At 31.0% G+C, this 144,179-nt stretch overlaps 5 protein-coding genes and 2 long non-coding RNA genes across 9 annotated transcripts; 3 read left to right on the top strand and 4 right to left on the bottom strand.

The window, feature by feature from the left end:
• The first annotated feature begins 23,206 nt into the window (after window positions 1-23,206).
• Window positions 23,207-27,326, top strand: LOC131628280 (uncharacterized). 2 transcript variants are annotated; one of them, XR_009291724.1, is made up of 5 exons: window positions 23,207-23,343; window positions 23,492-24,602; window positions 24,751-25,171; window positions 25,834-25,964; window positions 26,063-27,326. It is a non-coding gene; the product is annotated as an uncharacterized LOC131628280 (long non-coding RNA). The 2 variants fall into 2 exon arrangements; XR_009291723.1 differs by having other exon boundaries at window positions 23,211-24,602.
• Window positions 27,327-74,049: 46,723 nt separating this feature from the next.
• LOC131628279 (NAC domain-containing protein 54-like) lies at window positions 74,050-77,590 on the top strand. The gene is made up of 3 exons (XM_058899134.1): window positions 74,050-74,222; window positions 74,824-75,101; window positions 76,948-77,590. The coding sequence occupies exons 1-3, from the start codon at window positions 74,066-74,068 to the stop codon at window positions 77,233-77,235; spliced, it is 723 nt and encodes a 240-aa protein (XP_058755117.1). The 5' UTR covers window positions 74,050-74,065; the 3' UTR covers window positions 77,236-77,590.
• Window positions 77,591-77,611: 21 nt separating this feature from the next.
• LOC131628277 (uncharacterized) lies at window positions 77,612-83,449 on the bottom strand. The gene is made up of 7 exons (XM_058899132.1): window positions 83,167-83,449; window positions 82,974-83,072; window positions 81,426-81,765; window positions 81,149-81,283; window positions 80,659-80,744; window positions 78,094-78,199; window positions 77,612-77,882 (listed from the first exon to the last, which is right to left on the bottom strand). Exons 1-7 carry the CDS (start codon window positions 83,313-83,315, stop codon window positions 77,805-77,807), a joined length of 993 nt encoding a protein of 330 aa, XP_058755115.1. The 5' UTR covers window positions 83,316-83,449; the 3' UTR covers window positions 77,612-77,804.
• A 6,748-nt stretch (window positions 83,450-90,197) lies between these two features.
• LOC131628300 (protein kinase STUNTED-like) lies at window positions 90,198-91,468 on the bottom strand. The gene is made up of 5 exons (XM_058899150.1): window positions 91,315-91,468; window positions 91,094-91,194; window positions 90,683-90,829; window positions 90,371-90,520; window positions 90,198-90,279 (listed from the first exon to the last, which is right to left on the bottom strand). The coding sequence occupies exons 1-5, from the start codon at window positions 91,466-91,468 to the stop codon at window positions 90,244-90,246; spliced, it is 588 nt and encodes a 195-aa protein (XP_058755133.1). The 3' UTR covers window positions 90,198-90,243.
• A 439-nt stretch (window positions 91,469-91,907) lies between these two features.
• LOC131628276 (uncharacterized) lies at window positions 91,908-93,459 on the bottom strand. The gene is made up of 3 exons (XR_009291722.1): window positions 93,152-93,459; window positions 92,468-92,559; window positions 91,908-92,067 (listed from the first exon to the last, which is right to left on the bottom strand). It is a non-coding gene; the product is annotated as an uncharacterized LOC131628276 (long non-coding RNA).
• Window positions 93,460-106,794: 13,335 nt separating this feature from the next.
• On the top strand, window positions 106,795-108,794 carry LOC131628293 (organelle RRM domain-containing protein 6, chloroplastic-like). Its single transcript, XM_058899144.1, has 4 exons — window positions 106,795-107,123; window positions 107,976-108,044; window positions 108,208-108,314; window positions 108,527-108,794. The coding sequence occupies exons 1-4, from the start codon at window positions 106,817-106,819 to the stop codon at window positions 108,608-108,610; spliced, it is 567 nt and encodes a 188-aa protein (XP_058755127.1). The 5' UTR covers window positions 106,795-106,816; the 3' UTR covers window positions 108,611-108,794.
• Window positions 108,795-109,464: 670 nt separating this feature from the next.
• LOC131628292 (protein REVEILLE 1-like) lies at window positions 109,465-113,128 on the bottom strand. 2 transcript variants are annotated; one of them, XM_058899143.1, is made up of 7 exons: window positions 112,942-113,128; window positions 112,591-112,666; window positions 111,371-111,502; window positions 111,135-111,246; window positions 110,978-111,039; window positions 110,394-110,822; window positions 109,465-110,306 (listed from the first exon to the last, which is right to left on the bottom strand). In XM_058899143.1, the coding sequence occupies exons 2-7, from the start codon at window positions 112,600-112,602 to the stop codon at window positions 109,665-109,667; spliced, it is 1,389 nt and encodes a 462-aa protein (XP_058755126.1). In that variant the 5' UTR covers window positions 112,603-112,666; window positions 112,942-113,128; the 3' UTR covers window positions 109,465-109,664. The 2 variants fall into 2 exon arrangements, with proteins under 2 accessions (XP_058755126.1, XP_058755125.1); XM_058899142.1 differs by having other exon boundaries at window positions 112,591-112,653.
• Between the last annotated feature and the right edge of the window lie 31,051 nt (window positions 113,129-144,179).

Here is a 144,179-nt window from a genome sequence, read left to right as displayed (position 1 = left end):
ATAATTCATTCCAATGATGTAGAAAATTTTTTTAATCCAAATAAAAAGAATTCATTTTGTTTTCTCATCAAAAGAAATTTCGTTAATCATAATTTTAGTATTTCTATCATTTGTCTAGCAAATTATAAAACAACATAAATAATAGCATACTTTTACGTAAAACAAAATGTCAAACAAAAACTTAAACAAGGACAGTTTTCAAATATCATTCAAGTCAAAATGCATTATATACTAACATGAACAAAATTATTTTCACATATTATATTACTAGTGACAAATAACATTAAAATCTTTAGAATCACAATCACAACCATTCTTTAGCAATCATTGGGAAAAAATCATGACAATATAACATAAGTTTGAATAATATATAGAACCTGAATTAGTTTATCAACATCAACCATGACAAATGATAAATCCTTAAGATTGTTGTATATTATGTCCACCCATGCAGCTTGATTCCATCTTCTTGAAATGATTAATCTTTTTCCTGCAAAATAATAAATAATTATGTAAACCTGAGGCGTGTAAAAACACTGTCCTTAAGGATTTATCCGCCTCATAAGCGCAAATCCCCCAGGATTCAACAGGTTCTTCTCAGATTCTTAATAAGACTCTGAGGCATCAGAACAACAAGAAACATATTGACCGGAAGATGTAACCAGGAAAAACTAAAAAGAATAAGGAATCTAAAATAAAGAGAACTTTTCACGTTATATGTTCTAGTATTTTTATTTTTCTCCTCTCTCCAAAATAGTAGAGAAATTGTTATATATAAAGAAAGGAAGATGAAGTAGTAGGTTTGACTAAGTCAAGTCAAACTAATTATTTGCAATTATTTGATCAAGCCAAATTATTATAAGTTATAAAATAAATAATAATATTAATAGTAATATTAATGATAATAATAATAATATAATAATGATGATTAATATTTAAAAATATTTTTCTATATATGATGTGAGAAAATATATTTAGAACTTTTGAAATATAATCAAAATTTTCAACAAGATTTTGGGTGTTAAAATCTGTACAAAATTCAATTATACTCAAAGTACCAAGCGAATCGAGAAACAAGTGCTGGGAATGTACGTACAAATCACCAAATTATGTTAATCAAATTACTTTACAGTTTATCAATGCAGATTTACATTCATTAAAGTATTTACTTTATTTTAACTCTTTCGAATCAATATCTTTTGTTTCGTTCTTGCACTTTATCTCTTATCATTCATGCACTTGCCTTTACTTTTGCCCTTTTAGACATTTTTCTTTTATTCTTAAACCAAACACAAAACCAACCACAAAATGAATACAACCCAATCATCAAAATCTCGAAACATAGACTACGTTCTAGGATCAATCTAGTCGATCCAACGATTAACCAAGATATTCATTATTTTGAAAGACTAACGCTTGTTTACGAAATTCCACCGTAAACAATATCATGATTTGCTGAATACAGAAAGGGTAAAAATATATATACAATTAAAAGTAGGACTACATATATAATTTTCATTTAATGACAATTAACCGTACTTTTTTAGAACAGTTCTTCTCTCCTGTTGATTATCTTTAAGGAGTATCTTTTTGTACTCGGTTTCGAGTATACCTGATATTTGTTTTATTGAAATTTTGTTGCCTTTTATATATATATATATATATATATATATATATATATATATATATATATATATATATATATATATATATATATATATATATATATATATATATATATATATATATATATATATATATATATTGAGAGAGAGAGAGATATCTTTACTCCAAGAGTAAATTATTATAACTTACTCCACATCTTGACCATTTATTCTTTTCAATCTAATGGTTAAAAATAATAAATAATTAAATATGGAGAGAGAAAACTATTCCTTCTATATTTAGGTATGTTTACTTCTTACTAGAGGAGCAATATTATGGAAAACTGAAAATATTATATAATTCCTACTATAGTATAGAGGCTGAATTTTGACATAATTTAATACTACATTTTAATCATTATAGTTGCAGAATTTTACCTTACTGCTTGGTATCGTCAATAGTATAGCTAGGATCTAAGGATTTAATGTGATAATTCTCCAACTGTTTTGTTCTCTAAGAATGATAAGTATTAAAAAAATGTGCTAAACACATGAAATCAAAGTACTTATTAGTGAAAGAAGAAGTACATAAATAAAAGATGTCATTTGAACATATTGGTATAGATTTAATGATAGCGGATCCGTTTATTACATGTTTACCGTCCAAAACATTTGTTGGTCATGTAGAAAGGATGAACATTATGTAAAAGTCCTAGTTAACATTATAGTGTAATGGACATCCATTTTCTATATTACTCCTTTCTATGAAAACATCGAGGCGATGTGTCCCAATTCCTAATGATATGGGGGATGAAGTAAAAAAGGAGAAGTCGCGTTCTCCAAAATATTAGGGGAAGTAATTACCTTAAAAGTTGGTGTTACTTTCTTGGAGACTAAGATTGCTCAAAAAATTCCTATGAATACATTAACCTTAAAGTCGAGAATGAATACATTAACCTTTTATAATTTTATTCTAACACAACATCAAATTTAAAAACCTCTAACAACTCTTAACAAATAAAGATTGTAACGTATTATTCATACAAGTCAGTCTTCTACCACTTGTATTGCTGACTATGATATCCAATGACAAAAGTGATCATGTATACTATTAATGTCTATCTCATTTTTAAGGCTCACCTTTCTTTATTAGCTATTCTTCGTGAATATATCTCATAAATAACTTGTCGCATTAATTTAACAAGGAAAACATGTTTGATATGTTGATGAATAATTTGATAGAATTTATAATTGAACATCCATCAAGAGGAAACAAGAAATTATAATACAAATTGACAAGCTAAGCTTAAGCAGTTAAGCTATATTTTCTTTTATCACATAACCAAAAATTTGACAACCTTAAGCAGTTAAGCTATATTTTCTTTAATCACATTGAATATTCAATGGAACATTCATAGCCACATCACATCATACTACGCGGACAATAAAATCGGGTCCCTGAAAACCATTTGAGAATATTTAAATTCTTCAACAGTCTTCTTATTCATAAGTGAATGGAATAATTTTCACTCAATAAATAAATTCTTCCTAAGTTAATTTTCAATGAATGAATTTATAGTTTATAAAAAAAAATTGGACCCGAAAATCCCTTTATAATATATATTTAAATTCTTCACACGTTTTAAAATATATACATTCCAGGGTACATTGTGATTTGTAACTAGACAACAAGATATTGTCAAGTTTTTAACACTTTGTTTTAGACTGGATGTGATGCATATTGTCAAGTTTTTAACACTTTGTTTTAGACTGGATGTGATGCTATTGTCACACCTTCTAATTATAATATCTGCTCTTTTATCTTTTTATGTTTTACATGGATTATTTATTTGACGCTATTCTATATCTCACATGCTGTTAAAAAATATACACATGTCACATACCATATAATTTACCTACTTTCATTTGTCACTTATATCTGGCTGCTGCCGTGTAAAAACTCAGTAAAAAGTTTCTTCATTCATTAATTAAATCACTTACTTTTTATTTTTATTTTTTACAAGGAATCAATTAATTCTTTAAATAATCGTTCCGGTGGTTTAATTTTTTAAAAGATTTTTTTACTTCATATATATATTCTAAAAAAAATGGATTAAATAAATAATTTTAAAATGTTATTTTAAATATTTTAATTTTTTATAAATTTTCTGAATATTAAAATTTTAAAATTTCATTTAAATTTAAAGCCATTTTAAATATTTTTTTTACAAAAAATTAATTTTGAGATTAGTGTTTTTGAAAAATTGTGATTTTGACTATGTTTTAATATTTAATAATATATATTTACGTTATAGAATGTCAAAAAAATTAACACCTCAATCAGACACGGATTAATAATGTATATTCATGCTATAATGTATAGTGGATGCTATTAGGGGTGACAAAACGGGTCGGGCCTGTCGGATCAGTCTGTTTCACCCATTATTTTTGGCGGGCCGAGCCGAGGTTTTTGGCTAAATGTCTTAAGTTGACCCGCCCCGTCTAACCCGCTTTAAAAGCGGGGCGGAGCGGAGTGTTTTTCTCCTGCGGGCTTTTTCGTTAAACTTTTTTGTACTTAGAATAAAAATTGGATAGTGCACTGAGGAAGTCAATCAACTATTTTTATATTACTAAAAAACGAGAATTTGAATACTTAAATCTAACATTGCCATAAACTAGAAAACTTGTGTTCTTGTTGTTCCACTTACATTGACGGTGGAAGGAAGTGGCAACCTTGAAACACAATAATTTATGAGATAGGAATTACAAAATCTAGAAGTAATGAAATAGTAAATTTTTTTATTACTGTTTAGTAAAATACTACAACTTTTTTAGATACATTATCATTTAGTAACTCTTAAAGATGTGTATTATTGTTTGGATGGTAATGACATATGGTCTAAAAGATAATAAATATAGTAAATCAAACTATATTTATAAATTATTTAAAAAATTATATATAAAATAGTAAACTATAAAAAAATTATAAATCAAATTGAAAAAAATAATTTAAAAAAATATGAGTCCGCCCGCCAACTCGCCAACTCGTTAGTAAATAGGACAGTCTTGACTTTTGAGCTCGGACGTCTAAGTTGACCCGCTCCTCCCCGCCTCGCTTTTGAATTAAATGGGCCTAAACGGAGTGAGCCGCCGGCTTTGCCACCCCTAGCTGCTATGAAAGAGTTACATCGCCACAATGAAACTTTACAAAACAATGTTTGTACAACAACAACAACTAGAGGTCGACTAAGTAGAGAGTACGAAGACCCTATATCCCCAACCTTTATCCAACAAAATATGGGATGCGCCTGTCCTATAAAACGTTATTACCATCAATAGTAAGTTTAAAATAATAGGTGGCACTGACTCCATAGAATGCAAGTTCCTTTTCGAAACGCTAAAGGAGGCAGCCTTGAGATGATACATGAGTCTGCCTATGTTTTCCGTAATTAGCTATCAAGACCGCTCTAGGTAGCTTATTCATAATATTTTGCAAGAAAACATTGCAAGGTATCAATGACACTCTAAATATTTGAGATAGTATACAATGAGTTTCAATGGCGGTGATCATTAAAGTCAAAAACCCCAACTAATAGATGTTTGTGGTAGCCTTTCGAAACAAACTCAGAGTTGGGCACTTCAAGGAATACCTTATCCAAAAAAGCTGAGGAAAGGGCCATCAATGGGAAGGAACACAACATACGGGAGAGTCCTCCCACCAGCTGAAGAAACACTTTCGATATCATGTTCATGATAATGCAACCTTCGAATCCTCTAAGAAGCCCATATAAGTCTACATGTTGCTCAACACTAGTCGAGAGCATAAAAACCACTAGGTACTCCACATGGAGTGAAGGTAGAGAAAAACACAGTAAAGGGGGTTTGAATTGGATTTTCTAAAAATTAACTTTTTCTTCTAGAAAAACTATTCACAACAATCAACGAGATAGATAAAAGGGAGAAGAAAATAACATGCTCGGTTATACAGGTTCACCTTAGAAAAGGTTAATCTTGTCCACCCACCAAGGTGATTTTGCCTTAGAAAAAGATTTAACTCACTAATATTGAAATATTACAAACAACCTCTAAGAGTCTAGAAAGACACCTTAGCCCTCTCGAGTATATATACTAACAACCTAGTCACTTAAGGAATACAAATCTCAACAAAAGTACAAATGATTGTTTTACAAGATAATACTTCTAAATAAGCAAATTGAAACAAAAACTTTAAGAACAAATGATAACACAATCTAATGAGCAACAACTCTTGTGTTCTAAAGATTCCTAGAAATTAGATTTCTTACAATGGAATGTTTAGAACAATTTCTCTAAGATATTTCTTTCTCTTTTTCTCTTTGAAGTTTATTTTCTGAGTTTGAAAATATAGCTTGAGTAACGTAAATTGGTAGCTTGTAAATTGACTTGCGAATTTTTTCTATTTCTTCAATTGAGAGTGTCTCATATATATAGCCCATTGGAGATGACTATTGAGAAGGACAAGTTAAACCTTTCCTTGCAGCTTGATGTAACGGCTAAAAAAGATCATGGGGGACAAATAGCTCACCAAAATTGGGTTTGTACAATACGTCTTACAGTAGTGGAAAAAGTTGGTGTACTGTTGTACCGTATTGGAAGAGTAGCCTAGCTTTAGAAACATTTGTAGATCCTTTATCTGATGAGTCATTCAACATTCTTCATAACTGCTGATGTTACTTCAGAAATGGATGAATAGTTCTTCTAATGTGTGTCATGTTGATTCTGATGATTTTCTGGACAACAATCCTTAATAAACCAAAATGGTAAATTTCCACACTTAAGAAACTATTAGATTACAAATTTGTTAAATAACAAATATATGTATTGTTATCATAAAAACTAAAGATTGAATGCATAGCCAAATTTTATTCTAACATGGAGGTGATGGAGAATAAACCAAATAAGTGGTGTCAGTATCACAAAGTTAAATGTCACCACACAAATAACTTCCATAAGGTAAAGAAGAAGATAGATTTTTTTCGTTAAAAAACTGTCCAGTTTTGCAGGAGAATGAAGATAAATGAGAATTAGAAAGTAATTGAATAGTTATAGTCTAGTTCTGAAAAATACATGCAAAATATATTTCTTCTCGATTGGACAATCCAATCGAGAAAATAGATAAATTGAAATAAAAAAAAGAGAAAAATACCTTTTTAAATATATAACTAATACTACCTCTCGATTGAATAATCCAACTGAGAGAATAAAGACATTTGAAATAAAAGGGTCAATTTTAAAAAATCAATAGATAAGTTATAAATAAATTAAAAAAAGCGCATTCTAAAAGTTAAGTAGATACATTATTAAAAAAATATTAAAAAATTATAAGAGTTGAGATTCGAAGCGTGACCTTTTAAGTTACATTTTTTTAATAGTTGAATGTATTAGTTGAAGAAATAAGTAGTATATTTTTTAATTAAAATTTTAAATTAAATTAAGATCTTTAGTGGAAGAAATTATACCTCAGTTGGTTAGGTCATCGAGATAATTTTTGTTAAATATATAGTATATGTAATAGTGACACATTATATTATATGTTATTTGAAATGCATGTGTGTGTATTTTTTTTTAATTCTAAATTATATATCTTTTTATAATATTGATAAATTATTAATGATTTTTAATTTTACATCTTTCACCATCTATTACTCCATTTTTTATAGTACTTTTAATTTATATTTCTGATATTACTTAATAATAGTTATGTTTATATATAAATTATAATTTTGCTCTTTTGATACTACTCTAATTATATTTTTCAATTTATGTTAAATTGTAAGAATCACATGTAACTTAAGAAAGGAAATATTAGACAGTAAAATTAAAGCTTTTTTTACAAAAGAAAAATTAAAGTTGTCATATTAGCTAAATTACATAAACAACATATATATTTATTTGACCGTGAACAAGTTATAAACGGCAAAATGCTATATAAGACTTCAATAACAAACCCTTTCGAACAACAAATTTAGACCTAAAAAAGAAAGTCTACCAAACCTTACCTTGGTGAGACATCCCTTTTTTTCAATGTACATTTATATAACATGAGCAATTCGTTAATTAATTAATAAGGAAATATACTTATCTATTAAGCAACAACAACACACAAAAGAAAAGAGAAAAAATATCTTTTTTATACAGTTGGATCATATGTTGATCCTTTTACAATAATTAAGTAATTGTAGTTCTCTATTATTATTATTTTTTGGAAATAAAATGTTCTATTATAAATAAAAAAAACAATTAGCTACACGGTGATTATAAAAAAAAAAACAGTTAGCTACACGGCGATTTATAAAAAAAACAGTTAATCTATGTGTATTGTTTACATGTTGACCACCAATTTTATCTATACAAGTAAAAAAAAATAAGTTACTTTTACACCAAACATATACACTACATCAGAACAATATTTTTATCATAATTTTTTTATTTTTGGATTAAAGAAGATTGATATAAAAACGGTGTGATTAACCAATTTTATTACTATATTAACTAACATTTTACATTTTATTAACCAACTTTATTTTACGACTAAACATTATTTTTAATATTTGAATGTTTATTAATAAACTTCATCCCTATATTAACCAACATTTTAGGTTTTATTAACCAACTTTATTTTACTACTAAATTATTTTTAATATCTAGACGTTTATTAACCAACTTTATCACTTTATTAATCAACATTTTATACATCGTTAATCAACTTTGTTTTACAACTAAAAAAATATTTTTAATATCTGGATCGTTATTAACCAAACAATAAACTATATTAACCAATTTTTTACACTCAATTCCAATTTTATGTTAACACTATTCATACATTGTTGATATTACTATTCACGACAACTGTTCACGTTACTATTTATGTCACTATTAACTCTTCAAGTAACTATTCATGGTATTTGTGAACAGTAAATTGGGTGTAGATGTTCAACATGGTGTATGAATAACATACCTGACATGAGTATTATTAATATTATTACAAAAATGATATTCATAAACCAAATCCATACACCACACCGCATACACTGTTCACAAATACGTACACTGTTCACAAATACGTGAACAATATTTTTATATTATTTTAATTTTTTAATATATTTTTCTCTAAAATTATTTTGATTAATGAAATATTAAAATTTGGTTAATGCAGTTTAAAATCTAGTTAATATATATTCTAACATATAAAAAAATTAATATATATATATATATATATATATATATATATATATATATATATATATATATATATATATATATATATATATATATATATATTTCAAAGTTCAGACTTTGATTAATATTATTTGATTAATATTATGTATAAAGTTAGTTAATATATAGTTTAAACTTGGTTAATGAGTTTGTAAAAAAAAATTAAATAATAAAATAAAGTTGGTTAATAGAGTATAAAAGTTGATTAATACATCTATAATTTGGTGTCACAATATGGTTAATAGTATGTAATGTATTTTATTGGTTAATAAATTAGTGAAAGTAGTTAATAAATTATAAATAAAATAATTGGTTAATGACGTATATTTGTGTGGTTAATACAATTGTAAAATTGGATAATACATAATGTTTTATTTGTGTTGTAAAATAATTTTTAAATATAAAATTATTTTTAAAAATTTAATATTATTTTAATAAAATAAAATTATTAATCATCGATAAACAATATATACGATATATGTATGTATTGATATAAAAAATGTTGAAAAGATAGCAATCCTATTATTATTATTATTATTATTATTATTATTATTATTATTATTATTATTATTATTATTATTATTATTATTATTATTATTATTATTATTATTATTATTATAACCATGCAAAGTGGTTGGCTTTTGATGCATTGCAAATGGGAAATACCATCCAATAGATTGTATGTTAAGTGGCTCACTTTCGTTGAATATACTTTATATCATCTGGCATATTGCTACATCCTCATTGGGGAGCAAAAGATCAACCACACTAAATTTATCATCTTGTCCATATAAACAAATTCAACACATTATTTTATTAGAACCTTACAACTTTTTTTGTAGCAGTGTATAAAAAATAGGAGTTAATAAACTTAAACAATCTAACTAATTAAAATATTTCAAATAGCAATATGTATAATGTAAAGTGTTAGGTGACTACATAGGCATTTTTATAAAAAAAAAAACTGTTTTTTTTAATACAAATGTCTCCTAATCAAATAACTATATAAGATATTTTATTTATAAGATCTTAAAAGAATCTCGTTAAAATAAATGACGAGGTTGAGTCGTTGCTAAATTAAAAACTATGATATACTATCAAATGTTATATGAGTATAGATTTGTAGGAGTCTATGAATTTGCAACAAAAAAAATAAAAAATAAATCAGGGTGAGTCTTTTTTAATTTAAAAAATATAAAAGGTGATAATATATATATATATATATATATATATATATATATATATATATATATATATATATATATATATATATATATATATATATATATATATATATATATATATATATATATATATATATATATATATATACAGTTTGATTTGTCCTGATTCATGGTCGTGATTGGTTGACAGTGTAAAATTTTTTACACTGTGAGTGCATCACCCATTATATATATATATATATATATATATATATATATATATATATATATATATATATATATATATATATATATATATATATATATATATATATATATATATATATATATATATATATATATATATATATATATATAATTTAATAAAAAATATCGTTCAATTTTTTTTTAAGAATAGTCTAACAATAAAAAACTTCAGTATATATATTTTTTAAATTCGATTTTAGGCTACACATTAATTGACCAATGTCATAATCCCTTTACATAAGTTTTATTTAAAATCATAATAAAATTTAATATAAATTAAAACAACACAAGAAGTGTAAACACATGGTGGAATTCGAATTTGAAATATGGAAAGGAACACAACTCATGTCCCAAAATAAATATTTTAAATGGAGTATTTTTCAACAAAAAAAAATTAAAAAGCTAAAACAAAATTTTTGTGAGCTGTTATATTGGTCAAGTCCCCTTGATAAGGCATCCAACAAGGTCACGTCACTTTGTGAAACGTTGGTACTTATATAATAGTATGAAAAATCTTTGCCATTTAAAGTAGTGTGTCCCTTATGAGTAAAGTTTTATTTTTAAATATTTTTTATGAAACTGATTTAATCACATGAAAGGACATGGATGAAGTGAACCATCAGATCCCTAGAAAATTAATTTTATAAAGGGTTTTTTTTGATGAATTTTGAAGGAAGCAGTAGCAGCAATGGCACAAGAAAGTGAAGACCAATCCTTACTATGCAGGGCCCTAAAATCAGAGAGCTCTATGTTACATACTGGCAGGTTCTTTTACCCATTGTACAGACTAGTAGAAAATTATGAACCCTTTGGGAAAAACATCATAACAAAACAAAGGAAATTACATTTAAACTATATGGTTGATCTAGAACTTTGGTTGGCATGGGGATGGTTTTAGACCGTTGAATTATTTTATGTTAAAGAAATCATGAGATTTAAATCGTCTAATCTCAATTCAAGAACTTATCGTGTATTGACTCGATTATATAGGTCAGCCACATTTTTAAAATATTTTTAAATATACACAATTAAATCTTGATCATGATCAATCACTGTAAAACATAATTTAAAATATATAATTAGTGATTATAAAAAAGATATTTTAAATATTTCATTTTATAGGGCCCATATATATTTTAGTAGATAGTGACTAAAATCAGTAAGTACAAAAAATAATGCACTACATGTTGAAAGGATACAATTATTCACAATTAGAACAAACTTATAAAAAAGGACTAATTAACACAACTCCAAAGTTATTAAATTCTTTCTTTTTTTTCTTTAACCATCCAATTATTCACAAATTTTCCCCAAAAGTGGTCCTTTTCCCCCCTCTATATATGTATATGTGTGTTTTCTTGTAAAGAACCATATATGAAAAATCCAAAAAATGATGCATTATTCAGGTGTAGGTTGTTGGAATTTTATTCATATAAAAATACTATGCCATAAGCAATGTAACGGATAGGATACAAGATTTGCTTCCTCACCAAGAGAAAAAACACTGACAAATCAAATAAAATTTTGTAGATTATGTTTAGCTAAAACTTTGCAAGTTGGTTTGTTTCTTTGTGAATTTTAAAATTTTTATTCATATTTTATTTTATTATTTAATGTATAGTAATCTTGGCATTCTGAAAATCAATGTCAAAAGCTGACAAGACTTTTGGCATTATTTGAATAGCTATATCTTGGGAATGCACCTGAATTTTGATTATAATTGCAGATCTAGATTTGAACATGCATGAATTGTTTCACTTTATGATATCTTTTTCTGACTCATACATTGTAAAAATATTGATTTCAATGTTAGGTAAGTGAGATTAAGAATTGATTTGGAATTATTAGTATTGATGATTTCATTTTGTTTTTGTGGTTAGTGTATCTTACATATGCATGCATTGTCTAATGAGTGCATGTTTGGTTTGGCTTTTGAAAAGGTCAAAAGCAATTTTAGAGTTGTAGAATCAATTCCGTGTGATTTTAAGATGTTTGGTTTGACAAAAGTAGAATTGATTCTGTCTCCAGAATTGATTCTACTTGAAGCTAAAATTTGTAGCTTCTGCCTCCAGAATTGATTCTGGATGATTTTTACACTGTAATTTATTATTCAACTCACTTTTACAAAAATGTATCCAAACATAAATTAATTCTGTTAAACTCAATTCTGCTAGAATCAATTCTACCAAACTCAATTCTATTAGAATCAATTCTGTCCACCGCCAATCCAAACACACCCTGAGTCTGTTCACAATTTTGGGACAAAAAGGGACCATGTTCATATGCACTCAGAATTTATTTTTTAAACATTTATCATTAAAATCATTCAATTATATGTAGTAAAATATGTTACATATTATAAGGATACAATAATAAAGTAATTAGTGTGGATTTAATATGTGATTTACCGGGTCAACCTACAATGGTCTGCATAATAGAGGGGTTAAGGTTCTTAAGAAACTATGATTTAAATTTATAAGAGATATGTTTAGATTTAGTGGTTGATTACTCTTGAATCAAGATTGCAAGTTTTAATCATGATTAGAGTTGTTGGGTCATGAGAGAGTCCAAAAGCATTATATTGGGCTTTAGAAAAATTCTTAAAGCTCATTACTTTTCCCACTCTATGAAGTAATTGATCACCCTTATCCTTATGAAACTTAAAAATGCCTTTTGTATGTTTGGAGATTGATATTCGGATGCACCTATATAACAACGAAATAAGTTCATTAGAGACACTCTCATTTCCTCCAAAATTAATTCAGATATTAATCTCTGAATAAATTCAAAGGCGAGTTTGGATAACAATCTCCAAACCAAACCTCGTGACAATAAGTTATTTAATAAATTTCTTAAAAATTTGACATTTTTTAGTAAACACGATATACAAAATATAAATGTTATTTAATTAAATTATAAACTTTTGTCATACAATTAAAATATTATATATTAAGTCAAAATGGTGGTAAGGATATTACCATCATACATCATTTGTTATAACAAAGTCAAACATCATTGTTCACAAAATACAAATCATAATATAAATTATCAAAATGTTATGATAAAAATGCAAAGAAAAAGTTAATTATTGGATATATCGGGCCCCTCGGTTCCTCCTCTGCCTCATGTACTACAAGATAAGTCGTGCCTCAGCTATCATGACATGTACGATGGCCATCTCAGGAGTGCCTTCTTGAAACTCTCATATCTCTATGCCAGATCTCCTAATGGCCATAATACGCTGACAGATTGATAACACATTAATGACATGGTCTTCCTTAGCCTACTTGTCTTGTAATATCTTCTGACGAGCTGGTCTAGGTGGATTTCTTTCTGCATCTGATGTCATGTAAAGATGTGACACTCTTAAAAACTTTTGAATGTAATTGTATACATCACTCCATAGCTGAGGAGCTGGCACATGGTATACATTCGTAGGGACTAGATGATTATAGAACACCTCAAATATAACATCAACATCTCTGCGGGTGAAAGTGGGAGGAGCAATAAACCATAGGTACTTAGCGGGGTCTCTCTCTATAGATTGAAGAGCGTAATGAAATCTCTTATTTCTAATTGCCAACCTGCCTTATTCCAAAGAGACAAATGTTATATGAGATGTTGTTCATCAATGAAGTGGTGGATTTTGCAAGAAGAAATAAAAAAGAATGCTTACTGATTAAGGTAGATTTTGAGAAGGCCTACGATTGTGCCTCATGGGAATACCTCAAATACTTAATGAGAATAATGAGATTTGGAAATAGATGGATGAAGTGGATGGAAGATTGCGTGTTTTCAAGTAGCATGTCTGTCCTTTTGAACGGTAGCCCACCGAAGGACTTCCAATTGTAGAGAGGTTGCGTCATGGGGACCCCCAGTCATCCTTTTTCTTCTTAATTGGAGTAGAAGGTTTGTTAGGTTTAATGAAAAAATGCCATTTAATAGGGCAAATTCTAACCTTTCAAATTGTCTAAGGATTTACACTTTGAAATGCTTCAATTTACAAATGACACAGTAGTAATGGGTGAGGGGTCTTAGAAACATTTATGGAGCATAAAGGTGGTACTGCATGGATTTGAGTTGGTTTCTTGTATTCTATACTTTTACTAAGTTTTCCACACTTTTTAAATCCTAGTCCTTTATTGTTTAAGAAAGGTCTTTAACTTGAAAGGATCAAGTCAAGCTTTTCTTTTCCTTGGGTAAATTCAACTCAGTTTTTATGTAAGTCAACTACTTCCTTTTTAAGGGAGACACAACTTATACAAACGTTCCAATAAAACTTCTAAGTTTTTAAAAACATTTAAGAGTAACATCTTCATCTTCTTTTCCTTTTGTGTTCACCTTCCCTTGCTTGATACTTGGAGAAACTCCATATGTCATTTCAAGAGTATTCTACAGTTCCTTTGCGTCTTTGCAATGATGAACATAAAGAAACTTACTATCATCTAAAGACCTAGTTATAAAACTCTTAGTTTTGATATCTATTTCATATGTTCTCTTTTCTTTTCCGGTCCAAAGAGAATCGAGTTTATCTACTACTTTTCCATCTACTTGGTAAGTACTAAGTAGGGATAAACGAACCATTGATTATAGTTTCCCACAATTCATGATTTATACTTTGAAGATCAATTCTAAACCTAGCTTGCCATATATATATATATATATATATATATATATATATATATATATATATATATATATATATATATATATATATATATATATATATATATATATATATATATATATATATATATATATATATATATATATATAAAATCTACTATTATTAAAAAGTGGTGGTGTGTTTAAAAAAGATCTCTTTCTGGAAGTCATTTTCCTCTTGAGACAAGTAATCCTTAATCGGGATTTTGGCTCTAATTACCACTTGTTGGACATGTAATTTCACACTTAAGAGGGGAGAAGGGGTGAATTGTGTGTTTCATAAAAACTTATATTTGTAAAACTTTTAGGATTAAAATAAGAGTTTAAAAATATTTTAAAAAAGTTTTGATTTTATGCAGCGGAAAATAAAAATGTGGGAATAAAAAGTTAAGGGAAGAAAGAAGACACCGAAAATTATAGAGGTTCAGTCAAAAGGGAAAAAGACCTAATCCTCTTCCCAATAATTATTCTTGAGAGTATCAAATAAACTTGAGAGCTTTTAGTAGGTATAATTCATGAACACGCTTATACAAGGAAAATGAAGTTTATGGCTAACTTCCAACTAAAAAATAAATTGAGGAGTAAAGCGTTGAGTCTTTATTCTAAACGATGGATCAAATGAAGTTTATGGCTAACTTCCAACTAAAAAATAAATTGAGGAGTAAAGCGTTGAGTCTTTATTCTAAACGATGGATCAAAGCGGTTAGTCCTCTTTCCACAAGAATTTTGGAGCAGTTAGTTTCAAGCTTCTAAACAAACCTTGGGAAATTTTATCACTGGGATTAGCTCTCGAACCTAAACCTTGGCTTAATACCGGGCTAAACAATAACCTATGAGATTTTAACACCGAGATGATCTCGAACCAAAATAAGCTTTCAACATCGGGCTAATATTTAACCTAAACTTGTTTTTATCACAGGCTAATCAATAACTTATGAGATTTTACCATGGGCTGATATCCAACTTAAACAAGATACTTGATCACACAAAAATCCAAAACCTAAGCTTTTTACGGGTTTAGCTTCGAACTCAAACAAAAAATCCCTAAGTAAATAAAAAGTTAACCAATGTATAAACAAAACTTCCTCGGTGAACTTACAAAACTACCCTTCCAGAATTACACTTTCCTCAATCACAAAAGAACTTTCTCGAAAAGCACTTCGGCTAAACTTTTAGTGTGAGAAACTAAACAAAAGATTTTTAGAGAGAGGTGAGAAGTGAAAACCACGTTTCTGGATGTGAAAAAGAGTAGAAAGGGACCTCTATTTATAGGCTAGAGGTTGGAACAAAAAAGAAAATGATTTTAAGGTTTTTTATGACTTGCCAATCAATTGATACATATTGCCAATCGATTGGTTACCCTAAGTTAATCGATTATCAAGCCAAAAATTGAAAGGAAACATATTTAATCAATGCACATCACTAAGAAGCTATCCTAATTTCTTATGGCATATTTTGAATTGTTCCAATCAATTGGAAGAGTGCCAATCAATTGGTAGATACTAAAAATTCTCACAGAGCTTTTCTAACAGCACTCTAGCATGACTTCAAGACATTTTGTAAAAGGTTTGTTTAATAAAAATAAGTTTGAAAATAATTTTATGTGTTTGTGTGATTTAGTCATGTACTTTTACGAGAATGCCCTTATGCTTTACGATATATTAACTCAGACGAGTCGAGGCAAGTTTTCACATACTTCCATATACTTAAAGACTTGTCAGATGTTCCTTTCTTGTTGACACTTACTTTGCTTGACATGAGGCTTGAGTTAGATTCCATTTGGTTCCCATCATCAGAGAGTCAAGTCTATCAAACCCTAATACTTTGGTTTGCATATTTAACTGCTTTAACCGTGTATGATTGACTTGTCATTATTGGACATTCTATTGTCATCATCCAAAGTTGTTGTCTTTTATTAAAGGCATGTCACCTATAAGTGACATGCAAAACAAGGTTCCACAAAGTGCTCATTTATGAAATAGAAAAATATGTCGTGTGCTTTTCATTGGGGAGGGTTAGAATAGAAGAAGAAGATCAATTGGGTAAGTTGGTCCAAAGTGTCAAAGTCGAAGGATAAAGGTGGGCTAGGAGTTAAAAATTGTAAATGGTTCAATTTGGAATTGTTGAGCAAATGGAGCTGGAGAATCCTTAATGAAAATAATTGGTTTGGTATGCTCTCCTATCACACATAAATTTTTTGATCAAAGATAAATTTTTAATGTCAATGGGCTAGCAAATAGTAGGAAAGACTCATTGTGGTAGAAGGATTTAAGGATAGTTTGGGGTACTAGAATCGAGGAGCAAAACTGGTTTGGGAATTTTCTTATTTGTAAATTAGGAAATGGCCAAGACATTGAATTTTGGAAATATAAGTGGATAAGTTCAAATCCTTTGTGCAAGTTGTTCCCAATTTTTTTTTATATGTGCTTCACTTAACAAATGCAAAATATGTGATATGGAAATTTGGGTTGACAATCAGTGGGTGTGAGATTTATGTGTGGATGTGTCTATTTTAGTAGAGGAATAATGGTTGGAAATTGAGGGTATGTTGGATATTTTATATTCGGTCTATCCCCATCAAGAGTCTGACGAGTCCTTTGTTTGGTGAGGGGGTGCACATTGATTCTCAATGAAAGCTAGATATGATAGGTAATGATATCATACTAGGTGAGTTGAATATGACATGGAAGAAAAATGCTCCATGCAAAGTCCTCTTATGTTGGAGACTAATGTTCAATCTGTTGCCTACTAGAGTCGATTTGGTTAGGAGATGGTTTATCCATGGAAGCCATAATTTGGTTTGCTCTATGTGCTTTGGTGATGAAGAATCAATCCCTCATATGTTCTCACAATGCCCTATTGTAGCTCAAGTTTGGAGAAGGACTCATTGTTGGATATACATCACTATGCAGGCAGACACAAATTTTATGGTTGTTCACTTAAAGAACTTTTTCCATAAGCTAAAGGGTAGAGCTAGGAAGGAGTTTCAATGCTTGGTTTGATTGACTGTGTCTTGGTCATTGTGGGTATGTAGGAATGAGAAGTTGTTCAAGGTAGGATTCAAGGATGTAGAAGAGGTGGTGGGGATGTCCAAAATTATGAGTTGGGATTGGCTTGTTACGCGACATAGTGGGCAACCCGCATTTGGTTGGTTGTGTTGGTGCTCCAAACCGTTGGCTTGCATCTCTTAGTGGCATTTGTGCTTATGGTTTTGTAGATTTTCTTTGCTTGTCGCGTATGTCTGTATAGAGCTTTTGTACTTCTTGGTTTCATCTTTGTTGTAATTTGAGTTAAATACCTATTGTTAGGGGTGACATACTACTCGCCCCCGTTTATGTACGCCACTTAAAAGCCCGTAAAAAATGAGGCAGGATGGGGCTGGCCCTCTGGCACTATACTTTTTGTTTTTAAAAATAAAAAAGTTTATATTAATACCCGTGAAGACCGCATAAAAAATGGGACGAACACATTAGAGGTGCTAGTCTAAACCCTTGACCCGCCTTGCACTAAAATACAGGCAAAATAGACATGTCCAATGAATCAGACCCGTTTGTCACCCTACCTCTTTGTACTCACTATATTGCTTATTAAAAATGATATAAAATCCTAAAATATTAAATTTATTGACTTATTTAAATATTTATTTTTTAATTTAAAGTAAAACTCTTACTCACCCGATATACCAACTCAAATTACTTGTGTGTTTGGTTGGTGTGCGTGTGTGTTCTAGCGGTGAATCGCCTGGGTCTTGAGAATGTACTCCTCTCAAAGTCTCAGGTTCGAAACCCGCTAAATCTAAATTGCTTATTAAAAAAATAAAAAAAAAACTTGTGTGTTTGGTAAAGCGGTGGATTACCGCCACCGTGCGTTTAGAGTGGTTTTGACCGTATTTTTCGAGCTGCTATTCCTAGTTTCCACAGCATGGTGTGGCTGTGACTTTTGAAATATCTCAAACATAGACTACATTTAACTCCAAACCGAATTGTGAATTATTAGAAATCTCTTCCATTGAAAAACAAGAGATTAAGACAAAAAAGGATCTACCCTTGAAACAAAGATTGTCTTCCAGTATATGGATTATTTTAACTGTACGGTTCTCACTCAATCAAGTCTTATCCAATTTAGGATCTCATGACCCACATTTACATGTGTGTTAGATTATTTTATATTAGAGTGATTTTATTAACTATTTCATGAAAGAACTTGAAGTGAAAATGAACTAGGCCTTATTTTACATAAGAATGAGTCTAAAATAGTTGTTGTTTAGTCAAATTTCCATTTGTTGTCTTAGGTATAGCAACAAAACTAAAAAAGAAGTCAGAAGCTATAATGAATGAGAGAAAGGAAAGGTTGAGTGTAGGGGTAACTCACTGCCTTCTTGTTAGGTAATGCCCCCCCACTTAACGACATATTATACTTCCCCTTATCATTATACTAGAATTCAAATTTGCAGAGGGATATTATTAAATATTACAAATATCAAATTTATTTATTTTTCAATAGATTTTTCTATTTAATTTTAACATTAGATTTTAATTTTTCAAACTAAATTTTGATGGGTTTATTTTTCACAAAATCTACTATAGTGATATAGTATAAAAAGACTTTGGAGGACACTCTTGGTCTTTTTGACTTTTTCAAATCACTATTAGAGTGTTTTATGTAAATTCGAGTGTCTCTATTAGATGTGTCGTCTAAGTCTTCTGTTTTCCAATCCATTATGCGAGATCGAATATAGAGCATATATTGAGTCAACAAACATTACATAAGAAATCATGTGACTTAATCACACCTCTTAGATGTTAGGAAATCAACCATACATGATTAAAAATTGTTGTTAAATGATAGGAGACTCAGTTCAAACCATTGCACTATATATACATTATTATCACCACTCTAATAAAAAAAACCAATAACATAGAAAAAAATCATATGTATACTGTAGCTTCCACCTCACGTAAGTTATTTCTCCATACCTTAACTATTTTAAAACCTATGATATTGATATCCCTTTTCTCCATTAGAGATTATCACATAGTGTACTTTTATCACATAGTGTGTTAAAACTTGTGTTGGGGATTTGTTACAAAAGTATGAATAAGAAGAAGATGAAAACAGTACGATGATAACTGCACTAAATAAATTTCAAAGCGTATGTTTACACTAAGCTTTAGGTTCGATTCGTCCCCACTAATTTATTTAAATTGAATGCAAATGGGTTAACCGGCGAATCCCCGAATAAAGTTTCCTCATTTATTCTCGTGCACTAGAAAAATAAAGAAATAACTTAGATATGATGTTTGGCTCTTAAAATACATTATTTTTGTATCTTTTTAGGTTTGAAAATTATCTCTATTTATAAAGAAATTCATGCCACTTGGTGAAGGGAAACAACCCTTTAAAAGAGTTTGTTCATGAATGGTTACATTGCTTCAATTGTAAAGCATTACACCTTTTCTCTAAAAAGTTTTTTAGCCATTGCAACTTTCCAAATGTATTTTGAAAATTCTCCAACATAGTGTACTTTTATCTAATACTATCTACTTATAAGATGTTTTATAAACTACAATATTGATTTTTCATACAATATATTTTAGGTCTTTAAAATCAGGGTGGATAGCTCAACTAATATGTATTTAGTTGAGTAAAATGAGTAAAAATATTGAGTCATGATTCACTATATTGATTAAAATTTATGATAAATTAAAAAAAAGGAAAAAAAAAAGCATGTCTTCAAATTTAACTTATTTTAAAGTTTTTTGGGTAGAAATCGAGTATCGTGATTGGAGAGATTAATTTTTCAAGCCGAATAAGACTCCAATGAATGACAAAACTCCCCTTAAAAAAATTTAACACTACTACGTGTTCAAAACTTATGGTTAAGTTAATTTTTTTTATTGTAACTTATATTTTAAATATGTAATATTAATTTTTTATTTATTTTCTCATTGGTTACATTTTTTCGTGATTCTTAATATAATTATGAATGTATTTGCTTATCGTTCAATTCTAAACACAAATGAATTACATCCATGCTTATAAAGACTTCAGCCAAAAAGGCCTAAAAAACAAGAAAAATGAAACCCAGGCCCACTATAAAAGCTCACATCCAATTAAATGAAAAAAGAGCAAGACTCATGCCCTAAAAAAAACCTATACAACTTCAAGTCATCAAGTGTTTAACTTATTACAAAGATATATTAAAAACCTATAATTTTTCAACTTCTTTTTGAGAAGTGTTAAAGTCGACATTTATGTCTTCCATAAATTATAAACAATTTAATAGATAATGAAATTGTGAAACAAAATTTATAAACAATTTACCTCGGAAAAATGCTAAGAGTGTGTTTGGATGGAGCATTTTAACGAGGGAAAGTAATGTTTTGAGGGAATTTAAAATGATTTGACCAAAATCCATTGTTTGGATACAAAAATGAAGAATTGTTAAAATGATGGAAATTTATGGAGTATTTCATCCAAGTTAAATTTAATCATTTTGAAATGACACCAAAAACCAAAGAATTTGAAATTCCTCTCATGTTCCATAGAATGTATTAGTTATTATTATTTCTTCAAATTTTACAAATTGGTCCTCATATTTTCCAAAATTATAAAATTGACCCCAAAATTTTTTTAAAAATTGCAAATTGGCCCTTAATAATTTTTAAAATTTACAATTTGGTCCTTCAAATTTTTAAAAATTGCAATTTGGTCCCTACTTTTCAATTTTTTAATTTGGTCCAAAAAATTTATATTCTATAAAAAAATACCCAAAAAATTTAACAATGAATTACCTTAATACTTCATCCAAACAAAATAATTTAAAATGAATGGATTTCAATTGAATCATTTGAATTGCTTTGAATTTTAAATTTCCTTAAAGTTTCTAATTACCTCATCCAAACGCACTCTAAGGGTCTAATTAGTTGACACATACTGTTGGATGGGGAATAAGAAACACAGGAAAAGGTTAATTTGGTTACACACTACTAGAAATACACGTATTACCTGCGGAATTTCCTGCGGAAATTTTTCCGCAGGTATACCTGCGGATTTTCCTGCCACTTTATTAAATAAAATAAATTCTGCTGCGGATAAGAAATTTGCAGAAAATTCCGCAGGAATACCTGCGGATTTTGCTGCGGAATATATATTTCGTCCAAAAAATCTGTCAACAAGACAAAATCCGCAGGTAATTTCGCAGGAAATGTTTCTGCGGATTTTGCTGCGGAAAGCGAATTTTATAAAATTAAACAACAATACATATTCCGCAGGTAATTCCGCAGGAACATTTCCTGCGGATTTTGCTGCAAATTAGACATATTTATATTTTTTCTATAAAATTTTAATTTTTGTTTAAATTTAATAAAAAAAATTGATCATTATTTTATCTACGTTATTAATTATTTTTATAATGTATTTTAATTAAAAATTTTATTTTAATCTTAGTTTTCAATAAAATAAAATGTATGCAAATTTTGATATATATTTATTCAATTATTCAACTTATATTTTTATGATATATTTTAATTAATTTTTAATTTTAATCTTAGTTTTCAATAAAATAAATTGTATGCAAATTTTGATATATATATTTATTTAATTATTCAACTTATATTTTAATAGTAGCTATAAAAGTTTTAAAGAATATAATTATAAAATTATAAGAAAAATCTGATAAAGATTAAAATTATAAAATAGGTGAAATATGTTTGGCAAGGAATCGAACCACAGTTTTGATCCCAAAAACTCTACGTCTTTACCAATAGGACACTAAATTTAACTTTAATATATTTGAAACAAACATGATCTATATATTAGTAATGTTATATTTTAAACTAATTGTTAAACCACTAAGACACTTAGCCAATAGTATCAATTCCTTGCAACGTCTAGTATCAGCTCCTTCAAACAAAATTGGAAAACCTAAAAAGCAACCTCGCCGCAACCCTTGCCGTAACCCGATTTCTGTTGCTGCAACCCTAGCCGTAACCCGATTTCTGTTGCCGGAACCTCGCCGGAGCACGATTAATTATATTTTCCTGCGGAACTACAAGTAAGAACTAGTTGTGTATATTTATATGTCTTTTTATTGTTTTTCCTAAAGTCTATATAAAAAAGTTAATAAAATTTTAAAGATTAATTATATTAATTAATTTTTTTAATGTAAATTGTGTTAATTTTAAATTTTAACTTTGAATGAATCTATTCCTATGTTGCAGTCTCAAATAAAATATCCTTCATGTTCATAAAAGAAAAAAAACCACAACTCGTAAAAGCAAAATGCAATGGAGTAAACCCTAATCGTGAATCATCTCAATCGACTGTTTCATAAACCCTCTCCGTCAACCATTGTGTCACCTCCGTATGGAGCATCTCAATTCTAGGTCGTAGTCTTCGTTTTCCCTCTCGCAAATTCCTCAAATTTCTCCATTTTTTGTCTTTGATTTCTACAATTTCAGTTCACGTCGCTTTTAATTTTCATTCTCACTCGAATTCCTAAAATATGTTTGCTTTCAATCATCGCATTTGCAGGATCTCAGCAAACCCTATCTTTTATGCGGCTAAATCTACCATTTCGGTTCACTTCGCTTGGTGCGGAAGCACGACTCAAGGATAAGAAATCAAGAGATTTTACTAGAGAAGATTTGAAGGAAGCTCAAGGTTCAAATGTTGGTATTATTGTTGATTGATGCTCTATTCTTGCTACCAATTGCTTTCAATGTAAATAGTTTTTCATCTTGCACACAAGGTGTTTGATGAAAAGTAAGTTCTTTCAAAGTAAGTAGTGTCAAGTCTCTCAAACTATCTAATAATACTCTTGAGGTATGTTTGACTATTTGCTCATCAACTTAAATTTTTTATGAATATTGTATGTGATAATACCTAATGAGATTTATGTGTTTCGTATTATCCTTGCAGATTTTCTCTTTCCTCTGTATCACAACACTGAATGCAGTTTTGTTTCCATTACTAGTGTCTCTACCATACAAAGGATACTCTCAATCTCCTTCCTACATTTCACACTTTGACACATCTTCTTGTGTTGTATGGTCCCGAGTATAATAATGAAGTATTAATGAGCATTCTCCGAAAGACTCCTAAACTAGAAGTTCTTGAGATACCTGGGGTGGTACACTTTATATTCAGCATCAGTGCTTATATTTATTGTGTATCAAAGCTATCACATTTATTTTATATTCAGCAAATGCAATATTAAGTGTAAAACCGTAAAACTATTTTTAGGCCTTGTGTTGTTCCCTTTTCGGCTGATCAAGTTGACATGACGAAAGATGGTGTCGCGTCTAGGAAATGGAATCTGTTCAACTGGTACTTTATCATCATGGGTTTTGCTTCTCTAAGTGCTTTGACCATTGTGGTTTATATTCAAGATAATATGGGTTGGAGTTTGGGACTTGGCATTCCAACTATTGCGGTGCTGATATCGATAATTTTGTTTGTGTTGGGCTCTCCGTTTTATAAGAATGTGAAACCAGAAGGAAGTCCTTTAGTCCGTCTAGCGCAAGTGGATGCTCCTCAGCTTTTATATCAAAATAGAGAACTTGATGCTGCTATTATATCAAAATAGAGAACTTGATGCTGCTATTTCTTTAGAAGGAGATCTTTTACACTCAAATCAATATAAGTAAGTCCTGATACATTGGATAACTAATATATCTGAACAATATATAGATCAGATATTTTATCTATTCAATGAATCTAACAAATAAATTTTTTCTTATAAATAGAACTAGCGGGGAGGATTACCTAATGACTCTATGATATATCTACAGGTGGTTGGACAAGGCTACAATTGTCACAGAAGTTGATGCAAAAGATTCAAATGCACCACCAAACCTTTGGAATCTAGTTACTGTCCATAGAGTTGAGGAACTAAAATCCATCGTTAGAATGCTTCCTATTTGGGCTTCAGGAATCAACCGTAAACTATATTAGTAGTCTACTTGAAATTTATAGTTGTCACTGAGTCGTAGCTTCTTTCTCTCACTCATTCTCACTTCCTATGTAGTACTAGTACCAACACTTTAGATTAAAGGTGTGTCCAAGTTAATTGTTTAGTTCATATATGATATAGGTGGATTACCTACTCGCTGGGAAGAGACGCTTGAAGGTATTTGCAAAATGAGGTGTTATGCAGATGCACCAGTAGACACTATGGGATGCGAGAAAGCTGGTTCTACACTACCACCTAAGGTGCTGCTCTATATTATACTGCTGTCAATTTGATAAGAGTGGAAAATCTAAACATTTATTTGTTGATTTCTGTCTTGATACTTTTAAAAAAAGTGACACAAATTAACTAAGTGAGAAAGTATCATAATAAAATGAATAGTTTATATATTTCTTGATATATGGATGATTGAATTAAAAAATAAGTTTATTGCAAGTTGATTGCTAATTTAACTTGCATCATTATGTCATTTTACTTTTGATGCATGTGATTCATACTCAATGTATATCTTGTTTCAACGTATGAATGGTTCAAAAGTTATTTTAATTATATTTTAAATTATAATTATATTTATGTACACAACCCACTGTTAGTCTAATTTATGTTTTTTCTTTTTTATTTGTAAACATTTATTTTTAAGCCTGAATATTGGACAAAATGTAAACTTTTACTTGTAGGTTATATAATTTGAAATATTAATAGTTTTCTAGCTATTTTTCATTGAGTAAATAAATGTCAGAGGAACCATATTATCATTTTTCATGTTTCTTTGATGTTATTGCGACATTATTTAGATTAAAAGTATTTAGTGATGGTACTTTTATTCTTATTTTAATGGTAAGCTTGTTCAAATAGAATAGGGAAATTGTAAACTATTAACAGTTAAGAGTACTTTCATTAGCAGGGAGGAAGATGATGAGTCTCAGGATATTATACTATACTGTGACATGGTGACTGATGAGTTACAACAATCATGAAAATCTCGGGATGGTTTCTGACAGTAGTTTCAGTGCCTCTTCACACACCGACACAGAGGTTTGTTAACTTGGATTTAATTTTTTTTTATTAATTTAATTAATGGTATTGGATGTTAATTAATTGATTAATGAGATTAGTTTAATTACGGTGCATAGGTTAATTACTGAACAATATAGCGGAAATATTGAGTTACAACAACCGAGTCCCGTATCAGTTCTTGACTTGTAGTTTTACAAAGACGACTCGTCGTGTTCACCATCTCCAATAATGAAAAGATGCATTGAATATAAAGGTCAATATTTTTGTTTTATTCTTACATGCACAAGTCGTAATCATTGCTTCCTCGACGTTAAGGTCATTGCTTTATTTACTAGTGAGAGAGTTAATATTAAGTTTTAGGACCAGATTTGCTCATCCTGTTTTATCTTTTGTCATTTAGTGAGAGCCCTTGTTTCAGTTGTTCACATGTAAACTTGCGTTCGACGTTGACGAAATTATTCTCATGGGTAACACTCCTGTCAATGGCCTCCTGCAGCATTGGGAAGATTATACGATGCGGAAGGTAAAGAACAAAATTAAATACTCTCTGAATCAATTTTTGCTATTTCTTATTTACAATCATTGACTCATAAATTTGTTAGATAGTATGAAATTGTTTTCCGAGCTTTCTCATAATCGAATTTGTAGTATCATCAAGGTGGGTGAAACCGAACCGATGATGGATTTGATTTGTTGCATATGCTGCTAATCTTTTATCAACAGAACCTCCAAACACTATATTGCTCCTTGTTGTTTGGTGTTTTTCTCTGTTCCTTGGTTGATTGTTGAGTATCCTTCTTTGAGGGATAACTCTAGTTTTCATAACTCGAGGGTAGTTAAGGATTGGCTGTTGATTGCATTTTCGTGGTCTATGATTAAGGGTTAGAATTGCATAGAGTAAATCAACTTTTTAGAAAGTTCTTAGCTGAATGTGATAGTCTCAAAGTTGGAAGCATGTGCACACAATGTTTTGTAGATTGTCATTGGAAATACAATCTTCTGTGCATTATTTTCAGTTATTGGTTATAGTGTGTTATTTTCATTATGTATCGCTACAAATTTGTAACTTCTTATAATTTTATATTGGGGCTTGTCTGCAGCTTCCACAAGACATTCAGTGGCACTTCATTGGCCATTTGCAAAGCAATAAAGTCAAAACACTCTTGAGTATGCTTTTTTTACTTATTTTTTCAATTATTCATGATTTTGTTTCAAAATGTGTTTCTTTTTTCATTAGATTAATGTACAATGAATGCTTTTTTTTGTTGTTTCACTAGTTTATGCAGTAATAGATAAATTGTTAATGACCTGCATGCTCTGAAAAGTCCAACACCACGTGGTACACCCCTCCCTGTAATACTGCTAGGGGAGCAAATATTAATATGGATAATATATTTTTTTATTTTAAAAATATATTACCTGCGGAATTACCTGCGCATTTTTCCTGCGGAATTACCTGCGCATTTTTCCTGCGGATTTAGCTGCGGAATTACCTGCGGAACTTCCTGCCGAAAATATTTCCCACGAAGATTTTAGCTGGGGACATAAAACCGCAGGAAAATCCGCAGGTAAAGTGTTTCCTGCGGAAATTTAGCTAAATTCCGCAGGTAAATCCGCGGGAAATTTGAGTATTTCTAGTAGTGACACTACTAGAGACATATATTCAATCATTGTTGATGACATTTGGTTTAGAATCCTATGCAAATTTTTGGTTGTTTTATGTGTATACCCTTGAATGAATGAGGAAAATATATGAAGGTAAGAGTAAAATAAATTTTAAAAAATCATCAAAAGAATAAAACTATTATATATATATATATATATATATATATATATATATATATATATATATATATATATACATATATATATATATATATATATATATATATATATATATATATATATATATATATATATATATATATATATATATATATATATATATATATATATATATATATATATATATATATATATATATATATATGAGAAATTACAAGGCGAGTCTTCTTCTTGAGTAGGATCATGTGATATAGCAGTGCCAAAATTGGAAGCATATACAACACTTCAAATTCAAAATATTATATTTCTGTTGATGCGTAACAATTGTTCATAGATGTGACCTTAAAATATAAATTCTAAGATAGTGCTTTCAATTTAACCAATATAGTTCTACATTTGTTTGCAATCGAGGCGAAAAATAATTTATATATGAGATATACACTTTTAATCTAATGAAAAATCTTTTTTAAAGGTTTAAATTGTGAGTATTCTCACACACAAAGTGGATAGTGCCGTGTAGCTACAATGGCGTTTATTTAAAGTTGATTGAAACATTCCCATTAACATATTTGGATTGAGATCCTCTTCTGTTGCTTCTTTCATGTCTATCTATCCTGCCCTTATATCAGCCATTGGATTATCGTTTTTGTAGTAAATATTTTTTAGTTTTATTCTTCTTAACTTGTCAACCATTGGATGGAATAGTAGAGAATGGCAGAATGTAATAAACAGTAGGTGATCCATTTCCGACATAGTTTATGGGAATTTGAAGTTCATGCCATGTTCCTTAATCTCGACTTGAGGGTTAACTGTTCGGACTTATCAAAATTTTTCATATTATTTGAGAAACGAAATAAATCAAAACAAATAGTAATTTATATAAAACACTTATGTACCTCAATTTAACAAGGTGTTTTTCTAAAAGACAGAATTATGGGATTTTTCACAAATAAAGCAGACAATATCCCGTATCTGTAGTGACGCGGATCTGAAGATGATCAAACGTGGATCGCAATAGATAGATTATTTTACAAAGAATTCATGTTATTAATAATTTTATATGTTCTTAAGTGTTAAATCTATTTGAAAAGAAAATGTATCTACATATAACCTGGGATGGTAAAAAAAACCTGTACTCGAAGGTATTCGCATATAAAACCCGTCACAGATACGAGGCATACAATTTAATGGATATCCGCGGATAAAATAAATGTATATTTAAATACTCTATTTTTTATTGGATGCAAATGTAGGTTTGATGATACCTCTGCCCGCAAATATCCATATTCGTTATCAAATTATAAAATTATTTTTTTTGAAAATATAGATTAAATGAAAATGATTAAGTATTATAATTATTATTAAAAAGATCAAATATTTAATTGAATTGTAGGTTTTAGTTGATATGAAAAAAAAATATAATTTTTGTGTGTGAATGCAAAATTGAGAAATCTGTTCGCAAAGCTGGAGTGGAAGATCAATGGTTACCTCCAATTTAATTTGAAGAAGAAGGTAGTGTGGTGATATAGGAAGGCAGGATGGAAGTGGTAATGCTTAAATCCGCTTCTGCCGAGATATAAGTGAGAAAATTAAGTATTAGCTTAACTATAAAGTTTTGAAAGAAAATGTCATATCTAAATCACTTGTATGCTTTCTCTATCATGAAATTACTCTACGAGCTTCTTTATGAGTAACATGTCGTATTATAGTCGATGATTCAATTCACTCTTAAGAAATATCGGGGTTGCTCTCTAAATCCCATATGGTGCTTTTTCACCATGGTGAAAAGTCACAATTATTCCTAGAATTTAAAGATGCATCTTCGAACGCACTCTTTTTACACACTCGCTAGTCTAAATTGCTTAGATAGTGAAACACCTTTATTTTATTAAAATTTAGTCTAAAGATGCATCTTCGTATAAATATTAGGTTGAGTCCATAGATGCATCTTTGTAAAAACTCTTAATTTAAAACTTAGTTAAATTTACAGAGATGCATCTCCAGAATATGTTCTATTAGGTCAAACTAAAAACAATTGCATAAAGTTTGAGAAATATAACACAAATTAACATTCCAATATTAACATTACTTAAATAATCGTTAACATAAACTTAACATTACATTTCATTATAAACATGTGGTTTACGTTACAAGAAGCATAGGCACGCAAAGTATACCGCCTTAGAGTTGCCAATCTAAAAGAACCCAACATTCCTTAGAAGAGCACAGGCTTTCCGCATCAACAGTGTAAGAGTCGGAGGACCCAATGCACACAACGACCGTGGAGGAGGACTTAAAGAATTAGCACCCTCAGAGGGTTCTGAAGCGGTGGAAGGGCTCGATACAGTTCTTCCTGGCCAGATTCTGCCTCGTAAAAATCAGAGCACTTCCTCAAGCTTCATTGAATATTCACGCAATCAATACCAAGAGAAATATGTCATAAGTAAGCAAGTTGAAGGAGAATAAGCCAAGAGCTTTCAAGGTTTACAAAAAATAATCTCATGTTTTTCTCTAGTACGAGTATCCATCAATAAACGAGTATTAATGAGGGTTTTTAAGCATTTCCGGGAAGCTTCATCTAGAGGAGTAACGCCCTCGAAATAACCCAGATCTTCATAGATCATTTATTGATTCTTCAAATACAACTCTTTCTAAGAAAGGTCATCCTCTTTGTAGACATACAAATTATTTCTCATTAAGAAAAGACCCTCGTTCTAATACTTAAGGAATAACTTAACATATTTAACCCCCACTCCATTTTTGACAATGCAGACCACTACATGAGCCTCTAGGAAAATAGGGGTAACAAGGAATAATTGGTCTTCAAAATGCTTCAAGTTCTTAGAGAAAGCTCCAAAGCCATGAACAACGGCACCCGGGAAACTAAGCCTTGAACTCGCGCCTGAGTGATAGGGCCACAATGAACTCTAAAGAGATGAACGAAAAGGGTCAGAGAAGGCTTCCTATTCAAGTAATCACACTAATACTGGAAGAATTTCATGTACGTCCCACTTGCAGAATGAAGCTACGATAGAGCCAGTATCACATGCTTAAGAACTTCCATCTCAAATAGATTGAAAGGAAGTCAAAGCCCCAACATCGAGAAAGTTCATTCATAAAAAGGAATAGCACAATCACTATACTCGCTGCATATTCTATCATTTTCACTAGGAGTTATGACACCCTAATCTGAAAATGAACCATCATCAAGAAAGGCTCCATCAAGATTACCTTTTTGGGCATAGACATAAATGATTGAATAATAAACATAATCCGCCCACAAAGCGTAAACACATTCCTTCAACTTTTGGCTCATGATGGATACTATTTTCTCCAGACGCGGAAAAATGAAATATCAAACAAAAAGAGGTAACAACGAACTAGGACAGATAACTCAAAGAAATTGTATGTTGCCACACTAAAGGAAATAATCCTTATCAAAGTTTAAAATTATTTACACGCAACACTCAAGTATTTTAGTTCATGAGAGTCATTAGTTGGTTAAAACCCCAATCACAAGAACAATAGTGAATAATGGAGTGATAAAGAGAGTGGGAGAATTAGGGTGAAAATATGACATTCTAACATCAATGACCCAACATGGTGTAAGTATATAGTGCAACCTAAGATGGGGGGGGGGGGGGGGTAAATTTGGTTTTAAGACTTTTTTCTCGTTTTTAAGCAATGGTTCTTATGTTCTTATTTTTCCAGAAATATTTTGATGAACTATATGAAGTAAAGTGCAAAAACATAAATGCAAAATATAAAGAACACCAGGATATATACTAGAACCCCTTTCTAATCAAGGTTACGTCTAGTCCCCTCTGTTAGAACATAGTTTAGTTCTAATCATATTTTTAGTGTTTTGATGATAACAAGCAAATAAATTTTGTATAAGAAAATGTGGTACTCTAATTATATGTTTATGATTTCAGAAGATGATTCAATACAAGTACCATCAGAACTTGATGCACAAAGATGAACAAATGCAAAGATACTCAAATCTTAAGGCAACTTCTGATAAAGCACCAAAACCGCTACAAACATATTGATACAGAAGATGTATTCAAGGCTGAACATAATTTCATGAAGTCTGATTCAAAAAGAAAGATACCGTTAAAAACATAATCATTAACAAGGCGGCTGCAACACTCAAAAAGTGCAACTCCCAAGGTGGATTGAAGAAGCTATCCACATGCAGCTCATTGGAGAAAACAAAACAAAAATCAACACGCAAGCATTCAATACTTCATCCATGAATCAAGTTAACGGACAAAAAAAAATCTTGAGCTATATATTTGTGTTCGTTTGAAACAACAACAACAACATTTTTACACACACGAACCTCTTTAATTCTAAAAATTATCAAAGTGTGAAGATACATCAAAACTCGCTGAAGAAAAATTTTCATATCCATATTCTGAGTTCAAACTTTATGTACCAAATATTAGTGAAATATCACAGTTGTGATTAACGCTTTATAGAAGCAATCCTAAACACTGTCATTTGAAGTTACTCTGTAACAGTTCCTTGAGAGACCAGTTGGGTCAGAAGTCTCAAGAAGTCTAGGACTAGTTGAGTCTTAGAAGTTGATTAGTCACAAACAGTTGGCTTGTGCAGGTTGTTAGTCACCAACAGTTTGGCTCGTGCATTGTTTTTGGTAGTCACACCAGTTGGCTGTGCAATTGTAATCAAGTTTTGATTATAGTGGATTAAGTCCTCGTTGAGAGAGGAAAATCACCTGAGGAGGGTGGACTGGAGTAGTTTGAGTTACAAACGAACCAGGATAAAAATAACTGTGTTCTGTCTATTGTTCCTCCAAGCGAAAAAAAACACTTATTTAACCCCCCTCCTTCTAAGTATTTTCTCAACCTTCACCCTCACACCTTGTGAGAAATTTCACTATGTTAGAAAATGTTACAGCCTCACACCACTTTCTAACAAAATCAAGAAGACACACACCTTCTAATTTTACAACACAGAGAAAGAACTCTACTTTATCTCTAACACACTTGTTTCCAAACACTTTGCAAACAAGCAATATTATAATATTACAAATAATTTAATATGAATTTAAGTACATGATAATTTTGATTAACAACAAAATTCCAACAATTGTCTTCTCTTTCAATATAACAATTTGAAATAATAAAATCTAAGTGCTCAAGAAACTTTTATCGAAAAAGTTATGCATAAAAGTTTCCAAGAGCTTGAAAATTATGCAGAAGAATTGTTATGAGAATTTGAATGAAAGAGGTGATTTGATTCATAAAAAATATGATATTTATATTGTATATGATACCTTTATAAATAATGGGAATGTTAAAAGAATTTTTCATGATCAATTGGCAATGTTTTAGAAAAGGTATGATGAACAAATGCAATAAAGATGTATGACAATGTTTCATAATTTTTCCAAAAGCTACAGAGGTAAATCGATTTACATAGGAAAGTGAATTGATTTGCTTGTTTACAACGTTCAAAAAATTTGAGGATTAACACTAGGTAAATCAATTTACATGAGGGGGAAATTGATTTACATAGGAAAAATTTGGAAAGTTAAATCAATTTACATGAAGGGTGAATCGACTTACCTTTTTCATTTTCATAAAATGTTTTTGGCAGAGAATATGTAAACTGATTTACATAGATAGGTAAATCAATTTACCTAACCAAAAACTTGAAAATTTTATCTAATTTAAAATGCTTTTGAATGTGACATATGCAACAAAGTTATGGAAAACTTAGAATGAGTTTAGATGAAAGTTAATGAGAATCTAAAGTTTATAAAAAATGAATTGTATATTTTACCCTAGATATATTCCCCATATCTTGATCAAGATCAACATATGGCAATTGGGATTTCTTCAACCTTGAGTACTTAAGCATATCAAGCTTTTCCTTTTTTTTCTTCCATATTTGTCTTCATCAAAATATCAATCAATCTAGAAGCTCGACTTCACTCATGGATATCTAAACCATAATACAAAATAATACAACTAACTAACTAATGAGAAAAACAAATTTTAGAAACCTGCAATCGTTGCACATTTAGTGTAAATGGTTGCACTAAATCTCTTCCTCAAAAAATACAAGATTTGGAAGGGGACAAACCTGTTGCGAATTTACTACAACTCGTTGCACTAAATCTCTACCTGGTACTGAACCCTACAGAACATGGGTTTACCCAATTGCATATTTACTTCAACATGTTGCACTAACTTGAATTATATTTTCTTTCTCAACATACCACCTTAATTCAAGTCCTCAAAGTCTTCCATACCCATGTGCTCCTTCAACCTCTTGAACACTTCAATTATTAATCTTTTGGTTAGCAAACCGGCCACTTGATCTTCAATTTTGCAATATCCCAACTTCAATTTTGCTCCACTTATAAACTCTCTCAAGTAGTGAAATATCATCTCTACATGCATGATTCTCCCATATGCAATTAGATTCTCTATTTGCTGCAGGACTCCTTCATCAAGTTGATCAATCTTACATCTTGACATGCACACATAGACGCTGCGATGTACTTGGCCTCGCAAGAAGAGAGCACCACAATTGGTTCCTTATTAGAATACCAAAAGATTGATGTTTCTCTATACATAAAGATGTATCCAATAGTGGAGTTTTTATCATCTTTATCTCCACATCAGGTTGAGTGGTCCAACTTCTACATTTATCTATTGCAGAAAATAGAATTCCACAGCCAATTAAACCTTTGACGTATCTCAGAATTCTTTTGATTGCTGCCAAGTGTGATGCATATGGCTTCCCCATAAATCTACTCATCATGCCATCACTAATGCCAAGTCTAGTATCGTGTTGAACAAGTACCGCAATGATCCAATCAGCCCTCTGTATTGTGTTGTATTAATACATTGCTCGTATGTATTCTTTGAGAATGTCCATTCACACACTTTCTTAAAGTTATCAGCATCAACACATTGATGAATGAAATACAAAGCTTTGAAATATTTTATAATCTCCTCCTTATGTGTAGTTATTTATTCAGTTGTTGCACCTTCTACAAATAGATTAACACTTTTTATTGGAGATAGAAAGTATTTTTCCCGCTAAGTGTTCAATCAAAGAACATGGCTCTTCATTTAAAATGTTGGGTAAAACCCCAATCACAAGAACAATTGTGACTAATAGAGAGATATAAGGAGTGAGAGAAAAAGGGTGAAAATATGACATTCTAACATTAATGACGCAACATGGGTATTTAAACCATCATACAAAATAATACAACTATCCAACTAAATCCCTACCTCAAAAAATGGAAGGGGTGCAACCTACTGCACATTTACTACAACATGATGCACTTAAATATTTGTTTGGTACTGAATGTTGCAAAACAAAGGTGTAACATGTTGCACATTTACTTCAACCTGTTGCACTGACTTAAATTATATTATTTTCTTAACAGTTATAAGGGTGCTTTTGAAAAGATGTTTGATGCGCGGGACGCATTAAAAGTGTGAATTCTCTAGGCTATACATAAAAAATGGCTTGGGGGCAACTGTTCCGGGTCGACCATAAAGGTTAAGGCCAACCATTCTGAAAGAGGTGATGTCCATCTAGAACATTCTTAGCATACGAGAACTATCCTGCAAACGAGTACAGGTGATCCCAGTTCAAGATGCATCCAACAGCTTTTCGCATTTCACGCCTAACAAATAGCATGTTGTTATAACCTCTCCATTATAAATAGCAAACGCACGAGTTTCAAGTAGACAATTTCAAATTCAAATTTTATTCACTTTTCTCTTGCACATATTGACTTGAGTATTAAAGTGCTAACTTTGTAGGTGAGTACCTCTCCACCATACCAGAAACTCAGATCCACCGTAATCCTTCATACTCATCCGTCCTTATTCCATTTCTAGTTGTAACAGAACATATAGTGTTATCCGATATATATATATATATATATATATATATATATATATATATATATATATACTATTAAAATTTGTTAAAATTAACTATGTTAAAAAAAAAATCACTATGAAGAATTTGAGTTTGGATCTTCGTTAGAACAATACTTATCAGAATTCAGTTACTTTCCAATCAATATTGCCATTGATACTATTATCCTAAATAAATGATAGTTAAAAAAAAATTGGTCTCTCATTCCATGATAGTATTAGAAAATTTCTTCACCCACCTCCTAACCTTCCTGCCCACCCCTGGTGAATTTACTACACTACCCCTTGTTTCGGAAGTTCATTTCCGAAAAGGTACTTTTTTTGTAAAAAAAGGTGTTTTCGGAAATGTATCTCCGAAAACGTGTTTTTTTTAATATAAAATATTGATTTCGGAGATGCATCTCCGAAATAAAGTTACTTTTCAGAAAATGTGGTGTTTTCGGAAGTTCATCTCCGTACGCAACCCCCTTGAGGGAATTCGGAAATGAACCTCCGAATTTATGTCTGGACAGAAGAAAAATGAAAAACAACAACGATTCGCTTTATTTAATCGGGTGAAGATTACAACGATAATATTACTGAAAATTAAAATTACATATTGTTAAACACGGGTAGGTGGGGATGAGTCAACATTTTGATAACGTCGTCCGCCGATCTTTGAAGTTTCGCGTCCAACTCGATCGGGCCTTTCGAAGAAAATCGGTCGAACGTTGTCCACAAAACCGCTAAATCTTCGTCGTTCTTGATCTCAAAAGGTGTGAACTTAATGCCTCCCTCGTCGTTAAGCGATGGCGAGCGGTACTCGAGCTTGACAACCTTTCGATTCTCGGGATAGCGCAAAAGCGTGTTAAGCGACGGTATCAACTCCGCAAACGGCGTGTCGCGCGAGAAGCGAAATTGGAACGGCATCGGGTAGCCGGTTTCAAAGTAGACGAATGCTAGGTGGGGGTAGGTTTGTGTCATTTGTGTTTTGTGGTGTAAAGAGGATGAAATGCACTTCCGAACCATATCAGTTTCAGCATAAAATTTATCAATCAATGTAGTGAAATAGGGGATGAAATGAGTGATGCTTACCTGAAATTGTAGCTTTCTATGCTCCCTTTAACGTGATCAACGGTTTGAAACTTAATTTTAGGGCGAAAAATGGATGGAGATTGATTGGGTTTTGGAAAGGGTTTTGAGATGTTTTGGAGAGAAATGATGAAATAGTGAAGGAGGGAAGTTTGTATATGCAGGAATATTTTCGGAAATGAACTTCCGAAAATATTCACGTTTTTAAATTTTTTTAACTTCGGAGATGCATCTCCGAAAACAGCATTTTTTTGGTGTTTTCGGAGATTCATTTCCGAAATGTATGAAAATTCAAAAAAAAAATAACTTCAGAGATACATCTTCGAAGCAGGGGCAGTTTTGGTTTTTTGCTGGAGGTGACCCCATAAGAAGGTGGGTAAAGAAATTTTCTAGTATTACTTAACACCCACCATAAATATATTAATTTTGGAATCATAGTGATTTGTCCCCTGATTATTGAAAGCTTTTGGGAATGGATACCTATCATCTAAATTGAAAAATTAAATAATTGTTAAACTATTAATTTTTTGATCTTGTACTTGAAGTACTTAGAGCAAGCTTTGATTGACATGACAACAAACGGCAACCACAACAACTAAAGTTTTGGTTTTAGAAAAAAAGAGAAGATGCAAACAAGTCTAAAGAATAATGAGTAAATTATTCTGAAAAAAGTGAAGATGTAATAAGAAAGATATGGTGTGCTAGCTTTGATCAAGATGAAAGCCAAAACATTAATAAAGCAATGAGAAAACATAAAAGAGTGCTTAGAATCGTCCAAGTAGAAAAGTGACACTATGAGTGATAAAAGTTAACCCTAACCAAGTATATAGGGATTATTGCTGAGTAATAATTACGTAGAAAGTTAGGTTAAAAGCAAAAGCTCACTTATTCAAGGTGAAAATGGGAAGAAGAAAAACGTAGAAGACAAAAAAGTGAAAGGAAAAGAAAAGAGGGGACCAAAGGAAAAGTTATTGGGCCAATTGAATAATTTTAGTGAATAGTTACGAGCTTGACTTTATCTTGTAGATTTTTCTTTTACCATTCGTTTATTTTATTTTTACGAGTTTAAGGGTCTGTTTCGTAAAAGTAACGGTTGATTGATAAGTTAGCTGATAGCTTATAGCTTATGATGGATGGTTGATGGTTGATGGCTGATGATTTATAGCTTATAGAGGAAAATAAACTATAAGCTCGTGATGAAAAGACTGTTACCAAACGAGTCTAAATTATCATATGAGCTTATATGACTGTTAGCTGAAGATTTCGTTTTATATTGTTTGTCCTTCGAAGGAGTTGAGAATCGAAGGAAAGATGGTTACTGATGGCCATCCCTTAAAAATAAAAGAATGACTACTGATGGTCATGCTTCGAGAGTAAATATTTCTAAGTTCACTATGAAGATAATGAATACTGAAAGCTAGTGAAAAGTATGTGTCTTCGGGGACTTAGACGAATTTGTAAATATATTCAAGTATTACTACTTAGCGTGTTTTCGTAATGTTTTTAATACACTGCCACGCGTCGAAAACGGACTCAGGCGGGAAGATTTGAAATTCGAAGACGGTTTCGTAACCGTTCAATAACAGATGGCTTCGCTGGAAGTTCTGATGAGAAACGTGGCAGCAGATTAGTATAGGACCGTTAAGGTCGAAACTAGTATAAATAGGAGTCTTAATGTTAGGATTCTGTGTGTTCATTTTGTACAAATCACTCACATATTTACTCAAGTATCAAGCGTTAAGAGAAAGAGTTCGCTGAGAAAATGTACGTATGACACCACCATTTTAATACATGTGTATTATCTTTTGTTTTTATCTTCCAGAATTACTGCATTTCGTTTACTTCTTGCCATTTACATTTCTGTATCTTTATTTTAACGTCATTTATTTTCGAATTACTTTCATGCTATTTACTTTCAAAGTCTTTTACATTTCTGCAGTTTAAGATTCTTTACGTTTCAATAGTCTTTTTAATTTTCTATGTTATGTTACTTATCTTTCCATTGAAGTCACATTTATATGTAACAAAGTGATTGTCAAGACTATTTGTTCTGTTAATCGAACAACGCTTATTGAAGAAGACAAATAATGAATATGGTTCGAACAAACATTGATAACAATCTTCTTGACTATGTGTCCTAGGATCAATCTAGTCGATCCTGCAAGTAACCAAATCATATTTATTATAGTTTGGAAGACTAGCGGTTGTTTACCGGAAATCACCGTAAACAATGACATAAGACATAAACTATAAACTCGAAAACATGTCTTACCAAACAGAGCCTAAATATTTATTACGAGTACATAGAAATTATACTAGTAAAATATTATACTACCACTCAATAATTATTTACTTGATATTTGCATTATATCATCATGTAAATTTTAAGATAAATTCTAATCTACCAATCTTAATAACTTGGGTACTCTTATGACTTGTCAAAAATAGAAGTATCCATTTGTGATTATTCCTAAAATATTTTTAAATAATTTTATATTTACCCCGAATGAATTAATGGTAGATTGTCATTTCTAGCACATTAATTTAAATTGTATAGTTCCTATTTTATTTTTTTTACTTTCCAGCCACTCCTACCCACATATTCATATATTGTTTACAAAGATTTTAAATTTTTAAGAATGATATTTGCGATTTCTTTTAAAAAAACAAAGCCACTTAATCCAAGACAAAACGATTGAAAATAGATAAAGTAACGTGCTAGTTATCTACTTGATTTTTTTATTTTTAAATAAGGATAATATATACTAAAAGAAAACAGGAAAAAAAAAATTATACCGAAATCCTCTAAAAAAGAATTAAACCTAAAGAATGAAAAACTTGGCATATATATATATATATATATATATATATATATATATATATATATATATATATATATATATATATATATATATATATATATATATATATATATATATATATATATATATATAATCTTCCCTCAAAAAAGGGGAATGGAATCGAAACAAATGGAGTTAGACACTGTAAAGCCTAAGTTAGCTAGAGAATCGGCGAAGCTATTTTCTTCTCTAAAAATATGCGAAGCCATAAAAGAAAAATTAACAGGGATATTTACACAATTAACCCATTTAGTTATGATTTGCCAAGGCACTTTGAAGGGAGGCTCGAAAGCTTGAACCACGACAATATAACCTGTTTCTAACCAAAGGTTCCGCCAACCTTTCTCATTAGCAAATCTAATTGCTGACATAGCATCTGAGAGTTCGGCAATGAGAGAATTCGAGTCACCAAAGAACATAGCAAAAGCTCTAAGGAACTGACCGTTAAAGTCTCCGGAAATACCACCAAAAGCATAAAGACTCGGGTTACCTAAAGACGCTCAATCACAATTAAACTTGATCCAATTACGAGGAGGCGGCTTCCAAATAACCTCCAAATTTTTGGGGGCGCGAGGAGGCTGAATAGTAAAATTTAAGGATTGCAGCAACTCGAAATTGGGGATAGTCAGAAAAGAAGGAACTTTGTAAATATTCCTAGCAAGAGAGCAAGCCGAAACAATACAAGAAATAGAAGATAATATAGTAATGAATTTCTCTTTGAATCTCACACTATTACGGAAAACCAAACAACATTAAGTAAGTGAATTACTGGAACATTAATAATTAACTTACAGTGGTCAGACCAATCTCTATTGCAAATGTTTCGGACATTGTCGCAATCCTTTGTCTGAAAATTAATATTGAACACAAGCATCAACCATCTTCATAGGCAGGCTGCATACGAGCACTCAAAGAAGAGATGAAAGGAAGATTCTTCAAACACCGAACATAGACTGCAAACTGAGCAGAAAGCAATTTTTCATTACTTTAATTGATTGTCCATTGCTAACTTGTTGAGAAGCAACCTCCAAACCATAAATGATTTAGAAGGCGGAATAACTTTCGACCAAACCCAACGCCACCAATGCTTTATGACACCCAAAGGCCTCTTAAAATCATATGCAAACTTAAGAGACAACCCCCCCGAAGACGAGTGATTCCAAATCCTTTTATCTGGACGAAGATTATTAGATATATAGGTAGTTACATATTAGTCCTATTGAGATAGGAGTATATAAAGTTGTAATCACCTCACTAAAAGGACACTTTTACACTCATTTTATAATATTCAGTTTGAATCAATATATAGAGTTGAAGCTTTTGTTTCTCTCTTTCCATGGATGTCATGTTTCCTAATAAAGATCAAAAGGGATATGACAACTACGAATTCTTCTGATCTAAATAGATTCCGAAATTAAACATTGCATGCGATGGCCAAAAAATTCTAAGACGTGTCAATGATGAAGGCGCTGACTTGCACCTCACTAGGCACCGTTTGGAAACCCAACTCCTGGATCAGCAGAACACCACACCAGCGATCCTGCCAAAGACTAATAAAATTTAGGTTACCAAGCATCCAGGAAGAATTATCATGAATCTGCTGCATAACATGCTTATAAGAGGACCACATAGAAGAGAAGATGTGATACTTGATGAAGTTAAATCCTAAAAAAATTATCTTTAAATGTCTTCATCATGGACTATATATCATAGAAATTATGGACTTGAAAAATTCAATTACCTGTTATACGTGTGAGAAACAAACATAAATGATTAAAGCTCTTGGCACCAACTCCACTGTATAGGCCATTTTTTAAGCTTCAAATATCTTGTCTGCAGCATAAATAAAACAGAGGAATAAGTATATCTCAAAACATAGTACGAAGACTATGTGTTTATTAGAAATCAAATAATTGCTCCACTAGTGAGATACAAGCCAAGCAATAACTCACTCTTGAACCCAAGAATATGTTGAGAGAAAATATGTTTTCAAATATGAGGGAAATTTAAACAAATCTAAAGCAATAAAAAAATAACCAAAATACTTAAAGATAAATTAATTTATACAAGAGTTCATTGTAACAAAACCAAAACAGCGAACTGAATCAAAATAGAAGCAAACGGCGAACGGAATCAAAACGGATACAAACATAAACGGATTCAAAACGGAGGAGAACGGGGAACAAAAGCGAATGGGCAACTAAATGCTAAGGATAACAAAAAAATCAAATATATTGTGAGTTAAGATTTTATTACAGTGATACTCAAAGGAAAACAAAAAAATTAACTCCTAAAAACAATAACTTCATAATCTCATATACAATGGGTTAAAAAAGTTGAGACCAAGAAAAAGACACCATTCTTAAAAAATATTAACTCTTCATTAGTAATCAAAATAATATGTAATACGATATATGAATAAAGTTTTTTTTTACTCACGTAAGATGTGTTTGATTGCGAAACACAAAATACATAGCATAATAGTAAAAGATAATTTTTTGTACTTCTTCATGTTTGATGAACGCCATATTTGTCAAACAGTATAATACTGCACAATGTCAAATGTGCGCGGGCGTGCGCGTTTGCGCGCTTGTATGAGGGTTGAAGGGAGAGAGATACTTTAAGAAAAAAATAAAAAAAAAAGTTATTTTTAATATTTTATACTTGTGGCAAAAAGTTTTCCCTAGATTTAATAACCAATACACCCCTCTAAGTAACTCCAAGTTTACTAATTACCCCCCTTTCTCACTAATAACTTGAGATTATGCTCTTAGTCTCATAAAACCTATTAATTAGATAAACTCTATCCCGTTAGTGATTAGAAAGGAAGGGTAAGCAAATTAGGAAAAATATAGGGTTAATGCAACAAGAATGAATAACAAAGTTAATACCTGCAAGTATCCTTCTTGTGACTTTGAGGAATTTGGTAGGACAAACCATGGTTTTAAATTGCGGTTGCGGCTGCGGATGCGGTTGCGGTTGCGGATGTTGCGATTGCGGTCATTGCGCTTGTTGCGATGCGCATTGCGGCCGTTGCGGCGTGAATTTTTTAAAGGAAATGTTTGAAATACTATATTGAAAAACACTTAATGTTATGTTTTTTTATTATATAAAAAGTAAATTAAGTTTTACAAATCTAATATATTGATTTTTGATGAAAATACTTAAAAAAACATGATTAAAATTGTCCGATGGGGTTACAAATATATTCGGAGGCGAGATTTTAAAATCACACCGCAATTGCGGTCTGATGCGGTTGCGGAGGCAACCGCATCCGCAATATTGCGGGTGCGGACCGCAATTTAAAACCATGGGACAAACATAATTAATACCTTAGCATAGTATTCTTCCCGTGACTTAGAGGAATTTGGTAGGACAAACATAATTAATACCTGCAAGTATTTCACTTCATTTATCATCATAAAGAGTAATTAAATATAGTCAACAAAGTTAAGAGTATGGAGGACAAAAGAAGAAAATACTTGAGGAAGAGGTATAACAAGATATAATGTAATAAAGTATGTGCATTTTATTCTCAAACCAGTTAAGTTTTTTTTGTTTTACATTTATCACTATACGTTAACAGACATTCAAAGACATTTTTAAAACACCAACAATGATGATGAGGAGGTCCCTCTATTATTGCCAACAATTGGTGACCAATAGATGTCTATATTTCATAATTTATATTTCATATATGTTAAATATGACAAGTGCTACATATTGACGAGTGTAAACTAAATCTATTGACGAGTGGAAACTAAATGCTAAGTATAACAAAAAAACCCTAATATATCGCGAGTTAAGATTCTTCTATAGTGATATATTAAGGAAAACGAAAAATCTCCTAAAAACAATAACTTCATAATCTTCTATATAATGGATAAAAAAATTGAGACCAAGCAAAAGACACCATTCTTGAAAAAAAAAATCATTAGTAATCACAATAATATGTAATATGATATATAAATAAAGTATGTTTTTACTCGTGTAAGGTGTTTTTGATATGCGAAACACTAAATACATAACATAACAAGACAATTTTTTTTTAGTTCACAGTGTTTGATGAATAGCATAATGGTCAAAAAGTATTATATTGCAAAATGCTTGATGTGTGCGCGCATGTGCGTGTGTGTGGATCATTGGGGGTGAGAGTGAGAGAGCGATACTCTAAGAAAAAAATTAATAATAATAATAATATTTTAAATCATAACATTTCTGATGTCTCTAATCTTCTTTCCAAAACAACTGTATGGCATCAACTTCTGAACACCAACTTCTTGCCACGAAATGAGGACATAGATTCTTTAAATATTGATGAAAAGGCTCTTCAGTTTTTTCTCACTTCTGACATTCAGATCAGTCTTTCTCAACTTATGTTTGACTACTTGAAGAAGACTCTCATGTCCTTCTATGAGGGAAAGTCTTTCTTCATTCCTTATGGACGAGCTCTTTTGAACTTTTCATTCAAGAAGGAGTAGTATTAACTTCTGAGAATGACTCTGCTAAATCTTGGAGTCAAAATTTGAAGGCTAAAATCAAGATTGTCTCTTGGAATGGATGTTCTCTTGTTTAACTTTTTGTTTTTTGTAGTGTTTTTTTACCCTTTATACTGTTTTGTTTTCTATCAATAAATTTCATCTTCTTTGCTTTATCGTCTTTGTTACTTACGGTTGGAAAATTGACAAGTATTATCACAATTCATGGATATGATAAATTAAGATTTTGGCAATATCAGTTAAGACAAAGGAAATTCTTGTTTTCTTAATTAAAAAGGAAGGCATTACAAAGACGGTTACAGATGTCTCTTAAGAATACTTTTCTTAGATTCTATCATATGTCTTTCTTAATAAATTTATATAAGCCACCCAGTCTTCGTCCCATTCTCCTTCTGATTCCTCCTTCTTCTTATCAAGCTTCTTCATCAACCTCTTTGAAGTCCTTTTCACAAGTAGAACTTCAGATGATGTGGATGCTTCTGTAGCTAAGAAGGCCAGTGCTTTTGAAGCTTCCTTCTCCTTGAACTTCTCTTCACTTTCGCGCTTCTTAGTCAGATTTTTTATCTCCTTCTGTGCCTTGAACGGCAAGTGATCATTTTTGATATATCGCAAAGGCCTTGATTTTCCCATTCTTTTCTTTGAAGAGGGATAAGATGAGAATGTTCACAAAAAATATCTATATTTATAGAAGAAAATATGGGGTATAGTTCTATAAGGATTATTGTTTTTGCTATATTATTCATAAAGTATATTGGTACAACATATAGAAACAAATTCGTTATCATAATAACCGCGTCCTACTGTTATTGTTTAATTTCCTCTAATTAGTTACACTTTGATTTGATTTCTTGATCCCATAATAACTCTCATCTTGAATGCTTGATCCTAGAGTATCTCTTAATTTAAATGCTTTAATTCTGTAGCCTTAACACGCCCCCACAAGATAGGGGTACCGTCAGATACTCCTATCTTGAATCGAATATCTTATGCTTCCTGAACAAGGGTTTGGTAAGGAAATATACGAGTTGATCTTTAGTTGAAACATGTTGAACCTGAATCTTGTTATTGTGAACATGATATATGACGAAATGAATATCTATGGCAATGTGTTTCATGCGACTATGGAACACGGGATTGGCGGTGAGATAAGTGGAACCAAGATAATCACGGTAGATGGTAGGAATAGTTGGTATATTGACATATAGTTTAGAGAGAAGTGATGACAACCAGAGAACTTCTGCGGATGCAGATGCCAGAGCTCTGTATTCGGCTTCGGTGGATGATCTTGAAATAGCTTTTTGTTTAAAAGACTTCCAAGAAATAGGGTTACCACCATAGAATGTAACATGTGCAGAGGTGGATACATTGTCATCCTGATTTCCAGCCCAATCGGCATCACTGAATGCATAGAGATTTTGGGAAGATGAACTCTTCAATTGCATCCCATGAAAAATGGTGGCTTTGAGATACCGAAGAAGTCTTTTCCATGCTGTGAAGTGTGTGGATGATGGATGTTGCATGAACGGTGCAATCTTATTTATGGTGTATGTTATGTCAGGCCTTGTCATGGATAGATATTGGAGAACCCCTATGATGCTTCTATATTCCGTAATATTTGTTGCACTTGCGCCGTCAAATTTAGTAACAGGAGAAGATGTGGACATCAGTGAATGGACAATCTTTGCATCTTTCATCATTATGCGATCAAGCAAATCATGAATATATTTGTTTTGACTCAGAAATAATCCTTGAGTAGTGGGAATGACTTCAACACCAAGAAAAAATGAATGAATCCTAAGTCTTTGATGGAAAACTTAGTGGCTAGTGTTCAAATGTACTTAGCAATTGCTTGATTGTTGTTATTTGTAGACTTTGACATCTCCTTTGAGATAGATGAATAATGATGGATCATATTTGGAGTTGACAAACCCATAAGAGAGTAAAACAGAATGCAAGGTGTTGAACCAAGCCCAAGGGGCCTGTTTTAGGCCATACAAGGATTTCTTTAGCCGACAAACATGGTCAGGGTAATTTGGATTATGAAATCCTGGTGGTTGTTGCATGTATACGATTTCTAGAAGCTTACTATGCAATAATGTATTGTTTACATCCAACTGTCGAATGTGCCAATGTTGTTGAATGGCCAATGTGAAAACCAACCGGACTGTTGAAGGTTTAACCACAAGGCTGAATGTTTGATCATAATCTAGGCCAGGACGTTGATGAAATCCTTTCGCGACTAGACATGCCTTGTATCTGTCAATGGAGCTATCTGGGCGGCATTTTACTCGAAACACCCACTTACATCCAATGAGATTAGACGTTATGTTTTTGGGAACTATATCCCAAGTTCCCTGTTGCGTTAATGAATTGAATTCAGATGCCATGGAAGCACGCCATTCAGAGGAAGCCATTGCTTATGATACACACATGGGTTCATAAGATGATAGTAAAGGATGTTTTGTGACCAGTAAATAATTTTTGTTTGGCTTATGTATGTTATGCATGGACAATGTGATGGGTCTCGAAGATTAAAAGGATGAAATTGATATGCATTCCAATGGTGGTGTGGTTTGTGGTGAGGATGTAGGTTTGGGTAAAGGTTATGGTTAGATGTTATTTGAGTTTGAATATGTAAGTTTAGTTGATTGAGGTGTAGTAGAAATGTGCTGAAAGTATATTGGAGTACTTTTAGATTATCGTTTCCATAGGGATTATTGCGATATCACCGCCGTTCTATAGTTTATGTTGTTTTAAGTTAATGTTACTTTGGGTTTGGTAAAATATCATTCACAGATTTAGTAGCAAAGAGTAAAATATTGGAAAGTTCTAAGTTTAAAAGAATGTATCAAGATTCGATTTCACCGACCTAAATTTGTATGTCAACCTATAAATATATATATATATATATATATATATATATATATATATATGAACTTGCTAACGATCAATATAATTACGTATCGACGTCTATACCGTCCGTGTCTGTAACGATATAGCTAGATATATCGTATTGTTTAACCACCAATTTCTCCACCGCTTAAACAATACAAATAACGTTTTATAAACCGATACAAAGTAAATATCAAACGTTAAATCCATGTCTGCAATTTATAGTTTGCTAGATGATAAAATTAGGTCAAGGTACAAACATTGATGTCTCAAACATTTATACCATAGAAAAACTTTAATAAACAAACTAAACCATCTATATTGATCATCACTTGTTCATACACAATATTCACAAGAAAAACATACAAAAGTAAAGGAGGATTACATCTTATATTGATACAAATGAGATTTACCTATCCATTGACATGAAAGCTTGCTCAACAAGGAAAGGATGAAGAATAACAAGCATCAACGGCGATTAATCGACGATCAAAGCTTCGAATCTTCAGTTATCAGTTGCTACAGTAGAAAACAGTGTATTGAGCTCTCAAAAGTTGAATCCCCCTTCACAAAATCTGATTTGATCCTTTTATAGCATTTCCAATTTCTGTCCAGGGCGCGTCGCGCCCTCTAGCACACTTCGCGCCAAGTCACTTGCATATCAAACCGCCCCAGCTCGCTACGCGCGCTTTTCTCTGCTGGAAGCCTCACAAAATATCTAAAACAGGGTGCGTCGCGCCCTAATACCGCGCGACGCGCGCTAACTTCTGCCAGTGAACCTTCAATCTTGGCCAAATCAAGCTCAAAGCTTCCAAAAATTGACAAGACCAGAAAAATCATAACTAAAAAGCATATTAACATGAAATAAAAGCAAAATTATAAAACTACAAATAGTTATATAAAACTAAGAGGAATTATACGAAAACTCGATTAAATCGGTCGAAAGGTGCCACAAACTAAACTTGAAATTAACACAATTTGACACCTAACAAAATGGCATGGTTAATATTGGAGCTGGTTTAAGGAGATGAGTGAAAGTCATGTGGGGCTGTAATGTGAGGGACTGATAGCATGGAATTAGGATTTATGATTTCAGATGTGCTAGGTTAATGTGGGTGAGCCAAGATGTTAGGGGAGTGGGAGAAATGAATGTTGTGGCAGTAATGGAGGTGAGAGTTGAGGGTTTGGGTGTGAGAAAGAGAATTAGTCTTCAACAAAAACAACATGGCAGAATAGATGCATCCTTGGAATGGCTTTATCTAAACAATGTAAGAGTGGTATTGTGTAGAATAACCAAGGAAGACACATGGCGTACTGCGTGGGGATAATTTGTTTGGAGCATATAGACGTAGCCAAGGATAACAGAGACACCCAGACACCTTGAATTTTGTATAGGATGGAATTTTGTTGTGAAGACATTCAAAAGGTGATTTATCACAAAGTAAAGGAGTGGGCATTCTGTTAATGAGATATATAAAGGTTTGAAATGCATAACACCAATATTTTGATGGAATGGAAACATGACTTAATAGTGTGAGGGTTGTTTCAAAAATGTGTTGACGTTTACGCTCGGCTAGTCTGATGTTCTCCGGGGTGTATGGTGGAGAGATGTAATGGGATATACCAATGGATTTAATTTTGAAGGAGAAATAGTTTTCAATAGTTCTTTGGAATTGAGGAAAGATTGTGACAACTTCAGTTTTTTGTTTTAATGGATATAACCATGAATATCGAGTGAAGTGATCAAAAAAATAAGATAATAGCGATAATTATTAATAGAGATTATTGGAGAGGGACCCCAAACATCAGAAAAAAATAATTCAGGTGGAGTGGAGGTTTTTATTGATGATTCAATAATGGTAATTTATGGCACTTATTCAAGAAGTACAAGTTACATGTAGTACTTAAAATGTGAGAACTAGAAGGTAGAAATGTCTTGAGAGCTTGATGAAGTGTCTTGGGTGAGGGGTGACCTAGTTGAGCATGCCAAAGGGTGTTGGTGGACCGTGATGCGTGAAGGTTGGTTGGTGGAGTGCGGAGTGAACGTTAGAGGGTGTAGAGATCACTACTAGTTGGACCGCACATCAACGTCGCCCCTGTCTTGAGATCCTTCACAAAAAAGAGAAAGGGTGAGACTCAACATACACAGAGTTTGGCAACAGAAATTAAATTATGACTTGCTTTTGGAACACACAAAACATTGTTGAGATTAAAAACAGTAGAAGGAGTAGAGAAATGAGTTGAACTCATGTGTGTAGCGGCTAAACCTGAGACGTCTCCAATTGTGACCGAGTTAGGGCCTTTATAGTTGGAGTTAAGACTTAAGTTGTTCAAGTTTGTATTGATGTGATGATTGGATCCACTGTCAAGGATCCAAGCTTACATTTGCAGCAGCATAGTTAACAGTAGGACTAGACTGCATAAGTTGAGGGTAATATTTGATTATATGGCCAGGAAAATCACAGAATTGGCAGCATAGATGTGGGCGATTCGCTCAAAGATTGAATTGGTTTTGGTTCCTCGATGGTCCATGATAGAGGGGTCGATTTCTACTATGATAGTTTGAGTCATTTTGGTGGTGTGGGGATGATTGCATCAGGTGGAATGAATCGGATGGAAAAGGATTCATATTCTTATTCGATCTATGACAACCGCCTCGATAAAAAGAACCACGTCCACGAAACTTCTGAGATCCATTTCGCTGATGAAAATTTGTTGTTGGGACAGTTACATCTGCAAGTGCATCTTCTTTCCGCGGGAGTTCTTCATGTGCAATGAGATGGCTCCGTAACTCCTCAAAGGTGAAGGAGCATTCTCTAGTACGGATGGAGGCATCGATGTCGCGATAATCAGATCCAAGACCGTTTAGTACATAGAGAGTGATGTCGTCATTTGAGATTGCAGCATCCAAGACTGTTAGTTCATCAACGATCCTTTTCACCTGAAATTAAAATTCAGTGACAGTTTGAGAGCCTTTACGGCTTCTCTGAAGCTGATTTTTGAGAGACATCACATGAGCTCGTGACAGATTTGCATACTTGGCTTCAATGGCCAGCCACACTTGACAAGCAGTGTCACATGAGGAGAAGGCAACGCTATCGCGTTCATTCATGGAGGCGAGTAGAAAGCTAACGATAATTTGATTATTGGCAAACCAATCTTCATAGGAAGGATTGTTGGTTGAGATGCCATTGGTGGTGATAAACTCAGGTTGTGGTTCTATTTTTTCAGTGATGTAACCTATGCATTTCATGCCAACAAGTAGTGAATGGATTTGGCGGCGCAAAGCGAAAAAGTTAGACTCAAAAAGCTTAATGGATATTTGGGCACCATGTTTGAGAGGTGAAAGTTTGACAGGATTTATGTTTTTGTTTAAGAAGTTGACTGGCATGGTGGAATTTGTGTTTGAGGAAGCTGTAGACATGATGGATCGTGCACTCTTTGGAGTCTAAAAGACAGCTGATACCATATTAGGAATATTGTTTTTGCTATATTATTCACAAGGTATATTGATACAATATATAAAAACAAATTTGTTGTCATAATAACTACTTCCTATTGTTATTGCTTAATTTCCTCTAATTAGTTACACTTTGATTTGATTGCTTGATCCCAGAATAACTCTTATCTTGAATGCTTGATCCTATAGTATCTCTTAATTTAAATGCTTTGATTATGTAATCTTAACAAGTTTAAATCTGTATGAAAGATTGCCTTGGAAAGCTATGTTTGTTAAGATCTAATCTTATTTATCTCGTAATTTTTAACTATAGTACTTGTCTTTCCTCTAACCAATAAATTTTATTTTCTCTAGAACTTCTTTTGTTCTATTTACTATTTAACCCTCTTAAAATTGTTTTTTATTAAAATCTTTTTTTTAACTGATTGATAATTAAAGCATACTCTACTAATTTGGTGGATGTATTAAAGTGAGATAAGGATAGTAACATAAAGACTTTCATTCATTAAAAGAAGCTAGTACAAGGTTGATTTTAAGGATGTTACTGATGACAAGGAAAACTTATGAACTATCAATGGAGCATGTATATTCGAACATGTATACCTTGTTGATTGAGAATGTATATTCGAAGAAAGAGGTTATCTACAACATATATGTCAAAGAAAAATAAACCTTAAAATATTTAAAAGCAATTTCTGTGAGATGGTCAATTAAATCTCTAGCGCTGACCAACCTAGACTCGTAAGAATCAACTCAGCAAAGTTATTTAATTTTTAAATCATGAAAATACATTAAACTAGACTTACAATCATATTTAAGATACTGATGACAAGGAAAACTTATGAACTATCAATGGAGCATGTATATTCGAACATGTATACCTTGTTGATTGAGAATGTATATTCGAAGAAAGAGGTTATCTACAACATATATGTCAAAGAAAAATAAACCTTAAAATATTTAAAAGCAATTTCTGTGAGATGGTCAATTAAATCTCTAGCGCTGACCAACCTAGACTCGTAAGAATCAACTCAGCAAAGTTATTTAATTTTTAAATCATGAAAATACATTAAACTAGACTTACAATCATATTTAAGATTCATGACATTTGTACTTTATTCTTACTATAAAGTAAAGATACTATGAAAAATTATAAAGCAAAACATTTGAGATAGTTATATTTAACATTAGACTTGATTATTGAAAGGACAAAGATAACTTCTTAATATGAGAAAAGGATGTAGATGTTATTAATTTTGAAATAACATGCCATCATTTTATAATCAGATGGATTAACACAAATAAATTAGAAAAGGTGATTATTGAGAAATTATCTAAAGAAAATGTTCAATAAATACACAAAATCAGTTATATTTGTGATTACAACAAATGTTTTTTCCATTGTACAAATGATATGAATACAATTGTTTTCCTAAAAAAGAATGAATGAGAAAAAAAAAAGTTTTAAATTTTTTTGGATACAGGAAAAAAGAAGAGTAAAGGATGTTGGAAGATTTTATAATTAAAAAAAAAAACATACCTTATTCACATAGATTGTAAAGAAACATAATGGATAAACAAAAAATGAGACCAAGCAAAAGACACCATTCTTACAAAAATAAATAAAAATCTTCATTCATAGTCACATTAATATTTAATCTAAGTTATGAATAAAATATATTTTTACTCACGTAAGGTGTCTTTTATCTGTGAAACACTAAATACTAAACAGAACTATACAAGACAATATTTTATGCTTCATCGTGTCTGATGAACGACACATTGAACAAATCGTATTATATTGCATAGTATATGATGCGCGTGCGTGCAGGGGGTGGCCTTGAGCACGGGCTCGTGGGGCAAGAGTCCAGAGCCCCATAATTTTAGGGCACCAAAATTTTATTTTTATCCCTTTATATTTATATTAAAAGAAAATTTTCTAATATAAAAATATTTGCTAGAATTTTTTTATAAAAAAATACTGGCTAACAAAATTATAGGACTATTACAAAGTCAAAATTAATAAAAGAATAAAATTTCCCATAAATAAAATATAGAGTAGAATAAAATTAATTAATTTCCTTAAAATAAAATCAATTAATATATTTATAATTTTAACAACTAAAGAGTTTAATTGAGGCACTAAAATTAAAATAATGATATAGAGAATGTTTTATATTATTGATAATGTTGTTTGATAGGTTAGAAATCTTCTAACCGTGTCAATTTTGGATTCAAGCAGTATTAATAAATTTTTGAAAGCTTTTATTAAATATTTTTTAGGGCAACTAAGTGAAATAAGTAGTATATACAACATATTAATTCAAATTTTGATAGGTTAATTTGATTCATTCAAATTTTGTGACTAACAAAGCTATTAAATATATATCTAACGACATTAGTTTTATATCAATCAAATTTTGTGACTATCAATTGAATTATCCAACGGTATTAATTTTAATATCAATTGAATTTTATAAAAGTTTATGAATTTTGTGACTATCAATTAAATTATCCAATAGTATTCATTTTAATATCAATGAATTTTATAAAGGTTTTATGAGAGAGTTGAAGAATACGGAAAAAAATTGGGTTATAATATCACATCAAAGATAATTTTTCTTGCGAGTTCTGTATCCTCGTTCTTTCGAGAATAGTCTATTAAATCTTGGAGGATTAGCATAATACGCGAAAAATCCTCGTTCATTCAAACTATTTCATAATTTTTTTATTTCACAATGTAAAATGAAAATGTGTTTTTATCCAATTATTTCTTTTATCCTTATATATTTATTGTTAAAAAAAATTTTGGAACACCACTCTTTTGATTTACTCCGGGCATCCAAATTCAAAGGACCGACCCCGAGCGATAGAGATACTTTAAGAAAAAAATTAAACAATAAATGATATTTTGAATATTTTATACTTGTGGCAAAAAGTTGCCAATTGGTTTAATAAATGAAAAAAAAGTCATGAATTATCATTAAATTGTATTTTTAATATTTTATACGTGCGATAAAACGTTGTCTCTCTAAATTGCATTTACAGCCTCCTGTAAGTAGGATGGAATAATATTTATTCATTTTGATACAATCCTAAGAAAGAAACACATAAGAATACAATAAGAAAGTTCCATTATTAGTCAAAACTCACTTATATATAAGTTTAAGCGATATGAAATTGTCCATGTGCATTTTAGTATTGGTTCAAATTAGCCTTTGATATGACATTAGAGACCATTTGATCATGTTTTTCAAAGTTCAACCCTTGTCTTTCTCATTCTTCTAAATAAATGTTAAAAAGGAAAGAATGTGATTTTGTAAAACTACGTATGAAAATGAAAAGGCTGGAAAAAATATAATTTTGTTATGATCAATTGGTGATGAGCCTCTTGTAAACACAAGTGATATGACAAGCCAGACTTAAGTGATCTTAGAAATTGGTGAACATTATCTAAGTAATTCAAACTTTCAATCTGAATTTGATATGGTAGTATATGTTCAAGAAAAGTAATATTTCAAGATATAAATATTTCTTTTGAACGAAGATTTAATAGGAACGATCCTTTGAAACCAACAACATATTCTAAAAACAAAGACTTTATTGCTCTACAAGAAAGTTTAGTTCTTTAACTTTCTAAGATGTAAGCATAACAAAGCTAACCAAAAGAATTTATTTGACTCCTATTAGATAATGAATTATGAAGTATTTGATATGGTGAATTATTATTTAGTAAAGGAGTGTTGACTATATTGAGAATGAAAGTAGCATATGAGAATGCATATGACCAAAAAGGTTTTAGAAGTTGGGACTGATATAGTAAAGCTCCACCTCTCATTTTGTTGAGGTGACTCTACAAAATATTTTTGATGTATGACATATTTAGAGACATAAAATTTAGGAGTAAGTTGGGACATCTTTGAAATTGGTTTTCAAACCAATGAAATTTTTAACATGAGTAGAAACTTTATTTTAGATTTAATTTGAATGATCCATAAATACCTACTAAAATCATTTAGGACTTTGAAAAAATATCTATGGCCATGATGGACACCTACTACTACAAAAAAACACATCTGACGTTGAATGTAAAATTTAATTGACCTCGCCTACGGAAGTGAGGTAATGAAGGTCGTCATGAAAATCTACCACTTAACACCTTGATTATTTAAACACCAAAGGGTAAAGTTATCTTCATGTGGGTTTGATCCATAATATCTGCATTTTTATTATTTTCAGAACTAAATGGCGCGTCCAATATTTACACTCGGTGTTTTGTAGAACAAAGGTAATATCTCAATGTTATTACCTCTATTTAATGGTAAAACCTAGGGGTTAAGTTTTTTTTTTCTTCTCGTACTGTCGTTTTCAGTTGTATTACAGAACCATATTACCGAATATAGAACCATATTTTGAAGATTCCTAAAACAGAAACATTGTATATTTTGCCAATTTCTAAATCTACAAAATTGTATCACATTCATTGATTACACCAAATGCAAATCCAAAATGGCACACACTTTATAATTTTACATCAAAACTAAAACAAATTATTAACCAACAAAATCAATAACCAAATTATTAACAAACAAAAGCAATAACTAAAAAATTTACTTACTTGTTTTCCCATATCCCCTCTTTATGATCATGACGAATAGCATGCACATCATATGAATCATTTTCTTTAAATGATTTACGTACATGTGTTGCTAAACAAAGTGTCTCATAATTAAAATCTTCATTTTCATCTGTACTATCGGGAAGATGGTTTCCTTGAAGAATAATTGATCATCTAGTGTTAGAAGGATCAGTGACATAAAAAACTTGTATTGCTTGGGTTTTTCATGATAAATGGTTCGTTCTTATAAGTTGCCTTTTGAATATCAACTAGTGTGAATCCTAATTTATCGGTTTCTATACCAGTGTTACTGTCAATCCACTTGCACTTAAATAAAGGCACTTTAAAAGAAATATAGTCAATCTCTAAAATCTCCTCAATTACCCCATAATACGCTCTAGATGTTAGTACAAGATTGTTATCTTTAGAGCTAGAAAAGTACATAGATTCTGACTCAACCATAACCCCATTATTTTGCATGATGCTACAACATCCTTTAATTTTGTATAGAATGAATATTTACTAATAACGTACGCACTCCAAATAATTACATTAAACTTAGGCATACGTGACAACAATTTAAGAGCATCTAATGCACTACTCTCTTTAGAAATACTTTCATTAAACCAAGTTATAAAAGTTTTGTTATGCTCTATTAACAATCATTTTTCATTCATCTGGGGGAATTTTTCCTTTATAAGACTTTTGTGAGTAGTCAAGTAAGGTTGAACTTCAATAAGGTTATTCAATATAGTGCTTGAAGAACTTGTGTTTGATCAAATGTCTTAACATTTAAACCTTGAACACCTCTACCATCGAAAAATTCATCATGACGAGACTCGGGAATTCCTATAAAGTTCACTTCTGGCAAATAGTTTGTACAAAACTCAATTACTTCTCCTGTAATGTACCTTTCTATAATCAAAGCTTCCGAACGGTGATGGGTCTTTATATACCCTTTTAAAATATTCATGTAATGCTCTACCGGATACATCCACCATAAATAAACTGGACTACAAATTCTAATCTCCCTTACTAAATGAACAACTAAGTGAACCATAATGTCAAAGAATGATGGAGGGAAAACATCTCTAATTGACACAAGATAATTGCAGCTTCGTGTTCCAAGTCATATAAATTTCTAGGATCAATAACTTTACTACATATAGCATTAAAAATAAGCACAATCTGGTTATAGTTTCCCTTTCTTGGTAAAATGCCATGGATAGCCATTGGTAGAAGTTGTTGCATTAAGACATGAAAATCATGAGATTTTAAGCCAACTAATTTGTGATCGTTTTGTGACACAAGGTTCTTCACGTATGATGAGTATCACTGGGGAACTTTGATACCCTCCAAACAATCACAAAAACTTTTTGTCGTTTTAGATAGAGTGTGATATGCTGGGGGGACAATAGGTTATATTTCCTACTTCTTTTGGTGCTAACTCTTGTTGTATACCGATCACAATCATATATTCGTGGGATTTTTTAGTATCTTTTATATTTCCTTTAATGTTAAGAAGTGTTCCAATCAAACTATGACATACATTTTTCTCCACATGTATCACATCAAGACAATATCTTACATCAAGATTAGACCAATATGGAAGATCAAAGAATATTGATCTCTTTTTCCAAATATTTTTCTCCACGAGACTTTTTTTATTTCTTTCCAAAGACAACATTACTGTGTTGTTGTCTTTAATAAGCTTCCTTCCCAGTTAAGGGCTTTGGAGCGATATTAAACTCATGTTCTCCATTAAAAGCTTTACGCAATCTACGATATGGGTGATTAGGTCTTATAAATTTTTGATGCCCAAGATAAACTATCTTTTTCCATTTTGTATTTGGTGGTGACATGTACCAACTTCACAAACAGGACAAGCTTTATGTCCCTTAACGTTGTACGCAGACAAGTTACGTATGTAAGAAAGTCATTGATTGTGAAAACAATATGGCACACAACTTAAAGTTATGACTTGTATATGTATCATCAACATCAACACCTTCCTACCATGAAAGTCTTAAATAGTTAATCAATGGCGTTAAATAAATATTTATGTCGTTCCCTTGTTGTTTTGGACCCGAAATCATCATCGATTACATCATATACTTGCGCTTCATGCATAACCATGGAGATAGGTTGTAAATTATAAGATCCCATGATGTATGGTTACTACTCAAATTACCAAAAGGGTTCATTAAGTCGATGAAAAGTCTGAGCCTAAGGTTCCTCGGTTCAAGGGAAAAATCTGGAAATAAGGAATCAATTTTCTTCCATTGCGCTGAATCAACTACATGATGAATTTTTCCATAAAACCCTCTTTCATTTTCATGCCATCTAGTATTATTTGTATCATTAATATTAGCAAACAATATCTTGAGTCTTGGATTTATCGGAAGGTACAACATCCGCTTGACAGGAACACTCTTGCTAGTTACACCATCAACGTCATCAACACCATTGTCCTTCTTCCTGTAGTGTGACTCCCCACACCTCGGGCACTCCTTGAAATTTTCAAACTATTTCCTGTATAAGATGAAATCATTACAACATGCATGTATTTTGACATAGTCCAAACTCATTGGGAACAATATCTCCTTGGTCTCATAAGTACAATTCAGACAGGTGTTACTCTCCTGAAGAATTTCTTTCAAAAGTTCAAGAAATTCAATGAAACTCTTATTCGTCCACTCACCTCTTGCCTTAAGATTTAATAGTCTTAACAAAGCTGGCAATCTAGTAAAACTTTTACATTCAAGATACAACGAATCTGCCACGTCTCTTCGTAAAGTATCTACCATATTATCTTTCTTGAAAGCATCTACTCCAATATCATGAATCGTGTCTTCTAGAGTATCGTTCATAAATTATTCACCTTCATCTTTAACTGTATGTGATCGATGTCTCTTTTTCGTCCCTTCACCATGACATACCCATTTTGTGTAATTTAGAATAATTTCATCACAACCACAATGATTGAATACAACATCCCTTAAATGTTTGTTTGTATTATAACATTTTTTACAAGGACACCAAAAAAATCTCATTATTGTCAGGAAAGCTTTTTTCCGCTAAATCAAGAAATTATATCACTTAATTCTCATACTATTTACTTAATCTATTGGCTCTCATCCAACTACGATCCATAATCACATACAACTTCTGAAAAATAAAATAAAAACAGTACACAGCCAACAACAAGAGCAATATTAATAGAGAACTACAAGAACAAGCAAGAATAACATATCTGAGAATAATGGTGAGAGAGTTTTTCCGTTCTCTAGGGCTTCTGTCCTCCTTGGAGAATAATGGTGAGAGAGATCTTTCATTGGCTGGAAAAGAAGTGTTTGTTCACTAGGGCTTATGTCCTCCTTGGAGAATAATGGTGAGATATTTTTTTCGTTGCCTCAAGAAGTGAATGAGGTAGACACTGAGGGAATAAAAAATATAAAGAGTATTTATTGCAATTTTACTGAAAACCGAGGTAACATATCCGACGCAAAATCTATAAAAACAAAGGTGCCTTTTTAGTTCCAAAAAGAATTAAAAAAATTAGACAATTTTTATCTCTGTTTTAAATAAAAGTGAGGTAACATATCCAACGTAAAATATGTTAAAAATAAAGGTGTATTTTTTGTTCCAAAAAGAATAAAAAAAATTAGAGAGTTTTTATCTCGGTTTTAAAGAAAACTGAGATAACATATCCGACGTAAAATCTATTAAAAATGTGTTTTTTGTTTCTAAATAAAACATAAAATTGCAGGAACTGAGAATGGAACCTTAAACCCTGAGCATATATTTATGTCGGTTTTTGATAAAATCGAGGTAGCAGATTCTTTTTTTTAATAAAACAAGGCGCTCCTATTACATATACCATTTTTTATTCTTCGTGGTGAAAGCTTCGTCATAAAAAGCGTTATTTGTTATACTGACCATATGTCAAAATATAGTAATTCAAATTTGTTAATGGACTTAAAAAGCGTTATTCTCATAACTCACGAGGTAGTCTTTGCTAAATATATGACTAGTGGTTTAGTAAATGGATCAAGCAAATTATATCTCGATTTTATATATGAAATGATTTCTTCCTCAATCAATTTTCTCATGAAAGAATGTATAAGTCCTAACTTGCCTAGACTTTATGTTATACACCTTTTTTGTATGCTCTAGATCAAGTGACTTGACTACCGCAATGTATCAACACCTTTGAAACATTAGATCTTTAGCCAATGAAACTTCCAATAGAAGGTCCCATAACCATTCAACTTCTTTGACCAGCGGAATTGATATCCGCACACTCTGACTCCATGGTCAAGAGAGTGATTCATGTTTGTTTATTGCTCTTCTAAGAAATCTCACACCCCAACTTGTAAATATTCACTCAATTGTAAATTTATGATCTCCAACACTCGATATACAACTCATATTGGTATATCCTTCTAATATGGTAGGAAACTTACCATGATAGAGGTCAAGGTTTTGGTTTTTAAAAGATAATAAAAAATCCTTGTGATGGCCTTCAAATGCACATCGTTTGGATTGCTAGTAAATCTACTCATTTACTAACTGCAAATTCTGTACCAGGTCTAGTACATTGCATCAATTACTTTAGACAATCAATTTCAATTGCATATTTCAATTGAGTTACGACTCTTCCATCATTCTTTGAATTTTGACACTGGGATCAAATGGGGTGGTCACTTCCTTAAAGCGTAAGTGTTTAAACTTATCAAACATTTTCTCAATATATTGTGTTTGACTAAGTTCATAACCCCCACTATTTTGCTTTACTTTGATCTCTAAAATTATGTCAACTAGTCCAAGATCTTTCATCTTGAATGTGGAAGTTAGAAACCTCTTTGCTTCTAAAGTTACATTCACCTCGTTGCTAATAATCAATCATATAATCAACATGGAGACAAAGGAATATCACAATATTCTCATACAACTTTTGTACAAACACTTGTGACAAGAATATGATAAAGAAAGATTTTAGATGAACATGTATGATGATGGGAGAAGATTTTTAGATGAAGTGAGAGATGAAATTATGAGCAATTTAAAATAGTATAATATCAATTGCAACTTTCAAGTCTTCACTTGAATTTTTATGTTTAACCTTCTTGATCAATTTCATCATTGATGTGCATGATATTTTTATCATTTCTTCTTCGATTATATTTATCTTCATCAAAACTGAACTAGATAATAGATATATTCTTCACAATCTTCCATTTTTTAATGACGACAAACTCTATGACTTCTTGTTTGATAAGAATGAAAAGTGTCCCCCTAAGTTGTGTGTCTCCTATTAATTGGTGAACTTTGCAATGACAAAGTCAAAAAATTTATGTCATTATTCCAGTACATATTTTATTTCATACAAGAATTTGACAAACATGCACACCTTTTGTTCATTAGCATGAAACACATAACCTTCCGGTTGTTTCATGTAAATCTCCTCATTGAGATTTCCATTTATGAATTCCATTTTGACATCTATTTGATAAACTATAAGGTTATGTCAAAAAACTATTGCAAACAATACTTATAATTGTCGTCGTTCTTGCTAGCGGTGCATATGTATTAAATAGTCAACATGTTCCTTTAGTCTCTAAAATCCTTGTTTACTAATTTATCCTTATAGGTTTTTAGTGTACCATCACTATGATACTTCCTTCTAAACACCCACTTGCATTTAATGGGTCTTGATCCTGTAGGTAGATCGACAACTCTCCAAATATGGTTTGACATTATGGAATTCATTTCGTCTTGGATAACATCATGTCAAAAGGACGAGTCATTTGAAGTTATTCCTTGTAAATTGTAGGATCATCTTCCACTTGAAGAATGATAGGAATCTTACAAACAAAGCTCTCACTATTTCCTTCTACACAAGAGAAATAAGTCGAAAAACGATTTTATTCAGTTCTAGATCCTTAGCATTTCAGATTTTCTAACTTGTCCTTAGTTCGGGATATGTATCAGCAATTCGTAAAAAACTTTTGATTTGTGTTTCAAAAATTTGTGAAAAATCTTTCTCACTAGATTTTTAATTTATGGAAATCTCAAAAATTTTATTCTATGTGAAAGGTCCTCAAAGTATAATATTTACTGTGTATAATATTTATTGTTCATGCCTTATTTAATATATATGTTTCTTTCTCTGTGTTTAAACAAAGTATATCTACATAGAATATAGTGTATATAGACTATAATGTATAGAAATAAAATAGAACTTGAAGGAAAGCATTTTCCATTATGCAATTTAATTACTGGCATTTTAAAAATCCAATTTCATAAGATACAACAAAACATAATTAATTTTCGAATTTTCTTTCAACTATCATTTTGAACGTTAAACAATAATATATGTCCATTACACCCGCCAGAATTTCAAGGTTACCAAAACAATGAAAATTTGCATTACTGTAACGCATTCTTTTACAGTGCTGAAAATGATATAAAATTAAAAGAAAGTATTTTAATGAAAATATTTATTTATATTACCTACAAAATATATGATCCTTCACTTCTAGCCATATGTATAATTTACAGACTTATGTATATTATAACGGCATGATCATGGTTTGTGAATGCACTCGCTCATCAATATATAATAATGTGCCGTAATGAAAATATTAAATTGTTTTAAAAATTTTATGTAAGATTCTGTCAAAAAAAAAAAAAAAAAAAAATTTTATGTAAGAATATTAAGAAGAATTTAGTCTTTTATTAAATTTACGTAAGACCGACAAAAACTCGAATGTAACAAAAAAATGGATGAAACTTTGGGTAAAGAGGATATACATTTTTGTTATTTTTGGACGAAATGTTCAATTTATAGAGCAAACAAGTGTTGTTTCCTAAGGTTGCGACTCTTGATAAAATAGATTTTCAACAACACTTTTATCAAATGTTACAATGTTTCGTCTACAACAACAGTTTTACTGATTGTTGCAGTGTTTCTCTTGCAGCAACAGTTTTATCAATTATTTCCATTGTTTCGTCTACCACGACAGTTTTATCAAATATTGTACTGTTCCACCTACAACAACAATTTACAAAAACATTGTCTTTCTTGAATTCAAAAAACAACTTCACTAACATATTTTTCTTATCATTTTAAAACACACATGATTATTAATATATTGTTTAAAACAATACGTTTATAATTAAAATATGTCAAATATGAAGGATTAGAAAATATAAAAGTGAAAGAGAAACGTGAAAGATTGTGACAATGTTTCAAAAGCCAAATTAGATCGATCAGTCGAACCGAAAGTCAGAAGGATCATCGGTCTATTAAACCAGAGAGAGCCGATCATAATTGATAAAAAGCAATAAAAATTGACGAATTTGGAAAACCGACCAATTAAATGTTTATTTTTTTCCTCGGACAAAACGATCCCGTTTTGATAATTTTATTTTAGAATAAAATTAAAATATAAGTAGGCTTTGGTCAAAATGTATTTGTAACAACTTTGCCTCTTTAAAATTAAATTTATTAAACACTTCACCTGTTATTGAGTTTAGCTTACGATTTAAATTTTATTCAAAATTTATTTTAATTTGTATTTTATACTATTTTATTGTGTGTGAGGATTATGCTTAAAAATTTGAATTTAAAGAATGAATTTGTAAAATAATGATATTTTAAAATTTGGTAAGTGTCGTGATTTTCTTAGAGATCAAATCATCTAATTTAATTGATTTGATAACTATATAATGTTGTTAGAGAGACCGATTTATTCAATTCAGTTATTTGGTTTATTCAATTGAATTGTCCATTTTAATCTGATTTAGTCATGCAATTCGATTAATAACATAATAATTAGATCAATAAATCTATGACTCACCTCGTCGAAATAATGACCGGTCTGATTTTTAAAATATTAGGAAAAAAAGAAACATAATATATATATATATATATATATATATATATATATATATATATATATATATATATATATATATATATATATATATATATATATATATATATATATATATATATATATATATATATATATATATATATATATATATATATATATATATATATATATATGAAAAGAAAACTGATGTGGCTACAATTCAAGGATTGAAATTTCATTCCCGAGAATTTTACATTGAAAAAACAACAAACTCATGTTTGGTTCAAGTTTTTAAAAATGATTCCTGGTTATTATTTAATCTAAGGAACATTTTTACACATGACTTTTGCTTAAATTGTTCTCATGCTTAAAATGTAGGAATCCAACATTTCCATGGAAATAAAATTTAACTAATTACAACTTCCCATTTCTACTCACGTTTATTTTAATTTTAATTTTTATAATTTTAAATTAAATCAATATTATGAATATTCTTAGGAATTATAGTTTTTAACCAAACACTTAAATAGAAATATTATTTTTAAGAATAATAATCTTAAAAATAAAATTTTAAAAAATACTATTTTATAACTTGAAACAAACATACCCTTAGATCATTTCATGCACCTGACAATGGCATTTATTTATAAACACAAATTGTTGATAGAAAAAAAAAATATTAATTTTATATACATGTCAGACAAAGGAAAGGAGACTTTACTGAATGGCTACGGTTTTATTTTTACTACGAACGGAGTAAAATTTTATTCATAACATCAAAATTCAGCATGGTGATCTAACCAATATTTTGAAGACAGGTGCTCCATGGTTGTTTATCTAAAAGAACCTTACGACAATGATATAATCTTTATTCACGTGGTGTCATTACCTTAATTGGCAAAGAGATTCTACTAATTCTAGACATATTGATGATCCCAGTACAAAACAGCAAGATATTGAAAGTTGAGTGTGCTAATATAAATTTCCCAAATTTGACAGATTTGCATCTTCCAACTAACACATGTGACTGACAAATGTTCTTTGTTTCTTGTTCTAACCAAACAAAAAAAAAAAATTCTTTATTGACTTTCTTATGGAGTCACCTCCAGCGGAGTAAATTAGGAGATACATTTCCGAAAAAAAAAAATTTAAAAATCCCAAATATTAAATATTTTGGGATATTAATTAATTCACATATCATAAATTTGATATAATTTATGAGTAATAAATAATAATAATTATATATTTTAATATAATTTATGAGTTATGAATAATAATTATTATATATTTTTATTCTGATTCATATTTTAAAATGTAAAATAATTTTAATTAAAATAATTTCAATTACAAAAAATTTAAAATAATTCCAATTATTAAAATGTAGTTATGAATAATTTCAATTCATGTTTCTACGGTTGATAATAATATTGAAAGAGATCAAATAAGACTAATAATAATAATAATAAAAATTATTTTTCATAATGAATTATGATAAAAAAAATTATTTTTCATAATTAAAAATGAATTATAATTTTTTATTTAGTTTAAAAAAATTATAAAAAAAATTGTTTTAATTTTATTTAATGAATAAATTTTATATTTAATTCTATATAATTCAAAATTTACTTATGAAATTAAAATGTTTTTAATTTATATAAGTTAGTAAAATAATTTTTAACTTTAAAATTGTTTAGGAAATTTTGATTCACCTTGATTTTATTGTTATTCGAAATTATTTTTGAATTGTCGTGAAAGGGTCTTGGCGAAGATGTTGACTATTGGGTATCGTAAAAGAATGGGTAACAAATGAATTTGGCCACGAGAAACTTTTTCATGTACAAAGTGAATATCTATCTCAATGTGCTTAGGTCGTTGACGTTGAATGGGATTTCTAGATAGATACCAACACTTATATTATTAAAATAGACTAATGTGACATTCGAGTCGGGGCAATATGGTTCCAAAAGAATAATCCTAAACCAACATGACTCAGATACTACATTGGTGGCTCTATGATATTCTACTTCAGCACTGGTGGAATAAGACAACTTAGGACGTCGTTTGGTAGACCAATAGATGAGGTTGCCCCCAAGATATACATAATATCCATATGTGGATCTTCTGGTATATGTGATGAGATTTCAATGGAGGAAGTATATAGATGTAGATCAAAATCAAAAGTGACCTGAAGATATTGAATGATACGCTTCAAGACAGACATATGTTATGTTTTTGGATTATTCATAAACAAAAAAACACTTGTTGCACGACATAAGTGATAGCGGCTCTTGTTAAAGTCAAGTATTGGAGTTCTCCAGCAAGATTATGACACTTTGTGGGATTATGCTATGGATTTCTCGAAGAATCACTTAGTTTGACTTAAGTGTCCATTTGTGTAACCGATGGTTTACAAGAGACTGAAGGGAAATCACAATATAAAGTGTAGCGAAAAACAAAAATTTATATTTAGTTGATTCTTACGAATGATGCATGATCAATGATAGAACGATTACCTCTTGTGACGATTAATACCTTTGATGTCGAATTGAAGGAATGATCACGGGCGTTGAATGAAGAACAACACTTCTACTTAGTCCACACGAACAGAGTACCTTCAATCCTAGTGCCAACTGCTATGAATGAAGACTTTGAGAAATAGGGGAGAGAGAGAGAGAGAGAGAGAGAGAGAGGGAGATTATGGCTAGGGTTTCACAAACAGAATTTTATCAAGTGTGAAAGCTTATGCACAAGGGTTTTATTTATAAAACCACTTGTATGGGCTGCAAGCTAAAAAGCCCACTTAAGTGCATGTGCCTTATGGTGTACCGTATTCCGTATTCCACTTAAGTGAAATGTATCTTACGGTGTTCCTTATTTCACTTATTTATTCTATCTCTCATTAATATGTCCTTATGTGTGTGACATAATAGGTTCACGTGACGTTGACAATTATATTAAATCACACATTTAATATGATAAACTGTGAGCGGTATCTAGAAAAACACCACTACTATCCAAGTTACAAAAAATGACATGTGATTTGACAAAACCTTTTTGTGATAATGTTTGTATGTACAGTTAACCTTTTTCCCTCATATTTATATTGCACAGAAAGCATAGACGTTGTCACCCTTGTCTAGTTCAATATTGGCCCCTTAGACATTTATCATGTTATACACGATGAACAAATTCCATCTAGGTCACTCATGTCCTTCAACAAGATTTTTGGAGTACCTATCAACTCTCTTTATAGTCATCTAGTTAGGAAAAAAGTTTGATCAACAATAAAATACTCGATTCCACATCTAGGGTCCATAGTGGTTTCAGGTCGAAGGGTGGTATACACCACTATTACCATGAGAAAAACTTATGACACTTTGCATAATATTCTATGTAGTATTTGTAAGAACAATATTGGTTCTGCATCTGGCCTTAAGTTTTGATGATAACTTTACATGTTATCTTAAAGAACAATTGTATACACTAACAGTTTCTTTCTAGTGTGTGGCTTTTGCCTTGCAGGTTCTGATTCTAGTAAGATGGTGTGTGACGTCATTAGGTTCTGAACTCAACACTCTGGAAGAATACTAGTGTTTTGTTACAATGAAAGTCAAGATTTTGGAATGCTACTTCTGCAACGGTTCTAAGGAACGTTAGTACAAGAGCTTCTGATTGTGACTTTTCAAGGAAGCTTTGGAGGCCTTCTAAAGGTTTGCTTATGTGTCCCATATTGTGAAGATGCTGAAGACGAGGTTCTTGTGAAAAAGTTTTGAAGATCTGAAGACTAAGTGCTAAAGACTCTAAAGAAAAGGTTCTACTGAACAGGTTATGAAGACTCAAAGACGTAGAAGATCAAGGACGGATTGGGTGTGATGGTAAGCATAAATGTACTAACGTAAATTGTGACTTCTACACTTATAGGATGGCGTAAGGACAATCCAACCTGTACTTGTTATCTAGCATTCCCATCGTGACCATTGGAGACTTTACACATGTACTTTGTATTTCCTATTCTATCCTCCAACGGATCCATCCTTCTCTATAAAGGAAGCCATTGAAGATGATTCAATGGATTCCACCCATTTTAAACAAGGTGAAGGTGAACACGGATGGCGCCTGTAAAGGAAATACAATTTTCGGGTGTGGTGGAGTGATCCGAGGGAGTCAAGGAGAATGGCTTGGGGATTTGCGAGATGTATCGGGAGGTGTAAGGTGATGGAGGCAGAATTGTGGGGAGTGCTAGAAGGGATCAATTTAGCTTGGCGGATGGGCTTTAAGGATGTCGAAATTAATGCAGATTCCATAATGGTGGTGAATGCTATCAAATATGGGAAGCTTAACTTACCGAGTGGGTGCTTGTTAGTTAAGAAGATTAGGCGCATGATGGACAGAAATTGGAAGATTGATATTGTCTCTTGTTTTCGAGAAGTAAACTGATGTGTGGATGCGTCTAAATTGGAATAGTGATCCAAGCAGCAACACATCAAGAATACGTCTAAAACTCGTTGATCCGATGACGACATCATAAATATTGGACCCATCCCTCTTATCCATAAGAAGGAATAGCTAGTCATACTCATCTAGAAGCTCACCGTCCTCGAAGGAGAGAAATATATTAAGAAGACGCTTTATTCATGGGGAGAAAGGAGAATCCCTTATTTACTCGCATCCTCGATAGTATGATTCGAGTATCTTTGTAGAAGACGCCAAATCTCTAGAGATACGACAGAACCGGGGATCCGAACAAACATATCAAGCATGTAGATGAGCGCTTAGACTACTACCACGCCCATGGATAGGGGTGGCAAAACGGGCCGCCCGCCCCGCCTTAAGCCCGCCAAAAAACGATTGGGACGGGCATGCCCGCCAAGTGAAATGAGCATAAAAATCATGCCCGCCCCGCCAAGATGGCGGGTTGGCGGGCTCTATTTTTATTTATATTTTTTTTCATTTTTTTAATAGATTAATAGGTTTTTTTTATCTTTTAATTAAATTTTTCACTTATTTTTTAAAAGAATTTTTTATAAAAGCAACTTTTTAACAAATTTTACTTAAAAAAGTATGACATATATTTACAAATAAATATATAAAATAAACCATCAAGAATTGGAATTACTAAAATTAACTAAAAAATAGGGAATTTTGGAGGAGGGGTGGGCTTTGGCGGGCGGCGGGCATTGGCGGGGCGGGCTATGGCGGGCGGCGGGTTTTGGCGGGGCAGGCTTTGGCGAGCGGCGGGACTAAAATCCTAACCCAACCCGCCATTTTTTGGCGGATGTGCGGGTCGGGTCGGCGGGCCACGGCCCGTTTTGCCACCCCTACCCATGGAGCAGTAAAATGCAAAGTCTTTGCACTAACTATAGTTGGGTCAGTGATGGATTAGTTCAAATCTCTTCCTAATGGAAGTATATATACCTTGACATACCTATGCGAGGTCTTCATGACTCAAAAAAGGAAACCCACAATCATGGTTGTGTTTAGTGGAATCACCCGAGGTAAAAAAGAAACCATGCATGTGTATATTGACTGCTTTACCATGATGGCCTTGGTTGTGGGGGCCTTAGATGAAATATTGAAGTGTTGTATTTTTAAGAGGGGCTAAAGGCAGGATTGTTTGTTCCAAGAGAAGTTTGGGCGCAAAGAGGCCTACTAGTTGAAATACTTGCTGAGTATGGAACAACCTTATATTCACTAGGCTGAATATCCTTTTTGGTCTTATATGTTAATCTCGAGATTCATTTTAGTCCCTTAACATAAAAATGATTCATATTGGTCCCTTAAATATTCAAAATGTACCATATTAGTTCTTTCCGTCTAATTAGTGGCAGAAAAACTCAAAAATTGGTCGCTAAATTCGTTGCTAATTATACAAAAATGCTAACATGGTACATTTTGAATAGTTAAGGACTAATATGTACATTTTTATGTTAAGGTACCAAAATGAACTTTGAAGTTGAGATACACGACTAAAAAGGATATTAAACATATTAACTATGAAGATAATCCACTGGCCATGGGAACCAATCAGAGCTTGGAAACATCAGATTTTGTCTGTCGTCAGAGAAAGATGATGGTTGAGGTAAAGAAGAAAACGAGTGTGGACCTTTCTCTAGATTGGATGCTTACACTCCTTTAAACAATTTGCGGGAGGGAATTTCGAAATAATATGCAAACACAGAGTTCAAAGAAGCCGAGATCAGGAACTCGTATCTGGTCAGAGTCCTCTAGGATGGATATATATAAGTATTGTCATTTCCACAAAAGCCATGGTCATAACACAAACAATTGCATTCATATGAAAGATATAATTGAGTGATTGATTAAGGAGGTATGGTTAGCGGAGTACACCAAGAACGTCAAGAGAGGTCGGGAAAACTCCCCAAAGAAGAAACAGTTATCCAATAAAACTATCAAAGTCGTTGTCGGGTCCAATGAAAAAGATACCAGCAGTGGGGAAGAAGAATAGTGCAAAACCTCGTCTTGCAAAGAAGAAACAAAGGCTTGACCGAAACTGTTCTAGACCGTCCGCAAGGTCCAAAGAGAAAAGATCGGGTGAAAAAGCAATGAAACCATTTCACTAGACAACAGTAGATTGTGAAGGTTGTTGCATTTCACTTTGGTGGCCTAGCTAGTTGGACACTCTTTAATAATGAGTTCATCTTTTTTAGTGTAATTAATATTCTTAAATAGTTTGAGGCATAATATCCATAGCGTTTATAGCAAAATCATTTAATGTTGTTCATATTATGGTTTTTTAACCTCCCTTATGTAATATATGTCACTCGGACAATAGATCATTTTTTATTCTTCAATGATGAATTGTGTAAGAAGATGTTGTTCTTCACATAACTTATCATTGAGACACATACCCAATGAGGGTATTGAGTCTCTATGCATCGGATCGAAGTGGATACATTCAAAGTCATATCTCAATTTCATAAAAAAACTGATTTTTTTAATAGCGTCATGAGTTGTTTGTATGGTACTTAGGCCATCAGTACCATACTTAGGCTATAAATACTTAAATTTGAATAAATATATCAGTGTATTCAACCAAAAGATTCATGAGTTAAGAATAAAAATAGATATAGAGAGATTCTCCTATTTAAAAACTGGTATGTCTTTCTCCAATTAGAATTTCTGGGTTGAATTGCTCTGGTTATAGATTTTCTTCAAGTAGGCCCACATTGTTGATGTAGTCTTGTAAAGACGAAGCTTGCGAACAATGTTGAGATCAATCGAATTGATAATCAAAGATATGACTTAATGTCTTTGACTACCTATTTAGCATATTCAACCTAATACTTGTCTTTGTTATGGGCACGATTTGTGTCATCAACATGACCCCACAAATCTTTTCTTTTACAAGGGGGAAGACACAAGAACGAGAAATTTGGACACTGCAGAAAGACACGACTAAAGAACGCAAACTATATTTTGGACCTTGACATGTTGTGATATCATGTCAAACTCAAATGTATGTTAAAAACAGTGTGTTCTCTCTTGGAGAATTTTTATACCAATATAATTTAAATTACAAAAGTTAAGTGGCTAACTGAGCCTCGTAAATCTACAATTGTTATATATTTATTTGTACCGTTTATAATGCTAATTAATAGTACTAACAATAGTCAAATAAATCTTATATATATATATATATATATATATATATATATATATATATATATATATATATATATATATATGATCAAATGACACTAAGGTGTGAAAGTTGAATTTAACACTAAATATCAACCACAAAAGAATTGATCAAACGGTGATACTAAATGAAATAAAATTATATATATAGTGTTAAATTCAACTTTGACAATTCTTTTGTGGTTGATATTTATCGTTAAATTCAACTTTGACAATTCTTTTGTGGTTGATATTTAGTGTTAAATTCAACTTTGACACCTTAGTGTCATTTGATCATATATATATATATATATATATATATATATATATATATATATATATATATATATATATATATATATATATATATATATATATATATATATAGCCTATTTTTCTCCTAAAAAATAGGCTATTTATATGACTGTTTGATCGAGTATTATTAACGGTTGAGAGTTTAGTGTCAAATTAAACTTTGAAATCTTTGTGTCATTTGATCCAATCTCATATTCAAACGTTAAACCTATTGACAATGCATATATAAATCCAAATTTATTTTAACAACTCAACACTTTTTTTAAAGATAAAGTAATATTAATAATAACGAGAAAAGTCTCAGAAAGAGTACAACTAATCAGATGGTTGGCACAAGAAGTATCAAAAGTTACACACAAAAATGAGAGACAACAGAGAGATAAAGGTAAAACTACAAGGCCATATCGACAAACCTTAACGAAATAAACTCAAACAAAAGGGCCCCTTTAAGAACTGCACAAGAAAATAAGGAATAAGACTAGACCACTAACGCCGGATCAGAAATCAACAGGGAAATAGAAGAACCACAACCTCCCAAAATCAGATCAAAATCTCGAACCACTATTGGTTGATCCAAAAGATTGGATTCTAAAGTTATTATGTGAAGGTGCAAGAGTTCTCCTCTGATCTGCTCAAGAACCATTTTCAAGGCAAAATAAAAATTCTCCTCCTCCGTATATTTCACGTTTGATATAATATCCGAAAACACAACCCATTTCTAGCTCTCCAGATGGTTCAAACCACCATATGTCGGATCATCGAAAAATCACCCATAGATTTCGTCTTACCTCCTAAGAAAAGGAAACTCTCAAAAAGATGACCAGGATCCCTAAAAAGGATTGTGTGCAGCCCTAACCTAGTGAAAAACCTATAACAAACATTATTAACTAAGTCACATGTAACAAACAAGGGAGCAATCGACTCTATGAAATCACCACAAAAAGGACAAACAATAAGATTCGGGTCACCGATCACCTTTCTCTTGAGTAAATTTTCTCTAGTGGGAAATCTATCGAGGAGGAGATGTCAAGAGAAAACAATCACCTTAGACGATGCCCAACTGCTCCAAATAATTAGAAGAGCCGAAAACCCAATGAAAGAGGTAAGGTTTGAATAACTAGAAGAAGTCAGTAGATAATGGTAAGTGGGGGACACTGGGAAAATACTATCCCAAACAAACTTCCAAATCCGCTTATCTCCATCCTTGGAAAAAACATGTCCTCAAATGACCTAAAGAAAATCATCAACAACAGGTTCCTCATGAACAAAAAGACCTCTTCCACCTAAAATCTCAAATAAAAGTCTCGTCTACCCACCTACCTACCTCTTCCTCACTCCCAGTAGAATAATCATTGATCGTGAACAATTTAGGGTAGAGGTGTGCATGGATCAATAATCAAACTAAAATAAACCATATATATGGTTTGGTTTGGATCTTAAAACCATTTTTTTAAATCGATTTATTTTTTTAAAACTGGTTTACATGTGGATCGGTTCAGTTCTAAACTGGTTTCTCATAAAAACCAATATTTTTTATTTGCATGGGAGAAGCTCATGATCAACTGGCCAAGGCTTCATAGCTGAAATGAAAAAATTTGGGCAAGATTAATATGGCATTTCCAAACCCTCCTTTTAAACTCTGTTTCTATATAATAATTAAGTATTTTCTAATTTACTCTCAATTTTAATAAGGGAGTGTTGGTAATCACGTTACGTTTAACAAAATTACAGTAGCACCGCGATTTTGTTTTTGTTACAAAGTATAGTTTTTGTAAAATTATGGTTGTTCATTTTGCTTTTGTAAACCTCATGGCAAGTTCAAATTATGTAAGTACCTGAATGTAGTTCTCCTTAAAATTAAAAAGAATTAATCATTAAACATTAAATAGTTATAATAAATACACAATTTAAGAAGACTATAAACTAGAGGCCGAACTTAATCTTCAAACCAACATAAGAGTGTAAACGTAAGTATAGCAATTTTAGGTAGCAAAATTGTTTAAAATTATATTTTAAACTCAGAATTTATTAAAGTTATTAGAGTATGAATATCGGGTTCTTTCAAGCGTGTTTTCACATTTACCAAAGACACTGTCATTGTTTGATGGATGTTTGATGATAAATATCATTCTCTAACTCAGTAAAGTTCTTCTGCTAAACTATGTTCCTCTTCAATTTAATTGGACAAAAAAATTGACATAATTAATTTAGCAAATATATTGTGGGTACATAATTAATTTAGCAAATATATTGTGGGTCCAATAAATGTTTTGATGTGTTGTATGGATATTTAAAAAATATTGTTGAGTTTAAAATAATATAAAAAATTATGTGAGACTCATTTAAAGAACTTTGTAGAGTATTATGGATGTGGATGTTTTTAGAGAACTTTGGGTACCCAAAAATTAAATCACAATATTATTATGAGTACGGATTTATATTTAAATAACAAAATGGATACCCGCTTTTACATTTTAATATTTGAATTGGGTTTTAAGAAATGGAATAATTTCGATACCAATTTAGTTAAGGATAACGGGTTTTTTTCCACACCTTGGTCTAGCGAACCTAATATTGAGAGGAATCTCCCTCTCATTTTTGTTTATATATATATATATATATATATATATATATATATATATATATATATATATATATATATATATATATATATATATATATATATATATATATATATATATAATTTAATTTAATTAAATAAACAATGACCAAGGGTAGAATGTCTAAGTAAGCTAACTAATCTTGTGCTTCTAAAAAGTGTGTGCTGTCTGCTTGTACTACTGATTGGCTGATCTAGATACAACTGATTACAGGATCTCTTGCTCTACTGGCTAATCATTTTCCTACTTTTCTTCCAAAATGTTCTCACAAAACAGAAAAAAGTGCCATCAAATTAAATACTAAGAAAATAAAAAACAAATAAGAAGCATTTATATATAATTATTGATATAGAAAAGCTTGTATCAAACGTTATACAAGAATCTTATAATTCTGTTAAAGAAAAAGAAGGAGAGAGAGATAAAAAAACTCAAAGATAAGGAACTTTGGTTCTTTTTTGTGTGTATTTATAAGCAATGATGGTTGTGATGAGTGAAAACACTTTTACAGAAACTAGAAGAAGAAGAAAAGAAAGAAAACTATGTCACCAGTTGGATTACCACCAGGTTTCAGGTTTCATCCAACTGATGAAGAACTTGTCAATTATTATCTAAAGAGAAAAATCAGTGGTCAAGAAATTGAACTTGATATCATTCCTGAAGTTGATCTTTATAAATGTGAACCTTGGGAATTAGCAGGTTCTATACTTTCTTTCTTTTATTTTTCATATAGCAAATTTCCACATTCATATGTTTTTACTCTCACAAATTAATACACTTACACTATATACAATTTTCATTTTTCAATATCATGCAAAAAAATGTGGATATGCCATGCCATTAATCTGGTCATTAAAGACCTTGGTGCAACTTTCTAAAATAAGAAAATGTCACATTATTGAACATATAGACTCAAAGTTTTATTTAAAATTAAAAACATGAAAATTTTGTTCACTTTCAAAAGCCTAAAACATAGGTTTAACTAGCTTGGTCGGTCACCCTAATAGAAAAAAGATGGTTTTAAATTGCGCTTTCCGTAACAATGTGAAATTTGATATTGTAAATTATTGCATGCAAAGGCATGGTCGATGTGACAACAATTATGGTTGCAATTCCGTTTTCAAGACCTCTAAAACGTTTATAGTTATACTATGGTCTCAGTTGCGGATGCAGACCATAATTTAAAAATATGCTAAGAAAATAAAACCACAGGATGTACAATCTTTATATACATGTATGTGTGTGGATTTTCCATATTGACTGATATTTTTTTATGGAAACATTTTTTGGCTATGGATAGAGAAATCATTTTTGCCAAGTAGAGATCCAGAGTGGTATTTTTTTGGACCAAGGGACAGAAAATACCCTAATGGATTCAGAACAAATAGAGCAACAAGAGCAGGTTACTGGAAATCAACTGGAAAAGACAGAAGAGTTTCATGCCAAAATAGACCTATTGGTATGAAGAAGACTTTGGTTTACTATAGAGGTAGAGCTCCTCAAGGAATTAGAACTGATTGGGTTATGCATGAGTATCGTCTCGACGATAAAGAGTGCGAGGACAACTCTGGATTACAGGTACATACACTATAACTTATGCATACTTGCGCGTAAATTGAATCCTTGGTGCAATGCAAATATGCAATGCAATGCAATGCAACTCAAGTTTAAAATTATGTTTGTAGCAAATCTTGTGTGAAAGAATTTAGTTAAACATAACAAATAAAAAACTTCAAAACATATCAAAATGTTGATTAAAAAAATTAATAAAGTCCTTGTTAAAGTTATTGTTTTAGTATTACTCTAAAAAATATCGATATCAGTCATGTGTAATGAGTATATTATGATCATATATTGTACCTGCATTGTGTGTTTTTCTAAGATGTGTGACAATAGCTTTTCAGTTTCTACATGATTTAGTAGTAGATATAGAGCTAATAGGTTTTTTACTGTTAGCTGTCATTTTAAGGTTTTAAAAAATTGTCCGATACTGCAAAAATGATCGGAGATGTCGATACAGATACTGTTATTCATCGTTTTGATGATAAAGAACAAATTTTGATTAATTCACACTGCAACGCCTACATCTGCAAAATTGACGGTATTAGGAACTACGTCAGACAACTTCGCTCATCTTTGGTGCCCACCTGATCCTTTACCTACTTTCACAACTCTCTTTTTTTGCTTGTGTAAATGCACACTTGTCACCATATGCTTGATATGAAAAAGCATGAAGTTTGATTCTTAACACACATTAACAAAAGCATTTTCATACTTATAATCACAGTCACATACTGTAGAAACACATTGAATAGAACTTGAAATTAGAGAGAATTTACTGAGCTATCAAAGAGTTTAGTTAATTTGAACAATAGTAGAACGTGAAAACTGCATGGTGTGCATGGAAAGCTTCAACTTTTCTAGTTGCATAGTTTTCTCTCTCTTCTCTTATGCATATTACTTTATATTTGTTTATTATAAGATCCTCTATAAAACGTATAACTGACATATTCTTTACTTGTGATCCTATGATATCTCTATATGACAAAGTTCTATTCTACTGCATCTTGTGATTTCTTTTGTTAATCTAATGAGACAAAAGTCTTGTACCTACTTAATACTTATGATCCCTATCATCACTTTCTTTTCTCAATTTTTGTCATTCTTACTGTTCTTGATCTTGAATTATTAGATTCTTCTGATAAGCCATCAAGGCTTGTACACCCTCATAAAGCAGCAATTCTCATATATATCACTTTCATTTTATGTCGGTTACTTTTTGCTTTATTCTTGTACACAAAATTAGACCAATAGATACTACATACTATACTCTAGAAACTAAACATAAAATAAAGCTAGTAAGGGATATAGTGAAACACTTCATCACCAACCGAATAATGCTTTAAATGTTTAAGCTAGAATAAAAATAAGCTGAAAATAGATTATAAACATGTTATAAGTTTTGGTAAAAAAAAACATGTTATAAGTTATTTTCATAAGTCTATTTTACAGCGTTGAGTTAAGTCGAATTCAAATTCTAAGATATCTGATGCAATATATTCTAATATGTGGCTATGTGAGTAATCTAAAAGGGTCTTAAAGTTTCCACTTGATTACATAGTAGTATCATTATTATTACTCTTAAATAAGAAACATGAATAAAAAACATTTAGCATCTTTGAATCTTTAAGCCACAGACTTGTTTAGACACTGTCCTATAGGTTTTAACACACAGTGTAGAACTGTTTAGGCCACAATTGTTGACCATGCTCTATACACTACCTAGATTCGGTTTGAAAACTGCTTATAGACAATGTCATTAATTGTTTTTGTGGACTCTAAGAATCTTACGTATGTTTGTTACGGTAGATAAATTCAAATAAGTCAATTCAGACAGACTTTTAATGAACTGATTGCAATGCAGGATACTTATGCATTGTGTCGTGTGTTCAAGAAAAATGGAATTTGTTCTGATATGGAAGAGCAACAAGCACAAGCGCAATGTAACATGTCGCTAATAGAATGCTCCCAAACCATAATCAATGAGTGCGAAACAATGTCTCCTGACATACTTGGTGCATCATCTTCATGCTTAGAAGAGGAAGACAAAGATGATTCGTGGATGCAGTTCATTACAGAAGATGCATGGTATTCTTCTAATGCAGGAATGGTTGGTGGTGAAGAAGTTTCACATGTTACATTTACAAACTAATATTTTCAAGACTCAAGATTGGTGGTGAATGAATAACTTGAAAGCTGAATATATAATTAAATATATACACATTTTATCTCATATATAATAAAATACTTATATACCTTACCATAACTGTTAATTAGTAAGAGATTTAATTTGTTTTTTCTGATTATTATACTTATAATTGGTGGTGATGGTTTGGTTTGGTTTGTTTGGTGGACTTGTTTAGGGTCATATTATAAGACATTGGTTTTTATATATTCATTTTTGTACTAAACCTCTATCTTTGAGGTATATTGGTGTTACTTGTGGAATAATGATAAATCACACAAGTGCTTTTCTCATTGTAATATTTCTCTTTGAGAAAGGAATTATATATAACAGAGAGCATAACAATTTGGCAATGTGTTTTTCTGTTTATTATTGCAAAATTGATTTAATATACATTGGAGATAGTAACTACAAAAAATAGTTAGAAAGAGTTGCATAATAAAGTTACATAGATGGTTCCAGATTGGACAAGCATACATAACATCAAGGGTAAACTCTGTTTGATATTTCTATGTCAAGAGAAAATTAGCATCCAATCACACTTTCCACTGCTCAAATTCTTCAGACTTTAACATGAAAGAACTAGCATTTCGATGTCCACCTCCTCCGAAGTCCTAATAGAAGATTCTCAAAAGAAGTTAGATACAAGTTCTATTGAAAGTAAGAAGCAGACACCTCTTTGATTAGGCTTTTTTACGTGTCTGTGTATGACACTCGTACAACATGTGTTGTGTTAGGTGTTTGTGCTTCATAGATTGCAAGTAATATAGCACATGTTAACATAAGTCGATAGAGATGCAATTATCAAATTGTTGAAGGAATAACCTGAGAGATGGGAGTAGTATCTTCGTTGTCCAAACTCCTCAGACTTATTTTTAGCTTCTGATTATTTTCAAGCTCTGGAACATTATATACAACAGCTCCGATGCCCCTTAAAGTATAAATAAGTCCATAAAAAAGTGTTATTCATGAGAAAACAGAAAACTGGTTGCATAGATTCTTCGCCAATGCAAGATAATGAGATATTAAACTTGCCAATTAAATCACCAAGTTAAAAAAATAATATTGGAAGCAAATTTCATGTTTGAGTTCCATTCCATTAGTTTGGTATATAAAATTTCGACAAATGGTATGATAGAACTGGATAGGAAGATAGTGAAAAAATGGAAGGGATGTTAGCAGAATCCTCTGTCTCTTGACTTGGTTCCAAGAACCAATTCCTCACTCCCGTCCTTCAATATTGACAGTTCTGATTCAGCTTCCTCATTCCCATTCCAAACTAGCCATGATCGAAATTGTACTTGGATTTGGATAGAATAAGATAGGATAGTTTGATCGGACCTACAAGGAATATTCACTGTGTCACACTCAATTTGCACCACTCCCACTTAGGTATCAAATGAGAGTGTGAGTTGACCTCTCAAAGCACCCACGATTGAAGGGCGGCAACCTGATACTTTTTCAACTCTTACCATGGCAGAGTTCACGGTAGGATGGAATCTATTGTGGATTTATTTTCGATAACTTTACATTGTGTTTGCAAAAGACTGATTCCATGACTCAAGTCTATGACATCTTAATCACCCAACAACTATAGCGCGTCTTCATTCTCGCAAAGCACCCCTAAACTCCATTAACTTCTCTTAGTAAAATGTGCCCTTTATTGAAATATTGTATTAGTTTGACTAGTCACCAGTAAGTAATCATTCTATCCTTTGATTTTTGGACTCCACAACAGCTCCCAGATGGCACGAGTTTTGATACCAGTTGATAGAACTGGGACATAACATTGGAAAGAAATGGAAATTTATTGATGATAACCTCTACCTCTTTACCTATACTAAAATGATACCAATGTTGTCAATCAAGGATTGTGGAAAGTAGTGGTTTGTTCAAACTCTGCTGCATAACAGTGTTTTGTACTAAATAACTTATTATTGCGGAAAAATAGCAATTTGTTTGAATTCCACTAAGCTAAAGTGCCTCTATAGCCGCTACTTAATAACACTAAGTGATACAAGAATATTTTCATCGGTTTTGACCAGTTTTTGGTCAAACTAATGTCCGAACCAATAATATTTTCATCGGTTTGGTTTAGTTCGGTTTTTAACATTTTTCAAAAATTGAATCGAACCTAACTAATAGGTTTGGTTCGATTTGGGTTGGTTCGGTTGGTCGGTTTTTAATATTTTTTGAAAACATTAATTATATTCATCAACGTATTTTCCAATATTGTATTTTTTGGTATATTTTATGCTATTATTTTTTAAAATAAAACATTTCATGTCATTTATTTGATGCTCTAATTTTTCAAACAACTTACAAGTTGCACTTAATCCATATATGAAACAATGACATAATTTCATTGCATAATGAAATATATTCACTGTAAAAGTTGAATTTTGACATCGGAATGTTGGAAATAGATTTGAAAGTTTAACAAATAGAACACAGAAAAACACACATCAATTAACATGTTTCCACCTTAAATACACATAAAAACTATTTTGTAACAAGACTAGAAGGAGTTTTATTGAAGAAAGAAATCAGAAAGGTAAAAACAAATATGAAAATTAACGAAGAGAACTTGAACCCGAAGAAGGATACCATAACATATCATAGTGACGATAGTGAGAGCAATATTTGAGATAGACAACTAGAGAAGTAGTTTAGTGAAAGCAAGTTTTTGTGACTTATGATTTTTACTTTATATTTTTGGAGTTTAGTTCTAAATGCGTGTTTTGCTTAAAGGAAGAAAGTGAAAACAAAGATGGAGAATAGTTGCAAAGATACAAAATTTGAGCATAATGAAGGGTGGAATAAAGAATTTAGAGCGTAATTATTTCCATTGGTTTGGCGGTTCCTAAAAACTAAAACCGAGAACCAAACCAAACCACGTAGGTTTTTATTGGTTCAGTTTGGTTTTAGAACCGAACCATAAACAATCGATTTTATTTCGGGTTGGTTTGGTTTGAATTGTCAGTTTAATTGGTTTTTTGTGATCCGCTTACACCCCTAAAAACAAAGATGAGGAAACACGAAATACAAGATCTCCCATGTGTTAAGAGAGATCATAATACTCCCTCCCTAATTCCACTCTAAAACCACAGACTGCACGCCATTATTTCCCTCCTGTTATTTAAACCCTCTAGATCCCCCTCTCTAACTAATTATCCAACTAAATATTTCAACTCAATACAACAGTCAAATCCTAACCGCTACAGTTATTTACTGTTAAAGGAAAGACAAATGCAGGAAAAATATTCTATAATATAACAACCTCTATAATACTACAACCAGGATATATCAGTAGATATTAATGAAGGGGGTTTTCCAGGCATTCAAATGAGGAATAGCATCCATATGAACAAGGAAACAAAATAAACAAACCTCAATTTCAATTTCTGGCTTTTAGTAGCTAACTGATGTCCTAGTTCACTCCTTAACATTGAGAGTGCAGCATCTGCATTAACAGCCTACAAGCACAAGCATACAATCTTGTAACACAAACTATTTAGAAGCAGTCAACTGCGGGTCGCCGAAAATAGCAATTTGTTTAAATTTTGCTCTGTAGTGCTATAGTGACGCTATTTAACAACATTTTGTACAAAAATAGTGTATCGCAGAACAATAGCAATTTGTTTGAATTCCACCATACTACAGCACCACTATAGCTTCTATTTAACTACATTGTTTAGAAGTTGACATTAAGTTTGGAGAGAAACCTGGCTGTGTTAAAAAATTTACACAGATGAATAACTAAGATGAAATAAATTGCGAATGCACGGCCATATGAAATGTGACTGCAAAAGCAAGGCATAGAAGGGCAGTAGAATGGAAGAAATAGAAAGAGATCGAAATAAGGAAATATCAGTCATACCAGGCATTGACCATATGCACCATTTCCAAGGGCGATTTCATATGAGTTGCTGAGACAATCATCGATTAATTTTTGCTTATGTGACAAGCTCACCGTGCCTTGACTAATAACAGCATCCAAGTCCAATGAAAGCAACTACCAATTATTTTGAAAAACGACAGTTAATTCAAGTATTTAATAGTGCATTTGGATATGCGTTGGTGGCATCCAAATGAGACAGTTGCAGACATGGATTTGAAAGTTTGAGCAGAAGCAATAGCCTTAGAATTTGAGTTACCTGGTCGAACAAGGAAGGGTTTATCCGGGCATCAAATTCAATGTTCAAATCCTTCAAACCACTGCTAAAAGCTTTGCTATTCTCAAGTCTCCACCTCCAAAGATCCACATCTTCAATGTACTTAAAAAGTTGCCTCGCACGCTCGAATTCACCAATAACCGAAGGTTGGTTCACTACAACACCAACATCAGGATTCACAAGCTTTTCTTTGAAGTAATCAAAAGCAATAGTAGCCCCGCTTCTCTCCATGTCAATAACCTTAGTCACATTCTCACCAAGTGAAGTATCATCTCTACAAAGGCTCTCAAGTGCAGTTTTGTGATGATCCAAAACAATCACTCTAGAGACACAACAAAATAACATTAGTTGATTGATACAATCAAATATTCCTCAATTCTTAAATAATCATAATAACAAAAGTAATGTTTTTGATATATTTTTTGTCCCAACAAACATATCAGACTATCAATATTTCATATTAGTCTCCATTAAAATTCGTATGCCAAGTCCTAAAATATAGAAAAGTTTGCTTTTGATCCTCATTTTAGTTTTAGTCCCAGTAACATTTGTTCAAGTTGCTTACATATAATATAACAACAACAACAAAGCATTATTTCACTGAGTGTAGTCAGCTACATGGATCAACTTTGGCTATAATGTTCTAATCCAGGACCATGGTTCTATCAAAATCGTTAAGCTCGAGATCTTTTTTAATAACTTCTCTTATAGTCTTTCTAGGTCTTTCTCTTCCTATAATTGTTTGACTTCTCTCAATTTGATATATTTTCCAGTCACATAATCTACACATCTTCTTCTCTACATCCCCAAATCACCTAAGTCTATTTTCCACCATCTTTTGTACTATAGGTGCTACCTCAACACTATCTCTAATATTTCTATTTCTAATCCTATCATGTCTAGTCTTGCCACACATCCAACGCTACATTAGTTAAGAGTCTCACATCGAACAATATATGGCATGAACATGTCCTTATAAGTAGGGGCAATCCACACCCTACAAGCCGGTTTTGTAGCGTTGAGTTAGGCCCAACCACATTTCTTAACAACATCCTCATCTCTGCTACACTTATTTTATTCTCGTGTTGATTCTTAACCGTCCAACATTTTATCCTACAACATCGTAGGACTAGGTTTCGAATAAAGAGTTGCAACCACAATCTAAGCCATGACTTAAAGTTTTTTTTATGTTGTGGATACCGCAATTGAGGCAACATTGGTCCATTAAAATATAACTCTCCTTAATATCAAGGATTGCGATACCGCAATTGAGGCAGCATATTGGTCCATTTAATTTTAAATATAACTCTCCGTAATATCAAGGATTGCAACGCGACTGCAACTATGTCATAAGGACTATAGTTGAAAACTAAAAAGCATTACAGAGGACTATAACAAAACAAGGACCAAAGTAAAAATTTGTATAATTCAAGGACTAAATCAAAATAAAACTACATGGAGGCAAAAGATTTATAAACCCAACTTAGGAACTCTAGTATTTTTAAACAAGGAAAATGAAAAAGAAAGTACCTTGGAACTTTAGTGGAGATTTCCTGAACAAATCCAGGTGGGCCAACAAAATCTAGAAGATAAAGATCAGTAATTTCATTCAATGGAAGATCTTCAACTCTGAAAAGGGTAAGCAAAAAGAGAACAAAAAGTAAAAAAACAAACAATGCTGATAGATAAAAGAGTGAGAAAGATGAAAAGGGTTATACCAAACCTGAGAGGGGAATAGACAGTGTTGGGAAAGAAGAGAGGAGAGAATAAGGAAGTGGCTTTGAAGTAAAGATGTGCGGCGAGAGCGGCAAAAACGCCGTCAGGACAAGGGTAGTGATAAAGTATTGCAGCTGAACCCTTGTTGATGTTCATGTTGATGGTGTTGGAGATGTGTACTTTGGTTTGTGTCAACAACGTTGTTTGTTGGATTGTGTTGTAACATAAATTAGTTATGTGAGACGCCGCAAGCACGACAACTGTTGTTTTCAATTGAAAGAGCTGTTTATTTGTGTTTTTTTCTTGTAGTTTGAAATCAAAAGACAAAATTTAGGTTTAACACTTTTCTTAGGGAGGTTTAATTATACTTTTAATTTTTCTTGTTATTTCATTACTATTTACTAAGATCCAAAAAAATCTAAATAAATTATAAATCGATGATAAAAATTTGAGAACAGCAAAAATCATAGTAATATTAATAGATATGTTTAGATGTTTTTTTAATAAATAAATTTTGTTTATGGGAAAGAAAAAGATAGGGTAAAAATCTAACTCATCAACAAAAAAATTAAAATTAAAATTAGTTAAGTTTATCTATTATGAAACTTTCATTCCTATAAATTAGAATAGAGCTTCACGAAATCTCATCTTAAATGTAAAAATATTCATTTATTATACAGTCATCGCAATTATTATCTTTATTTGAGACACTTTAAAATACAAGGATTTAATGGTATGAAGACACTTTTCTATTTAGAAAGAAATATTCAAAGAATAATGATATTATTAGTTAATGCTCGCTCGTATGACAAGAAGAGAATCATTTTCAAGTTAAAGTTGAGTTCATCATCTTCTAAAAGCATGTTCTATAACTAGAATAATGGATGTAAGTTTAGCTTGAATCTAAGTTGTTTTCTTATGTGTCATGTTTTTCAAAGGAGTAAGTCAATGAAAGCAATAATTGAAAACCGAACTGCACTAAAGGAGAAACACAAATTTGAAAACAAAGTATACAGAAACCTTAAGTTCTAGTGTTCAAAATAAATAAGTTTGGGACAAACACAAATGACATATTTATAACATTTATGTTTAAAGTATTATATCTATAAGTCATTTAGGTAATCCATGCATGTGAAATAAAAAAGAAAACTGAATGAATAACTTACAAATACAATAGAGAAGTACTTCAAATATGTGAAATGCAATGGAGGACTAGAGACATGATATGCAAATGAGAAGAAGCTCTCAAGTTCTCCGATTTTGCCCTTTTGAATAAACTAGTAAAGGACCCGTGCGACGCAAAGTCGATATAAATAATAAATAAATATATAAAAATGATTAATAAATATATATATATATATATATATAAAAGATACGCAAATTAAAAAGAAAAAAACATTTGAAATTATATTTGTCATATAAATATTAATTTAATCTAGTTAGAAATATAAACTTTAGTAAGAAAAATAAATAAAATAATTAAGTAGTCATCTACCCGTGCGTTCGCAAGGGTCACGCAAAGTCGATATAAATAATAAATAAATATATAAAGATAGTTAATAAATATATACAAAACATACACAAATTAAAAAGAAAAAAAATTTGAAATTATAATTGTTATATAAATATTAATTTAATTTAGTTAGAAATATATACTTTAGTAGAAAAAATAAATAAAATAATTGTAGTCATCTACCCATGCATTTATACGGATCGCGCAATATCATTATAAATAATAAATAAATATAGTATAGTGATGGTTAAGAAAGTATATAAAAGATATATAAATTAAGTAATCTCGACCCGTAAAAAAATGTATAGTTTAGCTTAAAAATAAATAAAATGTGTGTTCGTAAAGGTCGCACAATATTGTCAGAAATATTAAATAAATATAGTGCTTTGATGGTTAAAAAAATATAATATTTGAAATTCTAAATGTCATAGAAACATAACATTAATTTTAAAGTGTTTAAAAAAATTCACTTTGATTTCATATTCTTGTATTTTATCTTGTATTTTATTTTATAAGTTAGTTGTTTAAAAAGTTTTGATTTTTAATTATAAACAAATTGAGTTAAATGTTTTAAAAAATTCAAAAAAATTAATATATGGATTAAAAACCTATATTTTGTCGGCCCGTTACAACATATGATATATAATATATGTTCAATTTAAGTCAATATTTTGTCGGCCCGTTAGAAAAATAGGTTCGGCCCGTCGGACATGCCTATAATTTTTAAATTTTTTTGAATTGTAAATTTATGGATTCTATTGATATTATATGATTTTATGATCATATATTAATTAAATATTTAATGATATGTTTTAAAAATAATCATAATGATTGTGATAATGAATTTAATTTATAAATAATAAATAAATATATAACGATGGTTAATAAATATATATAAAAGATACGCAAATTAAAAAGAAAAAATATTTGAAATTATAATTTTCATATAAATATTAATTTAATCTACTTAGAAATATATACTGTAGAAAAAATAAATGAAATAATTAAGCAGTCATTTACCTGTGCGTTCGCATGAATCATTTTTTTTTGAAGAAGCTAAAAAATATATTACCAACAACCGAAAATTCCTTCAATCACAAGACGTTCGCATGAATCATTCACCATCGTTATAAATCTACCATGAGGAATCATCTACCAGTGTATTCACATGGATTGTACAATGTTATAAATAATAAATAAATATAATGTATGTGATTATATTTATTTGATTTGGTAACAGGTATTAAATAATCTAATTTTTTAAATATAAAAACAAATTGTCATCGTTAAGAATAAATATATTATCTTTCCCAAAATAAATATATTATACTTATAATTATTAAAAGTCAAGATATTTTAAATCATAGGCTAGTTTATATATTAATAAGTGTAACTTATACTACATATTTTATCGTTATTTTATTCGTCAGAAAAAGCATTTGGGACTGTAATTAATGATGGTTAAAAAAATTTAAAATATTCAAAACATTCAAATTTTTGTTTTTGCAAAAAGAATAATAAATGTTTGTTTTTGCACTTCTTAACATTTAAGACCACTATAAATACAACAAATACACCATTTCTATATATATATATAGGGGACGACTCAAGTGAGAACACTTGGTTATTATGAGAAATGAGAACAATGAATCACGACCATTAAATTTTGATTTGGTTGATTTTAATGGACATGATTGGTTTCTCTTTCTATGATCCTTAATATTTAATTTAATTAAAACATAGAGAGGGAAACCAATCCAGTCCATTAAAATCAACAAAATCAAAATTTAATGGTCGTGATTCATTGTTCTCATTTCTCATAATAACCAAGTGTTCTCACTTGAGTCGTCCCCTATATATATATATATATATATATATATATATATATATATATATATATATATATATATATATATATATATATATATATATATATATATATATATATATATATATATATATATATATATATAAACTCATCGTAAAAATGTTCAAATATTACAGTACTAAATCAATTAATTTCTTATTTTTTTTCAAATATTTCTTAATGATTTACTATTCTTGTATCGGGTGGTCGAAAATGTATATTTTAGTAGAACAAATAAATGATATAATTAAGTAATTATTTATCCGTCGTTCGAACGGGTCACATAATGTCGTTATAAATAGTAAATAAATATAGTATAGTGATGGTTAAGAAATGTATATACAATATTTAAAAATTAAGTAGTTTCGGCCCGTAGAAAATGTATATTTTTGTAGAAAAAATAAATGAAATAATAAAGTATTCACCTATTCGTACGTTCAGACGGTTAGCGTAATATCGTTATAAATAGTAAATAAATATGGTATAGTGATGATTAAGAAATACATATAAAAGATATATAAATTAAGTAATCTCGACTCCTCGAAAAATTTATATTTTAATATAAAAAATAAAGAAAATAAAGATATATGCCACTTTCAAATCAAAGTCAACATTAAAAAATTGAACACATTTTTAAACAAATATGCATTAAAACTAATATGAATTAAAGTTTATAGGAATCAATTCAAATAAATTGTAATAAAAGAAAATACATCAAAATAGTCTGGAAAACAAAATCAAATTCATGAATGCCATCAATATTTTACCTTTCAAAGCTATCAATAAATTTGTACAAACTTGTATATGACACACCGTAAAATCTTAAACAATTATATAAAAGTAATGAATATTGGGTAAATCAATAGTCTAAAATATTAATAAAATATGATAATTAATATACACTATTAATTATATTGCAATTCAGATGAATATTATAATAAAAAAGTTTTAAAATAAAGAGAATAAAATTTATGTAACTGAAATGAATATTATAATTAAAAAAATTATATTAAATAAATCACTTATCTTAATCTTTATTAAAAATAAGATAATTATTTTATAATAAAAAGTACATATTTTTTCATTTTTTTTTAAAATAGTTGAAAAATAGTAGTACTAATGAATAGTCTAATATAATTTTTAGATTAAAAATTATATAATAACACATAAAATTAACTCTCTTAAAGCATAGTTTTTTTAGATAAATAAAACTTTGTAAAATTATTTTTATTGTTATTGAAATGATTTTCTTGTTTTTGTTGAATAGTATTTTATTTTTGAAGAATATAAAAAATAAATTTACCTAATAATTTTATAATTTTTTATATATAATGTATATTGTTTTGTCAATAAATCAATGATTTTATTAAAATGTTTAGTTGTAAATAAAAATTCAAAGCGCATGGTGACTTTTCCTTTTCCTCCATCTTACCTTTTCTTGACTTTTTCTTTTCCCCCATCTTACCTTTTCTTGACTTTTCCTTTTCCCCGCGTGACTTTTCCTTATGTATCTCATTTTCCCTTATGTATCTTATTTTCTCCTAATCTCCTTGTACGTTTGATATTATGATCCATTGTACAATAATTATAAAAATATGTTAGAATACACTTTAATGTGTGAAGAAATTTCAAAAGTCATAAAATATTGTTGGAATCAATGAATACTTTGATTAATGTGTGAAAGAAATATGAAAAGGCATAGAAATGGTTGGAACCACAAAAATTTAATCGTGGGAATTTGTTAAAAGTTAAGTCTCTACGTTTTCCACTGCAATAATAATTATGCAGGCCATGTGGGAAAATGTAAAGATCAATATGGCTTAACAGTATTTGCCCAATAAATCCGTGTACCTGCATTGGTAACATTACAAAAATCTGAATTTATTTGCACTATTAATTAGCCTGCCATTTTAATAATGATTATAGCAGATTTTTTAAATTAATTTAATCTTTAACGTAAAATGACATTTAAGGGTACTAAATGAGGCTATTAAACTATATTAATTAAGTTAATTACGTAAATTGGTAGTATACTATTTTATTATTAAATTTGAAGATTTGATATAATAATAAAATATTAATTATTAGTTTTTCATAAATATTAAGTACATAATAAAATATAGAATATAATTTATGCAATTCAAATGAATCATTATTGTTGTGTAAACAAAAATGATATAGTTAATGAAAAATGGGATAAGTCATTATGCAATTCAAATGAATCATTATTGCATTATAAACCAAATATATATTAGGCGGGTATAGGAAACATCTGAAAAATTGGGCAAGTCTAGCCATAAAATTATGAAATTGTGTTTTAGAAAATCATGTTTTTCTATTTATAAAACATATATTTATTTACAACACATATTCTATAGGAAATCACATTTAAAAACATATTTTTATTAAAAAAACATTTTTTTTAATTATAAACAACATATCATAACCAAAACATTTTTTTAATCATAATTTCATCATTTAAAAATAATAAGTGAAATGTAGTTAATTCGAATTTGCACTTTTTCAATCACATCCTCATATAGCTATAACTTATCTAATTTAACACGCACTAATTAAAATATTATATTCTATATTATATACAAAGAAACAATTAAAATTTAAAAATGACATAATATTAAAAATGGGATATAGCCGCCCATGCATACATTGGAATGTGCAGATTTTTTGAAAAAATCTTTCCACGTGAATAGTGAATGAGTATAATAGTTATAATTGAGAGTATTACCCAATGACTAATTATTACAACAATTATTCTAGGATAGTAGTATTTACTCTGATTGATTTTTATTTGTAAGTATTTAAAACACTCACTAGTACAAAAATGTTAATTTACACCCATTTTTTATTAAATTTACACCCGTTATTTTAAATAAAAATCGGGTGTATATCCACAGGGTGAGAAATGTCTAACGAGTTTACACCAGTTTAAAACAGGTGTAAAACGGGTGTAAATACGTTCGTAATTACTCCCTATTTTAAAAATATCGGGTGTAAATACGTTCTACATTGCACCCTATTTTAACAAAAATTGGGTGTAATTGGGCGTAATTACGTTTTTAATTACACCCTATTTTAATAAAAATCGGGTGTAATTGGGCATAACTACTTTTTTAATTACACCCTGTTATAATAAAAATCGGGTGTAATTGGGCGTAATTACGTTTTAATTACACCCTATTTTAATAAAAACCGGGTGTAATTGGGCGTAATTACGTTTTAATTACACCCTGTTTTAATAAAAATCGGGTGTAATTGGGCATAATTACGTTTTAATTACACCCAATTTTAATAAAAATCGGGTGTAGATACGTTCTTACTTACACCCTATTTTAATAAAAATCGGGTGTAAATATGCCATTTATAAATGAACAATTATATTATATTTAAATCTATTTACACCCTATTTCATATACACCATTTAGTTATATTTCATTTTCAGTCATAATATTGCAAATACTATAAAATCATACACATAAAAATCATATTTTAACTAAGTCAAAATATTTTTAATATTAACCAAAAAGTATACAAAATCATGTGCAGTCATAGTATTTCAAGTACTATAAAATCATACACATAAAAATCATATTTTAACTAAGTCATAACACTTTCTTCATATATAAGTTTTCTTCTTCTTCTTCTTTGCCTTTTGTTTTGGCAACATTTCTATGTCTTTATCCTTTTCAACCATTTGCATCACCGTGAAGAAGTTTCAGTATCTGCATTATTGTAAAAACTTGATTAATAACCCAAAGGACACAGTGTGAGACAAAACGGAAGGGAATGAATTTGCATAGACAAAGGACTTACAACTCGGATTTGAGGTCGCAATCTAGGAACCCGTCTAATACAAAGAGCAGCAGCTAAAACCATTCTCTTGATCTGACAATCGTTGTATTCACTGCCAAGGCTTGGGTCAAGCAACTGGGAAATCTTCCCACTTTTCAAGATTGATGTTGCCTGAAATTGGATGTGATCATTAGTCATATTGACTTCCAACTCTTAGGATCCAATACTAGTGGAATGCTGAATTCTAGTATTAGCACATGCTTTATTTAAATACATACAGTGTTGTAACTATCTTAGATGCTGAACTCATAAGACTATTAAAAAACAACTTACCCACATAACAAGGCTCTCCTGGCCCTTTGGAGATTCATTGTTAATGGGTTTCCTATTGGATAGAAGCTCAAGGAGTACAACACCAAAAGCATATACATCAATTGTGTCGGTAACTCTACCGTGCATAAAATATTCATCATTTGGCAATTACACAACTTGACACTTGCTATATTGATAGCACGCAGTAGAAGACCCTCCTCCTTGTAAAAATAGTAGGGCACTAGATTAAAATTCAATGTAAAACAAACTTAAAATTTATTTCATATACTAATTTCCCAAGAACTCAAAATCCAACTCATCGCGAACTGAGTCAGTGTCAGAGTTCATCTACCATAAACAACCATTGTTTTTTCAGTTTTTTAATTATCTTTTAAACAAAGAGTAGGTATATAAATATTAATTTGAACTCACATAAAATGCAGTTACTGTGCCTGCAGAATCTCTGGGAACAAGTTTGATCTTCATGCTAACACGGCCAAACAAGTACTTCACCTTAGAAGCAAACCCGCAACCTGTGAAATAAATTGAGTAATATTTATGATAGATATATAGGTAACATAAGTTATCCAAACTATATATTAAAATATTATATATTAAAGCTTTGGACATTTGGAGATGTATATAATATTTACCAGAGTCTTGATCTAGGATGAGTTGGATTGTCCTGCCTTGGTCAATTTGCTTGATATGGGACTCAGACCATGTCACATGAAAGTCTTGCTCAAAAGTGGCTGGTCTTCCCCAAACAAAGACACCAGATACGAGAATCCATAAGCACTGACCCATATCCAATTGTCTGGCCTCCAAACCACTATTGGAGTCTCAGCCAAAACAATTGATATAGCTACCACCCGCGACTTTCTCCCTGTCATTAGAACCAAAAGTTGAAAATATATCATCCTCCCGAGCTCACACCGTTAATAGCCGGTTTGCAACGCTTTCCCACAACTGGTTGTTAGAGATCAAATCAAACACTCTGTCGTCCATGACAATATTTTTTAAGAGATAATATTAGATAGTCAAAGATCAATATATAAGATATTTTCTATATCCTCTAACATATCAGAACATCACTCTTGGTAATGGACACCGTATGCTTGAGTGTTCTTGAACATGACCCTTGTTATTCCAATTTTTGTATATATTAATTTTAAAATTCGAAACAAACCCACCTCAACCTCGTTGCTATATGTTTATTGTCACACACACAAACACCTCCAAATTACAATTACATTGCCCATCATGAAGATTAAAAGAATAGGAAATCATTTGACAGGATCATAACATAACTATACTATAGGAAACATTCTCACCTATCTACAAGAATATTTTGTATTATGATGTCTGACATCGCATGTGCATATTCTGAATGATCAAGAAAGTTCCTGCAATCATGGGTGACAATATAAATAACAGAACACCTATTTGGGAAACAATCAGTGACATCGCATGTGCATATTCAGAATGATCAAGAAAGTTCCTGCAATCATTGGTGACTATAAATAACATAACACCTATTTGGGCAACAATCCGTGAAAAAATAAAGCACAGAACAGTAAGACATTTTCAGAAATACCTAGGTGTAAAGTAACACCGACAAAAAACAAAGAACAACTGCCATATCATATCATATTACCCTGCTAGCTTCTTCACTTTATAAGCAGCCATAGATTTAATTATATAAAATGGGAAGGTGGTGTAAAAGCAAGAATCCTCTCAACATAAAAGAGCTGCTCTCTGATGTAAAAACAATTACATTGTTACAAAATACACAAGTGCACTTACCTTGAGAAGAAATGTATCTCTGTTCCATTTTTATGAATTTGAATGCGATCACCATCAAATTTGCACTCAGCAACCACTTCCTTACCATGAAGCTAAATAAAAGAAAACATAAAAAAAAGTCAGTGATAATATCAAACTAATCAATTCACTATGGTATAGAGGAGGAAAAGAAAGAAACTTTCAATGATATTATTTAATATTCAAATGGGGAATAATGATATAATACAAAAGACGGAGCAGAAGCCCTAGTTTACAATGAGTTAGGTTAAGTACTAGACTCCTAATTCACATAATCAAATAAGGGAACAAACTCATTAAAGATAGCCTAGAGCCAAGGCCCCTAGCTGAAACACAAGATACATAGAGGTTGATTTAGAAGGAACAAGTATATTTTAAGGAGGTCAGAGGATAAACAGAAGATATCTAATGATAGAATTTCAGCTATTCATATGGAAAAAGAGAGAATATCTATGATAATTTGCTGAGCCATAAAAATGTAAATATTGGCATTATTATATTCAGTGTATTATCACATTGAATAATTAGGAAAAACTCTATCCTCGTTCCAGGTTTGTTCACGTGCTTGATGTGGAAAGACGAGTTGAGTGAAACAAACCCGAATGTAGCAAAATGTTTCCCATTTTATTTTAATAAGTTAAGATTAAAAGGCTAAGTGAAACAAACCTTCTTCCATGCTTCAGCAGCGTTAGCAACTCTCTTAGCTAATTGAGGCTGCACAGCTTTTCCAACTTCAATCTCCTACAAAGAAAAGAAGTCATGCACATGTACGAAACAACTTTCTTCTGTTTGGAACCTTTAAATATATATGTTTATCTTTATTTTCCACAGCAAATAATTCAGAGAAAAAAGGTGGGAATAGATAAAGCAGCTTTATGTTTCTTGCATTAGGTCTAACATGGCCTCAGCCTATTCAAAGTTAGGATTCAGGCCTATTTAAAAACCTTACGAGAAAGTAGGCTTTTAAACAAGCTTTCATGTCAAGATGGACAACAATCAATTCACATATATGCTTTGGAGATGAAGTGCTCTTTAAACTATATAGAGTTTGAAAAATAATTTAAACCATAACTAACCTGCCGCTTATGATGTTGGTTCCGATCCCTTAGTTTTTCACAAATTAATTTTAAGTCACATGTAACATTAAACAAGTCTTCAGCATCTGGATGGAATTCATGAAAAATGCTTTTTTCACTAATTCCTAGCTTCAAATCTGCGATGAAATTTAGTTACATGCCTGAGAATTATTTAAGGTATTAAATTGATTTACTGGTGCAAATGAAAAACACCTTTCAGGATTATCATGATAATCCACTTCATTTCCTGTGCGTTTGTCTTTTGGATAAGGGTTGAAAGAACCAAAGTCTTCTCACCCCTATAACCATATACAAGAAAGATGTTAAATAAAAACTACATAAAGAATGGTGAACCAGATGGTAAGACTGTTTGAATATTTCAACTTCCCCAAGTTAGCTTAAATTGTGATAGCAACATATTAGATATGAATGCATGGAGATAAGGTCTTATGGTTCAATATATTGCAAAGTGTTTTCATGTTTTATACACAAACAATAGCTTAAATAGTGGTTTGGAGGCCAGACAATTGGATATGGGTCAGTGCTTATAGCTTACAAAAATATAACTTCCAATATGCAATCGATATATTTGCTTTAAGGAACAAAATAAGCTCATGCAACATAGTTGCATAAAAATAAATTTAGTCATATTCTAATTCATCAGGAGTTACCGGCCGTTTAAGAGGGATGATGGACTTCTTTTCAACATCATGAGATAATGCTTTTCTCATATTTGAAAAAATAAAGGTAAACAACGACAATAAATAAATAATGACATGAACTTTGTTTAAAGAGAGTAAGTGATGAAGGAAAGACAGAAACATGGAACCATACCCAATCCATCTTCTTCCCCCGAATAATAACGTAGCACTCGTCGATATATCACATAGCCAAGCTAAGATGTCAGATAGGAAAATAACTAGTTAGCAATTTAAGCTTTAGGCTTAGAAAATCCTAATCTAATTAAAAAAAAACATATCATGATCCAGCAAATGGAAGTCCATATCCCATCCCATGATCCGACAATCCAATTCACAATGACATTATATTTATATAGATGATATAATAAAATTCATGATCATACATATGTTATATTGAATTACTATCATTTTTACAAACACTTTCCATGCATCCATCTCTCACATTTGAAAGTTCAAATTTACCTATTAATTTTACATTTAGCATAAACAAATTGTTGAGAAATCACATGAAAAAAGAATTATAAAATTATATAGAAGCGTCCTGAATCGTTATTGTAGATTGAATCAGATAACGATGATCAATGACGTTGCTGCGTTAAGCTCACCTGTGTTCTGGAATCGTTGCAGTTGTGTGTCAGTTGTGTGTGTCAGTTTTCGTTTTCGCCGATGATGATGATGTGGTCCGTGAGGTGAAGCTCGCGTCGGTGTTTGCGATTGCGTTGAAGATTGGAGGATCTTTAGGTTGTGCTTCTGTTGTTGATGCACCGTGGTTGCTGTTGAATCTTCTTGAAGGATAAAGTTGTGTCGATGTGCTGCAGATGGATGATGGGTTCTGTATGTTGCGTTGCTGCGATCTGAATAGTGAGGCAAGTGAAGTTGTATGTTGGAGACTCTCTTGCAGGTTAGATGCGTCAATGAAACAAATGTTTGAAGATTGTGGATATGTTCATTTGCAGTGTGGAGTTGAGTTATAAAATTAAATAATTTTTTTAAGCAATTTAAATTTACACCCGTTTTAAATTTAATGGGAGTAATTGATATTTGATTATAATAATATTTTTAATTTACACCCGATTTTTAATAAATAGAGTGTAATTTGTCACATGTTAATCTTAAAATGAAACTTTATTTACAAAATTGCCATCACGTTTTTAATTTACACCCGTTTTTAGAATATCGGGTGTAAATTTTTAAATTATATTGTTCTTTTTGTACTAGTGACTCAATGACTATTAATAAATAAATATATATAAATTAAGTAATCTCGACCCGTCAAAAATGTATAGTTTAGTTCAAAAATATATAGTATAATGAATAATAAATAATAAATAATAAATAAATATATAGTATAATGATGGTTAAGAAAGTATATAAAAGATATATAAATTAAGTAATCTCGACCCGTCAAAAATGTATAGTTTAGTTCAAAAATAAATAAAATAATTAAATAGTCATCTACTCGTGTGTTCGTACGAGTCGCATAAACTAAAATATTTTGTCGCCCCGTTAGAACATATGATCTATAATATTTGTTCAATTTAAGTAAATATTTTATCGGCCCGTTAGAAAAAAAGGTTCGGCCCGTCGGACATGCTTTTAATTTTAAAATTCTTATGTATTATAAATTTATGGATTCTATTGATATTATATAATTTTATGATCATATATTAAATAAATATTTAATGATATGTTTTAAAAATAATCATAATGAATATGAGAATGAATTTAATTTAATTTCTAATTTTTTAATTAAAAAATATTTAAAAAAGTAGTAACCATCACTGTTGTGTAAGAACTATAAATTAAAGTTAATAAATGATGATTTAATTAAAATATTTAGGGTTTAGGATTTAAAATAAAATATATCATGAATATTAAATTTTTTATTTTAAAAATTCCAAAAATTAAATATTAATAATATTAATAATAGTAATAAAAAATATATATTAAACTTGGGGCTTGTGATTTAATATTTTTTAATAGTAATTTATTGGATAATTATTATCTATTTAAATTCGAAACTTAAAACAATCGTGTGAAAATAATGAAGATCTTTTATAAAATGATGATTAGAAAATAAAACATACTATAATTTATAATAACGGATTACATTTATAAAAAAAAGACAATTATTCAAACTAAAATTAAATTTTGAGATATTTAAGAATATTACAATGCATAATTAACTATATTAATTATTAATTAATTAGAATAAAACAACTGTCCTGTCACTTTATTCATGGAGGAGATTCTTCCACCTTGTAACAAAATAACAACTTTGAAAGATTAAGAATAAAAGCTTTAGCTCCTTTTTATTTTTATTAACTAACAAAAAGGGATGGGAGTTAGAGATGGAGTTTAACTTCGATGTGTAAGGGATCAACATTAGAATGAATATAGTCCACTAAAACATTCATTGTGTTTGGAAGCCGAAAAGAGAAAATGAGATGTCAAGAGTATAAAGTTTTGTAACATGCATCCAACAAATTAAACTATATTATGATGGCCAGCCATCACACGACTTCTAATATAGTGAAATGAAATCATTAAAACATCAAACATAAACATCATTATGAAAAGCAAAAATAATTTAAATTATAAAATCATAAAACACAATGAAATCTCAAATAGAACTAAAATTTATAACACAAATTAATTTTTTATGGAACATAAACCAAATTTTGTAGATAGAAATCATAAACCACAGTATAATAAAAAAGCTAACAAATTTGAGTGGATACTTGATAAGCAAGAGTATAGCAATTTTTTAATAGCAATTGAAAGGAAGGTGATAGCAATTGAAAGGAAGGTGATTAATATAACAGCATATATAGAGCCATGATGAAAGAGAAGTGAAGTATTGTAAATAATGGTTACTTTGAATAAATTTGATTAAATTAAATTATTAAGAATTAAAACAAATATGCATTACCAAGTGTGGACCTCCGATTTTTTTAATCCCGGGCCATACCTCTGTTCTGTAGAGATACGTGAACTGACTCTTTTTTATCGCTTAATGCTTTCGCATTTTTGAAAATTCACAGAGTCGCCACCGACCTTTTATTTTATCCAATTAAGGAAAGGTTTATAAAAGAAACAGAAAAAAGACCTTTAAGAAATTCTGGGTAAGGGGGTAGGTTATACAAAGGGAAGGTGTTAGCACCCTTTGTATCCATGGTTATCCATGGGCTCTTAAGTTTGCTTAGCTCACTTGTTTTTCGATCACTTTTCAATTGCTCTGAAATTGCTCATATGTGGTTTCAAATACCTTTGTAATTTGAATTTTGTAATGATCCGTGTGTGGATGTATACAAAATGCTTGCTTATCTTTCGAAAGATGTTTTGAAAAGAACGTTAACTTTGTAATAATCCGTGTTTGGATGTATACAAAGTATTGTCTTTTTTGAAAGTTTTGTTTTGAAAAACAACAGTGTATGAGAATTTTGTTTGTTTTGATTTGAGCAAGCAAACTAGGAGGTCTACCCTGAGTTGTAAGGTCTTTATCCTATTTCCTTTAAAAATCTATCCTTTCACCGGATATAAACGCAAGGTTCGATTTTGTACTCGAAACAGTAGAATTTTGACTTTGATTTTGAAAAGAATGAGAAGGGATTACCTTAAGAGGTGCAAGTGTGATTGTGTTTGTATTCAGATATTTTATCTTTGAAGTTAGTGATCTAACGGTTCAATTTTATCTTTGACATACACGCAGTTTATATTTGCTGGAAATTAAAATGCGGAAATGTAAAGTGCGGAAAGTAAATCTACGCTATTACATCGATTGTGCAGGAAATGTAAACTAGCCTATTTACATGAATTTGACATCATATACATTTATCTAGGAATTTAAATTGCAAGAAAAATAAAAGGCATGTTTTTGGATTTTTTATGATTGGTTTTAATTATAATTAATGCATGATTAATTAAATTAAATGAAGAAAAAAGATGAAAATAGATTTAAACCTAGAAATTAAGTTTAAAATATGTACAAAACATTTGTTAATTGATTTTAAAACAAAACTAATTTTTTTGGAATTTTTGGAAATGGATTTGAAATTGATTTAAGCTAATTAAAACATAATTATGCAAATAATTATACAAATAATTAAAACTTAAAGATAAAATTATTCAAAATATGTACAAAATTAGTTTATAATATATAAACAATATTTAACATTAAGAACAATTTTTTTATGATTTTTTTTGATTGGTTAGAATAATTAAGAAGCAAGTATATAAATATATACTAATTAATTATGCAAAATATTGAAATTTTGAAGAAAAATAAAATATTTTTATTTCAGAAAATAATATATTATTTTAGAAGTCTGAAAATATTTTTTGTGTATTTTTTTGGATTTTTAAAATTATTTTTAATTAATTTAACAAAGAAATTAAAATAAAAATAGAAAAGAAAAGGATACTGATCAGGTGTGTTAGGCTGGAGAGTGCATGGTATGGACTGCTTGTATGATGCGTTGGATTGGCTTTGAGATTGATCATGTGGCTCAGATTGAAGAGTGCATGATGTAATGATGGGATTGCATGCGCTGAATTCAAAGGAATTCAAACTTCTGATGGGGTCCACATGCGCCAAAACTAGCCAATAGGGAAGCAGGATCAGGCCACGCGTGCAGTCAAACGTTCAACTATACTATTCACCTTCTTCTTCCTTTTTCCTACGGATTTTGCTGCGGATTTAGCAGCCAAATTACCTGCGGATTTTTCTTGCTTTTTCCATGCTTTTAGGAACCTGCAAAAACGTTAGTTCCAAACAATAAAAGCAACCCAGATCCCCTAATTAGGATGCTCTGAGTCCAAATATGATGTTAGTTTCGCTGTTTGAAAGCTGTAGCTATGGATTCGATGGAGTTGAAGTTTTGGTACGCATGAACATTCGTTAATGGCATGGAACGATTCTCACGTGGGAGCTTACATGTTAAGGCCCAGATCTAGCTTATAGGACCACATGGACTTATTGGAATGATTAGATTACATGGAGGTTGATTAAATATAGGAAAACGAAAATTATTTAAGTATGAACATGAAGAACACTATGCATGTGTTACGACTCTCATGGGACCACACAAAGAGTTTATTCTTACTTTATATGTTCTTAGAAGATGATTGGAATGATTGTTTTGTATTGATATTGATTGGAATATGAAATTTGAAAATTACAAAAGTTATGAGATTTTTTGAGAATTTTGTGAAGTTGATGGCTATGCTCTTGCTATATTTTCGTGTGTCTCTTGTTGTTGATGTATTCCACTTCTTTTATAGGCCAAAGGCTTCTTGGAAGTGAAGCTAAGAGCATTGATTGCTTTGTTGAAAGTTTGATTTTTAAATATTAAAAATCTTTGAAAACTTGACCAAGTCTTGCTCTCCTTCAATGCATTTGCCTTGTACTTCATTTGTCTGCAGAAAAATGGAGATTCTTTGATGAGTCATGCTTGAATTGTAAGCTACCATTTATCCATCCATTTTCCTTTTAATTTTAATCTTAAAATAAGATAAAATTATGCCAAAAATGGATAAAAAAAGGTGTGGGCTTAGTCTTGGTCGTGGGAGGCCCATAACATCATGGAAATGATGTTTGAATGCTGAAAACTTGGCCCCATTTGGAAAAAATACATTTTTGAGCAATGTTGATTTCATGTATTTTCCCAAAATTTAGCCAACTTCAACAAGGTGTAAATCCTTCAATTTTTGTCATATGAAGGAGATCTTGCACTTTTTGGAAACCTCAAAGAGTCCTCTAACCAATGCCTTTGGTCTCATGTCAAAATGATTTTTGAAGCTCCTTGTGTGTCCTTTTGAAAAAAGTGTCTTTTTGTTGACTTTGAAAATGACCTGTAATGTCTTTGGTCATATTTTTCAAATGGTGAATCCAATGACCATGGGATCAATGGCATTTGAAAGATAATTGAATTTCCTTCAAAACAAACTTTGGTTTGAATTTTTTGGATGAAGGATGAGAGAGTTATGATCAGTCAAAGTTGAGTTGACTTTTCAGGCAAAAACCCTAATTTTGAATCTTAGGGTTTTGTTGATTTTTGATCTTTCCTTGATGAATTATGATCATCCAATGATCAAATGATGAATCCTTTGACAAAATATGGACTTTGACAAAAATATTCATTTTTTACTGTCTGTTGACTTTTTTGGTCAAACGGGTCGTCTGTTGACTGTTTGAGCTGCTGACGGTGCGTCTGAGTGAATTGAAGTTTGAAAATTTGTATGATGGTACTTTGAGATATATGGATGTGCATGAAATCCATTTGAGCTCTCAAAACTTGTTTCTCCTGTAAAAACAAGAAAACCCTAGTCAGGGACTGTTTGTGTAGGAGACAGTTAAGCGTACCTGATTTTTGTGCAGTGCTGAGTCTCTGCTAATCGCGTGATATTCAGAAGACTTCTAGAACAAAAATCTTGGAATTTTGAATTGTGAAAGATTGATTTGATTGATGGTACAAAACACTGAGAATTGTACTGCCAGCAGTTTGGCTGTCAACTGACTGTTCAGGTATTGACGTAGCAGTTAGAATGAAGAATCAACAGTCAAAGTTAATTTTCTTTTTTTGTTGTTTTTGTTTTTGTTTTATGTGAAAAATGAAAGTTTATTTACATGACTTGTTAAAAACACAGACATAATAAATAACTAATATTTACGGTATGCGGGCAAAATTACCGATAATAACCCTGAAAATCATTTAATGCACAGAAATAGGAATATTTGTCTGGCAAAAAACACACAAAATATTATCTTAGTAATTAAGTAATATTATGACAAATAGTACAACATTTAATACTGACAGTACAAATATCACATACTATATTGAACAGTACGACGAATAAACGGTACATTTAAGAAATAAGAAATACTGCAAATTTTAAGAATGACGGTTAATGACCCATGCTATGAACAATAACATGTAGATGATTGGGAGTGCAACCATTGCAGGTCCACACTCTTCAGGACTATGCAGGCAGAAGAAAGTCATGATCACCGTAGCAATGGTGATGACTGTAAGAAATAGTGTCTCTATCCACTTTGCCATTCTTGTCAGGGGAGAAGAGAAAATAGATATGAGGTAGGAATTTGAAAGATGAGTTGGAATTTGATGTGAGATTTTATGGAAGAAAATGAGAGGTATTTATAGAATGGCAAGAAGGATAGAGACGTTGGGGAATGATGTGATTCCGTACAAAAGAAAAAATTGAGTGGAAATAAGATTTGAAAGAAAGTGTATGATAGTGTTGGGAAAAAAAGAGAGATGTAGAGAATAAAGTTAGGATTTGATTTTTGAAAAAGAGATTTGAAAAGATTTTTGAAAATAATGAAATATAGTACAAAAATTAGTGGGAAACAAAAGATAATAATAATCTACTTGTTACCAGTACAGTCTGAGTTTCCTGATTCTGCGCCTGCAAAAAGATTTAACTCTGTACCAATTGTGTCAGTACTATTTATCTGTAAATAAATAAATAGCATGTGTGAAGTAATAAACAGTATTTGGCGTTTGCGTAAGAATAAATTCAACTGCAAGCCAAATTACTGTATAAGAAAAATTCTAAAAACTAAGTATTTCATATGTCAGGATATTTGTTGAAATAATCCATAATTATATGAGACTCTTAATTTTCAGATTGGAGTTTTCTTGAAAAATATGTGGGCAAATTTTGGGGTATAACACCAAGTAAACAATTTATTAAGATTTAACACCTTGATTCACCATCATCACCAAGTAAACAATTTATTAAGATTTAACACCTTGATTCACCATCATCACCAAGTAAACAATTTATCAACGACACCCTTATTGACACTCCACACAAACCTGCAAGAAAAGTTAAAATCTAACATCGTATTCGTTAACACATTACACTAAACCAAATTACAATCAGAGCTAATCCAAACAAATTCAACAACTGTTATAATTTGCAACAATTTTTTTTCCTTCTTGTTACAGATTGAAGAAGAACGAAGGAAATAAATAAAAGAACAGCTCCCACCTGTGCCGGACTCTCTGCAAGACGCCGTACGGCCGTTGGCGAACTCAACCGGTGCATTTGATTCTTAATCTCAGTCTCCTCCAAAATCCAAACTCTCTTCCGCAAGAAAGGCATCAAAATCCAACATGCTTCTGATTTGCCTTCTACATTCACAAGGAAATCACAGGTAGTTTAAAAACAGCAACTCAGTAACGAAAATAGAGGAAAAGAAAAGGAAGAAAAAGTCACGGTCCAGATCCGCAGAACACCAGTCCGACCGCGCACCTCACTTTGCACAGCAACTGTCTCTGATGGCGTCTCGAGGTCGCGACCCACCATATCTCCGTTCCGCCGCAAAAGCAGATCCAGATTCCCTACAGCTTCGATCACATGAATTTTTAGACCGAGACGCCAAGAAGTATGACGAAGCAACCAAGACGCACTGAATCTCCCACCTCCACAAAGCCGCAACAGACCATCCTCCGGCACCGGTGCGGATCTCCAATCGATCTCCCTCCGGCCGTTCACCGAAACGGCACCGAAATCACCACCGCCGGTGCTTGTTAATGGAAGAGTGAAAGAGACTTGGTAGATTGTGAAAGAATGAGAAGAAGAGGTCAGGGAACAATTATATGCATTATATTTTATGTGTCGTATCAATATATTTGGATGAAATGAGGGGAAGAACAAAAAAAATAAATGCATACAACTTACTTGGAAACCAAACAGACGGCTTTACGTTTTTCACTGCAAATGTTAATTATGCATGTTTTTTGGAAACTGAATAGATGCAGCAGCTTATGTGATGATTGTGTCTGCAGCATAAAATACCTAAAAACATCAAAAGTAATTAATGAAAATACTTAATACATTAATGACAAATTCAATTTAATTGTAATGACAGTTTTATCCTTAAAATGAAACTAATCTATGGATTAATATGTGATTAGGATGTAATTAACAAAGGCATTACTTTTCTTAGTATAGTATTGATGAAAATGGAAAGAGAGAGGAAAAGCGTTTGGATTTCAATCTCTGTACTGAATTTAAAACTAAAATATTTTAAAATAATGTGTTATGAATTAGTAATATATGTAATGTATTAAGCGTGTTCGGGGTTCAATCTTCGTAATTTATTATACAGATTCTAAAATATGAATTTTTTTAGAATTTCTTTATTGACCTCCCATCTTTCTTGGCCACCCTCGTTGAAATTCCTTAAATGCCCTTTTATTTCGGAAATGCATCTCCGAAGTGGAAAAAAAAAAGTGATTTCGGAGATGCATTTCCGAAATCACCTTTTTATTACGTAAAAAAACTATTTCAGAAATACATTTCCGAAAACAACATTTCGAAAATGCATTTCCAAAATAATGCGCGTTTTGCTGTTTAAACAAAACAGCTTCCCCCCGTTTTAATTTACCCTAAATCTTTCAAACACTCCAAATTACTTCTCAATCATTTGCACAAACACCAAAGGCAACTTCAAAGACCATCAAAGGCTACTCCAAAGACTCATAGACCACTTCTAAAGCACCTCCAACAACACCTCAAATTTGTAAGTTTTCCAAACTTCAATTTAAGATTGAAATTGATATTAGGGGTGTTAGAAATTAGTATAATGTAGTACATTTAAGTTATTATATGTCACTGAATATATTTAGATAGGAAAAATAGAATTTTGATGCACTTAGGGCAAGGTTTTGAAGTTCTACAAAAATGGTGTCGCAGGGGGTTTCGGAAGTGCATTTCCGAAAACACCTCCCTGACCAGTTTCGGAAATGTACTTCCGAAATATACCCAGAAATGTTTTTTATTTTCTTGATTGTTTCGCATTCTTATGGAATTCAATTTTTTCGAGAAAATGGCAGGCAACCCCGCACGACTCAGACAGGGTAGAGAAACTCAGACAGCGTCGGCTAGACGCGAACGAGCGTTACAGCTGGCAGCGACACAGGGACGGGGTAGAGTACGAGTATCCGTCCAAATGGATGAGGTTGGTTCCTCGTCTAGATCGAGGAGTCGGCTGGCTCAGGTGTCTTCTTCCCGACAGCAAGAGGTACGGGAGGAGGAGGAGGGGGTGAGATACCAGGATGATAAGGGGATACCTGATGCTGACCTCCGCACGGGGAGGAGGAGGAGGATGGCTTCCTGGGGGGTCATAGGAACACTTCCGTGCTGATTTCCTACCACGAGCACGTCGCTCGACGTGTCTGGGAGGGAGAGGTACTTTTTTAATTTAACCGACTTTATTATTTAATCGTTTTTTATTTAGCTTTTTATTTCACATTTTCTTCACGGTCTAATTAACAATCTTTTTTGTTTTTGTTTTTGTTGTAACAGGAAAGGGCGATGCTAAAAATGGTGAACCACGCACGGAAGATTTTTGATCTGTTTAAACCAGAGGCGCAGTGGTTTAATGATGTGGTGACTGCTCCCGAACTCGGTGGGTTGTGCATGACTGAGTACACCACTATCAGCCACGGTATGCAGGGGGCATTCGTGGAGCTGTGGCATAGGGAGACGTCTTCTTTCCACTTACCGGTTGGGGAGTTGACGGTCACCTTGAACGATGTTCATTGTCTGCTCCACCTGCCGATCAGAGGGAGATTGTTGCACCATTCCCAAAAGACTGTTGCATCATTCCCAGATACAGGGGGTCGAGGCGATCGAGTGGATGGTCGACTATCTAAGTATGGACCCACACATGGCTGATTTTGAGTGTCGGATGACGAATGGACCCATATCCGGTTCTCCAGCTTGAGAGAGTTGTATGAGAACCACTTGGTGGCAGCGGCCGAGTCCGAGCAAGAGGGGGACGAGCTTTTTACGGAGTATCACCGTGTCTGCGCTCTCCGGTGCTGGTTCATGTTCTTGGTCGGCATTGTAGTCTTTATGGACAAGAGTGCAACCTACGTCAACGTGACTTATCTCCACTTCTGTATGGACCTGACTACCATTCACCAGTGGAACTGGGGGTCAGCTATTCTGGTATACCTATACCAAAGGCTGAATGAAGCCTCCAACTGGAGGACCAGACAGTTGACTGGATCTGCCACACTCTTGACGGTACATTTCCTTTTAATTATTATACATTTATTTATGGTTCGTATTTATTTTTAATACATTATCGTGTTTGTGTTTCAGGGCTGGATCATCTCCTACTTCCCCCCGCATCCACGGCTTCGCCATTGATTCTGCATACGATGACGCTTTATCTAGGGCCGCCCGATACGTTCTCCAAAGGGGGGACAACGCAGTGGGACTATATCGCGGGTACATCGACCGCACAGCTCACGATGACATTTGTTAGACGCCATTCAGTGACTACACTGCTGTTGTCCCATTTGACCGCATCGCGTTATACTCTGGCTGGTTGACATGCAGGGCCAACACCATGGTGAGGCATCTGTCGGAGTGGTGCATGAGGCAGTTTGGACGTGTGCAGATGATACCGAGGTCACCATTTGAGGCTGCTCCTGACACAGTTACCCGAGTGGAGCTCACTGCTATATTTGAGGACTGGGCGCATCATTTGGTCCCGGGAATGGCATTGTGTAGAGGGGTACGTGACATGGTTCTATCGGATGTTACATCCTCTGATGACACTCGATGCTCCCGGATCTCCTAGGCCAGCATATGAGGAGATCTTGGAGAACCAGCAGGCTGAGGATGACCATGCCACTGATGTCCTACCGATATGCCAGCGGATAGAGATGCTTGGGCGGAACGCATTAGACCGAGGTATCATCGCGCAGAGCGGTCCAGAGGCGGTTGCATTCGTGGAGAGGATGGTCGGTGACGCTGGCGGTGCAGCGGCATATACCAGACAGAGGAGGTCCCAGAGCGTTAGGGTTAGGCATACTCATTAGGGGGTTCCGGTTTTTTTTTTTACTTTATTGTATTCGGCTTGTATTTCTTGACATTTACGTACATTACACTTTCGTACACTATTAATTGTATATAATATTAGTATTTTATGCTTATTTTATTTGGATTATATTTTATTTATATCAAGCACTGTTTACTTCAAGCGTTGCTGTTTAATTAAAAATACGGTACTAAACATTGTTTAAAAAAAACAATTTTTGCATATTTCGGAGATGTATCTCCGAAAACACCCAAAAATGTGAAAAAGGTGTTTTCGGAAATGCATCTCCGAAAACACCCCCCATTTGATATTTTCGGAGATGTATTTCCGAATTTTGAAAAAATCAGAAGAAAAAAAATTCCAAAATAGAGATATTTTTGAGTTTTCGCTAGAGGTTCTCCCTATAAGGAGGTCTACAAAGAAATTCTTTTTTTTTTTAACTTTAGCTTCAGCGAGTTCTAGATATGACAGTGTATTAAGTGCAATTTGAGAATTATTTCAAAATTTCTCCAAATGTATGAGTTCTCATTGGATGTGTTAAACAATCTGCTTTTTGAAACAAAAGGAGGGGTGAAAAGTAGGGCCCTCAATTTAGAGTTTTTCTCCCAAATTTTGAAGCCCTATTTGTTCCGGCCCATATAAGCAAAAAACTTTACTCCCCCTCAATTTTATCGGCATTGTAGAAGAAATGGTTAATCCCGCCACTGCTACTATGGCTAACATTATTGTTGGAGTACCTTCTCTTTCTCTTCCTTCATTACACTCAACAAATTCAAATACTTTCACTCTCAACTCCAAAATTAAGACCCAAAATCATAAACTTCATCTCAACTTCTCACAAACCAACCACACAACAAACCCATTTCCATCATCAAAATCACTCAGAAACAGAAGTAGTCGTTCTGTATTGGCTTGTCTTCCTCCTGCTTCTGAATCCTCATCTTCCAATAATACACCCTCTTCTACTTCTTCTTCAACTAAGCTATATGTCAGTGGTAAGTGGTCAATGATTTTACCCTTTTCACCCTTTTATTATTTTTATCATTTAATTAATCTAGAATTTGATTACGTTTGATAAAGATTGGAACTTTTGTTTTTTCCTTTGAAAAGTCTTGCCCCAATTGGGTTGTGGTTTTAATCTATATTAACAGTTTTACTTCTTTGTAACAATGGGAGAGTTTTGTTGAGGGAATTCTTATTTGTTGTGTTTGGATTCATGATATTGGGTGTAAAGTTTTGGACATAATTCAGCTGTAGTTAATTTGGCAATTTCTTATGTTTGATTTTTGGTTTCAACTGTTAATCTTTTAAGGGGTGTATTCTATTTTCTTTTACTAGTAACAATGTTTATGCTTGGTTCTACACAGAGGATAATTGATAATGAATGAGTGAATTGATTTTGTAGAATTGATTCGGGATTAAAAAGTGAGTTAGATGAAAAATAATTTATGTTTGGATACATTTATGTAAAAGTGACTTGAATTACAAATTTCAGTATAAAAATCTCGTTTAAACTCAAAAATTACAAATTGTAACTTCAAGTAGAATCAATATTAGAGACAAAATCAATTCTACTTTAGAATAACCAAACAACTTAAAATCATTCCAAAATCAATTTTACATCTTGCCTCTTTCAAAAGATAAATCAAAAACACACTTAGTGAAGCAACTTCTTAAAAGGTGACATGATTTGAGCCTTTGTAAATCATGTAAGCATCTTATCTGTACTGAGTTTCATTGGTTATCTTCTGTGATTACTCTTGTTTTGGAATTCTTTGATATGTGACTGCTTATATACATATTTTCTTACATTAGCTTTACACATGTTGTTTTCATGTTTCTTTAAGGGCTATCATTTGGTACAACGGAAGAGAGCTTACGAAATGCATTTAAGAATTTTGGTCAACTCGTGGAAGGTAACAGAAAATTTCAACATGTACTTCTTTGTTTGTACTCTGTATAGTAATTTGATTACAACTTAAATTTGAAGTTTATCATACATCATTCATTTGCCGGTTTTAATTGATTGCTTAGCGACGGTTTTCATTTCTATTGAAGTATTGACTTAACTATGAACAGTCAATCTTGTGATGGATAAAATTGCGAATAGACCAAGAGGGTTTGCTTTCCTTCGCTACGAAACCGAAGAGGAATCCAACAAGGCTATAGAAGGAATGCATGGAAAGGTATGATTTTGATGTTTCGACTATTATCTTGATGCTCTACCGCTGCAAATTTGAATCTGTCTTTTAACTTTGTTCTTCATACTTGCTACATTTTATTAGCAATGTATCTTTATGATTTGAAAACATAAGTGTTGTGATTCATGATTTGACTTTCAATTTGATAACGACTATGTTTTAAGCTATGTTTGACAAGATTGGAAACACTTTTACAGTTCCTGGATGGTAGAGTCATATTTGTGGAAATCGCCAAACCAAAATCAGAGCTGCGACAAAGATTCAAACAGAACACTATGTAGTGATAGTAAAGTTCCACACTACATTATTTACTTGTGTAATAAATTTTTACAGATGTTAATTAATGTATTTGAAGTGTTGATCTAAACTTTATGCAGGATAGTAACATTGTCCTTATCAGATCATTGTTATGAAACATAATGTATACAAGATTATGAATCCAGATATACAAGTTTGCTATGGTAACCGTCAGCCAGGGTTTTAAAAAGCGGTGGGGTAGTATCACTGTTGGGTTTTAAAAAGCGGTCGGGTCGCGTCACGGTCGGGTTTTAGAAAACGGTCGGGGTAAAGGGTTTCGCAAAAACCTTTTGCAATTTCAATTAGTGTAGGAGTGTCGATGAATTAACCACAATTTGTTCTTTAACATAAAAACGATAATAACTGTTTGGCCGGGTCGCGTTACGGTTGGGTTTTAAAAAACAGTCGGGTAAAGGGTTTTGCAAAAACCTTTTGCAATTTCAATCAATGTAGGAGTGTTCGTGTGAATTAACCACAATTTGTTATTTTACATAAAAATGATAATAACTATTTTGTCACGGCCATTTTTGCGGTTGCAGACCATTTTTTTAAAGCCCAACGGTGATAACGATGCGATACTGTTTTGTCGCGCCGTTTTCGTGGCTGCGGACCCTTTTTTAAAACACTGGCCAGCACTCAACACTGAAATTAATTCACCTGCATGTCCTTGGATTTCTATAGCAAATTGTCATAACAGAAAACCTTATGCTTCCTTCAAGGACCTTAATCATTGATCCAACAATGCAATGCAACTATAGAGACGTAAAGATGCCAAAAAATGGAAGAAAAATATTGAACACACAACATAACAAGAAATTTGCTGGTATGTGTGCCTATGTAAAATGAAACATCAGAAGAATTATTAGACATCAAATGGACAATATTCATATTACAAAACATTGCAAAAAGAATTGAAAATCTGAGATACTTAACAATCAGAAACAATTAGATCACAGCTACCAAAAATCAGTTCCTTATTCTCAGCAACTTTTTTCTTTGACAACCACAATGAAAATTGAAAAAGAATTGAATAGAAAGCTATGAACACACACGAGCTCTTTGCCCTTCTCTTTCTTCCAACCCAACAATTAAAGAATTTTCGTCTCTTTCAGATACACATCTTTTATATGGTACAAACCCTCTTCCAGATTTCTTAAGGAACACTCCTTCATGATGATGTTTTTTACTTTGAGTATCATCGGTATCTGATGAATTGTTCTTGCTTTGATTTTCCATGTCACAAACCGATCCGGTATTAGAACCGGTACAAGAACTTTCCTCCTCTCGAGTTCTTACCTTCAAACAAGGCCTGACAGGCACAGGACTTAAAATCTGATGATTGCATGGCTTGAGGCTCAAAGCTGGAAGGCCTTGGTACAAACTCCAACATGGTAAAGATGATGCGCATTCTCCGACGCACGGATTCTCCTTCGGTTGTTCCGTACTTTGACAATTACCACTACACATGCCTAGTGATAGTTCTGTAACAAGTTTCTCTGATTCCTCTTCTATGCCAGCTTTCTCATTCTCAACAGCTTCATCAGATTTGATCTTTATTGTTTTCTGAGTATCAACCATAGAGACTGTTCTGCCAAACAGCTTAATACTAGTGATCTGTGGCATATCCGCAGCATCTTCCTTGAAACATTGAGTTTCTTCCGAAGAAATAATCTCCAACTTCTGTCGTAACACGAAAGAATTTCAAAATCAGTATAGTACCGTTTGGCAAAATCATAGAACATCATGCAATTTATCATATTGTCATACCGTGCATGTAATTGGTTTTGATTCGGTGGATAAAGGAACTGAAGCTGGAGTTCCTTTCTCTTCCTCCTCAGAGGATTTCGATGTCTGGCAATCGTTTTCTTTTTCAAGAGGCGACAAGCTGACTGGGTGAATCTCGGTGGTACAAGAGTTCGGAGAAAGGCATCTGTTAGTCTGCTCAGAAAATGCTGCTGACCCAAATGCTTCCGAACCAAATGCAGATAGTACCGAGGTTGGAGATTGAGTGTTGTTTTCTGCAACTGACAGGTTAATCGATGGAGATGTTTCCGATTCATTTAGGACGGACTGTCCTTTGAAAGAGTCAACTGATTTGCGAGGGTATGGATGAAGAGGTTTCCTCTTTGGCCGAGGAGGAGGTATGTCAATTGGCTGAATAGGACTTTCAGCGCTGCCTTCAGGTTCCCGCACAACCTGAAAAATAAATCATCGCGTTAATTATGTTATTAATTAAAGTATCAATGATCAAAATCCTTTCCTTTAAAGTCCAATAAAAAAAATCTACATCTATGTTTATATAATCTTCATTTTACAAGTGAGAATTATCTACTAAAATAAAATATATTAACCTTAGAGAAAAACTTTTGAGCATGGCTTCGAATCTGAACTGCGGTTTTAGATCCTATATGTTCTGCATGAAGATTAACAGGGCTTTATATCTAACTTGAATACATGGAATATCATTTATTGTACATTAGTTCAATAAATTTTGTTCATAAATTTTACCTTCAATTTGACGCCAGCCGCGGCCATATAATTTCAAAGCCTCGACGAACTTTTGATGCTCTTCTTCAGTCCACTTCTCCCTTTGTTTTGTGATGGTATACGGTTTCCTTGCCTGTTGTAAATTGAAACAAATTTCAGGACAATAGATTCGTTCAAATTTCACTACACTAAAGTGCCTATTTAACAATGTTGAAAACAATATTTCAATATCGATTGTGGAAGGAACGTATAACAACCTTGGGAGTCTGGTCGTTTCCAACAGAAGGTATATCCTGTGACTTCGCAACATTTTCAGATACTGCTCCACCTTTGGAATGACACTTCCTAATTGTGCCGATTATAGTTGACTTTGTGCCTTCAACTTGATCCTACATTCAAAGGTAAGCTAATGATTTGAAAAACCGTTCAAACAACGAAAAACAAAATTAAAAACAAAAGATAAGGACAAGGGATTGGGACTAATTTCATGATGAAAGAAATTGATGCTCACTAGAATATGTTTGGTTTAAAGAAATTGATGAATTCATATTGAAAGTCGAATCAAAACCCTCTTTTACTATGAAAAGAGGAAAAAAGTCTCCGGAAGAGTGGAGGATTGAATGTAAGATGGATGAAACCTGCTTCATTCATACCAGCAGCATGTTAAATAGACCTAAGTTTAGTCGTCGTGACGTTCAAATCTCACATGCTAACTCATGCAAATACACTCAAAAAAACAAAATATTCAGTGATATTTCCCTAAGACCGCTATGTCGAATAATATTCATGAAAATGATCAACTGCCACGCAGAATCAATCCACTCAAAATCAATTTTTTTTCGCCGCAGAACCAAACATTTGCTCTATAATCTCACTTTTAAACTCTAGGGAACAAACAAGGAATCAATTGACATACTAGTTTTCTATAAATTAACCTTATTGAGCTAAGAACTTCACATAACCAGAAATTCAGCAGACTATTTCAACTTCTTACCAACGTTTTAAAAACCGAACCGGAACAATTAACCAGTTGAACTGGTTTGATGATTGGTTCGGTTTTTAAAACATTGCTTCTTATAACTTTTAGATGCTGATCAAGTTATGAAAATGAAATACTCTACATACACAACACATAGCTTCTACAACACAAATGCTTCATCACAAAAACAAAATACAAGAATCAACCTTGTATTTTCAGACAATTTCAACTTCTTACCAATGTTTTAAAAACCTGAACAATCAACCAGATGAACATGAACTGCTGATTTGATGTTTGGTTCGGTTTTTAAAACATTGCTTTATAGCTTTAGATGCTGATCAAGTTATGAAAATGAATTACTTATACACAAAACTACAAAAACAAAAACAAGAATCAACCTTATATTTTCAGACAATGCAAAAGTAAGATAAAAAAAAAAATCAAAGGGTATTCAAAACAAGCTCAAGTTTGAACTGTTACTTATCAAGATTAAAATACCTTAAACTCCATTGTAGCAGAATCAAGGCAATCCAGAACACCCTATTCTTCACAGATACAAACCTAATAATAACAGCTTCAACCAATCAATTCACACCAAAATTAAGTAAATCTTTTTGTCAAAAAAAATAAAAAATAAAATCACATATCAAAATCCACAATCTTTTGATTTTTCTCTACATAATAGTAATAAACAGCTCAGAGAAAATTCTAAAAATAGAAACTGACAAAAAAACTACAAAAAATACCCTTTTACAAATCAGATCAATCAGATTCTCAAAGTTGAGAACTTCTTCGAAACAAAAAAAATCATTTTGGAAATTTATTATTTTTCAGAAAATGAATACCTACCTTGTGATTTCTGCTGAAGCAACCGATTTTGTGGGTATCAATTTTGAAGTAAAAACGAAAACTTTCTCGGAAAAATTTGATTTTCCGAGAAAATCAAACTGACCCAGATGAAGAATTAGGAGAGAAAGAGAGAATGAAGCAATGGAAAAGATTTGAGCTGAGAGGGGGAGAAAGAGAAGAACAGAACAGAGATTATAAATTAAAAAATGAAAAAATAAATAAAAATAAATAAATAAAAACCAAAAAACAACAGCGTGACACGTCAGAGTGAGAAAAATATTTTGTAAGAAAAATAAAAAATGAAATGAAATTTCCATGGAGAGTTCGAGAAAACCTATGAGTTTGTGGCTGAGAATGGTCTAAGGCAAAGGACACGTGGCGCGTTGTTGTGATGTGTTCTTTTTAATTGGCGAAAAATAAAAATAAAAAATAGTAAATAAAATTTGTGGGTGGTTCAGATTTTTTATTTGTGGAAGAGATTAGTGCAGAGAAGATAATTGAGAAGATATTTTTTTGTTGTTTTTTAGTGTCCCTTTTTTGACTTGTTGTTTCACTCGCATTTATGGAGCGTGAATCTCACTCGCTACTCTTCTTAGGGTTTAAGTACAAGTAGTGGATGATAATGATAAAGAAAATTAATTAGTTAAATCAAAATATAAACAAAAAAAATTATGACTTTTTATAATTAAAATATATTTTTATTTTTTTAATTTATTAAAATTTATCGAATAAATTAAAAAAATTCTTTTATTAAAATTTAAAATAGCTAGAGGTAGTATCGTCTATGTGGTCCCTACCGTACTCTCTCCTACGCTTTATTGCCACCTCAGTTTCCACTTCCTTTTAGTTTGCAGTGAAAGCCAACCACTTAATGGTTCTTATCTTCATTCTGATCTTCTTTTTATTTATTATATAATTTATATTATCATAATTATAAATAATTAATATCATAGATATATCCATAATGTTTTAGATATTCCCCTTCCAAGTCTTAGTTACAACTTGCATAATTTGTAAGTATATATACAAAATTTGCATTCTGCGTCATCACTTTTTTAATAAGTATTTTTGTGGCATCACACCAGTATTTCTTTAAAGAGCGTGTGTTGTAGGGGTGTTCATGGGTTGGGTAAACCCAATAAACTCAGTAAAACCCATCCAAACCGATCCAAAAAAGTGGGTTGGGTCGGGTTATTGGGTGATAACGGTTTTCAAAAATGAAAACCCATTCAAGATAATTGGGTTATGGGTAAACCCACACCCAACCCACAAAACCCATGGGTTATTGAGTGACTATATTTTTTCTCTTTTTTTATAATTTGACAAGTGATGACTTTGATGTTTTTAATTTTGCTTGCTTCAATTTCAACTTTTTGAACATCTTTTATTAGTAAGTAATGATTTTAACTTATTTAGGATGCCACATTTTGATTATTTTGATGCTAATTCTAATAAATTGTAAGTATTTTATGTAATTAAAGGTTTTACTGTAATGTAACTTTGGTTCTTACAAATATATATTTATAATAAATTTCATTATACATTTTGACATTTGATGTTTAAAAAAATAGCAGTAATATGTTAAACTATTTATTAATAAAAAATGTAACATATCATTAATAATTATATAAGGAAAAATAATATTGGGTAACCCATTACCCAACCCAATCCAACCCACAAATTTGTGGTTTTACCCAAACCAACCCAATGATATTGTGGGTGGTTATTTTTCCTCACCCAAACCAGTGTACCATATACGGGTTGGGTTATGGTTTTGGCTAAATTCAACCAAAACCGACCCATGAACACCCCTAGTGTGTTGGATATTTGTGGTTACAGATATATTAAATCTTTGTTTTTCTATATAAAATATAAAAAAAATTGTTGATATTAAAGTATTAAGTACGTACACTATTATAATAATAATAATAATAATAATAATAATAATAATAATTCAGTATTAATTGATAAAAATTTAATTTTTAATTTTTAGTATATAAAGCAGTGTTTTAAAAATCAGACCGGTCAGGTCATTGGTTCATTGGTTGAACCACTGAGCCATTGGTCGAACCGCATGAGTAAATCGAACTAAACAGAGTAATTTAGATGAATAAACCGGTCTCTATTATAATGTTATATATTAAATCGGTCGAACCAGATGACTTAATCTCTAAAAAATATAACAACACCTACAAAATTTTAAAATATATAATTTTACATGTTTATTTTTTACATTCAAATTTTAAATATTATCATCACTCACAATAAAATAATATAAAATATAAATTTAAATAAATTTTAAATCAAGTCTAATTGTAAATAGGGAAAAAATTGTTACCAATAAAGTTTGAATAGAGTCTAATTATGTTTTAATTATTATTATTATTTTTAAATCGTGAAAACGGCGTCGTTTTGTGCGAAGAAAAAGAGAGCGTGCATTTGAACCATCGGTTTTCTAAAACCGTCGGTTCACCGATTTTTTTTAATTTTGACTGATTTTGGCCGGTTCTCACCGATTCAATAACATACCTGATCCAACAATCAGACCAGATCGATGACTCCTCCGATTCTGATAGACTACACTAAGGAATCACTGGATCTAAAATGCATAAGAGATAAAATGATAAAACAACTTTCTTCTTAATTCAGCCTCCAAAAGAAAATTACAATATATAGCTAGGGTAAAGAGAGCTAAATGGGTCATGGGCCACTTAATTGAAATAAATAAAGCATCTCAAATAAAAACTACTAACAGCACTCCAATTTCAAATAGAAGTCCTTAAGCAAAACTGATTGAGTCTTCTTTCTAGTGGGCCTATCATGCTTCCTAACAGATTTCCTGTCTGACCGGTCCGACTGATAGGTTCGGTCCGATTTTTAAAACACTAATATAAAGTATATTATTTTATATTATATATAATATAGATTAATCTACATTTCATAAAAAAAATTAATGTGATTAATATAGTTTCCCACACCATCACTTTAGTCATTTAAAATGTAAACATTATTTTGGCTGCTTTAATCTTTTTTGAAAAATATTTCGATTTAATTAAGGATGACAACAAATAGGATCGAGTGTGGGTTTCATAGGATCCAAATCTGTATCTGATTTAATTAAGGATGAAAAAATATTTATTTAAAATGTAACCATTATTTTGCTACTTTATTTAGTATGTTTAAAGTGATAAGTTTCCTTTATGAAACTAGAACATTCAATTCTGATTTTATATATATATATATATATATATATATATATATATATATATATATATATATATATTGATTTTATATATATATATATATATATATATATATATATATATATATATATATATATATATATATATATATATATATATATATATATATGAGGAGGGTTATATTTACTCTAAGAGTAAGTTATCAACACTTATTCCCCATCTTGACCATTAATTCTTCAGTCTAATGGTTTTAAATTACTCTTGGAGTAAATATAACTCTCTCTCTCTCTCTCTCTCTCTCTCTCTCTCTCTCTCTCTCTCTCTCTCTCTCTCTCTCTCTCTCTCTCTCTCTCTCTCTCTCTCTCTCTCTCTCTCTCTCTCTCTCTCTCTCTCTCTCTCTCTCTCTCTCTCATATATATATATATATATATATATATATATATATATATATATATATTAACACACCTTGTTTTATTAAAATATAAATTTTCTTTATTTCTACAAGTATAAATTTGTTGAAAATTTCTAATGCTTCTTCATCATCATCCTTATGAACCTTGGCGAATATCAAATTATGGATTTTGTTTCATACCCATACGTATGCAATATGTTTTCATTGGTTTTGCATGAATTTGTTTCTTGTGTAAAGTTAACAAATATTAAGGAATATAATGTATCATGTTACAAAATAAGAGATTATGTAAGGAACATCAACCTTGAATCAAATATTTTTTCTTCTCTTGCAATCCATTCCAAAGATTGTTTCCACGATTCTTTAAGTTTCATCGTTTTCAATCCAAATGTTTTCAGTATCAATGTTTTTCTTTCACAGTGTAGTATCCAATATATATATATATATATATATATATATATATATATATATATATATATATATATATATATATATATATATATATATATATATATATATATATATATAGTTGTGGCGTTTATATTTTGATTTTCTGGCGTAAGGGTTTCACGCAGATCACTGATGTTTATTATGGATTGATGTGTTGACAACGTCTAGAGCGTATATACTTTATAAATGGACGATAAAAATTCATTTATAAATAAATAATCTATCCTCTAATTGATCACACTTATATAGGCTATGCTCCCTCAATATATTGGACATGTTGCATATTTTCTATCCTCTTCATCAGAAGCGGCCTACGGAAAGAGGAATTACCACAAGACAATGTGTGTTTGTCATCTATCTATCTTTGCTTACACTTTTTTTCAGGATTATTGTCGCCACTACCTGGAGAGATTTTGCCTTCGATCCACTTTGATATTACTATAACTCTCGTTTATATGCATGATCATGGTTTATTTCACTTTAATACTAAAATTATTTAATTTAATCTTTTGTTGAGCATGTTTTTTGTGACTAGTTATTAAATTAATTTTAACAATTAGTGGTATTAGAGGCTTGGCTTGGCTTGGCAGTGCGATGGAGCCTATGTTGGATAAAGTTATTGTTAGAATTTTGGGTCACCAATGTAATATTACATGTGTTGGGGCCATTATTTAATTAATCAAAACTAGAATGGTTTGATTGATATTAAGTCTATAGTTGAGGGTACATATGACATGAAGGTTATTTTGTAGATACCATAAGTCAATATTTTAATTTGATGAGGGGTCAAATTAAAACATTGAAAACTAAGAAATAACCCTACAATTATTTATATGATTTATGGTCCGCATTTGTAAAGTAATTGAAAAACACTATTTATTAGGATTCTCTCTTCATTCCCATCAGAAGAGTTTTAAAAAACTCTGAGAAGCTCTGCAAATCAGAAGATCACATACCCGCGAACCTTTAGCAGTTTCAATGACAAACTCAGATACACTTCTGATTTCATTCGCTGGTTGAATTCTAGTAAGGGTTTAAGGGATATGAGTTGGTGGATTATTGACTCATAGTGATTAGTTTAGAGTTCTATTCTTGATTTCTATATGGGTATAAATCATTAAGCTATCAAATAAATATAACATATAAATCATTAAACTATCAAAAATATTTAACAGTTATAAGATGTAAGAACTCACACTTATGAGAGAAATTGTTTGATATAAGTGTGAGTGACTAAGTCATACTGTAGCAACCTACCCTAAAAATTAGCTTTTAGAGTCGTCACCTATTCTACCAGGGCGAATAGGAAACCCTACGTAATTAAGAGATTCGGGTAAGATATTATAATCAGGTCAAGGGAAGGTGTTAGGCACCCTTAACCCTTTCCTAAGGTTTTGTGTTCAAAGTAAAGGTTTATGGCTAAATAATTAAATTTAATAGCTAAAGAAATGAAAAGGGCAAAAATGAGATTTGAACGAATTGAGGTTTTGGGGAAGGGGACTCGCCTTGGTTATCCAAGTGCCTACGTACCTCCTTATGAAGGATCAGAGTCTACGTAGTTCGGGGCAGCGTTGTACGCCTTAGATTAGATATGAAGTTGTTTGAAGGTATTTTGAGTTACCTTATCGTAGTTTTGAAATTTGTGGTTTGAAGATGAAAGTGTTTTAAGATTTGGCGTACAACCCTGTTACTTGAATATGCACTATTAATCGCAATGATCAATAGGTTTGATCACCATAATTAACAGATTAGTAAAGGATTGCTAACAATTCTAATCGATAGATTCGATTATCACTAATAGCAAATAAATGTGTTTTAGAAACTAATTATTTAATTTTTATCGTTATCCCTCATAATCAATAGATTCGATTACAAATAATAACGAATTTTTTAAAGGGAAATATGCTAATCATCGCAACCAATAAGATGGTTGAAACCTTTTAGCAAAATAAAATCCTATTTTATTTTAATTAATCAAATAGTTAAATAATCGATTATTACCCATCGCGACCAATAGATTTAGTCGAAACGAATAATAAATTAAATTTTAATATTTATCCTATTTTAATTTAATACAAAAAATTAGATTTATAAAATATAAACAAAGATTAAAAGGTTAATTAAATAAATAGTTAAATAATTAAAATAAAATAGTAATTAGAGGTTTATGATCCAGTGCGATTTGGCTGTGGGTTTATGATATGAGGAACAAGTCTGGGGCGTTAGATCTAGAGGGATTCAGGATCCTATGGCTAGATCTTAAGGTGCATGGTGGTCTATCTGGTTGGCAGCGCATGGGATCAGGAAACTAAGTGTTTTATTAAAAATAAAGTTGGAGGGTAGGCTCAAACCCATGATCTCTCCCTCACATAACACCTCTCTGGCCACGCCAACTAAGTTAGTTAGCTGTTTAATAAACACGCTCGTTATATTATATGAAAAAACAAGAAAGCATAATGGAAACACACGCCACTTTTCAAACGACCCAATAGTATGGATACACCTCATCATCTTCCCCAAACAGACCTGCAAAACCTGTAAATTTAGCTACGATTTTGCTACAACTTTGTTTGTAGCAACTTCACCCTGCAATTTACAAATAGCATATACACACGAATAAATATTTCGCGACCCTACAGCCCCCTTCGTCCAAGATCCCTAAGTCTAATTATGCCCTTGATTTCTCCCAATTTAACCTAAAACACAAAGCCCCAATTTTAAACCTGAAAACCCTAACTCGGCCTTCAATGGCCAAACACGTTTTAAGCACTTAGACTTCAATCAACCAATCCAGAAACATTCATAACATCCAGACAAAACATGATATGCAATCAAAACACATTAACATGGCATGAATCCAAGCAATCGAGCCCAGTTTTGGAGGAACTTATCGTGGCTTTAATGGAGATTATCTGGGGGTGCTGATGCTATGCAAGTATCCAGGTAGCTTCAGAGTAATCCAAGGAACACGTAGAAAGCTTTAGAATCCTTTGAATCTTCCTAAATCTCCCAAACCGAATGTGAGTTCTTGGAGAATTTTCTTGTTCTTGAATGTGCACCTCTGCCCAGAATTTTGTCCCCTATTCCATTGCTTTGTGTTGTATATTTATAGAGGCACGAATTAGGTCATGTGAAAATAGTCCAAAGCCCTTTGAATCCAATCTTGAAAATTTGAGAAATTTGATTTTTTAAAACTTTATATTTCAATCCAATCTTGCATCAATTTTATTCAATCACTTAGCCACAAAATTGTGTTGGAAATATGCAATAAATGTTGATTGGAATTGATCAATATAAGTCCTAGAATCCAATATTTGATTTTCCTTTGAATTATACAACTTTAAATCACTTTTTAAATGAAATAAAATCATATAAAATCAAATAAAAATGCTATAATTCGTGGCCAAGGATTTTGATAGCTTGGATAACTTGTGGACCAAGATTAGAGTTTAAAAAGATAGGCCCATTTGCAAGAAACTCCCATTTGAACCATTTTTACTTCACATTTTGCCTCCAAAATTGCCCAACTTTGACAAGGCATATCTCCCTCAATTCTTAAGATATGAAGGAGTTCTAGTAATTTTTGGAAACCTCAAGATGTCCCCTATAATCCACTTTGGAACATATTTTTCATTTGGAGATTTTATATTGATGATATGCCCTTTGACAAAAAACTGCTTTTGGTTGACTTTTGAAAAGGACCTATAATCTTTTGTACCATATCTCCTAAATGATGCATTTCTGGCCTTGGCATGTGAATGACAAAGTTGTAGAGAATCCAATTTCCTTCAAAATAGGCTTTAAGTGAGAAATTTATGATGTTCCATGTGAAAGTTATTCCTGGTCAAAATACAGTTGACTTTTTAGACCAAAAACCCTAATTTAGTAACTATGCCCTTTGTTGATTTTGAAGCTTTTCCTTGATGAATCATGATCAACCTTTGATCAAATGATGAATGATACTTCATAATATTTAATGTTGGCAAAAAATCAGGAGTTTTGACTATACTTTGACCATAGTTGACTTTTAGGTCAAATTAGTCGACTGTGGATCATCTGAGCCTTTGAATGATCAAACCTTGGAATTGGGCCTTGACTTTTGACATGGAGATGCTTTGGAGTATAATGGGCCATATGGGGTCCATTGGGGACCTTATTTTTTCAATTTCCTTAGGATGATACAAAACCCCAGTTTAGGAGATCCTTGCTTAGGAGAATACCTTTGATAAAACCTTTGAGCTTTAAGTCATTGAGGATGAAATATGGAAGGCAAATTTTGGGGTATGACACATACATCTCTTATCAATGGATATAGTGTTGAATTTATAAAATATGTGACCTATATACTTAATGCCTTAAAGTTTTAGATTGAGTCGATGTGTCCATCTCTTTTGTGGCCCTAGAGCATTGGTCTCGTCATTACTCTAGATTTCTCCAGACTTCCCAACAGTTACACCTTATGTCTTACCGTTTATAACATATGTGTTTTAAAAATATATGTTAGGTAATAATCATTTTCTCACAAATTTATAACATATTTTAATTTGCTTATAATTTTATATAAGTTAATTTAAATAGTATTTATTATATTTTTCTTCACTTTATATATGTATTAGTTTTCTTAACTTTAAGTGGAGTTACCTCTACCATCTTAATTTTAATATATATATATATATATATATATATATATATATATATATATATATATATATATATATATATATATATATATATAAAACATATGCATATGTCATTTTTTAAAACTATATTAATATATACAAAAAAAAGAAAGAGATAAAGTGGAAATAATTTTTATGTGTATTTCATTTCACATTAGTCCATTTTGTTAATAATCTCACAAACTGTTTATTTATACAATACTAGTTGGACTTACAATTACTGACAAGATCCAACATCTTAACTAATTTAGTTTTTTAGTTACTTGTATAACGTGTAACTTAATTAATACCTTCTGGATTTGAATTACAATTCAACATACTCTTAATTCAAAGTTTGTACATTGAGTATGTTTTTGGTCTTTTTGAAATTTTCAATTTTGAGTGGCTTGGTCAGAGCATATACTAGTTTATCATTTTTCTACAGCATACTAAATTGATCTTGCCTATGTTTACTTGATCTATAAGAAAATGAAAATAGGTTTCAAAGTGTTTTCTCCTTCCATGATCTATGGGATTCTTTCCCAGGTTAATTGCTCCATATCAATCAAGAAATATTGTAGCCACACTCCTTGACAAGCTACATTACGCACTAAGATATACTCAAGTTTACAGAAAGAGAAAGACATTATTATTTTCTTCTTGGAGGACCGTAAAACTAGAGAATTGAATAACTTGAACACATATACCATTGTGCTTCTTATTTCTACTTTGTCTCTATCAATATAAGTCATAAAAACGAGTCAATGTTTCACTCTGGCCATTAGTTTTTTGAAAATAAGATGCCATAGAGTATTGCACCTTTGAGATATCTCATTATCCTATTGATTGCTTGCATATGTGACAATTTAGGTTCTTTCACAGATCTTCACCACACCTACACTGAACATATATCAAATATGGAATTGAAAGTGTACCTCAAGACCACCATTTGTTTGTATAGATGTTATCAACAACTTTGTCATCTTCATATTTGCTTAATTTTGATTTCGCTTCCATATGAGTAATTGTTGAGTTGTAGTTTAATATATTAAATCTCTATATGATATCATTGATGTACTTCGTGTAGTTAACTATAAACATTTCATGGTTTCAGCAAAGTAAAGGTCAAGAAAGTAACTTAGACTTCCTAAGTCAATCATATCAAATTTAGTACTTATGTTGAATTTGAAATTATAAATTTCATTGTGATTAATTTTTGTGATAAGCAGATCATCCACATATAGAGACATGATGATGATATTGTCTTAATTCATTCCTTTCACATAGATCCAATGTCAACTATGCACTTAGAATAACCAATCTACTTTAGGAACTCATCAATCCTCTTATTCCAGGCTATTGGATCTCATTCCAGATCAAAGCACCTATTTCATCAATCACCTTATCCGCAAAGTGTCCAAATCATTTCTAAGTCTAACACTAAATGTTCTTCTTGTTAATTAGTTTATTTCCCTTCATATCTTGATAGATACTGTTATTTCTTGAATAAGATTCAAGTTAGATGTCTCTCATATAGTTATCTTATTGAGATACATTAAATTTCTCCCCTTTCTTGCATTTAGAACCATCGTCTTTCTTTGATGTTTAAGCCTACAAAGTCCGCTCAATCACTATTTCTTTAGTTGTTTCAAGCACCCTCTATTCATGTGTTTCCATGGAACACCATATTTTCTCAACCTTCATTGCAAGTATATCCTTTCATTCCTTAATTTCTAATGCAATATAATCAAATTTGGAGGAGAGTGTGTGCATTACTTTTGCTCAAGATGTTTTTTTGATAAAAAAACAACTTTAACATAACTTTTCACATGATAGATGACCATCACGATCCTATTGAAATGCTCAACGACCTTCTCATTCTTATCCTTCCACAACAAGTTGGATTTTTTTCTCAATGTTAGTTAGAAAACTTTCTTGATTTTTTTCTTACCAATATGACTTTTCTCAAGAATGTTTCACACATTCTTCGATGAAGCATTATTCTCAAGTTTTTGGAAATTGAGAATATCAACATATTAATGGATGAAGAACATCATCTTGAAATATGTCTTCTTCGATTATTTATGGGCATTAACTTGAACAATGATGCATACAAAGAAGAGAAAGTTGAGAGCAGTTTTAACCGTTCACCATATATAAATATGGTTATGCGGTTCACTCCTACAATTTGCATATTTCAAACCTCAATAGCATGAGCGTTGAAGTGCTAACTTTATAGATATACATGATCACTCCATCGTACTGGAATCTTATATCGTTGTACCGAAAAACATTGACTACTACTTTCAACAACACACCACCACATGTTACACACCAAAATATTTATTTCTTTTGACTACAACTTTGACTAAAGAATAATTAAATGCACTTTAAGACGTTTTGGTTAAAATAGACTTTCACATAAACAATGAGTTGATCAAATTTATAATTTTATAAAATTTTAAAATATTTGTTAATTTTTCCTTACAAATTCAATTAGAGCATAATATAATTTTAAAATTACAAGTTAAAATTTGTCTTTAAAATTGATTTAAACTTATATAAATTTATTTATATATTATTGATAAAATGATATAGATATTCTAGATTAAACTTGATACATAAAATAAATTATCAGCAAAATGAGAAAGTTTAAAAGAGAGAATAATAAAAAATAAAAAAAAACAATATCAGCAAAATTTATATAAAGTGATGAATAAGTCAAGCATGTCATAGTTTTTCTCTAAAATAAAATCTCTAAATGAAGCATCCAGAAGTTGTTGCTTACTAGGCATATAAAATTAAAAATGAGATTTGATTCAGATATAGTAAATATCCATATATAAAAATAATAATAAAAAATCATGAGCCACAAATTCACTAAAGTTTGGGACAAGTTGTTTGTTTATTAGTTGGAGAAACCGAACATCTTAATGCTCTATACGACACGTATCCTTGATAATCCTTTAAAGTCAATAGCAAAACATGAACAGTTCTAAGGTTGATTTGTCTTAGAACCCTTTCAACCTGGCCCATCAATTGAAACATGTCTTCCAAAATTTTCTATTCTTCCTTTTCTCTCAATTTTTGTTGTTAATATTGAATAAGACTTTAATTTTATGTAATGTCAAAATGAAAATAAGTTTATCCTCTCAATAAATTTCTTCACTCTTCCTTTTCTCTCAATTTTTATCATTAACTAGCGTTCAGACGGGCACTCCCGTGCCCGTCTGCCCGCTTTTTTTAGTTCGCAAACGCGTGGAAATTTAATACACATAGAGCGGATAATCAGAAAAAGCGTCTACATTCGAGGAATATTTCGTTCTAAATTCGAGCAACTGATTTGAATGATAATTTGCTTTTCACTAATACTGATTTGCCTACGTATATTTTTTTAAGTAAACTTTGTTATATGCAATCTCTCTCTCTCTCTCACTCTCTCTCTCTCTCTCTCCCTCTATCTCTCACGCGCTCTCTGTCTCTCTCTCACTCTCCCTCTATCCCTCTATCTCTATCTCTCTCCCTCCCTCTATCTATCTCACTCACTCTCCCTCTCCCTCCCTCCATCCTCCTCTCTCTCTCTCTCTCACGCGCTCTCTGTCTCTCCCACTCTCCCTCTATCTCTTTCCCTCTATCTCTTTCCCTCTATCTCTCTCTCTCTCTCTCTCTCTCTCTCTCTCTCTCTCTCTCTCTCTCTCTCTCTCTTCTCTCTCTCTCTCTCTCTCTCTCTCTCTCACTCTCCCTCCCTCTCCATCTTCCTCCCTCCATCCTTCTCTCTCTGCAATGTTTGTGTAGTTCATCTTTTCTCTAAAGAATATTTCGTTCTAAATTCGAGACACTGATTTGACAATAGACCATGGTACACTTCATCACGTATATCTGACTGGTTTTCTCTATGTTTTTAATTGTGGTTTAATCAAAAAAATATCATTTTATATTTTGACGCGTGAGCGAATTAAAAAGAAAGAGTCTAAATGGGCACTCCCATGCCCGTTTATCCGTTTTTTTAATGCGCACAACATAAAAATACACATGAAATTTTTTTGTGTAACGTCCGTTCTTTTTATCATACACACATAAAAAAATTATAAAAATCAATCTCTCTCTGTCTCTCAACGGACATTCCCGTGTTCGTTTATCCGTTTTTTTAATGCGCACAACAGAGAAAGATAATTATGCGTATAATATGTATCTCTAAATTATTTATGTATTTTAAATTTTATAATATGTATCTGTGTTAATTAATTTAATTATTGCTTAAATATGTGATAAATGTGACACAATTAATATATAATTATATAAAATAAACATCAATAAAATATCTATGATTGAAATTTAAAAATTAAGTTTCTATAAGAGAAATGTATTTAACCAGATAAGTGTATCTATAATACAAAAATTTAAAACTTATATAAAAAAATGCATTGAAATTCATCAAAATAAAATTATAGTAACAAATTGTAAGGAAATATTATTTTTTTTGACAAAAATATTACACAAACATTCAATATACCTCTTTCCCGTATGTTTTGACTCCAATTGCTCAAAATCTTGCACATTTATTTAAAAAGTGAGATTTTATCCATTTAAATTCGAAACCATAGTAGTAGATAAAGAGTGTTCAATGAAGAAAATAGTTGAGTTGACAAAATTATTATAGTTACAACTTGTAAAAGACAAATTTCAGACTGTTTTTCCAAACACAATAGCCAAAAGACACAAAGTAAACAAAACATCTAAAAAATGAATGAAAAATTCAATTTTAGAGACATTGAACAAATAAGACATTGAGTAAAGGTTGGATAATCTAATAGCATGTGTGGCTTGAAAGACATTTCCACAAAAAACGATGGAGAATAATAATACATTTACAGAAAATCCTGCACAGTAACAAAACCTTTTATCCAAATCATTTTAATTTTTTGGTTATTGACATTCAATAATTTTTTTATTTCATTTCAAAAAAGGAATGACACTTCAACATAGAGATAATTAATTAAATCTACAGTGCATCAAATAGATGCATATAAGACCATTTACAATGGGGGTGTTGAAAAAATTATTCAATAGTTGAATGTCTACAATGGTTTGTTGAATGAGGTGTTTAATGTGATGTGGATTAATTGGTGTTGAAAAGATTCAACATGTTGAATGAGAAAAAAGTGGGGCCACATGCAACACTTTACACAATTTTATTGGTTGTTGTGATTATTTAGATTTTATTTTCTTTTAATCATTTAAAATTAATTATTTCATAGTAAATAAATTTTTTATTTATTTTTATTTTTATCAAAATTCATTATTTTTTTCCTCTATAAATAGAGACTTGGTTCATTTGATTTGGACTCATAAAAAAAAATTCACTTTTTTCTCTCAATTTTTTTTGTATTTAGCCTTAAAAAAATCATTGTTTGTAGCTCTAAACATCCTTGTAGTGAAATGGATCCCAACAATAACCCTTTTAACACCCTGAGGCAAGTGAGTCTAGTACACCGGAGTCATTCTCGACCGAGGTGCTACCTGCATTTGCGAATCACGTGCGTGCTAGATCTGTGATGCGTGATTCAAATGTACATCACGAATTACAAGCAGATCTAGTCAAACACATATGGGAAAAGTTCGGAATATTTCATAATTAAATAAATTGTTTGTGAGCCGAGTCTATTGTACTAATTAAATTATGTGTGTTTCATTTTTTGTGTGTTTCTTTTTTAGTGTGTTGTGTGTTTAGTGTATTTATTGCATTTTTAAGTTTTTTTATAATTTTATTTTTTTAAAAAATAACTATTTTTACATCTCTTATTTATTACTTGCAAGAAAAAAAATTAAGAATAGAAAATTAGAAAAAATAAATAAATTATTAAATTTTAAAAAAAAAAGTTTAAATATTAATTATTTTAATTTAATTTTAATTGATAATAGATATTAATATATAATCATAAAAACAAAACTTTAAAAGAAAATAAGAATATGATGTGGGGTAGGGTGTTGAATTTTATTAAACAAAACCATTGTAGTGAAAAAAAATTGAATATGTGTTGAATTATTAGGTGGAAGAGAGAGAAGATGATGTGGAAGATAAAAAGTGAAAAAGTAGGGTGTTGAATAATGTAACCATTGTACATAGTCTAAGACAATAAACTAACTATTGAATGATTTTTTAGAAAACATGTACGTTTGGCAATTTGAGAAAGAAACAATTATTTTGTAGGTAAATTGACAAAGTGAGAGTCAGTTTGTAAAATGATTAAAAAAGTAGATATACATTTTGGAAGAAACGTAGCTTACCTTATTTTTTCATTACCTCTCACATGCATTATGCTTTGAAAGATTTATAAAAAAATGTGAAAAAACCAACTCTACGACAGTTATAAACGTTTATTGGTGGTTACCATAATCCTTTAAAAAAACTGCATGTTTATTAACATTTTATCTTTAAATAAATAAATTACTTTTTAAAGGGTAAAATAAGTATGAAAAAAGAGCCAGCCCAAAACCCCCTATCCTCTTTATATATAGTTATAGATTAAATAAATAAATTACTTTTTAAAGGGTAAAATAAGTATGAAAAAAGAGCCAGCCCAAAATCCCTTATCCTCTTTATATATAGTTATAGATATATATGCATTCTGGTTTATGTAGTTGTCTTTAAAAAGTATAAGAAGATTCATTTATTTAGACATGTTCTTGACAGTGGATCACATGACCCCATATATGCTATAATTTTTTTGGGGTTAGGGTTTCATTTTGGGTCATAAAATGATCATCGGAGATTCATAAGTGAATTTAGACCTCAAGTTTTTGAACTAGAAGAAACACACAATTATGAGCAACTGAACAAACTTCACATGGATGTGTGAGTGGACATATAAAATATTCACAAAACTGAAATAATAAATTGTGGATGTTACATGAAATATCATGTACCTACTATATTTTATCATAATAAATTGGATGGGATTTTTACCAAACATTATTAACTCTTATTAGCATTATTTTTAAGATTAAATCGTCAAATTAATAGTTATTAACGAGTTCATCAAATTTATAGTTTTATAAAATTTTAAAATATTTGCTAATTTTGCCTTACAAATTCATTAGAGCATAATATAAGTTTAAAATTACAAGTTAAAATTTGTCTTTAAAATTTATTTAAATTTATATAAATTTTTATACATATTATCAATAAAATGATATAGATATTTTAGATTAAATTTGATACATAAAATAAATTATTATGTACAATAGCGTTGTGATGACTTACCGAAGTTCAATAGTGTTGATATGTTGTTGGAGTTTGAGAGTTTCTATCTCATAAGTGACTCAAAAGGTACTTTGGCCGAGGTGAAATGACATTTTAAAAGGTATTTATTTTGTAGTAGTTAGAGCTTAAATCTCATAAGTGACTCAAAAGGGGAGTTCGCCCATAGTTGAATGGGTGTTTGGCTCTATACGTCCAAAGGAAACGTGAGTGTTCATCGAACTAGTTCCCTTTAGCAGCTTCAAGTCTTCTTTTAGCCTTCTTAACAGAACCTGATTAGCTGCCTCTACTTACCTGTTTGTTTGAGGATGCTCTATTGATGTGAAATGTTGCTTTACCTTCAGATCCTTGAGAAATTTCTTTAAGTGCTTATCTGTAAATTGCGTTCCGCTGTCCGTAGCTACAAACTCAGGAATTCCATATCGAGACATAACATCTCTTGAAGAATTTTAGTATGTTAGCTACGACAAATTTCACTATAGTATCACTCATTTTGGTTGGGACACCATAATCCGTATACAAGCTAGCTATAATACTCAGGTGTCCCAACATTGTAGCAGAGGTGTTGGTGAGGTTGACTATGCTATAAAAATCACATTCCCTGCATTAATAGGATTTCCATGTGTAAGAGCTAGTGAAACGTGTACTCTTTAGATGTCGCAATCTAAATGGTTAGAAGTGCTTTCCAAATTTTATAGTAGAAAAGAATGCCACATTTTAAAATAAGGCTTAACCTTGGTAGCCACTAACTTTGACACATGTCTCCCTTTTATCTGGCACCATGATACCCCTTGGGTAATTTCTTGAAAAATCATTTTCCATCCTTCTTGATCTGGAGTTGGATCTCAATTTCTTCTCCTATGAACCCCACATTATATACGTGCTATAAACCAAAGAAGGTTGTTGATTGCTCTAACATTGTAGTCAACTACTTTGCTTTGAACGAAAGAGGTACGGTTTGAAGTAGTACCTTGAGTGTTTGCAAAGAATTCGAGCCCATCGGAGGAATTAAAGGGGTATACCATGATGCAATTAAAATACTCCTGATATATAGCCTCAAAATTAGACTTAATTCTAGGATGCTCGCTATATCTCTCCATTGAAATTCTCTTTCAGCATTAACATTGCATGATCTATTTTTTCTCAATATGCTTATGCATTTTCATTAAAAAAATCGATCATGGGACATTTCTTACTCACTTGAGGACGTGTCAAATTTTCTTTACTTGTGAGGTGCGATCCATGGTGAGGTTAAGAAAACAAATAAAGAAGAATGTATTAGGGTTTAGGTAGCTTGGGTGTAGGAAAAAATGAAAGTAGAGAAGATAATGATCAAAGAGAAATATGGAAAACAACGCCATTTATAGAATTACTACACATCATACCACAGTTAGATTAGCATCATGCCACTATTTCATTTTCTAATGAGCAACCAACAGATAAAAACTAAATAATCACGATGTTATGCTCATAGATGCGGTGATATCTCAATAGTAAAGACTATATTTCAACTAAATATTCATGATGCAGTTAGATTGGAGAGCGAAACACTACAATTTAGGGAGTTCAGATCACGCCACTACCATAAAGGGCACGTCGTTATTGCTTGCAAAATTTCCAAAATCTCTAATTTTTATATTTTACTTTGAAGTTAATCTTTTCCACCCCTAATGACAATGAAAGTAAAATGTAAATAAAACAATAAAACTTGATATTTTATAGGTTGCCTCTCATCCAAATGATGCTAACCCTTAAATCCCATAATGTTATAGGAATACTAAGCCGCACTATAATGCAAGGTATATTGAAACTCCCTAAGTCTGGTTATTTTGGTGTAAGTTTCCTTGTAATGGCCGCACTACACCAATCTAATGACTGAATTACACCATTCTAACAACTTCATAATCTTACTGTCCGAAAATTTTATTTTCTTTGTTAAGAGCTCTTTCATAATTTTTAAATAAGTCAAATTTTGTTGAAGTGTCTTAGAGAATGGTATGGTTACCTAAAAAATGTTGAAAAAGGTTAGAAATTTTCTATATTTTGCTTCTTTCATATCTTTTTTCTTTAGAGGTGGGTTTGACAATAACTTAAGACATACTTTTTTTTTTTACTTTTCTCTCTGTCTCTTAGGTTTTCTTCACTCTCTTTTCTAATTTCTTACCTTTTACCACTCTACTCACCATCTCTCTCTCTCTCTCTCTCTCTCACACACACACACACACACACACACACACACACACACACACATCAATAAGTCCTTAATTTAGTCTTTTTGGATCATGATTTTCTATAATGCTTTGGTCATAGAAATATTATAAATTTATTCCTTTCGCAACTTACATCATAACATCTTTCATTCTTCTTTGGGTTGTCTACAATGTTTCTTTCATAATTATTGGTGGATTTAACTTCCATCGGTTTTGAAAGTTGCCCCTATTTGTGTCTTTAGATTTCTACTAAATACTTGAGTGTTCTTGCTATTTGTTTCTTGAGTCAACTGCATGTTCTTGAAACTTTCTTATGATGATTTTATGAAATGATTCAAGGTCTCGTCTGTATGAGCAGGTTTCCTTGTTAGATTAGGTTGTTGATTATGTTCCTGGAAGTATTGTTGATGGCTATCATTCTGATACCTTTGTTGTTGTCTAAGGTGATTTGGTTGATATTATTATTGTGATAATTATTGTTGATTTTGATATTGTTGATGCTAATTTTGGTAATGTTGTTGTTGATTTTGGTACGTTTATTGTTGATTTAAGTATCATTATGGTTATGATCAAGATGCTGATTTTGATATTTGTATTGGTATTGTTGTTCTTGACTAGGATTATCACTCCGCCGGAAATTGGTATGATTTCTCCAAGCAGGTGTGTAGGCGTTTTAGAATGAGATATTTTATTTAATAAAAAATTTCATATAAATTTGACTTCTTCTTCCATGCAGCCTCCTAAGTAACATTGGTTACCTTCGTGACCTTCCCTGTAGTAGTCACAAATAGAAGCGTGGTGCACTTATTTTACCTGATGACTCATGATATTTTTCTTTATTCTTTTGTCATCATCAAAATCATAAATGAATTTTCATTTACTTGCACAACACATAAAACCGCATTCTTCTCCCTTTTTGATAATGACAACACATCTCTCATAATGGTGATAAAACATAAATATTAAGATGAGAAAATTAAGTTTTTAACTACCCTTCCCAAGTAAAAAGAGTAAACTCTACGCCCTCTGAGAGTATGCTTTTACTCCTTTGGCATTCTCAAAAAGTAGGGAAACAAAAAAGATAAAGATAAACAACTACGAAGTACATAGCACAAAGCATATTGAGATGATGCAGCCAAAACACAAATTCATATATAAGCAGAAATTGATACAAGAAAAGAACTAGCAAATACATAAAACAAATAAGGGTAAATAATATTTTTTTTGTCCTTTATCTTTAACTCGGGGCTTATTTTGGTCCTTTAAATTTAAAAAAGACCATTTTGATCCCTTAAATCTACAAACTAGATCTCATTAGTCATTTCCGTCAATATTGATAATCAAAATCAATCCATAAGACTATGTGTCACACTCGTAGAATGACACATGGCTTAGACCAATTTTGTGTCTAATTTAGCAATAAAAAAAATCTATCACTAAATATTTTCAAGGTTTCAATTATTCTCCTTCATCTTCTTTCCCGAACCCAAAAAAATTCAAATTTATTTTGAATTCAATTATGTTTTGGGGGTGGCATCAATATCATATATGGATTTTCTCTTATTTCCCAAACTTTTGTACCCATTGCAATCAAATCATTTTATTATCACTAACCATATAATAAACACATTGAATCACAATCATGAAGAAATCTAAGTTAATATAATTTACAAGGTAAGTCAATAAACTTTGAATCTTTTTTTGTTGGAATTGAAGTATGAGAGACAATCTTGTACAACAAGGTCAACGTTAGGAACAAAAACTCACTACTAATAAATTTACTTTTAGTGACCGGATTAGAGACCGAAAAAGCTTATAAATCGGTCACTAAAATGTTTAGCGACCGATTTAGTGACCATTATTTTTCGGTTGAAAAAATGCTAGTCGCTAAGCTTTTGCGACGAATTTAGTGACCAAATTTGTGACCGAATTTAGTGTTCTTTTTAATACAATAAAAAATTATGATACCTAGGACTCGAACTTGTGACCTCCGCATATTTAAATAAAAACTTGGCACTACAACACTTCACATCTTTTGTTATTTTTTATATTGGCTTAAATGCACTTTTGGTTCCCCTATATTGATGCTTCTAACATTTTAGTCCCTAAGCTAAAAAAGCCAACTATTAGGTCCCCCATTTTCAAATAAGGTGAATTATTAAAGGTCCCTTTATCACTTAATAGGTTTTTTAATGACATGGCACTTCATATTTAGTCAAATCACTTGCCATATCATTAAAATCATTTTGAAATGCATTTTTAATTGATAAATTAATATATTTTTTTAATTTGGTAAATTATTTATTAATAGAATGTAAAACTGCATCATGTTTATCTTCATCCCCTTTCTAAAACCCTAGAACTGCAGCTGACTCCATTTTCCAAAAAATCTCACACGTAGCATAATTTGTTTCAAAACTTACAACAGAAACAGCAACATTAATTCCAGGTCCACACCAAACATCTTGAAAATCAACACAAGTAGCAGCAAAAGAACCATCATTACTACTATTCCTGCCACTTCCTCCTGCAGAACCCCTCTTATGCTTCTTTTTTCTGGTTTTCTTCTCTTGATGAGTCCAATATGCAGAAGCACGAATCACCTCCGGCACCGACACTTGCTAAGAAGCACCGGCAGTGCATCCCAAACCTCCGAAACTAGCTGCCCTGCCGCTGATAAAAAGTTTAACTTTTTGTTGGTGGGTTGCTGGGAAACAACGGTTTCGTTGGAGAGTGTGGAGAGAAGAATATATGAGATTGTGAAGTTGGAACGAGTTGTTTGGGTTTGTTGATCCATTTCTGAAATGGGTTTGTGGTGGTTTTGGATTTGGTTTCTGGGTTTCAAAAGGGGATGAAGAAGAACTAAAAAGAAGAAGAAGAAGTTGGATGGAGAAGAAGAACTTCGAAGATGAAGACTCACAAATTCACAGTTTCAATTTTATAACCTAATTAAAATATTTTTTTAATTCTGAAAATAAAATATAATGTTTTTGGAAAAATAAAATAATAATTTACCAATTAAAAATACATTTCAAAATATTTTTAATGATGTGGCAAGTGACTGGACTAAATATGAAGTGCCATGTCATTAAAAAATCTCTTAAGTGATAAGGGACCTTCAAAAATTCACCTTTTTTGAAAATGGGGGACCTAATAGTTGACTTTTTTAGTTTGAGGACTAAAATGTTAAAAATATCAATATAGGGGGACTAAAAATGCACTTAAGCCTTTTATATTTAAACGTGTGTGTATGTGTGTGTGTATATATATATATATATATATATATATATATATATATATATATATATATATATATATATATATATATATATATATATATATATATATATATATATATATATATATATATATATATATATATATATATATATATATATATATATTATATGTTAAAACAATAAAAAATATGAAAATTTTAGTAAAAATTAAAAATTGAAAGAGAATTAAAATCTTTAAAATAATGAAAAGGAAATAATTATATCATAAAGAGGATTAAAAATAGAAAAAGGAAAGAAAAAATATTAGTGACCGAAATCTCGGTCTCTAATTTTTATATATAAATTAAATTGTATATAAATTATTTTTGTGACGGATTTAGTGATATCTTAAAATTGGCTCATGAATATCAAATTTTGTTGGCTAATTCGGTCACTACAGTGACCGAAATTTCGATCACTAAATTTTGATCTTAGTGACCTATTAAAATTGACTCATGAATATCATATTTCGATGACTAATTAGGTCACTACATTGACAAAAAATTTTTGATCACTAAATCGGTCACTAAAAGTGAATTTTCTAGTAGTGACTTTGAGATCTTGGGTTTTACTGTGACCTTGAAGGTCTAGAGAGAAACAAGCTAAATCCATTTGAGCAAGGAAGATTGGGGTTGATTGGAAGGTCTATGAGATGCCGTGTCTGTAGCCATGGATCATGAATATGAGTGTGTGTGATGGGGCGGTGAGGTTTGGAAGCCATGATCTGGTGAATAGGGTAAGGTTTCTTGGTGTTGTGAAGGTTGATTTTGTGGATGTGATTTGTTGTTGTTAGTAGTATTCTTGTTCTAGTGTTAGTCCCAATAGAGAATCTTTTGGTTTCTTCTCATTCTTCCATTGATATTAAAATCTCTCTATGCTTCACTCGATTCTTATCACTTTAAGATAAATGCTCTATGCTACGTTGTTTTAATTACCCTTCACTTTTCGCTGAATATAAAAATAGATTTGTTAATTTTATTATCAAATAGGTTCTATTATCAAAACCTATTAGTGAATTTGGAAATGGTGATGGGTTTTGATCTTGATTTTGGTTTTTTATTTTTTTTTAAGGTTTTTACCACTAATATCTGGTCCACTAGAATGAGACATTAACTAAGTCCCTCACCCGTTAGATTAAGTAAATTCATAATATTATCATAGGCCACTCCACATATAATTATTTTATCAATCTCATTTTTTTTTTGATTATCCATGTCTCTTCTCAACTGTTATCTTTATCATCACTACCACCACATAGGTACTATTATTAACAGTGATATCCTTAGCATTGGTGTTTTTTTTTTACACAGTTTTCAACACTAGTTTTTCAACAACATTAAATTTTAAATTTCCACATTTTTCTTTAAAAAAACCACCTTTTTCATTTTCCAATATTCATTACTATAATCAATCAACAACAACCCATTAAATGCATTAAATATTGAATTAATCTTTGATAAATTGCAAAATTGTCTACTAAACAAATTAATTGGAGGTGAAATATACTCCCTTCTTTTTTATTATAAGTCGTTTTAGACTTTTCACACAGTTTAAGAAAAATAATAATTGTTGTATGAAAATAAGAAATTATGAAGGTTTGTACAAAATTATCCTTCATTAATGATATATGGAAGATAAATTTATATAATTGAAAGGAGAGAGAATAATAAATATTTAAGGATATAATAGGAAAAGTAGCATTAATTATTCATTGGAATTGTAAAGCGACTTATATTTAAATACAATTTTTTTTCCAAAATGACTTATAATAAAAAACTGAGGGAGTAACATGGTAATATGAAGGAAATCAATTACTCCGTATTGAATAGAGTGGGGGAAAATAGAAGGAAGAGATGAATTTAAGGATAAGTTACTTTTGTTGAAATATGTGTATCGGATTTAACATTGTTTCTGGGTTTATTTTCAAAAACACTATGTTAATGTCAGAATGGTGGTAGTCACGGTGAGGAGAGGAATAGTTTGAAGAAAAGGAAAGAAAATATAAAATCTAATGTGGTATGGTGTATGATAAAATGTATGAATTAATTTAAATGGTACATGGTGAGGGACTTAGTTAATGTTTCACCCCTTGAATTCATTTTTAAAATTAAAAAATTAATATAAACCCTAGGCTATGTTTGGGAGTTTAGAGGGAAGGGCTTTGAAAAATAGGAAGAATTTGGTGTAAAGGATAAAAGAATTTTAGGTAGGAGGGTTTTGGAGGGTTTGAGTTTATTCATAACACCAAAAACCCCATAAAATGGGGGAACTCAAAAATTGTATTGAAAGAGGGCTTTGGAGGGTTTTGAAGGACTTACATAAATTTTCAAAAAATGTCAAATATTTTCCTATATTTTTTTAAAATTTTATTTTTGGAAGTCTTTCCCTTCCCTCCCCTCCAAACTCCCAAACATAGCCTAACAAGAAATACAGAATGAAAAATAATACTATACCCACAAATAAAGAGAAAACATAACGAAAAGACTACTGATTGGTGTCATCTTCATCATCATCATCAATGTTCTAAAACTCGAGGGAAACTTGTATTGTATCCATGTATTAGCTAGATGCTGAGCAATGAAATTGAATTTTGCTGACATTCAAGTAAGCACCCTTTTTGTTATTTTAAGTGCTTGCTAAGAGAACTTTTGTTGAAGGTGTGAGAAGTAAAGGGGTGGCAAAACGGATCCGGCCCGCGGAGAAAGTCCGTTTTACCCGCACTTTTTCGCGGGGTGGGACAAGGTTTTAGGCCCGCTCTTTTTAATGTGCCCGTCCCGCCCCGTTTTTTTGTGGGCTTTTATTTTTCATAGAATTTTACTATTTTTAGGCCTAAAAAGTCGAATGTCCGCGGGCTTTCCACGCTCCGCCCTCACTTTTTTGCGGGGCGGGGCAAGGTTTTAGACTTGTACTCTTAAAAAAGTCCGCTCCGGCCCGCCTCATCCCGTTGTTCTGCGGACCTAAACGGGGCGGGCATGCCCGTTTGCCACCCTAGAAAAGTATCTCATAGTCAAAATTGTTGCTTACTAGACATATAAATTTTAAAAAATAATAATTCAAATATAATAATTAATCATATAATAAAATAATAAAAAATCATGAGCCACAACAAGTTCGGGATTTTTGACCTACATGCCACCCCTTTGAAAATTAATTCCTGAAATGCCACCCCCCCAAATTATATCCTAAAATGTCACCTTTTTGGCACTTTTCAGACTTTTGCAGTTTTTTTTTTTTATGCAGCAGGTGGCCACCGTTTTGAATGGAGGCCTTATAAAGCCCTTCATGTGGCCGTCATTTCAAAGGGAGGCCACCTATTATTTATTTTATTTTTTTTTCGTTTTTTGTATATTCTTTAAATTTAAATGTTTTTTAAATTATAGTTAATATTAATAATGATTAAATAATTATAATTTAATTATTTATATTATTAAAAAAAATAAAAAATTAATTTATTTAAATACATAAGAGAACCTGTAATATTTATATATTTATATAATTTTTTTTATACTCTCATCAATTATATTATATATTTATATATTTATATAATTTTTTTTACAGGTTGCTGATCCTGAACAGTTTAGAACAAGAACCCATAAAAAATTAGATTATAATTATTTAAATATAAATATATAAATATTTTATTGACAGGTTCTCTTATGTATTTAAATAAATTAATTTTTATTGACAAATTTATTTTTTTATTTTTTTAATAATTTAAATAATTAAATTATAATTATTTAATCATTATTAATATTAACTATAATTTAAAAAACATTTAAATTTAAAGAATATACAAAAAACGAAAAAAAATAAATAAAATAATAGGTGGCCTCCTTTTGAAATGGCGGCCACATGAAGGGCTTTATAAGGCCTCCATTCAAAACGGCGGCCACCTGCTGGATAAAAAAAAATTGCAAAAGTCTGAAAAGTGCTAAAAAGGTGGCATTTTGGGATATAATTTTGGGGGGTGGCATTTCAGGAATTAATTTTCAAGGGGTGGCATGTAGGTCAAAAATCCGCAAATTTTCGAACAAGTTATCTATAATATAAGAAAATTAATGGTTGTGGAAAAGTCTAAAATACCCTTATTTGATTTTTTGCCACCACATTAAAATTGTGGTTTTTTGGTCTTTGTACCATAAAGTTCTTAATTTTATTATTAAAATAATACAACTCTTATATTTTATCAAACTTATCAAATCTCTCTCTATTCTCTATTTTTTTTCTCTTTCATCACTTTCTCACTTCTTTCTTCCAAAAAAAATTTACAATCTATAATATAAGAAAGTTAATGGTTGTGGAAAAGTCTAAAATACCCTTATTTGATTTTTTGCCACCACATTAAAATTGTGGTTTTTTGGTTTTTGTACCATAAAGTTCTTAATTTTATTATTAAAATAATACAACTCTTATATTTTATCAAACTTATCAAATCTCTCTCTATTCTCTATTTTTTTCCTCTTTCATCACTTTCTCACTTCTTTCTTCCAAAAAAAATCTATCAATTTATAATATAAGAAAATTAATGGTTGTGGAAAAGTCCAAAATATCCTTATTTTATTATTTGCCACCACATTAAAATTGTGGTTTTTTGATCTTTGTACCATAAAGTTCTTAATTTTATTAAAATAATACAACTCTTATATAATATCAAACTTATCAAATATCTCTCTACTTTGTATTTTTTTTCTCTTTCATCACTTTCTCACTTCTTTATTCCAAAAAAATTCTATCATTCTATAGTATAAGAAAATTAATGGTTGTAGAAAAGTCTAAAATATCCTTATTTGATTTTTTGCCACCACATTAAAATTGTGGTTTTTTGTCTTTGTACCATAAAGTTATTAATTTTATTATTAAAATAATAAAACTCTTATATTCGATCAAACTTATCAAATCTCTCTCTATTGTCTATTTTTTTCTCTTTCATCACTTTCTCACTTCTTTCTTCCAAAAAAAAATCTATCAATCTATCAATCTATAATATAAGAAAATTAATGGTTGTGGAAAAGTCCAAAATACCCTTATTTGATTTTTTGCCACCACATTAAAATTGTGGTTTTTTGGTCTTTGTACCATAAAGTTCTTAATTTTATTATTAAAATAATACAACTTTCATATTTTATCAAACTTATCAAATCTCTCTCTATTCTCTATTTTTTTCTCTTTAATCACTTTCTCACTTCTTTCTTCCAAAAAAAATCTATCAATCTATAATATAAGAAAATTAATGGTTGTGGAAAAATCCAAAATACCCTTATTTTTTGAATGATACCTAAACAAAAATGAAGTCTGTATACGGAAAAAAATCTATTATTGACCTAAATATCTTTATATACGAGAAATTGTATTTATGATCAAATATTTTTGATAAAAAATGGTATACAGGAAAAAATATATTATTGATCTAAATATTTTAATATACGAAAAATATATTATTGATCTAAATATTTTTTTTTTTAAAAATGGTATACGGGAAAAAATTTATTATTGATCTAAATAATCTTATATACGAAATTTACTATTGATCCAAATATTTTTGTGAATGATACCTAAACAAAAATGAATTCTGTACGGAAAAAAAATCTATTATTGATTTAAATATTTTTATATACGAGAAATGGTATTTATGATTAAATATTTTTAATCCAAAAATGGTATACGGGAAAAAAATATATTATTGATCTAAATATTTTTATATATGAAATAATCAATTATTAATCTAATTTTTTTTAACATTTTTTTTTTAAAATCAATGATGTATCCAAATTCGCGTAACCGAACAGAACCCGTGCGTATGCACGGGTTTGTTACTAGTTTGTTTACTAGATACAGAAATTGAGCAGTTTAATGCTCTATACGACACGTATCCTTTATAATCCTTATTCCTTACAAGTCAATAGCAAAACATGATTTGTCTTAAAACCGTTTCAACCTGGCTCGTGTATTAAATAAACATGGAGGAATCTTTGCAGGGATATGAACTTAAATTTATATTTTTAAGAACAATTAATAAAAAGTGAAAAAATTAAAATTTATTTAAATTTTAATTTTGTTTTTAATTGTCATCATGAAGTAGTTGGTTTTACAGAGAAAGAGACAATTTTATTTTAATTTTTTAATTAATAAAAAAATATGTTTGGTTGTATGTAAATCTATGTGTTATGGTTGTGTCCATATAAGTATTTTTCTAAAACATGTCTTCCAAATTTCTTTGTTTTTCCCCTTTCTCTCAATTTTTGTCATCAATATTTAATAAGACTTCGAATCTATAGAAAACGAGGTATGCAGTTTTACCACATTAAACTAGAGGTGTTTACAGTGCGGTTTGAGCGGTTTTGACGTAAAAAATCATCCGAACCATAAAAAGAAAAAGTGTGCGGTTCGGTTTGGTTCGGTTGACTTTTAGAAATAAAATTGATCCAAACCAAACCAATGCAGTTTGGATTGGTTCGGTTGGTTCAGTTTTTTTTTTTACAAAAATTTATTGAGTCATTCATACACATATTGATGACAACATAACTTTGTATTCACTCATTTATACGTTATCAAATAGCAACAAAATTCATCATATTTGGATAACAACTTTCTGTTTAATATACAAAAATAATATTAAATAAAAATATAATAAAAAACATAAAATAGTAACATAAAATAATATCAAAAACATTATAATAAAATAGAAAAAAAATGAAATATTAGAGAAGATGAAAAAGAAAGAGCAGAAGAGATGCAATTAGATAAAAAAAGAAACATTAAAAACGTAATTGAAAGAGTGAATAGGAGAATAAAAATAATAAGATGAAAAATAAAGAACTTAAGAAATGAAGAAGATGCGATTAGACTATAAAACAATATGTGATATGTATTTAGAAAAGAAGATGAGAAGAATGTGTAATACCGCTAGGAGAGATTTGAGAAGACTTAAACTGAAACCTTAAGTGTGGGGAAGAGAGAATCATTTGTAATCGTAATGCTAAGACATAATAGGTTTGAGTTTGGGTTGGGTATAAGTTAATTGAAGTTTGAGGGATTGTAACATAAAGCGGTTTGGTTCAGTTTGTAAAATACAAACCGCAAACTGAACCGAACTGCGCGGTTTGTTAAAAAATCACCAAACACATCCGAATCAAATACGATTTTTTGCGGTTTCAATTTGGTTTGATTTTGCGATTTTTATTGGGTCGGTTTGATTTTGAACACCCCTACATTAAATTTTAAATTTTAAATTATAAATATGGCACAACCGAATAACTTATTTTTATTAATTAACAGCATAATCTTAAACTTTTTATTTATGTAATATCTATATAAAATTAAATTTATCCTCTCAATAAATTACAACATTGAGATATTAACAGGTTTAGCTAAACCCTCACAGTATTATTGTTTATAAAATGGAATTTTTCTCGGTAAACAAAATTTTAATTTTTTAATTTATTTAATATATAAGTTTGATATTATTCAACAAATTTATAAAATAAAATTTTATTTATAATAATAACTAAATGGTATTTTATTGACTCTAAGAATACTATTTTTATTTATAAATTTTATAATTAGTATCGATATTTATATAATGTATGATTTTTTATTTATATAAACTGTATGTATTCTGGTTTATATAGTTATCTTTAAAAAGTGTAGAACATTCATTTATTTAAGCATGTTATTTATAGCGGATCACATGACCTTTTTTTTAAAACCAAAATTCATTAAAATAAAATACTCTAAGCCATAAAAGTAATCGTTGCAGATTCAGTAAGTGAATTTAAACCTCAAGTTGTTGGATTAAAAAAAATTGGCAATATTGTTGTCCACAAGTTTTGTCAGTGTGGAATGGTTTGTAAATCCTCAAATTTCCTCGCTTGCTTCTTGTGTTTTTTCTTTTTAAAAATAAAAACTAGTAACAAACTCGTGCATATGCACTGTTCGATTACTTGAATTCGGATACATCATTTATTTTAAATAAAAATGTTTAAAAAAAAATTTAGATAAATAATTGGTTATTTCATATATAAAACTATTTAGATCAATAATAAATTTTTTTTCCGTATACCATTTTTGGATTAAAAATATTTAATCATAAATACCATTTCTCGTATATAAAAATATTTAGATCAATAATAAATTATTTTTCGTATACAAACTTCATTTTTGTTTAGGTATCATTTACAAAAATATTTGAATCAATAGTAAATTTCGTATATAAAAATATTTAGATCAATAATAAGTTTTTTTCCGTATACCATTTTTGAATAAAAAATATTTGGGTCATAAATACCATTTTTATAAATAATAGATTTTTCTTCCGTATACAAATTCCAATTTTGTTTAGGTATCATTTACAAAAATATTTGGATCAATATTAAATTTTTGTATATTAAAATATTTATATCAATAATATATTTTTTCCCGTGTAACATTTTTGGATAAAAAATATTTGATGATAAATACCATTTCTCGTATGTAAAAATATTTAGGTCAATAATAGATTTTTTCCTATATACAGACTTAATTTTTGTTTAGGTATCATTTACAAAAATATTTGGATCAATAGTAAATTTCATATATAAAACTATTTACATCAATAGTAGATTTTTTCCCGTATACCATTATTTTGAATAAAAAATATTTGGATCATAAATAACATTTAAATAATAATACAAATATTATTTTTATTTAGGTATCATTTACAAAAATATTTGGATCAATATTAAATTTTCGTATAAAAAAATATTTAGATCAATAATAGATTTTTTCCCGTATACCATTTTTGGATCAAAAATATTTGATTATAAATACCATTTCTCGTGTATAAAAATATTTAGACAAAGTCTTCTGAACGTAAAGGGATAGACATCACTGCAATTAGGAGGGGGAGTTGTTGGCTAGAGAGAAAGCACAACTCCTTATAAACCCTGTGCAAGAATTCTTTAGAACTAGCAAGATGCATAAGGCAGTTAACTGTTCTCTTATTACTTTGATACCTAAGTCATCTGAGGCAAAAACTGTGAAAGATATGAGGCCTATATCCTGCTGTACTACAATATACAAGGTGATTTCAAAAATCCTCACTGCAAGATTGGGAATGATTATTGACATTGTGGTTGATGATAGCCAGTCAGCTTTTATCCCTGGCAAAGTTATCCATGACAACATTATGCTGGCACAAGAATTGGTTAGAGGCTACAATAGAAAGAATTTGTCTCCTAGGTGCATGATCCAGATGGACATCCAGAAGGCATATGACACTGTGGACTGGGATGCCTTGCAACACATTATGATTGAACTTGGTTTTCCCCATTTGTTTGTTAACTGGATTATGGCTTGTGTTAGGACTGTCTCATATAGGTTCTCAATCAATGGCAGTCCATCTAGAATCCTGCAAGCAAAGAGGGGGCTGAGGCAAAGAGATCCCATATCTCCCTTGTTGTTTGTGCTTGTTATGGAGTATCTACATAGAGTACTGCAGACCCTGAATCTTAACCCTGCCTTCAAATTCCACCCCAACTGTGATAAACTCAGAATTACAAATCTCTATTTTGCTGATGACTTGCTGCTGTTTGTGAAGGGTGATCTCATCTCTGTGAAGCTGCTGATGACTAAGTTCAGGGAATTCTCTGCTGCTACAGGCCTATATGCTAGTCCCTCCAAAAGTAAAGTATATTTTGGGGGAGGAAATCTAGAGGAGCAGAATCTGATTCAACAAGAAATTGGCTTTGTGGTTGGTTCTATGCCTTTTAAATACTTAGGTGTGCCATTA

Source organism: Vicia villosa, unplaced genomic scaffold, assembly GCF_029867415.1.
Source record: "Vicia villosa cultivar HV-30 ecotype Madison, WI unplaced genomic scaffold, Vvil1.0 ctg.000441F_1_1, whole genome shotgun sequence".
NCBI lineage: Eukaryota > Viridiplantae > Streptophyta > Magnoliopsida > Fabales > Fabaceae > Vicia > Vicia villosa.
Note: the sequence above shows the minus strand (reverse complement) of the source record. Positions and strands in the feature narration are given on the sequence as shown.

Coding starts and splice junctions, on each gene's coding strand:
- LOC131628279 (XM_058899134.1), top strand. CDS start 74,066: ATGTCACCAGTTGGATTACCACCAGGTTTCAGGTTTCATCCAACTGAT. Junction 74,223..74,823: donor TGAACCTTGGGAATTAGCAG/GTTCTATACTTT, acceptor GGCTATGGATAG/AGAAATCATTTTTGCCAAGT. Junction 75,102..76,947: donor AGGACAACTCTGGATTACAG/GTACATACACTA, acceptor ATTGCAATGCAG/GATACTTATGCATTGTGTCG.
- LOC131628277 (XM_058899132.1), bottom strand. CDS start 83,315: ATGAACATCAACAAGGGTTCAGCTGCAATACTTTATCACTACCCTTGT. Junction 81,284..81,425: donor ACCCTTCCTTGTTCGACCAG/GTAACTCAAATT, acceptor AATAATTGGTAG/TTGCTTTCATTGGACTTGGA. Junction 80,745..81,148: donor GTGCATATGGTCAATGCCTG/GTATGACTGATA, acceptor TTGTGCTTGTAG/GCTGTTAATGCAGATGCTGC.
- LOC131628300 (XM_058899150.1), bottom strand. CDS start 91,468: ATGGGTCAGTGCTTATGGATTCTCGTATCTGGTGTCTTTGTTTGGGGA. Junction 91,195..91,314: donor CATCCTAGATCAAGACTCTG/GTAAATATTATA, acceptor TTTATTTCACAG/GTTGCGGGTTTGCTTCTAAG. Junction 90,280..90,370: donor TGCGACCTCAAATCCGAGTT/GTAAGTCCTTTG, acceptor ACAATAATGCAG/ATACTGAAACTTCTTCACGG.
- LOC131628293 (XM_058899144.1), top strand. CDS start 106,817: ATGGTTAATCCCGCCACTGCTACTATGGCTAACATTATTGTTGGAGTA. Junction 108,045..108,207: donor TTTTGGTCAACTCGTGGAAG/GTAACAGAAAAT, acceptor AACTATGAACAG/TCAATCTTGTGATGGATAAA. Junction 108,315..108,526: donor TAGAAGGAATGCATGGAAAG/GTATGATTTTGA, acceptor ACACTTTTACAG/TTCCTGGATGGTAGAGTCAT.
- LOC131628292 (XM_058899143.1), bottom strand. Junction 111,040..111,134: donor CGGCTGGCGTCAAATTGAAG/GTAAAATTTATG, acceptor ATCTTCATGCAG/AACATATAGGATCTAAAACC. Junction 110,823..110,977: donor CTCAAAAGTTTTTCTCTAAG/GTTAATATATTT, acceptor TTTATTTTTCAG/GTTGTGCGGGAACCTGAAGG.